At 41.1% G+C, this 109179-nt stretch overlaps 1 protein-coding gene and 1 pseudogene across 4 annotated transcripts; both read left to right on the top strand.

Annotated features, from left to right (window-relative positions):
* Window positions 1-49491: 49491 nt before the first annotated feature.
* On the top strand, window positions 49492-103419 carry LOC138076027 (acyl-coenzyme A synthetase ACSM2B, mitochondrial-like). 4 transcript variants are annotated; one of them, XM_068968197.1, is made up of 15 exons: window positions 49492-49606; window positions 51029-51213; window positions 54556-54766; window positions 57358-57565; window positions 59029-59172; window positions 62475-62631; window positions 67951-68030; window positions 68245-68368; window positions 69546-69626; window positions 70790-70891; window positions 72346-72473; window positions 72596-72695; window positions 73710-73829; window positions 100893-100982; window positions 102990-103417. In XM_068968197.1, the coding sequence occupies exons 2-15, from the start codon at window positions 51037-51039 to the stop codon at window positions 103059-103061; spliced, it is 1794 nt and encodes a 597-aa protein (XP_068824298.1). In that variant the 5' UTR covers window positions 49492-49606; window positions 51029-51036; the 3' UTR covers window positions 103062-103417. The 4 variants fall into 4 exon arrangements, with proteins under 4 accessions (XP_068824298.1, XP_068824297.1, XP_068824300.1 ...); XM_068968196.1 differs by having other exon boundaries at window positions 49524-49683; XM_068968198.1 differs by lacking the exon at window positions 49492-49606 and adding an exon at window positions 50075-50168.
* Window positions 103420-105754: 2335 nt separating this feature from the next.
* On the top strand, window positions 105755-107386 carry LOC138077100 (amidophosphoribosyltransferase pseudogene; annotated as a pseudogene).
* The last annotated feature ends 1793 nt before the right edge of the window (window positions 107387-109179 follow it).

Here is a 109179-nt window from a genome sequence, read left to right as displayed (position 1 = left end):
CCAAAGTCAGCTTAGTTGCCTCCCAGACTAGAAGGCAACCACAGCAACTGCCCACCATCCTGGCCACCCAGTGGCAACATTGTTCAGCCGATTTGAGAGATAAGCCACGGATCTGTCCCATGTCCCATAGCCTAGGGCAACACTCCCATAGCCACCTTGTCCTTTTCAGTCATGTAAACAGTAAATGGCTTAACAAGGTCTGGCAGGCCCAAGGTAAGTGCTGATGTAATTGTACTGGGTTTGAGTTCTAGTACCACTGAGACTTGTTGTTCTGCAAGCCCAGGGGGGTTGTCTTCCACCCAGACCTCAGGGAACTGTTGAGTTAACTTTCTCTCTCTCTCTCTCAACTGTTTAGTGAGTCCAGTTTCCCTTCCGGGAGATTGGGCAACCTCCATTCATCTCAAGGGGTTACTGAGAGTGAGAGTAAATAGGTGGTTGAGCCCACTCGAAGAGTAGATGTTTCATTTGGGGGGGGTCACTTGTGCCCCCCAATTTAGACAGCAAGTCTCTTCCCAACAAAGGTACTGGACATTCAGGGATGTATAAAAATTCATGAGTCACTTGGTGTCCCCCCCATCTGACATTTTTGGGGTAGGCTTGAGACACAAAGGCTACATTTATCACCATCTGAGACCCAGCGGCCTCTCTATTGGTGTATAAAGTCTATAGGCCTTGCACAGTCTTTTGTAGAACTCAGAGGGTGATTCAGTTTCCCTTTGAATCACTTCAGAGGGTTTTGCCATATTCATAGGTTTTCAGGCCCCCCTCTAGAGGCCTTGTAAAATAACTGCCCATTATTTCTCCAGGTGACCCCTCCCTTCCTCTGTTTTACAATCCCATTTGGGCCTCTCATTGGGGGTGGCTAGTTCTGCCCACCACTGTGGGTTTGCAGTACCCCTGATGTCATTTCTCTTAACCATTTTCTGGCCTCAGTTAGGATCCTGTATCTTTCCTCAGTGCTGAAAAGGAAGACTAGTAGTTGAATTATATCATCCCATGTAGGGCGGTGGGTTCAAAAAATAGTCTCCATTAGCCTAATCATGGCTTGTGGCTCCCCCAAGTATGGTGGAGTGTGTGTCTGCCAGTTTAATACATCTGTGGAGGAAAATGGCTGGTAATAATAGGCTACAGGGGGCTGATGGTAGTGCCCACATGTGTCCTGAACTGGAGCTGCTGTAGGTCTCTGAGGGGCATCTGTAGTGGGGTTCTTTCCCCCTGTTCCTTGGGTGAGTGCAGCCTCTGTCTAATTCTTGCATTTTCTTCCCCCTTCCCATCAGTACTCACCGGGAGAGGTGGATACAGTCTAGGAAGTCTGGCTGAGGTGGAATCGTGGGGGTGTTGACCAGAGATCTCCATTGCTGAGATCAGAGCCTGCTGAAATGGCAGCTCTACGATCTCTGGGAGAGCTGGCGGAGGAGCAGCAGCTGCTTCAGGAACTTCACCTGGCCCTGGATCGGGCATTAAGGCAGCCTCCGGTCCTGGTGGAGCACTGGGTTACAGGGGCGTCATTATCCAGTATGGGGGAGGAGTCAGGTCATCCCCGTCCAAATCCTGTAGAATTTCCTTTTTTATCGTCAGTCACTTTTTGTGCCATTAATATTTTTCCCTTTCCCTTCTGGATACAGAACCTTGTCCAAGTAGGATGTTCTTGAGCTAACCCTAGCCATGAGTCAGTATATGGATATTGATCTGGGTGTCTTGGCTCTCCTGTGACTACTGTATAGACTGCTTCCACTATTTTTAAGTTTATGGTGTCCTGTGGTGGCCATCATATTCCCATAGGGGGCTTCGACCTCACAGAGTCTGTGGATGTGGTTAGGTGTCATCTTCACCTCATAGTCTACTTCAAATCCCTTCTTTGAATTTTTAGTCATGCACTCCAATACAGTTGCCTTAGATTTACTTCCCCCCATCTTGCTTACCTTCTCAGACCTTCTACTTTTCCTTTTCATTCAGTCTACAAAGTTCTCTGTACCCTATGTACTTCTGATATTTCTACTCAGTGAAATACTTATATTGCCACTCCGCCTCCTTCCTAATTGGGGTGAGAAGAGCCTTACCTTCCAGACCCCAGAGGGAGAAGGGGGATTGGCGTGTCTTCACCTGCCAGTTGGCACGGCCAAACCAGAACACCACGTGGTCCAAGACTATTTCTCCCTTAACTTTTAAAGTTCATTCTGCCTTGATGGGTTTGATAGGTGCAGATGAAAACACAGATGGGTTAAATGTCCCACATCCCAGGCCATCTCCAGAAAAGCCAATTCGTACTCACTTATGTATCCCCCACCTTCTAGCCTGACAATTCCAAGGGGGTCAAGAGTTTCACAGCAGATGGGACAGCTCCTTGGGGAGGGCAGAATACAAGCACACAAAGACCAAATTTGTTCTCCTAACAATCCCTTGGCGATCGCTTGGTAATAATTTCCCCTAAGACAGCATGGACACCACCTCCTAAACGACATTCACAAATTTCCTTCCTAAACCCTAACACGCTCGTCAACCTGTGCACCAAGCAATTGCCACCACCTGCCTCTTCCAGTCTCCTGTGGGTCCATGCCCCTTCTAGTCCCTCCCAGGGGGGTGATCAGGCCCCCTCTTCCACCCTGATGGGTGGGTTCCTCCTCACCTGAGCGCTCAGTTCCCATGCTGCCGTCCACTACCTGCTATCATGAAAGGTCTGGGCGTTGAGAAGCAGAATCCTTCCAGAAGGGTGAGATGCCATCCCACTTCTAGAAGAGAAGATTCGAGCTGCAAGGCCTTGGAGTACTCCCAAATGGGAGTTGTCTCCTCAAAGTGAGGAGTTTTCTGGCCAGTGCACCAAATGTTGTAGCCACACATTCTGGGAAACAAACTCAGAAGGACAATGCAGATAGTGGATTGCAGTTTATTACGCTAGCAGGCCAAAGGCAGAGTCTCCTCTTAGCCAAGGACCCCAACCAGTTTTTCTGAAAACCTTATATACCCTAAGTGTATGTGCCCAAACCCACCTCCCCAAATTCCCTGAAACTAGTCTGAACAAAGGAAAAGAAAGACACAGTCAAAGGTAACCCGTGATTCAAATGCCTTAGGCCTAGGTAGTTAATAGTGGACAATTATCAATTGGCCTGTGGTCATACCCCAAAAAGCATAATAGAATTTATGATTCTATTTGGTTACACAGACAATTAGGGTATTCTTTAAGGTGACAGCGAGTCTAGGTACGAGCCCTGGGGCTCTTCCATCGGGGGGCGGGGGGCGGGGGGTCTGATTTTCCAACTGGTATGTCCTTTCCGTATATACTGAACATATAGCTCAAAGTCCACTGTAGGGCCCAAGATGGAGTCCTGCTTTCAAGATAGAGCCTGTTCTGTTTCCCTCTTCAACACTACCCTTGTGGAGGTTACATCTAATGGTGAGGTTGATGTTATCCATCAAAGAATAATGCAAATAAGGCTTGGATGTGAAAAATGTCATGAAGCAAAGAGTACTGTTAAAACACAGATTGGGAGACTGATCAAGAATAGAGAGGACTCAGGGTTTCGAGATCAATTTCTATAAGGAAGTTCCCAGTGAGCTGGTATCAAAGGAAAAGTGAAGTAAACTAAGAAAATTAGGAACGAGCTTTCTGAACACAGGATACAGCATGTGCAAACAGCTTGGTTTGGAAAAGACAGGTTTCGTGTTTCTAATAACAGCAGCTCAGTTGAGCTGAGTACACTCAGCTCAATTCTAAATGTTTAAATTCTCAACCATCCTGTTGGGCAGGTGTTGATAATACTCTCATTTTATAGATATGTCAATTGAAATAAAAATGCATGTAAAAACTGTAAATTTCAGTTTTATTTGGAGGCTTCCTGAGGATTATAGCTCAGGGGCAGTCTCAGATTGTTCTGAGGAACTGCTCAGAAGAGGTAGGGGGGAGATCAGTATATCAGCATAAGATTGCTGCTAGTCATAAGGAAAAAATATGTCAGTTACTGATTCACGATTGATTCGGGACAGTCTGGTTAGGAATTTTGTTCTTCTGTGAGTGCTAGGGAGACACTGAAGGTTTGCAGCAGAGAAACATACCTCCTAAAACTTCAGTAGTCCTTAAAAAAAGAAAAAAACTTGTTTTTATATCTTTTCTTTATGACATTCCTGGACTGGGCAAATTTGCTTTATTATTGTGTGAAGGTGGAAGTTCAGAGGACTTTGGCAATTTGCACAACAGGTAACAGGAGGGGTCACCAGAGGCAAAGAAAACATGCATGTCCAACTCACATCACCAATGCTCTAGTACTGAGGCTTGTAGTCTTGGTTGGGTGCTCCTGGAATTCCTAATAAGCTTCAAAATGTCAGTTCCCTGAAAGCCTGGAAATCACACCTGGGGAGGCAGCACTTATCATTTCTGTCATTGTGGTTATACTGCTTTCTTCTCTAAGCCTCAGCTGCCTTGCATGCTGGGCCGATGTTCACTGGGCTCCATTTCCCTACACCCTGGGCTGAAGCAGTATGTTCTCCACTTGTATTCAAAGCTCTCCACTCAGGGCCCTTTTTCACACTTCAGTCTGAACTAGGCAAAGATAATAAAAGGTGGAGAAAACTCAATTCCCTTCCCTTCCCCTTAGGACCACTTGCCCTCCCTCTCCTCCAACACAATGAGGCCCTCAGGCTACTCTCACAGTAGCCTCAGTCCAGTTCCGCTCCAAAAAATAAGGAGCAACCTCTCAACTGCCTTACCATAGGGAGCCACCAGCACACTGACTCAAAAATCATTGGTAGTGAGGCAATAGCAAATGTTTTCACTTCATCAGCAATTTATTCCATGCTAAGCATTGTGCTAGAGGCCCTGCTGAAATCCTCACCTCAATCTTTACTCATTCCTATTCTACCATCAGGATTGTAGCTTTAGCCACACACCATCTGTGCTGGAAAGCAACTCACCTTTCAATGCACACATGTAAACCATAAGCAATATACTATGCATTAAAAGAGGAGTCTGTAGTTCTGTCAGTTTTTTTCTAATGCAGATTGTCAACTACAAATTGGCATTTGCTGTCTACTTCTACAAGGGTTAAATCATGTGCTGCTGTGGCTGATGACCTTCAACAAGTCCAAGAGGGAGTTTAGAGTGGAGATTAAGACTGAGACACTCTGTGCTTTGGAAAATTGACAGAATAGGTCTTCAGATAGTTTGATATTTTTAGGAGAAGATTTTAATGAGCCCAGTTCTTGCATCTCCTCTTATCTGGAAAAGCACTAAATTCCTTTGTTGCAGGGAAAACCCCATTCTGGCTTCATGTTGGAGCTGTTTCATTGACTTGCTTTCCTTTGCTTTTGTTATTATAATCATACAAAATGTCCAGCCTCAGAGAATCCTGCCCTTCTGCCTGACTGTGGCACTAAAGTGCCCTTTTTTCAGCTCACAGAGAAATAATCTGATCCTGCCACCTGTGAATAGCTGCAAGAAAGAAGAGATTAATACATCCCTTCCCTGAGGCTGGCTGTTCCCAGAGACATTTTGCAAGACTTATGGCCCTTTTTACTTTCTCATTGTCTCTCTACTTGGCCTTTTTGCTTTATTTTCTTACACCACGCCCCGCCCCCCTCCGCCCGCCATCTCTGTTCTATAAAAGAATCTGGCATCCAGCCTCTAGTAAGATGGCTATTTTGAGATACTACTCTTCAATCTTCTCATTCAGCTGGCTTTCCAAAGTCATATTCCTTGCCCCAATTCCTTGTGTCTCAGATTCATGTGGCAAGCAGAGTGAGCTTGGACTTGGTAACACTTTCATGGTGACATCTGCTCCTCATGACTAACTAAATCTTTTGCAAAAACATGTGCTTGATTACATGAACTTCTCCTTCACCAAAATCACACATATATTGACCTTTCCCTGTCTATCTCTTTGGAGCAGTTTCTCAGAGCTGAGTGCTGTCCTGAGACAGCTCTGAGAAACTGTTCCAAATGTTGCAGAGAAGAAGCCAATTCTGACTTCATGTTGGAACCTGTTTCTTTGGCTTGCTGTTTGTTGCTTTTGTTATTTTATAATCATACATGTGAAGTGAAGTGAAGTTGCTCAGTCATGTCTGACTCTTTGTGATCCCCATGGACTGTAGCCTACCAGGCTCCTCTGTCCATGAGATTTTCCAGGCAGTAGTACTGGAGTGGATAATCATACACAGAGGCTTGCTTAAAAGGAGCTTACCTGTCTACCTATTTGTAAACTAAAGTGCCTATGTTCACCTTATAGGGAGATAAGTGACCCTGCCAAACTTTGAACAGAGGAAATTAACACACCCCTTCCAAAGACTGGCCATTCCCTTGGAGATGTTTTGCAAGACTGAAGACCCTTTCACTTTACTTCCCCACAGCCTCTCCCTCTCTCTTCTGCCTTTGGACTTTAGTTCCACACTGCTTCTTTCTCTCTGACTCACCAAAGGACTTGGCATCCAGACCTCAGGCTATTTTGAGCACTAGCCTGCTATTTTCTTGGTCAGTGACTCCCTGAATAAAGTCTCTTCCTTGCCTCAACCCCTCATCTCTCAGATTTATTGGCCTACTATGTGATGAACACAGTGAGCTTGGACTCGGTAACACAAAGAGGTGAGGGAGTTCCATGCAATCAAGTGTTTCTTTTACAAAAACTTTTCTGTTAGTTAAGAGGAGCTGGTGTCACCATGAAATGATTTAGTGCTTTTCTGAAGAGGAAAAGTTAAAATTTTACATAACCTCCTGCTTGTTCTGCCTCTGTAACTCAGCTTGCTCTTTGCAAAGTCTGGACCACACAGGTCACATAGGCTCAGAAAGTGGGGACTTACAATACTAGGAACTGAAGCTTATCTTATTCACCCTTATCCTGCTCTTTGCAATTGCCCGGTCCCTGCAAACATGCTTAATCATCCCTGTCCATGTAAAGGTCAGGCATGTCCCTCCCCATCTTGACTGCTGCTCCTGAGCGCCAAACCCCTTAGTTTAAAACAGCCTATTGGCAGCTAGTGTTGCCCACTATAGACTGTCTATAAAAATGCTTGGTTCAGGGCTCAGAGCTTGGAGTGTTAACTCCTCTGGGCCCACTGGTGTAATAAACCTGATTTCTCCAATTCTCCGAGTGTGGTGCTTGGTTTCTCGATTACTGGTTTCTGCAACATTTCTGGAGGCCCCAGTGAGATTCCAACCATGCCAGCCCCTTGAGCTGCCAAATTGGTGGCTCAGCCATGCTGGAGCGAAGGAACCCGAGACAAACAAGGAGGCCCACCACCTGACAGTATTCTGGGTTCTCTTTCAGACCGGTGTTCTGACTCTCTAGAAGGCTGAGCCCTGACTGGACTCATTGGAGGGATAGACCAACCTACCAGGAATGGCCACAGGATCAGGTAAGGCCCCGGGGCCAGTCCCCAGTTAGGTCCTACCCCAGTGGATAGAAGAGGAGACTGATACCTTCCAGGAGGTACCTCCCAGAGAGACTGAGCTCCCAGGATAGGAGCATCAGATAGGGACAACTGAGGACTCAGGACAAGGGAGGCATTGTGACTGATAACCTCCTTGGAGCTCCCAGGAAGGGAGCAACAGTTAAGGAAACCTGGGGACTTGGGAGAAGGGAGGCATTGTGATAGCCACTGCATGATTGTGAGTGTATGATTGCCGATTGAACACAGAGAAATTTTTCCCTTTGGAAACTGCAAAACCAATTCTTTTTGCATATGCAATTAAAAACAACTAGCTTGTTAAAAGCCCTGCCTAGGAAAAAGCTTGAAGTTAACCCTTTCCATGTCCTTGAAATACACAGCCCGCTTTGCCTGAGGCCTCAGCCTTGAGCAAATTACAACTTCAAGCAAAGAAAAAAAAGGAGTCAAAGAGATATTTTAAATTTCAAACAGAAAACTATAAGATCTCTGTCTGTCTGTATGGATTTATGTATGTCTTTTTTTTTCTTATAATATTTGTTGAAGTTGTAAATGAGTTCTAATTTAATTGGCCTAAAGAAAAGTAAGCCCTTACAAATCAAACAATTCTAAATACAAGAAAAATTAACCTAAATAAATTTCAGGTTAATGTAAACTGGGAACTATTCAATATTAAATATCTAGTATTAATGTTTGTTTGCTAATCTAATAAGGAAGTAAGATGCATGTTTTTAATAAAGAAGATATGAAAAAAAAGTTACATTTTAAAAAGTGAAAAGAAAGTAGGTCTGACTTACAGGTGGTTGTTACAGAAAGTAATTAAAAGGTTTATGGAAAATGGACCCTAAAAAAGTTTTGTGCGTGGTTAGGACTAACTAAGGAGAAGGCAATAGCAACCCACTCCAGTACTCTTGCCTGGAAAATCCCATGGATGGAGGAGCCTTGTAGCCTGCAGTCCATGGGGTTGTGAAGAGTCTGACACGACTGAGCGACTTCACTTTCACTTTTCAGTGAAGCTCTTCAACATCTGAAGAAAGTATATCCTTTTAACAGAGACAGGCCAAATTCAAGTTTTGCATCCACTTACTTTAAACCCATTTATAGCAAACACCCTCTTCCAACAACACATGAGAAGACTCTACACATGGACATCACCAGATGGTGAACACTGAAATCAGATTGATTATATTCTTTGCAGCCAAAGGTGGAGAAGCTCTATACAGTCAACAAAAACAAGACCAGGAGCTGACTATGGCTCAGATCATGAACTCCTTATTGCCAAATTCAGACTCAAATTGAAGAAAGTAGGGAAAACCGCTAGACCATTCAGGTATGACCTAAATCAAATCCCTTATGATTATACAGTGGAAGTGATAAATAGATTTAAGGGCCTAGATCTGATAGATAGAGTGCCTGATGAACTATGGAATGAGGTTCGTGACCTTGTACAGGAGACAGGGATCAAGACCATCCCCATGGAAAAGAAATGCAACAAAGCAAAATGGCTGTCTGGGGAGGCCTTACAAATAGCTGTGAAAAGAAGAGAAGTGAAAAGCAAAGGAGAAAAGGAAAGATATAAACATCTGAATGCAGAGTTCCAAAGAATAGCAAGAAGAGATAAGAAAGCCTTCTTCAGCGATCAATGCAAAGAAATAGAAGAGAAGAACAGAATGGGAAAGACTAGAGATCTCTTCAAGAAAATTAGAGATACCAAGGGAACATTTCATGCAAAGATGGGCTCGATAAAGGACAGAAATGGTATGGACCTAACAGAAGCAGAAGATATTAAGAAGAGGTGGCAAGAATACACAGACGAACTGTACAAAAAAGATCTTCACGACCCAGATAATCATGATGATGTGATCACTCATCTAGAGCCAGACATCCTGGAATGTGAAGTCAAGTGGGCCTTAGAAAGCATCACTACGAACGAAGCTAGTGGAGGTGATGGAATTCCAGTTGAGCTGTTTCAAATCCTGAAAGAGGATGCTGTGAAAGTGCTGCACTCAATATGCCAGCAAATTTGGAAAACTCTGCAGTGGCCACAGGACTGGAAAAGGTCAGTGTTCATTCCAATCCCAAAGAAAGGCAATGCCAAAGAATGCTCAAACTACCGCACAATTGCACTCATCTCATGCTAGTAAAGTAATGCTCAAAATTCTCCAAGCCAGGCTTCAGCAATATGTGAACCATGAAATCCCTGATGTTCAAGCTGGTTTTAGAAAAGGCAGAGGAACCAGAGATCAAATTGCCAACATCCGCTGGATCATGGAAAAAGCAAGAGAGTTCCAGAAAAACATCTATTTCTGCTTTATTGACTATGCCAAAGCATAGTGTGGACCACAATAAACTGTGGAAAATTCTGAAAGAGATGGGAATACCAGACCACCTGACCTGCCTGTTGAGAAATCTGTATGCAGGCCAGGAAGAAACAGTTAGAACTGGACATGGAACAACAGACTGGTTCCAAACAGGAAAAGGAGTCCATCAAGGCTGTATATTGTCACCCTGCTAATTTAACTTCTATGCAGAGTACATCATGAGAAACGCTGGACTGGAAGAAACACAAGCTGGAATCAAGATTGCCAGGAGGAATATCAATAACCTCAGATATGCAGATAACATGACCCTTATGGCAGAAAGTGAAGAAGAACACAAAAGCCTCTTGATGAAATTGAAAGAGGAGAGTGAAAAAGTTGGCCTAAAGCTCAACATTCAGAAAATGAAGATCATGGCATCCGGTCTCATCACTTCATGGGAAATAGATGGGAAAACAGTGGAAACACTGTCAGACTTTATTTTTGGGGGCTCCCAAATCACTGCAGATGGTGTTTGAAGCCATGAAATTAAAAGACACTTACTCCTTGGAAGGAAAGTTATGACCAACCTAGATAGTATACTCAAAAGCAGAGACATTACTTTGCTGACTAAGGTCCATCTAGTCAAGGCTATGGTTTTTCCAGTAGTCATGTATGGATGTGAGAGTTGGACTGTGAAGAAGGCTGAGCGCTGAAGAATTGATGCTTTTGAGCTGTGGTGTTGGAGAAGACTCTTGAGAGTCCTTTGGACTGCAAGGAGATCCAACCAGTCCATTCTGAAGGAGATCAACCCTGGGATTTCTTTGGAAGGAATGATGCTAAAGCTGAAGCTCCAGTACTTTGGCCACCTCATGGGAAGAGTTGACTCATTGGAAAAGACCCTGATGCTAGGAGGGATTGGCGGTAGGAGGAGAAGGGGACGACTGAGGATGAGATGGCTGGATGGCATCACTGACTCGATGGACATGAGTCTGAGTGAACTCTGGGAGTTGGTGATGGACAGGGAAGCCTGGCGTGCTGCGATTCATGGGGTTGCAAAGAGTCAGACAAGACTGAGTGACTGAACTGAACTGAAACTGTATTTACCTTTAAAATATTTTGTTAACTTTGGCTAAGTAAATAACTATTATTTCACAGTAACTTTTATGATCCTACCTGACTGAGTGTTATAAACCCTTTTGACATTTATTGACAAAACTTCCTAAATAATTTGACTTCTAGCTAACTTTGGGATGCTTCAGAGGGCCCTTGAGACATCCCAAAGAGCTATTAAGCTAGCTTGGTTCACTGGACATGTTAAATTACTTGGTAAGTACTGTTAAATGGGTGATAAATCTTTTCACACTATACTGTATGGTTGATATTACTAATATAGATATCCTAAAATTAAGTGAAATTCATATAGATCTGATATGCCCTGATAAAATATGGTCAATTATAATTCTAGTTATCATGTTAAAGTGTTATAACCATGTTTCTCTGTCAATTGCAATAGAATTACATTTTAAACACACCTTCTATGGTTTTACTCTCATGCCTTTAGAAAAATACTGCTAATTCTTCAAGATTTATGAAAAAGACTTTCTAAGATTTAACAGATAAACAAATTTTGTTATTTATAGTAAGCTGGTACCAGACTGAGATTTGGTCTTCTCTCTGTTTAGAGAACAAAGTTTTCTTAAAATACAGCTTTCAACAACAGATTATGAATTTTTTGCCTTTAAGTGATTTATGTTTGTTTTTAAAATCTTTTTGTTACTTTGGCAAAGTAAATAAACATTATTTAAGATTATGGTACATATAGACAAAGCCCATTCTGCTTCAACAACAACAAAAATAACCCGTCACAGCTAGACTTTTGCTGTCCTGATGTCCTTAAAAGATGGCAATAGTTTGGTCCTATGTCAGGAAATTAAAAATGGATGAACAACAGCCAAAAATCAAAGAACCAGGGCTATAGGAAATCCAAGACAACCGCTTGGCTTTTCCTGGCTCCCTGACTGACTGCATTTTTATTTGATGGGTGAAAGCCTTACCTGGCTACAGTGTTAATGCCTTCACAATGAATTCTCCAGAAAAAGAAAAAAATTATGTTTCACTGAATATTAAATTCTAGTTCTTTTAATTAAGGCCTGTGCTTACTAATACTCACTTCTGAGATAGTTCTTTGTTATGTTACATTGCTAAAAGGCTTAATTACGTTATTAAAAAGGACACTCATAGATTTTTTCTAAAGCTTATCTCAGTAACCAATCTTTGGATAAAGGTCAGATGCTCCATGATGTACAACCAGGAGTTTAACACTTGTCTATAATCATTTAACTGAGTCAGATGAACTGGGATATACTGGGCTATATCCTGTTAAAGTTCTTGACTTAAATTCTTGCTTGTGACTTTACTAATAACTGCTAGCTATATTATTTTCCATGTAGCTTGCTTCAGAAGATTATTTCTTATGTTACCGAATGTGTGACTGAGCCTGTGATAAAATGCTGATATGCAGTTCCATATGAGATCAATAATTGTAATAATGTAACTCTAGATATGGGAAGAAGCAACAAGAGGAAATATTTTCCTACTCCAAGAGGCTAGTTTAAGACAGGTATGGTCCAGAGACTTTTGCTGCTTACAAGGCCTGGTCTAGTGACAATACATTGAGTGGCCTGTTAATAGAATCTTTGTTAGACCTGGGAGTGAGGCTTCCCAGCACCATGGGACACAATGACTATGAAATGCCCCAAAACATGGTCAAATACGTGGCTATGAAGGGGCCCTGCTGACTGGAAGTTGGCCTTTGCCAGCTGCCTCTACAAAGATTAAATATGACCACTATAAGATGCTGACCTTCAACACCCCCTTGAAAGGAGTTCAGGGAGGAGACAAAAAATAAGGCACTCTGTGCTCTGGGAAAACCCTGAAGAAACAGGCCTTCAGATAGTCAGATGTTTTCAGGTAAAGATTTTTATGAGTCCAAATTCTTGCATCTTCCCATATATAGACAAACATTAATGTCACAAACCAATGTCTGGACCTGATTCTCCTGGCTAGCCCCACTAGCAGCTTTCCTACTTCTATTAATCTTAACTTTCTTAAGTTTGTTTCTCCAAGTAGTAGTACGACAAGAATACCCCCAGCCAACACCCAGACAGTGCTAGAACAAGCTGCCTTATCATTCTGTGGACTTTCATCTCCCTCTGTAAATGCACCCCAAGGTCCTCAGGCTATTTATCCCTTTGAGATCTTACATGGGAGACCACCCCTAATAATAAAAATGCTCAAGGGAGACCACCAACAACTAGCTGAACTGGAGGTGTCCCAACATCTCCAGGCCCTGGAAAAGTCTTCTGCCATATCACCCGAGAAAACTTAGAAAGGACACCCAGTCCTTTGGGCAATTGGGTTCATTCCTATCAGCCAGGAGATGAGGTCTGATTAGAGGATTGAAGGTCTGATGAGGGTTAAAGATTAAGGGAAAAAAACCACTTCAGCCAGTTTGAACAGGCCCTCACGTGGTCATCCTGGCAACCCCTACTACTATTAAAGTTATAGGTGTCATCCTGCTGTAGCCACGTGTTCCGGGAAACAAACTCACTCAGAAGGACAATGCAGATAGTGGAGTGCAGTTTATTACACCGGTGGGCCCAAGGCAGAGTCTCCTCTTAGTCAAGGACCCTGACTAGCATTTGTGAAAATCTTTTACACCCCATGTGTACGTGTCTGAACCCACCACTCCAATCCTTGAGACTTACATAAACCAAGGAAAATACAATTCCAATAAACCCATCATTCACTTGCTATGTGCTCATGTGCTCAAACAGTCAAACAATTAGCCAATAATCAATAAACCCGAGGTTACACTCCGATAGATACAGAAAAATTTATTGCCTGTCTGGAGGAAGGGGTGATAGTGTATGTTTTCTCTTAGGCAATGAGTAATCTAGATATGATCTTCAAGGTTCCCCTGTCTTGAGGGGGTCTTATCCTTCTGTTGTTGTTTTCATAGGCACTAAACACAGAGTTCAGAGTCCATTGGAAAGGTGGCTGAGCCTAAGATCGAGTCCAGGTCCTATGAATTCCTTCTTCAATCCCTTGGATCCACCATACCAGAGTCAAGAAGGCAGCTACTTCCTGTGATGAGGACACCTGGAAAGCAGTTTGGGACCCCCAAAACCTCCTCAAATTCCGGTTCTAAAGACAATGGCCCTCATACACAAAGGATGCTGAGCCCTACTCTAGTCACTCCAGAAGCTGACTAGTCAACACACGGCAGAAGCTTGAGGATTCTTCAGCCTTGCTCCAGCCACACTCTGGCAACTGGCTGGTTAATGCACAGCAGAAGCTTGAGGATCTGGCTATCGAAATATCGATGGATTTTCATTGTCAACTCTGGTCTCTATCCCTAATCAGTATTATTGCTGTGCTTTTCATTACAGGACCAACTAGACACCCTGGCTGAGGTGGTTTTACAGAATAGGAGAGGGCTAGACCTACTGACAGCTGAAAAGCAAGGACTCTGCCTCTTCTTGAATGAAGAATGCTGCTTTTATGTAAACCAATCAGAAATAGTCAGGGACATGGCCCAAAAGCTAAAGGAACAAATCATAAAAAAGAGAGAGAAACTAGCTAATTCCTGGGTTGACTGGAACAATGTCTGGAGGTGGGCATCATGATTTCTCCCTTTAACAGGTCCTCTCTTCATGCTCTTTGCAACGCCCTTGTTTGGCCCTTGTATTCTCAATGCAATTACCCAGTTCATAACCTCTTGGATTGAATCTATAAAGTTACAAATGATAATAGCTCAATATAGCCCCCTAAACGATGGGGAGCTCTGAATGTCCTACCAAAACATGAGATGATGTTTTCTACAATAAGTGGTAGAAGTATCAAGAGAGGGGAATGAAGAAGAAAAGTTAAAATTTTACATAACATCCTGCTCATTCTGCCTCTGTAACCCAGCTGGTTCCTTGCAAAGTCTGGATCATGTAGGTCACATAGTCTCAGAAAGTGGGGACTTACAATACTAGGAACTGGAGCTTATCTCACTTACCCTTGTCCTGCTCTTTGCAATTGCCCAGCCCCTGCAAACATGCTTGATCATGCCTGTCTATGTAAAGCTCAGGCATCCCCCTCCCTATCTTGACTGCTGCTCCTGCGCTCAAAACCCCTCAGTTTAAACCAGCCTATTAGCAGCTAGTGTGGCTCACTAGAGTCTGTCTATAAAAACTCTGTAACCCCTTTGTTCAGGGCTCAGAGCTTGGAGTGTTAACTCCTCTGGGCCCACCGGCATAATAAGCCTAAGTTCTCCAACTCTCTGAGTGTGGTGCTTGGTTTCTCAATTACTGGTTTCTGCAACATTTCTAGATGTAAGAAGACAAAAGGATTAGTTGCCTCATTCTCCAAAAGCATTAGTTGCCTCTTTGAATTCCCTCTAGTTCTTGTTGAAGGTCAATAGCTACAAGAGCACAGGGTTCAATCTCCACAGGGGCAGATGGCAAATGCTCTTGGCAAGTGCCAATTTGTAGTTAGTTGACAACAACAATAAAATAATCAAGACCATGAAAATTGTTCATCTAAAATCCCATTGTGAAACCCACTTTTGGGAAAACTGATCCAATCCAGTTTGAACTATTATAAGATGAAAGAAAGAAAAGTATTATAATCTCCTAAGAAGAAAGTATTATAATCTCCATTTAACAGGTTCAGTTCAGTTGCTCAGTTGTGTCCAACTCTTTGCAACCCCGTGAATCGCAGCACACCAGGCCTCCCTGTCCATCACCATCTCCTGGAGTTCGCTCAGACTCACGTCCATCGAGTCCGTGATGCCATCCAACCATCTCATCCTGGGTCGTCCCCTTCTCCTCCTGCCCCCAATCCCTCCCAGCATCAGAGTCTTTTCCAATGAGTCAACTCTTCACATGAGGTGGCCAAAGAACTGGAGCTTCAGCTTTAGCATCATTCCTTCCAAAGAAATCCCAGGGTTGATCTCCTTCAGAATGGACTGGCTGGATCTCCTTGCAGTCCAAGGGACTCTCAAGAGTCTTCTCCAACACCACAGCTCAAAAGCAGCAATTCTTCGGCGCTCAGCCTTCTTCACAGTCCAACTCTCACATCCATACATGACCACTGGAAAAACCATAGCCTTGACTAGATGGACCTTAGTCGACAAAGTAATGTCTCTGTTTTTGGATATATTATCTAGGTTGGTCATAACTTTTCTTCCAAGGAGTAAGTGTCTTTTAATTTCATGACTGCAACCACCATCTGCAGTGATTTTGGAGCCCAAAAAATTAAAGTCTGACAGTGTTTCCACTGTTTCCCCATCTATTTCCCATGAAGTGATGGGACCAGAGCCCATGATCTTCGTTTTCTGAATGTTGAGCTTTAAGCCAACTTTTTCACTCTCCTCTTTCACTTTCATCAAGAGGCTTTTGTGTTCTTCTTCACTTTCTGCCATAAGGGTGGTGTCATCTGCATATCTGAGGTTATTGATATTTCTCCTGGCAATCTTGATTCCAGCTTGTGTTTCTTCCAGTCCAGAGACTGAAAAGTAAAAGTGAAAGTTGTTCAGTCATGTCCAACTCTGTGACCCCATGGACTATACAGTGCATGAAATTCTCTGGGCCCGAATACTGGAGTGGGTAGCCTTCCCCTTCTCCATAGGATCTTCCCAACCCAGGGATTGAACACAGGTCTCCTGCACTGTGGGGGGATTCTTTACCAGCTGAGCTACCAGAGCCCAGTTGTTCAGTCACTCAGTCATGTCCAACTCTTGGCCACTCCATGGACTTCAGCATGCCAGGCTTCCCTGTCCTTCACTATCTCCCAGAGTTTGCCCAAACTCACATTCATTGAGTTGGTGATGCCATCTCATCCTCTTTCATCCTTTCCTCCTCAAGCCTTCAATCTTTCCCAGCAACAGGGATAGCAACCTGTATAGTTGCATAGCAGCCCCTCACTGTTCCCACCCCTTTTCCTCTCAGGAATTGGGAAACCCTGCCAAGATCCCTTTAAACCTCTCCAGTGGGAAAACAAGACTTTTTAAAATTCTTGTTAAAATACAAAGTTTAACCAGGTACATTTGAAGATCTAATTGGCTTTATTCAATGATTCATGAACAGGGCACAATCTCATCTAGCAATCTGGAAGGTGCTCCCAGGGTAGCATGAAACAGAAGGTTTTTATAGGGAAAATGGAGGAGCAAGGGAGCTATTAAGGAAAGAGAAGAAAGGATTATTTTTAGACCAGGACATCTTTTAGCGGAGAAGGAAAGGCAAGAGCAAGCATTTTGAGAGTGTTAATAGCCTCAGTAGGGAGGCCAGACAGAGGTCCCCAAGTGACAGGATGAAATAAACTGCACGTGGCAGACTTATTGTTTTTTTTTATTTCTCTCTTCTAATCCTGTGTTGTCATGGTGACACCTGGTCCACCTGAACTTAACTTTATCTCACACATTGAGCTAACCAATGCATTTTTTCTCATGGAAATGTCTTCCTTAAGCTTTGTTAATGAACTGTGTATTTGCTGGGAAATCTGCCTTTCTTCAAGATTCACTTTTGGCTCCAGATGGCTCACCTTGAGTGAGTCAATTGGTGCCACTCTCTCAGGTTTGAGGCATTTCTTTTCTCTAAGTAGCAGCTTGCTAATAGGTATATAACTCCTTGCTAAAAATTAGCAAGGGGACACTCCTGTCCCCTTCTGATGTCTACATCAGAAGTTTTCACCATCTCTTTCATACTTTAATAAAACCTTATTACGCAAAAAGTTCTGAGTAATCAAGCCTTGTCTCTGGCCCCAGATTGAATTCCTCTCCTCCTTAGGCCATGAATCCAAGTGTTCATGGCTTGTGGCAGCAACCTTTCAGTTTTATCTGCAGATTCCTCTTCTTCCTCTGACAGGTATAGAAGGCCCATCAAATTACCTCATTGGTGCTGATAAAAAAAATTCCAAACTCATTGGTTAAGATTACATTTCTGGTAAAGGTTGAAACTATAATTAGGCCAGGTATTGAATCTAGATTTGGCGTCATGGCTTTAAAACAAGTGATGCCATTTGGGGCCTGTGGTTTTTCCTTTTAACAGCCTCTTCCTCCCTCTCAGAGTCTGCCCCTGCCCTTTTCCTACTAAAATTCCCTTTGTTCTCCACTTTTCCTCTTCTTCTACTGAAGGCTCAACTGAACATGTGGTTCAGCTTTTAAAGTCATTCCTTTTATAAAGCTCCCCTGGACCAGCCCCTGTAGGAATCTTCTGGGGATCCCAGAGTACCCTACCTAACCTGATGGTGGCAGGAATTATTATCAAGTCCAAGCTTGCTCTGCTTGCCACACAACAGGCCAATAAATTTGGAGATGAGATTTTGAGGCAAGAAATAACTGAAACAGGAGGGAAGAAGGCAGGGGGCACAGTTTAAAAGAACGACAGAGCCTGAGGACATGACATAAACTGACTAGAACCAAATCAGTCAAAGATGACAGTTAGTCTACTTCCACTACACTTTGAACCTCAGTATACTCTTATCATAAACATCAGCAGGCTAAACGATGCAGCCATATGCACCATGACACTTACAAGGCTATCAAAGACCAAAAGGCAGGCACTGGGTAGCCCAGTTCCTGGAAATCTCCATCCTCTCCGCAAAATAACTGGAATAATTCTTTCACACATTAGCCTATGAAATTACCCAGCCCATAAAAGTTAATCATGCCATATTTCAAGACCACTCTTACCTTCTGAGATGGCCCACATTCTGTCTGTGGAGTGTCTAAATTCTTTCAGTGATGAGACATCAAGAACCTGGGCTTCATTAAGTCCTTAAACCAAGTGTGTGATCTCAGTTGAAAGATGGTCTTAGCTGAATTTGAGTCCCTGTCAAGTGGGTTCAAGTTCCAGTCTGAGGTGAACAGTTTCAGCTGATGACCGTGAAGGGACTGTAATAAGGTTAGAAAAGGTGTAGAGTGAGGTTTTGGTCCTTAACAGGCCTGCGGGATGTCATGAACCAGATGTACTGGGGAGGACACTCTGCAAGTGTCTGCTCGTTTTTGACCAGCGGGTCAACTCCATGTGCTTATGCATATCCAACAGCATGTCCAGGACAGAACTGTTACTTTCTATACTCTTCTACTTGACTCTCAGATTTTTCTCTTACATTCTTGCATTATTGTTCATTCCTGTTCACTTTCTTTCTTTCCTTCCTTCCTTCTTTCTTTCCTTTCTTCCTTCCCTCCTTCCTTTCTTTGTTTTGTTAACCCTAGAATATCTGTGTGACAACCAAAATGTACTTTTTGATTGCTTTTATTCCCCTCCCTCTGACCCTTACAATTGCTGACTCTTTATTTCCAACTTAGAGCTAGACCAACTCCTGCACATCATCACCACCACTGGGAATGTCTTCTGTGCCATTTCTTTGTGACAATATTTCAGGCACTGACACCTGATTGGGAGACTACTTTGAAAAGGATAACATTTAAAATTGTAAGTACAAATTTTGACTGAATTGCATGGTGGATTTTGAATTAATAGTGAAATTTTAGATAGCACAGAAGTTAGAGACATCACCTTAGGGTTGAGTCTAAAATGGGTCAGGGTGCATCAATCCTGGCCAATACCTCTCTGGACCATGTACTCCGGGATGGGGAAAGAGTCAAACAACAGAAATTGAAAAAGAAAAAATAAATATTATGTTATGCAATCAGATTTCACCACAATCAGTTAGGAAATTTAAATAGAGTGAGGTACTATATATTCAAATTATCATGACCTTGCATGTAATGTTGGCAATGGAACCCAAGGGAAATTTAAGGCATGTGTGTAGCTTGGAGGGATAATTCAAGAAAAGACACAGAGAACATTTTAACCCTATGGAGACACCCTATGGACCATACATTACACTGGGTGGAAAGAAAGTGTTAGTCACTCAATCAAGTCTAACTCTTTGTGACCTCATGGACTATAGCCCACTAGGCTCCTCTGTCCATGCAATTCTCTAGGCAAGAATACTGAAGTGAGTTGTCATTACTTTCTCCAAGTTATCTTTCTGATTGAATCTAGTTCTCCTGCATTGCAGGCAGATTCTTTACTGTCTGAGCTACCAAGGTACACTGGGTGCAGAACAAGACATCCCTGAGGCACAGGGATGCCTCCCACAACGGAATTACCAGTTAATCCTATTGATAGAGAAAGATGGGGCCATATGACTAATTATTTAATAGGAGATATGAAGAAACTTATGATAAAGTTTACTTATGGTAAACTATTAATTGTAAAAAATGAAAGAGATCCAGCAAGGACAAAATGAAAATCCTGTAGTCTTCTGGGGGAGATTAGTAGAAATATTTAGGAAGCATACAAATTTGGAGCCCTCCTCCCCTGAGGGACAGCCCCTTTTGGCTATCTATTTTGTAGCCCAGTCTGCCACAGACATCAGGCCCAAAATTTAGAAAGCATCTGCTGGTCCTCAGACTCCAGTGAATGATTTGTTCCAATTGGCTAATTTAACTCTCAATAACAGGGGTATGACTGAAAAGACTGAATGCAGCCAGAGAAATATGCACGCAGAACAAACCCCCTTATCTTCAAAGACTTTTCTTTACAACTCTTGTGTGATTACCTCCAGACCTCCAGGAGACATTTCTGAGAACACACGGTTCCCACAATTCCCCTCTTCTTGTTTTCTTTAATGAATGCTTCTTTGATCTTCTTGTCAGAGGAATAGTGTTAGCATCACCTCAGTGTGGATGAGCTGAGAAAACAAGGTAATCAATGCTCTGACTAGAAATAAAACACAAAACAATATTATTAATAAGATGAAAGAAAAACAACAACAAGATTTTAGATTTAGGGAGGAGAACCAGTTTTTTAGGTTGAACCATGTAGCTATATCTGAGAGGGTTTGAATAGTAACATCTGAAGAGTGTTGTTGAAGGGATTGAATCTATTGATGAAGGATGTCTTGTAAATGTAGGACAAAGTCATTAAGTATAGCCTCTGATTTTGGATCTATCATTGACGCAAATTATTCCAGACTTCAGGATAATTACGAGCAAAATAAGGTGTTACACACACATGAGAAAACATGCTGTCACAGTCTAACTGTGATCGAGTCCAAAGAGCACACTGATGCTCACCAAGCCTAAAACTACAGCTTCCAAAGCTGCAAGTCAAGATAAAACCATTTGATCCATTTCTACTTGTTCAGTAAAGTCAGAAGCTATATTAGTCGTAAGAGTCTATAGCTGGTTGACAGTTTTTAAGGAAATAGAAAGGGCAGTGGCAGCAGTTGCTGCAATAGCAGTTGCTGTGGTAATGATAGCTTATGGTGAATGATGTCAGATTCATAATCTTGGAAGAAGATTTAGCTTCAGGACCAAGAACCAGGCTTGATCACGCAAGACCTTTTGTGTAGCAGAGTTTTATTAAAGTATGAAAAGAAACAGAGAAAGCATCTGACATAGACATCAGAAGGGGTGCAGAGAATGCCCTCCTTGCTAGTCTTAGAAAAGGGAGTTATATACTTTTTCAGTTGGTTAGTCAGTTCAGTTCAGTCGCTCAGTCGTATCCGAATCTTTGCGACCCCATGAACTGCAGCACGCCAGGCCTCCCTGTCCATCACCAACTCCCGGAGTTTACCCAAACTCATTTTCACTATATTGATTTTTCCGATCCATGAACATGGTATATTACTCCATCTATTAGTGTCCTCTTTGATTTTTTTCATCAGTGTTTTATAATTTTCTATATATAGGTCTTTAGTTTCTTTAGGTAGATATATTCCTAAGTATTTTATTCTTTTCGTTGCAATGGTGAATGGAATTGTTTCCTTAATTTCTTTTTCTACTTTCTCATTATTAGTGTATAGGAATGCGAGGGATTTCTGTGTGTTGATTTTATATCCTGCAAATTTACTATATTCTTTGATTAGCTCTAGTAATTTTCTGGTGGAGTCTTTAGGGTTTTCTATGTAGAGGATCATGTCATCTGCAAATAGTGAGAGTTTTACTTCTTCTTTTCCAATTTGGATTCCTTTTATTTCTTTTTCTGCTCTGATTGCTGTGGCCAAAACTTCCAGAACTATGTTGAATAGTAGCGATGAAACTGGGCACCCTTGTCTTGTTCCTGACTTTAGGGGAAATACTTTCAACTTTTCACCATTGAGGATAATGTTTGCTGTGGGATTGTCATATATAGCTTTTATTATGTTGACATATGCTCCTTCTAGTCCTGCTTTCTGGAGAGTTTTAATCATAAATGGATGTTGAATTTTGTCAAAGGCCTTCTCTGCATCTATTGCAATAATCATATGGCTTTTATTTTTCAATTTGTTAATGTGGTGAATTACATTGATTGATTTGCAGATATTGAAGAATCCTTGCATCCCTGGGATAAAGCCCACTTGGTCATGGTGTATGATCTTTTTAATATGTTGTTGGATTCTAATTGCTAGGATTTTGTTAAGGATTTTTGCATCTATATTCATCAGTGATATTGGCCTGTAGTTTTCTTTTTTTGTGGCATGTTTGTCAGGTTTTGGCATTAGGGTGATGGTGGCCTCATAGAATGAGTTTGGAAGTTTACCTTCCTCTGCAATTTTCTGGAAGAATTTGAGTAGGATAGGTGTTAGCCCTTCTCTAAATGTTTGGTAGAATTCAGCCATGAAGCTGTCTGGACCTGGGCTTTTGTTTGCTGGAAGATTTCTGATTACAGTTTCAATTTCTGTGCTTGTGATGGGTCTGTTAAGATTTTCTATTTCTTCCTGGTTCAGTTTGGGAAAGTTGTACTTTTCTAAGAATTTGTCCATTTCTTCCAAGTTGTCCATTTTATTGGCATATAATTGCTGATAGTAGTCTCTTATGATCCTTTGTATTTCTGTGTTGTCTGTTGTGATCTCTCCATTTTCATTTCTAATTTTATTGATTTGATTTTTCTCTCTTTGCTTCTTGATGAGTCTGGCTAATGGTTTGTCAATTTTATTTATCCTTTCAAAGAACCAGCTTTTGGCTTTGTTGATTTTTGCTATGGTCTCTTTTGTTTCTTTTGCATTTATTTCTGTCCTAATTTTTAAGATTTCTTTCCTTCTACTAACTCTGGGGTTCTCCATTTCTTCCTTTTCTAGTTGCTTTAAGTGTAGAGTTAGGTTATTTATTTGACTTTTTTCTTGTTTCTTGAGGTATGCCTGTATTGCTATGAACTTTCCTCTTAGCACTGCTTTTATAGTGTCCCACAGGTTTTGGGTTGTTGTGTTTTCATTTTCATTAGTTTCTATGCATATTTTTATTTCTTTTTTGATTTCGTCTGTGATTTGTTGGTTATTCAGAAGCGTGTTGTTCAGCCTCCATATGTTGGAATTTTTAATAGTTTTTCTCCTGTAATTGAGATGTAATCTTAATGCATTATGGTCAGAAAAGATGCTTGGGATGATTTCAATTTTTTGGATTTATCAATGTTAGATTTATGGCCCAGGATGTGATCTATCCTGGAGAAGGTTCTGTGAGCACTTGAGAAAAAAGTGAAATTCATTGTTTTGGGGTGAAATGTCCTATAGATATCAATTAGGCCTAACTGGTCTATTGTATCATTTAAAGTTTGCGTTTCTTTGTTAATTTTCTGTTTAGTTGATCTGTCCATAGATGTGAGTGGGGTATTAAAGTCTCCCACTATTATTGTGTTATTGTTAATTTCCCCTTTCATACTTGTTAGCATTTGTCTTACATATTGCGGTGCTCCTATGTTGGGTGCATATATATTTATAATTGTTATATCTTCTTCCTGGATTGATCCTTTAATCATTATGTAGTGGCCTTCTTTGTCTCAATTCACAGCCTTTATGTTAAAGTCTATTTTATCGATATGAGTATTGCTACTCCTGCTTTCTTTTGGTTTCTATTTGCGTGGGATATCTTTTTCCAGCCCTTCACTTTCAGTCTGTATGTGTCCCTTGTTTTGAGGTGGGTCTCTTGTAGGCAGAATATATAAGGGTCTTATTTTTGTATCCATTCAGCCAGTCTTTGCCTTTTGCTTGGGGAATTCAACCCATTTACGTTTAAGGTAATTATTGATAAGTATGATCCTGTTGCCATTTACTTTATTGTTTTGGGTTCGGGTTTATACGCCCTTTTGGTGTTTCCTGTCTAGAGAATATCCTTTAGCATTTGTTGGAGAGCTGGTTTGGTGGTGCTGAATTCTCTCAGTTTTTGCTTGTCTGTAAAGCTTTTGACTTCTTCATATTTGAATGAGATCCTTGTTGGGTACAGTAATCTGGGCTGTAGGTTATTTTCTTTCATCACTTTAAGTATGTCTTGCCATTCCCTCCTGGCCTGAAGAGTTTCTATTGCAAGATCTGCAGTTATCCTTATGGAAATCCGCTTGTGTGTTATTTGCTGTTTTTCCCTTGCTGCTTTTAATATTTGTTCTTTGTGCTTGATCTTTGTTAATTTGATTAATATGTGTCTTGGGGTGTTTCGCCTTGGGTTTATCCTGTTTGGAACTCTCTGGGTTTCTTGGACTTGGGTGATTATTTCCTTCCCCATTTTAGGGAAGTTTTCAACTATTATCTTCTCAAGTATTTTCTCATGGTCTTTCTTTTTGTCTTCTTCTTCTGGGGCTCCTATAATTCGAATGTTGGAGCATTTCCTATTGTCCTGGAGGTCTCTGAGATTGTCCTCATTTCTTTGAATTCGTTTTTCTTTTTTCCTCTCTGATTCATTTATTCCTACCATTCTATCCTCTATTTCACTAATCCTATCTTCTGCCTCTGATATTCTACTATTTGTTGCCTCCAGAGTGTTTCTGATCTCATTTATTGCATTATTCATTATATATTGACCCTTTTTTATTTCTTCTAGGTCCTTGTTAAACCTTTCTTGCATCTTCTCCAGGCTATTTATCTGTGATTCCATTTTGATTTCAAGATTTTGGGTCATTTTCACTATCATTATTTGGAATTCTTAGGTAGATTCCCTATCTCTTCCTCTTTTGTTTGGTTTGGTGGGCATTTCTCCTGTTCCTTTACCTGCTGGGTGTTCCTCTGTCTCTTCATCTTGGTTATATTGTTACGTTTGGGGTGGCCTTTCTATATTCTGGGAATCTGTGGAGTTCTCTTTATTATGGAGTTTCCTGGCTGTGGGTGGGGTTGTATCAGTGGCTTGTCAAGGTTTCTTGGTTAGGGAAGCTTGTGTCAGAGTTCTGATGGGTGGAGCTGGATTTCTTCTCTCTGGAGTGCAATGAAGTGTCCAGTAATGAGTTATGAAATGTCTATTCTTTTGGAGTAACTTTGAGCTGCCTGTATATTGAAGCTCAGGGGTGTGTTCCTGTGTTGCTGGAGAATTTGCATGGTATGTCTTGCTCTGGAACTTGTTGGTCCTTGGGTGGTGCTTGGTTTCAGTGTAGGTATGGAGGTGTTTGATGAGCTCCTATCGATTAATATTCCCTGGATTCAGGAGTTCTCTGATGTTCTCAGGATTTGGACTTCAGCCTCCTGCTTCTGGTTTTCAGTTTTATTTTTATAGTAGCTTCAAGACTTCTCCATCTATACAGCACCGATGATAAAACATCTAGGTTAAAGATGAAAAGTTTCTCCACATTGAGGGACACCCAGAGAAGTTCAGTCTCTAGTGTCAACCACCATCACGCCAGTGTTCTTGTGGAACTGTGCCCTCGGCCCACAGCATCGGCTGGAGGCCTCAGGGATGAAGACCACCTCTCTCTGCAGAGGGTCCTCAGGTGTCATCTCCTCTCCACAGTCAAGCTGCCCTTTCCCATCATGAGCCTGTCCCCTCGGGGCCTCATCAGCCCTTCCTCCTGGCCTGACTGGGGGCACCAGGGCCTTGCTGGCAGCTCCTCATAAAACAAGTCCCAGAGGGCTGTGGACCCCCCACACAGTGTGGATACTGGTCCTGCTGGGACAGGTAGCAACCACAGCAGAGCTTTTACACCAGCCTTGGGCCCTGGTGCTCAACAAAGGCTCGCAGTTCCTTCCACTCCCCTTGCCACCTCACTAAGTCAGTGTAGCGTACTGTGCCAGGCCTGTGAGTGGGTTGACATCTGGGCCAGGAACCCAAGGACTCACCTAGCACTCACTAGACTGCAGTCAACATTACAGTGATGGTGAGGAAGATGTTGAAGTTCAGGCAGAGAGTGCAGGTCCCATGCTCAGGGCCTCTGGGGCCCTTCAAAGCCTTGGTAGGCTGCAGCCTGAACCAAGGCCCCAACAGACTGAGGTGAAGCGATACTTGGTAGAGTGCCACAGGAAGGGAGGTGGAAAAGTCTCTCAGACTGCCAGAAAGCCCTGTCACAATCTCTTTTGTGAGCAGAATACCAAGTTCTGGCTTTGAGACCTAGCATCCTGAGAGGCAGTCACTGCCTACAAAAGCTGGATCTGCTGCCAATAATTTACATTTTAAGATAACAAAATTAGCCATAAGCTATTCAAGAAGGAGAAACTGTCCTCAGGCAGGATCCCTAAACTGAGCTGTGTTGTTATGTAATCATCAGCTCCAGGCTTAAAGAAAAAAAAAAAATGTTTGTCCTTTTCTGCTTCTTGAGAACCCCAGACCCCTCTCTTCTCCTGGGGACCCCGGACTTCTTATCAACCTACCTAGGAATAGACTCTCTCAGTAACAACTATTACAGAAACTTTTAGAGCACCTAAAAAATATTTTTTATGCTGAACTAGATTGGAAAAAGTTTGAACAATTTGAGCTAGGAGAGAACTGCCATGCCAGGGTTGATCTAAAGTAACAGATATCCAAGTTTGAGCTTGTCGTTTCAGAATAAAAATACATGAGTGATTAACTAAGGGGGAATAGTTATAACATGGAGTGAGAATAGTTCCAAATGGTAGAGTTAAGGAAAAATTAGAAAGGGTAAACTTATAAGCAAGTGCAAAGATGTATGGTCTGGTGGTGGAGATATTAACATGGACATTCAAGTCTGTAAAGTGCCAAATGAAATGACTGTTGTTAAAGGTTGCAAGGCCTTGTCATAACACCTGTGAGAAGAAAGGAAGTGCAAGATGCCACATGAGGATCTTAGTAGGAGAGTATTGGAGAAGGAAATGGCAACCCAATCCAGTGTTCTTGCCTAGAAAATCCCATGGACAGAGGAGCCTGACAGGCTAAAGTACATGGGGTTGCAAGAGTTGGACATGACAGCAACTAAACCACATTGTAATGGTGCATATTTTAATTGAAGTACAGGTCCTGCAAATCCGGGATTCCATAAAAGATCAGCTTTGTTTTAGTAAAAGGGAAGAAACAATTCCAAATCTGACCATGCCAAGTTCTGTTACTATCTTGAACTAATATCTTTGAGGACCCCAATTTTCTACAGTATAACTATCAGTCAGGAGGAGCTGTGGGGAAATATTGCAAGACAGGCAGACGTGCCAATTAAATCTGTCAAACTGTCCCGTATCCACCCAGGCTTGAGTACATAATGGGATTGATGGTTTAGGGTGAGACATGCCAGATGTTAGGTTTCCTAGGGAGCCAGCAGTAAACATAAAGGTCTGATGTTTAATGGTAAGGATTCGAGATCCTATTTGGGGGGATCTTATCATCTTATTCATATAACATTGAGTGTTGGTGTAAACACATATCTGTGCATTTGTTGAATTAGTTATGCACAAGTGTCAATGTGACGCACTGATGGTCCAAGGAGAATCTACGGTGTGCATAGGTAAATGAGATGGAGAAGAAAGCCATTCTCCCCCAGAAATGGTGGTGTCATTGTCAGAAATAAGAATTTCTGGATCTTCCCATGTGACAATAGAGGATTAAAGGGGGGTTCATTAAATGAGCCCAGTATGTATAGTTATTATTAGGTAATGTATGAGCAGGAAACCTAGTGAAAAACAGAAGTAAAAAACTAACCCAAAACAGCCATACCTTGTGGGCAGAGTGAGCAGCTGTAGTGGCTAGAAGGGAAAGCAACATGTTTTCAGGAATAATAGGTGTGCCAGTATTAGCAAGAGCTACTTCAGCTCTTGAAGTAAGACATTTAATATCACCCCAAGGAATGTCAGCAGCTGGTGGAAGATTATTCCTCAGTCTTTTTGGAGGAGGCATGCTAGGAGAAGTCATTGGGGTGTCAATAGACAAACAACTGGTAATGGATCTTGAAGTCCTTGGCACCAACTCATGATAAGATTTCACACAATGGGCAAGGATCCAAAGTGAACCTAATGAAGACAAAACAGCAACATATCTTTTTCCCCATGTTAGTAACTTAACAGGTCCTTGCCAAATAGGAGAGGGTGGTTGTTTAGAAAGTATCAGAGGGTATTCTTGAGAACGTGGAGGAGAAAAATGTCTAGCAGCAGCTGATTGTGAAGAATTTTGGGGAACTGACAAGTGATTGAGTGAATAAGGCAACATATAATCATTCCCTAGGAGGCATTAATTCTTTCCTTTTCTGTTTATTTAAAAATAATTTCAGTAGTCCATTTGCGCATTCAATAATGGCTTGCCCAGTAGGGTTGTGAGGAATACTTGTGATGTGTTTAATATCCCATAGACAAAAGAAATCCTGAAGTTTGTGAGATGTATATGATGGCACATTATCAGTTTTAATGGTTTGAGGATGCCCTAGAATAGCAAAACATTCAAGAAGGTGGGCTCGCACATGATGTACTTGTTCTCATTGCGCAGTAGCCCACAAAAAGCCTGAAAAAGTATCAGTAGTTATACGTACAAAGTGACATGGTTTAAATGGAAGATAATGAGTCACATTCATTTGCCATAACTCATTAGAAGAAAGACTGTGAGGGTTAATGCCAGCTGCAGGGAGAGAAGGAATTAATAATTGACATGTGGGACAGACTTCTCTTCTCTCTCTGGCTTCCTGTAGGGTTGGAGCAGAGAAGGCAATGGCACCCAACTCCAGTACTCTTGCCTGGAAAATCCCATGGACGGAGGAGCCTGGTAGGCTGCAGTCCATGGGGTCGCAAAGAATTGGACACGACTGAGCAATTTCACTTTCACTTTTCATTTTCATGCATTGGAGAAGGCAATAACACCCCACTCCAGTACTCTTGCCTGGAAAATCCCAGGGACAGAGGAGACTGGTGGGCTGCCGTCTATGGGGTCGCACAGAGTCAGACACGACTGAAGCGACTTAGCAGCAGCAGCAGCAGGGTTAGAGCAAATGGTTTATGTAGTGCCTTGACACCCTGGTGGAAGAATTGATGTGATTGAAAAGCGCCAGTAAACAATGATTCTACAAGGTGAAGAGAGGAATCGGCTCACTGATTCCCAAAACAAGAGCTCCAGGAAATGGTGTATGTCCTCGAATATGAGCTATAAAAAAGGGATGTTGTCGTTTAGTTAAAAGAGTTTGAACAGAAACAAAGGGAGAGTAACAGTTTATCTATTGAAGTATTTAAGATAGAATCAGGCATCTTGTCGAATGATATTGACAACATGAATGGAATCTGTTAAGAGATTAAAGAAAGTTTGTGAGAAAGTTTGTAAAGCAAGCAAGACAGCAGTTAATTCAGAACGTTGCGGGGAAGCTGGTAAAGATCTTTTTTCATCCTGAGGTTTCCTTCCAGGTTACTATTCCTTGAGCTTGATTGCCATCTGTATAGAGGGTGAGTTTGATTGCCATTTGCATAGAGAGTTAGGAATAGGATGCTTAGAAATAATAAGATTGTAAAATAGAAATTATTTTATCCATCAGCAAGTTGTGAATAAATTTTGATAAATAAATAAATCTGATAAATAAATAAAATCTGATATGGAAATTTGAAATCATTCATTAGTTTGATAAAATGATTCCACATTTTCTCTAGATAATCCCATATAAATTGTTTGTGGATCTGAGCCAGTAAGGCAATGGAGATGTAAGCGTCTTTGCTGTAATAGATGTAGTCTTGCCTGCAGATAAGGAAGGATACAGTATTTTGGTTGATTAATGTATCCATTCAATGATTTTTATCTCTTTAGGTAAGATTTGAGCAAGTATTGCTGTAGGAGTATGTTTTGTAGAAAGAAGAATCCATGAAAAAGGATGTGAAGGAACAAACCTGTCAAGAAAATGTTTGCATAAGCAGTGCTGAATTGTAATAAAGCATAATGTTGAGGAGAAAAACAGCGGGGTGAAATAAGGTCTTCATTTCCCTGTAATAATTGGAAAAAAAAGGAAACATTGCATATGTTGGGATGCCTAAGCTAGGTCGTATCCAATTTAAGTGACCCAAGAATTGCTGTAAAGAATAACTTGTTAATGGTTCTGGAACCTTGAAAGAAAATTGTAAAGGAGTAATTGTTTTCTGTAAAATTTGAAAGCCAAAATATTTCCATGGGGACATGCATTGGATTTTCTCTGGAGCTATAATTAATCCCTGTGAATTCAAATATATCTGTAATGAAGAAAGAATTTCTGTTAATTTTTGTGGTGAAAAGTGAGCTAAAAGAATGTCCTCCATATAATGATAAGTATAGGCATCAGGAAATTGTTGTTGTAATGGTTGTAGAATTAGATCTATAAATCTTTGACACATTGTGGGGCTATTCACCATACCTAAAGGCAAGTATTTCCATTGATATCATTGTAAAGGACAATGATTATTTATTTTAGGAACTGAAAATGCAAATTTCTGTTTATTTTCAAGATGTAAGGATATGGTAAAAAAGCAGTCCTTAAGATCTATAATTATTATAGCATGATCTTTTGGAATTAGAGAAGGGGTTTAGAATACCTGGTTGTAATGAGCCCATTGGTTGCATCTGAGCATTAATTGCTCTTAAATCATGAATTAAAAGCCATTTTCCTGATTTGGGAGGATAATAAAAATGGCAGTATTCCATGGACTCATGAAAGCCTCTATATGTCCTGCATCTAACTGTTCTTTAACCAATTGTTCCATATGCCTATTTTTTTCTTTAGTCATGGGCCACTGCTCTATCCAGATAGAGGGGCCATCAGTCCAGATAATGTGTAATGCTGATATAATAGCAGTAGCCCTTAGGATAAATTTGTTTGCAGTTTTAGTTGATACTGTTACAATATATCTCATCCCCATAAAGTTGTAAGAATATTCATGACATAAGGATGGTTAATAGCAACATGCCTTTCTGGATCTGTACAGAGTTTTGGAAAGGTGCTTTGATAACCTTCTTGGAATCCCCCAACACCTAACATTTGTCCATGGACCTTTCTTAAAGGCCAGTGGGAGGGCCATTCCTGTTTTGTGATGATAGTTACATCAGCTCCTGTGTCTATTAAACCCTTAAAAGAAAGGTCTTAAATTTTGAGAGTTAATGTGTGGTGGTTTGAGTCAATTAGCATAGTCCAGTAAGCCACATTCATAGATTTAAAACCTCCTTTCCTAACTGCTTTCTCTGTTAAGGGCACAAAACAAGGCAAGAATAATATTTGTGCAAGTTTTGCCCCTTTCTCTACTGCCTGATAAGTATGTGAGAGAGCCATAATTTGCCTATTCTCTGTGTAATTACAATCAATTACTCCTGGCAAAATATGAATATTTTTCATAGTTATGCTGGAGCGGCCTAAAATAATTCCAACTATACCTTTAGGTAGAGGGCTAAAAACTTCTGTAGGAATACACTTAACTTCATTAATAATATCAAAAGTACAACTTTCAGTAATAACAAGGTCCAATTCTGCACTGCCAGTTGTGGCAGCATTTAAATCTGAGATTAGTTTTCATTTTGAGCCATCTTGGTGTTCAGAAAGGGATTGTTGGGATTCCATTCTGGGACATTCATATTCCAAGTCTGTTTTTTATTTGTCCCCTGTTTTTGCTGCGGGCCCAGGGTTGGCCTCTTCAGTAGTTTCCCGACAGAGGGTGTCCCTTATTATTGAATTTGGAGTGGCATTGACTAGCCTAATGGAAGCCCTTATTGCAATGAGGACATTTTTTAGAAGGTTTTTTTGGACCGGAATTGTAGGTTTTTTGCATATGTCTACATTTGCCACAGTTAAAACATTTTTGAGGAATTAATGCAGTGGCCAGCATAGCAGCTTTATGGGATTCTGTTCCTATAGTTTAACAAGCTTTTAACATTTCTGCTATATTAGTTGTCGACAAATTACAAATGGGCTGCAAGGCTTGTTTACAATCTTCATTTGCATTCTCATAAGCTAATTGTATTACTCTTGCTTTAAATAATCTTCAAAATGGCATCCCTGTTAATGTAGATATGCTTATGGGAGAAGGACAGTACATGACTGTGGCTGCTCAAACTAATGTGGATGCTCCAACTTTTACACAAACCTCTGAAGCTGCTCATAAAGCTTGGCTTTGTTTACCTAATCTTACCGTCCCACAGAGATCATTTTCTACTATAAAACAAGGAGCAAATGAACCTTACATGAACTTTGTAGAAAAATTACAAAATGCTATTCACTGACAAATTGAAAATTTGGAGGATGGAAATGTATTAACACTGCAATTAGCTTGAAAAGTGAAAGTGAAAGTCGCTCAGTCTTATCGGACTTTTTGCGACCCCATGGACTATACAGTCTATAGAATTCTCTAGGCCAGAATACTGGGGTGGGTAAGCCGTTCCCTTCTGCAGGAAGGATCTTTCCAACCCACGGATTGAACCCAGGTCTCCCACATTGCAGGCAAATTCTTTACCCACTGAGCCACAAGGGAAGCCCAAGAGTACTGGAGTGGGTAGCCTATCCCTTTTCCAGAGGATCTTCCCATGCAGGCAGATTCTTTACCAACTGAACTATTGAGGAAGAGGGCAGACCTTCCTGCAAATAAAGTTCCACTTTTATTAGAAAGAAATAGATGAGAATGGTTAACAGTAGTTAGGTCCACATAATAGCATCAGAATCTGTTTTTCTGTTTGTTTTCCTCTTTATCACTGCTGTGTCTGTTTAGTTACATCTGACTCTTTGTGACTCCATGGACTGTAGCCTACCAGGCTCCTCTGCTCATGGGATTTCATAGCCACGGTCACTGTATTGTCCTTCTCCCATAAGCATGTCTACATTAACAGGGATGCCATTTTGAAGATTATTTAAAGCAAGACTAGTACAATAATCTCTATATCCTTGTAACCATAAGGAGCATTGAGCAGTAGGTAAAGTCATTTTTACAAGTGCCTGCCAATCCCAGGGAGTTATTTGGTACCCCCCACCTGTACTTTCTATAATCCTTTTAGTAAATGAACTAGAGAGGCCATTGTCATGAATACTGTGTTTCAGTTCCTTAAAAATATTAAAGGGAAGAGATTCATGAGGAAGAGGTTGCCCTGTCCTGAAAAGGACAGGGAAAGCATCAATAGTCCCTTCCATCTCTACACCTTCTCTAACCATGTTTTCTACCAGAGAACATTGAGAAATGTTAGGAAGTGATCAAGCAAGTCCTTGAGTAAATTCATGAGCTGGTAATGTAGTCTTTGTTGATTCTGTACAGTTGGGTTTAGACGTAATAGGAGGAGGTGGTGGAGATGCCTCTGGCAGAGGAATAAAATCACCTCAGATAGGCAGAAGACACCACCCTTGTGGCAGAAAATGAAGAGGAACTCAAAAGCCTCTTGATGAAAGTGAAAGAGGAGAGTGAAAAAGTTGGCTTAAAGCTCAACATTCAAAAACGAACATCATGGCATCCGGTCCCATCACTAGACTTCATTTTGGGGGGCTCCAAAATCACTGCAGATGGTGACTGCAGCCATGATATTAAAAGACGCTAACTCCTTGGAAGGAAAGTTGTGACCAACCTAGATAGTATATTGAAAAGCAGAGATATTACTTTGCCAACAAAGGTCCGTCTAGTCAAGGCTATGGTTTTTCCAGTGGTCGTGTATGGATGTGAGAGTTGGACTGTGAAGAAAGCTGAGTGCCGAAGAATTGATGCTTTTGAACTGTGGTGTTGGAGAAGACTCTTGAGACTCCCTTGAACTGCAAGGAGATCCGACCAGTCCATCCTAAAGGAGATCAGTCCTGGGTGTTCTTTGGAAGGACTGATGCTGAAGCTGAAACTCCAATACTTTGGCCACCTCATGCGAAGAGTTGACTCATTGGAAAAGACCCTGATGCTTGGAGGGATTGGGGGCAGGAGGAGAAGGGGAAGACAGAGGATGAGATAGCTGGATGGCATCACCGACTCGATGGACGTGAGTTTGAGCGAACTCTGGGAATTGGTGATGGACAGGGAGGCCTGGCATGTTGCAATTCATGGGGTCGCAAAGAGTGGACACAACTGAGCAACTGAACTGAACTGAAGGAGTTTCTCGCTCTTCTATGGCAGAAACAGCATAAATACCAAGTGTTTACATGCAGTACATTTACAATACCTACACCATTTCTTAACCAATGATCTACTTGTTCCCAATCAGACATTTTCAAAAAAAAACTTCTTATGGATACCAAGGACAAGTATAAATCACCTTAAGAAGTTTAGTTAAGTCTGAGTCAGAAACCTTACACCCAGCAGGAGTAAGCAGAAAGGAAAGCTGATACTTATGTGAAAGCTGTTGAGGAAAAAGAGAATTAACCATAACAGAAAGAGAAAGTGAAAGTACTGTGCCATCTAGAAGACTTCCTTCCATCACTAGCCTTAAAGACCATAGTTCCTACCTGGATGAGCAGATATCCTTTTCCCTTGCTGGGGCTTGAGGAACGGGTGCAAAGCAAACCGCAGGTGGTCCCTGTTTGGGCACCAATTGTGGCCGTTTGACACTGAACAATTCTCACAAACACACAGGATTATGACGGAGAGCACAGGGAGAGCTCCTGGAGAAGCAACTCCCCAAGAACTCACTAAGTACACATTTTATTGGTAATTTATCTTGTAGTCTTTAACTAAGAGCAGTAAAGCAAGACAGAGACCCGAACTTAGGGATTAAGGAGACTTCCTCCTAGAGGTCTGGAGGTAATCACATGCAAGTTGTAAGGAAAAGTCTTTGAAGATAAGGGGGTTTGTTCTACATGCAGAACAGCATCTAACTAATGCTGACATGTGAACCAGAACATCTAACTTAAGGGTAAGGGAGAGAAATCAAGAAAGAAGGAATGAGTGTAATTAAATTCCAGGAGACATTTCTGAGGAAACAGTAAAACATGGTTCCCACAGTGTTGTATTAATAGATGTATGTTGCTGCCAAAATTATTAGTAATTCATAAAAGAACTCTATTCAGTTGGCTGAAATGAACTCAAATGCTTATATAAATACTCAGAAATATAATACTAGCCAGTTGGCTGAAATGAACTCAAATGCTTATATAAATACTCAGAAATATAATACTAGCCAGAATAAGTTTACAGCTCACCAGATCTAGGAAATATTCAACATTAAACTAATACTTGATGTTGAAGGTGGCTTAAGCTTGCTGCTTTGATTTCTATAGATTCACTAATGTAAAGTTACTTCCCTAGTACTTAGGTTTACTGGAGGCCAAAAAGACTATTATGTCTGTTGAAAAACTGTTGGCACTAAAAGTAATATGAAATGAAAACAAAGATTTTCAGAAAAGTGATGAAACTGCAATCTGAGTTCTTGTTCACAGAACTGAAGAATAAACTTCGTAAATACACAAACACTCATGGTAGCCAATAGGGTTTATTTCAGACAGAGAAAAGTACAAAACTCTCAGCATAGACACTGAGAGGGGGTGAAGTGCCCCAAAAGGTGGGAGTTGCAGCAGTTTATATCCTTACTAATATTGAGTAGTATACTTTTGATTTGTTTTTACTTTCAACGTATGTCATTTGTAACCAATCAGCTTAAAGGTCACAATATTTAACTAGACATTTTTACTGCTTCTTCTGGTCCTTGGATTCTTAGTTTTCTTAGACATTAAGTCACCATCTCACAACCTTTTCTCATGACCCTCCAGCCATTTTACAATGGACCACATGTGTGGGGTAAAGATTAAAGATCACTAGTTGTTTTTCCCTCAGGCATATGGAACAGAAGTTAATTACTACCCATTCCAGGATTTGAGTGCTGTTGATTTATCAGACCACGGACATATTCCTCTGAGAGACAGAAATTTGGGACAAAGGGTATAATTTTAGATTAATGGAGTAGGATTTTTATTGAAACAGGCCAAGGTCTCAGAGTTCATAGGAACTGCCTAATAATGTCTACCTCAGTAAGATGTATGTTTTCAATAAATGGAGGTGGGAGGAATTTTTAAAACTACGAAAAAAGTTGTGAATGATCAGGATTTTCTAAGATTGGGTTAACTTTATTTGGGTAAAGGGATTTTGTTGGGACTGGGTTGAGATAAGACTGGATTTGCTTTCTTCCAGAGTTTTATTGAAAGATTGCTTTTAATAACAGATAAGTATTCTCTCATAGTGACCTATGATTTTATTTGACCAATTTTTTAAACTTTTTGGCAAATTTCACACATACCAAATTTTAATTAAATTTCTTTTGATTTCCAGCTAATTTGGGGATGCTTTAGATGGCTCTTGCAGCAACTCAAAGAGAAATGTTTAACTCTGTTATTTGGTATGTTATGTTATACATCAGTTCAGTTCAGTTATTCAGTCATGTCCGACTCTTTGTGACTCCATGGATGCCAGGCTTCCCTGCCCATCACCAACTCCTGGAGATTGCTCAGACTCATGTCCATCAGTCGGTGGATGCCATCCAATCATCCTCTGTCGTCACCGTCTCCACCTGCCTTCAATCTTTCCCAGAATCAAGGCCTTTTCCAATGAGTCAGTTCTTTTTATCAGGTGGCCAAAGTATTAGAGTTTCAGCTTCAGCATCAGTCCTTCCAATGAATATTCAGAACTGATTTTGGAGCCCAGAAAAATAAAGTCAGCCACTGTTTCCACTCTTTCCCCATCTATTTGCCATGAAGTGATGGGACCAGATGCCATCATCTTCGTTTTCTGAATGTTGAGCTTTAAGCCAACTTTTTCACTCTCCTCTTTCACTTTCATCAAGAGGCTCTTTAGTTCCTCTTCACTTTCTGCCATGAGGGTGGTATTATCTGCATATCTGAGGTTATTGATATTTCTCCTGGCAAGCTTGATTCCAGCTTGGGCTTCCTCCATCCCAGCATTTCTCATGATGTACTCTGCATATAAGTTAAATAAGCAGGGTGACAATATACAACCTTGATGTACTCCTTTTCCTATTTGGAACCAGTCTGTTGTTCCATGTTCAGTTCTAACTGTTGCTTCCTGACCTGCATACAGGTTTCTCAAGAGGCAGGTCAGGTGGTCTGGTATTCCCATCTCTTTAAGAATTTCCCACAGTTTGTTGTGATCCACACAGTTAAAGGCTTTGGCATAGTCAATAAAGCAGAAATAGATGTTTTTGTGAAACTCTCTTGCTTTTTCGATGATCCAGCGGATTTTGGCAATTTAGTGCTTAAAGAAAATATGGGCTTAAAGAAAATATGGGCTTAAAGAAAATATGTCTTAGGCGAAGTAGATTGTTACCATAACAACTTAGAGCTTAAGAAAAAATATCTTATATGACTAAGATGAGGAATGTAGAAAAAAACGTTTGTCCCTTCCTCTTCCTCAAGGTCCCTAGACTCCTTATCAACCTACCTAAGAATTAGCTCTCTCACTTGACAGGGAGTAAAAATCTCTGGATTCCTGATCTAGGGACCCCAGAGGTAGGATAGGTCTTTTTTTTTTTTTAAGTCAGTATGGTCTGGAAGGGTCTTCCCTGGTGGCTCAGTGGTAAATAATCTGCCTACCAAAGCAGAAGATGCAGGTTAGATCCCAGTGTCAGGAAGATCCCCTGGAGAAGGAAATAGCAACCCACTCTAGTATTCTTGCCTGATAAATCTCATGGACAGTGAAACCTGCCAGGCTGTAGTCCATGGGGTCCCCAAAAAATTGGACATGACTTAGAGACTAAACAACAACAATGGGCTGGAATCCTCACACAGCCGTCCTCTTGATGTGGAACAATTATAACTGCTTCCATAGCCTTTCTATGAATCTCTTTGATGAGGAAGCACTTTTTTTTGTAACTGCACCAGAGTACAAAAATATCTATAAATGGTAACAGACTTAAAAGACATGGTTAAGAGAAACAAGGTAAGAGAATCCCAAGTAAGATGGTAGGTGTTGCAAGAGGGCATCAGAGGGCAGACACACTGAAACCATACTCACAGAAAACTAGTCAATCTAATCACACTAGGACCACAGCCTTGTCTAAATCAATGAAACCAAGCCATGCCAGCAGGGCAACCAAAGACAGGCAGGTCATGGTGGAGAGGTGTGACAGAATGTGGTCTGCTGGAGAAGGGAATGGCAAGCCACTTCAGTATTGTTGCTTTGAGAACCCCATAAACAGTATGAAAAGGCAAAATGATAGGATACCAAAAGAGGAACTCCCCAGGTCATTAGGTGCCCAATATGCTACTGGAGATCAGTGGAGAAATAACTCAAGAAAGAATGAAGGGATGGAGCCAAAGCAAAAACAATACTCAGTTGTGGATGCGACTGGTGATAGAAGCAAGATCTGATGCTGTAAAAAGCAATATTGCATAGGAACCTGGAATGTCAGGTCCATGAATCAAGGCAAATTGGAAGTGGTCAAATAGGAGATGGCAAGGGTGAACGTTGACATTCTAGGAATCAGCAAACTAAAATGGACTGGAATGGGTGAATTTAACTCAGATGACCATTATATCTACTACTGCGGGCAGAAATCCCTCAGAAGAAATGGAGTAGCCATCATGGTCAACAAAAGAGTCCGAAATGCAGTACTTGGATGCAGTCTCAAAAACGACAGAATGATCTCTGTTCATCTCCAAGGCAAACCATTCAATATCACAGTTATCCAAGTCTATGCCCCAACCAGTAACACTGAAGAAGCTGAAGTTGAACGGTTCTATGAAGACCTACAAGACCTTTTAGAACTAACACCCAAAAAAGATGTCCTTTTCATTATAGGGGACTGGAATGCAAAAGTAGGAAGTCAAGAAATGCCGGGAGTAACAGGCAAATTTGGCCTTGGGATGTGGAATGAAGCAGGACAAAGACTAATAGAGTTTTGCCAAGAAAATGCACTGTTCATAGCAAACACCCTCTTCCAACAACACAAGAGAAGACTCTACACATGGACATCACCAGATAGTCAATACTGAAATCAGATTGATTATATTCTTTGCAGCCAAAGATGGGGAAGCTCTATACAGTCAACAAAAACAAGACCAGGAGCTGACTATGGCTCAGATCATGAACTCCTTATTGCCAAATTCAGACTTAAATTGAAGAAAGTAGGGAAAACCGCTAGACCATTCAGGTATGACCTAAATCAATCCCTTATGATTATACAGTGGAAGTGAGAAATAGATTTAAGGGCCTAGATCTGACAGATAGAGTGCCTGATGAACTATGGACAGAGATTCGTGACATTGTACAGGAGACAGGGATCAAGACCATCCCCATGGAAAAGAAATGCAACAAAGCAAAATGGCTGTCTGGGGAGGCCTTACAAATAGCTGTGAAAAGAAGAGAAGCGAAAAGGAAAGGAGAAAAGGAAAGATATAAGCATCTGAATGCAGAGTTTCAAAGAATAGCAAGGAGAGATAAGAAAGCCTTCTTCAGCGATCAATGCAAAGAAATAGAGGAAAACAACAGAATGGGAAAGACTAGAGATCTCTTCAAGAAAATTAGAGATACCAAGGGAACATTTCATGCAAAGATGGGCTTGATAAAGGACAGAAATGGTATGGACCTAACAGAAGCAGAAGATATTAAGAAGAGGTGGCAAGAATACACAGAAGAACTGTACAAAAAAGATCTTCACTGCCAGAAGCCAGTGTGAGGAATCCTGCCCATGACAAGGTCATGAGGAAGGAAGCTGACATACACAAGGCGTGCTCAGACTTCAGGGACCCCGCTGGAAATTCCTAAGCATGTACCCCAACAAAATCTGCCAGCTTTTGTGCTCTGCTTTTCCACTCTTCTGACATTTTCTGGAAAAAGTCAATTCAGGGCTTTAGTCTTCTGCATTTGAAAGAGTGTTGCAATCCAAAAACCCCTCTGATGGCTTTCTAGCCTGCCTGCAAGACTCGTACAGCTGCGCATGTGATTGTTTGAGGCCTCCTGACCGCAGGAGGCACAGGAAGCTTAAAACATCCTAGGAATGCAGGAGCTTCCAAAGAGTCCAAATCTTTAGAATAGGACTGATTAAAAGTTTCATTTGTTGAGTCAATGCTTGCTGCTGAATTTTCATATCCTTTATTTTTAGATATAGTTGGTATATAGAAAAACAAGTAGTAGACCTTGTATTAGCAACATTATCTTTGAGTTAAGTACCTTCTTTGTTATAACCCACTGCACCTTTGTTCTATAGAGATGTAACTTTAGCGCTTTAAGGAGATGTAGATTAAAGAAAAACACTTCAGGGGAAACAAAATTAACATTCATTAAGGAAGAGAGCCAAAAAGTGTTAACAAGCCTCTTGGCCAAAAGATAATGTAAATCACCAGAGACCTTTTGTATACAAAATGATATACGGAAAGAATCTGGGTTGCGAAAGCTACATAATTTTGTGTTACCCATTGATCTCCATGTTTTATCAAAAGTATAAAAGGCCTTCTGAACAATAAAGGAGGGGACCACCTTCTCGGACCACCTTCTCAGACCAGCTTCTCGGACCAGTTTCTCGAACTAGTCTCTCGGCCTGGTTTCTTGGGAATCTGGCTCCCCCCGTGTCTCTCTCTCTCTCTTTTTCTCTCCCTTTCCCTCCCTCTGCTCTTTACTTTAATTTCAGGCTGAATTTCCATCTGGGGCGCGGAGGCTCGCCAGGTCTACTTACTTTCCCTGGCTGTTAAGACCTGCGCGAAAGGGAGCCTAAGGTGAGGCACCCTTAGATATTCAAGCGGGCGCTGGTGGCCCAATGTAGATGGTGCAAATTCCTTGTCTGGAATTTTATTGGCCTTCCGTGTAACCCAAGCTATTCAGCCCTCTTCCTCCACTTAATCTTCCTACTACACTAGAGTTTCTTAATCTAATCTTATATCAATAAATAAACAAGTCTTTCCACGCCAACGCCGTCCACCCTTCGAATTCCCTGGATCCACCGGGGCTGGACCCCGGCACTTCACGACCCAGATACTCATGATGATGTGATCACTCATCTAGAGCCAGACATCCTGGACTGTGAAGTCAATTGGGCCTTAGAAAGCATCACTATGAACAAAGCTAGTGGAGGTGATGGAATTCCAGTAGAGCTATTTCAAATCCTGAAAGATGATGCTGTGAAAGTGCTGCACTCAATATGCCAGCAAATTTGGAAAACTCAGCAGTGGCCACAGGACTGGAAAAAGTCAGTTTTCATCCCAATCCCAAAGAAAGGCAATACCAAAGAATGCTCAAACTACCGCACAATTGAACTCATCTCACACGCTAGTAAAGTAATGCTCAAAATTCTCCATGCCAGGCTTCAGCAATACGTGAACCGTGAACTCCCTGATGTTCAAGCTGGTTTTAGAAAAGATAGAGGAACCAGATTGCCAACATCTGCTGGATCATGGAAAAAGCAAGAGAGTTCCAGAAAAACATCTATTTCTGCTTTATTGACTATGTCAAAGCCTTTGACTGTGTGGATCACAAGAAACTGTGGAAAATTCTGAAAGAGATGGGAATAGAAGACCACCTGACCTACCTCTTGAGAAATCTGTATGCAGGTCAGGAAGCAACAGTTAGAACTGGACATGGAACAACAGACTGGTTTTAAACAGGAAAAGGAGTATGTCAAGGCTGTATATTGTCACCCTGCTTATTTAACTTATATGCAGAGTACATCATGAGAAACCCTGGACTGGAAGAAACATAAGCTGAAATCAAGATTGCCAGGAGAAATATCAATAACCTCAGATATGCAGATGACACCACCCTTATGGCAGAAAGTGAAGAGGAGCTAAAAAACCTCTTGATCAACGTGACAGAGGAGAGTGAAAAAGTTGGCTTAAAGCTCAACATTCAGAAAACTAAGATCATGGCATCCGGTCCCATCACTGCATGGAAAATAGATGGGGATAAAGTAGAAACAGTGTCAGAGTTTATTTTGGGGGGCTCCAAAATCACTGTAGATGGTGACTGCAGCCATGAAATTAAGAGACGCTTACTCCTTGGAAGAAAAGTTATGAGCAACCTAGATAGCATATTCAAAAGCAGAGACATTACTTTGCCGACTAAGGTCCGTCTAGTCAAGGCTATGGTTTTTCCAGTAGACATGTATGGATGTGAGAGTTGGACTGTGAAGAAGGCTGAGCGCCGAAGAATTGATGCTTTTGAGCTGTGGTGTTGGAGAAGACTCTTGAGAGTCCCTTGGACTGCAAGGAGATTCAGCCAGTCCATTCTGAAGGAGATCAACTCTGGAAGGAGTTGGAAGGAATGCTGCTAAAGCTGAAGCTTCAGTACTTTGTCCACCTCATGCAAAGAGTTGACTCATTGGAAAAGACTCTGATGCTGGGAGGGATTGGGGGCAGGGGGAGAAGGGGACGACCGAGGATGAGATAGCTGGATGGCATCACAGACTCAATGGACGTGAGTCTGAGTGAACTCCGAGAGATGGTGATGGACAGGGAGGCCTGGCGAGCTGCGATTCATGGGGTCCGAAAGAGTTGGACATGACTGAGCGACTGAACTGAACTGAAGTATCTGTTATAGTGTAATTGATAATGAAACTTGGTTACAACCACCAAAATTATAAATGATTATGTATAACATGATCCTGATCGTCCAAAATCACTACAGATGGTGATTGCAGCCATGAAATTAAAAGATGCTTGCTCCTTGGAAGGAAAGTTATGACCAACCTGGACAGCATATTAGAAAGCAGAGACATTACTTTGCTAACAAAGGTCCATCTAGTCAAGGATATGGTTTTTCCAGTAGTCATGTATGGATGTTGGAGTTGGACTATAAAGAAAACTGAGCACAGAAGAATTGATGCTTTTGAACTGTGGTGTTGGAGAAGACCCTTGAGAGTCCCTTGGACTGCAAGGAGACCCAACCAGTCCATCCTAAAGGAGATCAGTCCTGAGTGTTCATTGGAAGGACTGATGCTGAAGCTGAAACTCCAATACTTTGGTCACCTGATGTGGAGAGCTGACTCATTTGAAAAGACCCTGATGCTGGGAAAGATTAAGGGCAGGAGAAGAAGGGGACGACAGAGGATGAGCTGGTTGGATGGCATCACCAACATAATTGACGTGAGTTTGGGTAGACTCCAGGAGTTGGTGATGGACAGGGAGACCTGGCGTGCTGCAGTTCATGGGGTCCCAGAGTCGGACATTACTGAGCAACTGAAATTAACTGAGTGATTACACAGCAAAACTACATCTTGTTCAAGGGTGTGTTTTCCTTAAGCTATCTACTAATGATTGTATAACAACAATGCATCTAGCTCAAGGACGTGTTTCTCCTTCTTAACAGGAAACCTGTCCTTTTGGCTAATCTTGTTATCTTAAGATGTATGTTGTGGAAGTGGATCTGGTAAGACCTTTACAACCTTGAGATTTTTTTTTTTTTTTTGATCTATCTAACCAATTGAAAAAGTATATAAGGCCTTGCTAAGACTAGCGAGGGGGGCACTCTTTCTGCCCCCTGCTGATGTTTCTCAGAAGCTTTCTCTATCCCTTCTCACTTTAATAAAATTTTTGCCACACAAATCTCTGAGTGACTGAAGCTGTGTCTTTGATACCAAAGTGAAATTTTCTCCTTCTCAGAGCACAAATTCGACACTGTTCAATGTAACCTATCACAAGTAAGATCAATGCCCCTACTCTGCCTTGAAGCAGATGGACCATCACCCTTCTACTTCCCATAAGAATATGAGAGTAAAATCTCTGAGGTGGAAATGAAACAGGAGAGAAAGGAGCAGAGCACAAACTTTAAATGTAGCTTGAGGATAGGAAATAAACCAATTAGGACCAAATGGGTCTAAAATGGCAGATAAAGAACTTGAGCCTCAGTACACACTCGTTGACCTTGAGCCTCAGTTATCAAGCTCATTGTAACACATCAGAAAGCTCAATGGCACACCTCCAGGCACAGTGACACTTCCAAGGTCGACTATCAAAGACCAAAAAATGAGTGGTGGGTGGCCAAATTCCTGGAAATTTCTGTCCCTTCCCTGAAGTAGTTGGAATAATCCTCCTACTCTTTAGCCTATGAAATTACCCAGCGAATAAAAGCTAACCAGACCATATTTCAAGGCCACTCTTGCCCTTTGAGATGGCCCATACTCTGTCTATGGCGTACGGAAGTGGAAGTGTTAGTCACTCATTCGTATTCAACTCTTGGCGACCATGTGAACTGTAGCTCTCCAGGCTCCTATGTCCATGGACTTCTCCTGGCAAGAATACTGGATTGGGTTGCCATTCCCTTCTCCAGGGGAATCTTCCTGACCCATGGCTATGGAGTGTTTCTCTCTAAATAAATCCACTTCTTACTTATCACTTTGTCTCTCACTGAATTTCTTCTGCAATGAGACACCAACAACCTATGCGTCATTAAGTCCTGAAATCAGGTAAGTAAGCTCGGTTGGAAGACCATGGGTTTTGGCTGGGTTCAAGACCAGCTACATGGGTTAGAGTCCCAAGCTGGATTTTGACCAGGTTTGCATCCTGGTACATGGGTTCAAGTACCAGTCTGAGGTGAATGGTTTCATACCAACTATTCAGAAACCTGGCTGACTGAGAAGATGGCAGACTAGTGTCCCAAAATAACCATTTCACTGGGGTCTGGATGTCAATTTCTTTCATAGAATCAGAGAGGGAGAAGCAATGAGAAAATGGAAAGGCCATTTATTTTGCAAAATATTTCACTGCTTAGTTAGCACTGGGGAGGGGATGTGTTAATTTCTCATTTTCTGCATTCACAAATGGGCAGGGTCAGATTGCCTCTTTGTGAGCTGAGCAAAGGCCCTTTAATTTAATCATCAGGCAGAGGGGCAGGGTTTCCTGATGAATGGTGTAGTAAACACTGACATTTCTTCTGCATGAAATTGGAAATCATTGGTAGTGCTGAGTAGACCTGTGGCCTATCTGACCTCTGACCTACCTTTAACAGTATTTAAAATAAACCTAATCATTTTACATGTTATTAGTTGTTTCACATCCACACTGGGAGAGATCTGGCTAGGTTACTCTGTGTCCATCTGAGAGCAGCAGTTAATAAATATTTGTTGATTAATTGACAGGGACAGATGTTTCCAGGGAAGACAGGGTTTGAATGGCTTATCTTGGGTAATTTGGTTTCACAAAAGTCTAAACCAAATGACCCTGAAGGCCCTTTTGCCTCCATTTCTGGGAAGACAAATGACTTTTCTTACAGTTCCTGAGAAATCTGTATGCAGGTCAAGAAGCAGCAGTTAGAACCAGGCATAGAACAATGGACTGATTCATAATAGGAAAAGGAGTACATTAAGGTATATTATCACCCTGTTTGTTTTAACTTGAGGCAGAGTACATCAAGTGAACTGCCAAGCTGGAGGAAGCTCGAGCTGGAATCAGGATTGCCAGCAGAAATATCAATAACATCAAACACACCAATGGCACATCTCTAATGGCAAAAAGTGAAGAGGAAATAAAGAGCCTCTTGATGAGGGTGAAAAAGAGTTAAAAAGCTGGCTTAAGACTCAACATTCAAAAAACTAAAATCATGGCATCCAGTCCCATTATTTCATGGCAAATAAAAGGGAGAAAAGTGGAAATAGTGACAAATTTTATTTTCTTAGCCTCCAAAATCACTGCAGATGGTGACCACAGCCATGAAATTAAAAGATGCTTGCTCCTTAGAAGAAAAGCTATGACAAAACTAGACAGAATATTAAAAAGCAGAGATATTACTTTACTGATAAAAGTTCATATAGTCAAAGCAATGGTTTTTCCAGTTGTCATGTACAGATATGAGAGTTGGACCATAAAAGAAGGCTGAGCATCAAAAAATTGATACTTTTGAACTGTGGTGCTAGAGAAGACTCTTGAGAGTCCCTTGGACTTCAGGGAGATCAAACCAGTCAATTCTAAAGGAGATCAACCCCAGATATTCATTGGAAGGACTGGTGCTGAAGCTGAAGCTCCAATACTTTGGCCACCTGATGTGAAGAGCTGACTCATTGGAAAAGACCCTGATTCTGGGAAAGATTGAAGGCAAGAAGAGAAGGGGATGACAGAGGATGAGATGGTTGGATGGCATCACCAATTCAATGGGCATGAGTTTGAGCAAACTTTGGGAGATAGTGAAGGACAGAGAAGTGTGGCATGCTGCAATCCATGAGATCAAAAAGGGGCAGATATGACTCAGGGACTGAACAACAACCATCGCTGTTCCCAGGATCACGACTCTCATTCTTCAATTGTGCTGCATCCATGTGTTCAGCAGGAAAGTTAACACACCCAGGTCCCCTGCCCAGGCTGCTGTGTGAATTTAAAGACCCCTTCAAATCACTCCCATTGTGATTTACTAAGTGCATACTATGTGCTATGCACTTGGTTCATTTTCTAGCTATTGGAACTTTTAAATAAAAACTCAAATTTGAATATATATTTTTTTAAAGGCCCACTTAGACCTATTTCAAATCAGACTAGCTCTCCTCTCCAGAAGAAGCCCAGGCTAGCAATTTCTGATACTAGAAGTTTTGTAAACATGGTCATGTGCTAGGTGCTTGATGTACATTATCAAGTTCAATCCTTGGAGGTACTTTAGCCTTATCCCCAGTTTTCAGATGAGAAGACTGAATCTTGTGGTGAGGCAAGGGTAACATGATTTATTCAAGAGCACACAGCTCAGGAATGGAGGAGCCCAAATTCAAATCTAGACATACTTTAGGCCCCTGATCCCTAATCTTGAATCTTAGTGTTTAGTCATGAATGAAGAGATTGCCAACCACTGGAGATAGAGAGCCAAAGAGTATTTGTACACAGAAGAAAGGTTGACTGGTACAGAAGAAAGCACGAATCTGGTCGCAGGAAGAGAGGCATTTGAGGCACTGAAAACAGCAGTGAGCAGGAATGGACTGGGACTACAGTGAAGTCTGCATCCCCTTCCCAGTGCTCGGAAGTAAGTGAGGCAGAGGTGAGAGGCCTCGATGTCTCTGATGGACACTCAAGACAGAGTGGGGAGCCTTTAAAAGGAGAGACGACAACAGGAGAAATAGCTGATCATCTTGAGACTCTGGGTGGCTAGAGAGAGCCTGACATTCTCTGGAGACTTCCAGCACTGATGACAAGGTAATCCTTATGTCTTGCCATCAAATTCCTTCAGAAAGCCTTATCTCCCTTTCTAAGCAGATTCACCTATTTCTTTACAGAGCCTTAGTAGCGACAGCAACTCAGGCGTCCTACTCTGCAAGATCCAGGTCTCCACTCCAAGTATTTTCCTACTTTTTATAGCAAATAAGTCAAAATAAAGGGAGTGACTGGAAAGAAGAGAAGGACATGCACAGCTGTCCTCAGGGTCTTGGTGCTCTGAAACCTCTCTGTTGGTAGGTAGTAAGAGGGCACAGAGCAGTGACAGCAAGAGGGATTTAGGGCATACAATGAGGAGAATTCCTGGAAGAGAACTGAGTCTCATGACTGTGATGCTGAGACATTCAGAAATAATTTTTGCAGGGTATTTAAGAAAGGGTTGACACTTTCAGGACTGGGGTTGAGGGCTAGGTGGTGCAATTCTATGAATTTTTCCAGAAAGGGTATCTCTTCCCAGGACACAGTTGCTTCTCTATATTAGCAGGTTTTTCTACGTGAATTATTTCTAGGCTTTCCCAGAGAAAAGCAAATTGCTTTGGGTATCCTCTCAAGGTATATCTCCTCTTCTCTCCCTGTTTTGCTAAAAGTTTTCACAATTATCTCGGGTTCAAAGAATTTGGTAACAAAATAAGCCATTTGTTATAGACAAATAAATAAAACCAATATTTATTAGAGACTTATTTAGCTTACTTTCAATATTACTAGCATTAAAAGAAAAGAGAAACAGAAACAGCAGAGGACATATCAGCAAATTGGGTTTTGCCAACGTTCAGACTCAAACAGCACTGGGAAACCCCATGTCACAACACATCTGGAATCCCAGTTGAGCAAAGGTCCCAGGCAGCGTGTCTCCTCCCTGGGTGAGATCTCAAAGACTGTAGTTCTTGTTTCCCACATCTAATCCCAGGATGCAAACTGGTATCATCATCAATCTGTGAGCAAATTGCAGCTCTAGTTTCATGTTAATGCTGTTTGTTTTGGTCTGTAAATCTTGGAATGTTGCTAAATCCAGGGAATGGTTGTCCAGACCTCCACCAGGAACTTAACAAATTGCATGATCCACTTCCTATCTCTCTATTGTGCCTCTCTTCTGACACTCACAGCAGGTATGGCTGACACCCACCGCAGTAGTCAGGGCCGTGGCCAGGTACATCACAAGCAAGGTCAGAGGCCTGCTCTGCTGTTTTGCCTCTGAAGCCTGAATGAGACTACTTCTATTTGATTTCTTTAACATTCCCCTGGTGTCTCAGAGAGTAAAGAATCTGCCTTCAATGTGGGAGACCGGGGTTTGATCCCTATGTTGGGAAGATCCCCTGGAAGAGGGCATGACAACGTACTCCAGCATTCTTGCCTGGAGAATCCCTATGGACAGGGGAGCCTGGTGGGCTATAGTCTGTAAGGTGGTAAAGAGTTGGACATGACTAAGCAACTAAGCACAGCACACAATGCTCCCCAGACCCTATACCCTGGCTTTGCAGGTATTTAAGCCCCTCTGGCTCCCCTAGTTATCCCCTGATTTGGGTCTCTGTCACTTGTGACCTCAGCATTCCAAGGTAACTGGCAGCCTAGTCTTGCCCCTGGCCTGTTAGCCTCCAACAGAGACATCTGTGTTTAGGGAACTCCCATCCCTGCCTGTCATAGGGCTCTTTTAGTAGATGGGTGGCTGGTAGCCAGCACATTGGAGAAATAACTGAGTGGGCATAGGATACAGGAGAGCAGGTGAGAAAGCTCTGTGGCATCAGGGAAGATCTGAGAAGATACAGAAGCCAAGGTGGCTGGAGATACTTTTCCTTTGGAGGGTATTCCTGGAAAACAGACTGTCTCAGCATCTCAGAGCCTCCTGTTTTCCAGGTCTAATCTCGGGCCCTGAGTATTCACTGTGAGTCAGCAGCTTGAGTGTGTTTGAGTTTAGGGTTCCAGACCTGTGTCTGAGACTGATTTTCTGCAGAGCTTTAAGCAAGTTACTGTTCCATTCTGAGTTTTTATATTATCTACTCAATGATCTGGAAAGGTCTTTGTTTTTCTGACCCTCTGACTCAAACACAGCTGCATAAGCACTAACATTCACTGAGATGTACAAGGTGGCAGGCAGAGAGGGATACTTCACTGAGACAGAGAAGATGAGGTGCTCAGCTCTGAACAAAGCATGTTTGGCAGGCCTGTTAGACATCTGAGGAGAGAGGTCAAGCTGATTAGTGTGCAGGAGAGAGATCTAGGCTGGAGACACATGAATGGTCATCAGCGAGGCAATTGGGTTTCAAGCTATGATAGCGGATAGAATCATGCACCAAGTGTGAATAAAGGAGATGAAGAGGAATCATTAACAGGGACCAAGAATAAGAGGAAAATCAGGTGAAGGAAAGGGCTAAAGGAAATGAGAGGACAGGATGTACATCAACTCTGTGTGAGTTCTGTTCCTGCCTTCCTGTCAGGAGTTCCTGTTCATGTTGGAGCATGAACCTGCTGTCAGTTTTGTGCATAAATCTCCTTTTGATCTCCTGGATTGAAAGACTAGTTCCTGGCTGGCTCCAAGGCTGTAGGACTGTGAAATCCATAAACATAACTAGGAGGACTGGTGTTATCTCGAGTTAGCCTCAGTTAATGATTAGTTGTGCCCTCTTTGAAGGCTGTAGGGATTCTCGAGCTATCTGCCTGATTAGCTGTGCCATCCTCCAAGGCGACAGGGTTTCTGGTGCTGTCTGTTCAGGAGGGAGTAGACCAAGAGATCTCCAGAGAGACTTCCTTGAAAGGACTTGGCAGGTGAGCAGGCTGTGAGGAATGAATAGATGGAGTCATGCTTCATGATGGCGCTATCCAATCTTTAGAAGTCACGACTGGTGAGTAGAATGACAATCCACCAGGAAAAGCAGTCTGCAATTTCTAGGGACCAAGAAAGGTCTGCCAGGTCTTAGTGAGGAGGCAGCAGTGGGCAAAGAAAAGGGAGCATTTAGCACAGCAAAAGGGAAGGACTGGGGTGGCTGGGAGAAGGGTGGTCAAAATGGGATGGAAATTGGGTGGTAGTCAGGGAAGGAGGCCTCTAAGAGGAGGTGAGGCCGGAAGAATGAGAATGAGCCAGGTATGGAAAGAGAGAGGAATCAGCAGGTAGAAAGGCAAAAAAAATTTCCTGCCTAGGAGCTGGTAAGGAAAACTTCACTTTTTGTTCTTTTAGAAAATAAGAGAGGAAGGTCTTTAAGAGACCTTAAGTATTCTGACTGCTACTGCCCAAACAACAGGAAGTGGGAATCTGACCAGCTGGAGGAACTACTGGCTGGATTCCTTGCGTCAAAGGTCATTACACTTAAATTCTGCAGCCCTCATCAAGGTGCGCATGTTGGAAATCAGAGACCAGTAGCTTTTGAACTACTTTTCCTAGAGCCAATGCAGAGACAGAAATGAAAATCGCAACAGTTAAAATTTCTAAAGTGATTCTGTTTGTGAGGTCCTGTGTGCTGAATATGCAGTACTCAAGATATCTCAGTCAAGTATCAGTTAAAGAAAACAAATGCTGCTTGTATTAGTCAGTTTTTGCCATGATAGCAACCATCCTGAACATCTCAGATGCTCATATCCAAAAATATTTTCCTGTGAGTCTGGAAATTATCTGTGGCTATACTAGGCTCAGCTCAAGTCCACATGCGTTCTGGGACCCAGGCTGGAGGTAGGCTCACTTGGGATATGCTGTTCTCATGGCATTGGCAGGAGGACTCTTTACCATCTGAGCCACCAGGGAAGCCATTTTCATGGCAGAGGGCATAAATGCAAGAGTCTCTGACCAAGTACACAAGCACATCCACTCATATCTCATTCTCCAAAGCATATCCTATGGACAAGCCAAAGTCAACGAGAGGTGCATACACACTCTTCTCCAGAATGCACACGGAGTTGCTGGTAATAACAATCCAATCTACCACACTGCTGTGTCTTAAGCACAAAAGGATTTGTTATGTGGAATTCAGTGTTCACAAAATTGTCAGAGGTGCTGGAAAAATAGGATTTAAAGCAGGTGCTGTGTTTTTGGAGAATGGTACATCAGAAGGTGACTGAGATAGATGCTGACTTCTGGTTCACTCATAATCACAGCAAATTAATTTCTGGAAGAACCCTGTAAGGTTGGAATGGGGCTCCTTAAGCAACTGCTGACAGTACAGAAAGACTCACCTCTGTCTTTTCCTTCCTTCATAGGTTTGAACATGTATTGGCGGCGGCAACTCCAGGCACTTTGCATCCTATGGAGGTCTCAGATGTCCAATCACACTATTCGCATTCATACTAGGCAACTGGCATCCCTGCAGTGGGGACACCAGGAAGTTCCTGCCAAATTTAATTTTGCTACTGATGTGATAGATCACTGGGCTGGCATGGAGAAGGTAATGGGGTGGAAAAGAGGCACACAGTTGGAAAATTTGGCTGAGTTCACTAGTCCATCCATTCATTCAAGAAGTGTTTGTTGAGTACTTATTATGTGTCAGGCACTATAATGAGCTGTGAACAAGATGTTCATCTTCCATTAAGGTACATAGGGTAGGAACAAGAGAACATGAGCTTGGCAGAAAGAAGGGCTCAGGAAACTGCATGGTGGAGCAATCTGGGAGCCACCACACCTCAGACAGCTTGAACACACAGCCGACCTGAACATACTCCACATTCTCTCTTGTGACCAGGGTGAAACAAGGACTAGCGAGTTGGAGTCATAGAGGAAGTAAATTTGTATTTAATAAAAGAAAAATCAGCATTCTCTTGTTAAATCAGCATCAACCAAAGACTGAGTGGGTCTTCTCAGAAAGCTATGTATCCTTGTCATTAGGCATACACAAGTAGAATGATTATTAGGCTGGGAGTGTCAAAAGGATTCCAACATGAGACATCAGAGAAGAGAATAATGCGAAAATTCCTAAATTTTCTTTCCTAGCCTGGACTTCCAGAATTCTGCTCCATTCATTGCTGACACTGTGATTGACTTTACCTGAGTTCAGTGTACCTTTATGGAAGATGAAAGGATTCATCCTGGCTAGGGTAGCTGAAGAGGTGGTTCTGTTAGCATGGGCTTAAAAGAATGATGATCAAAGGGAATCATAGTTGTGATGTTGTGATGTCTCAACACCATGACATAACTGTAGTACAGAAATGGCAAATGCCAGGCCTCTAGGCTAAACATGGCCCATGGTGCAGGGCTCTCTAAACAAAACAAAACAAAACAAAAAATTGGTAAACATTTTAAAGTTGAAATTTTTCAGATAAAAATTTAGATTTCTGGCTTTTCTTTTGAAGTTATCCTTCTTTAGAATAATGAAGGAGGTCTTTACTACCATGACTCAAAATCTTGAATTCATAAAATAAGTAATTTACTAAATATATGTACATTTCAAAAACAACAAATTTCCATTGAAAAACACACTGTCAGCAAAATTTTAAAATAATGACAATCAGAGTAAAGATGTGCAATTCATAAAAGAGCCAAGAGTTAATAGCTTTAATGCAAAAAGAGCTCCTAGAAATCAAGAATAAAAAGATGTAATCAAAAATAGATATGGGCAAATATATAAAAACAGTTCACAGAAAAGTGAACTCACAAGGCCCTTAAATATAAGAAAAAATGCTCAACCTCACTCATAGTAATAGTTACACAAAAGAAAACTTCACTGAAATAATATATCTTACCTACTAGTTATATAAAAATTTTGTCAACATACTCTGTTGACAAAGCTATGAGGAAATAGACACAGGTACTGATCAAAGTGCAAAAAGAGTCAACCCTTATAAAGAGGAATTTTGAAATATCTAATACAATTACAAACAAATTTTCTCTTTGGCTTGACATTAGTGCTTTCAAACTGTGATATGGAGACCCTGAGGATTCCTGAGACTTTTCCCAGGGGAATATGTAAAATGAAAACAATTCGAAACAAAACTAAGACAAATTGAAACTCTTGTGCAACACTGGTGGGAATGTAAAATGGTCCAACCATTGTGGAAACAATATATTTCCTCAAAAAATTAAAAATAGAGTTACTGTATAATCCAGTTTTTCCATTGTTGTGTATGTACCCTAAAGAACCAGAAGCAGGGTTTTGAAGAGATATTTATACACCCATGTTCATAGTAGTAGTATTCACAGTAGCCAAAATGTAGGAACAATCCAATGTCTATCAATGGACTAGTGGATAAATAAAATTGGCATATTTACACAACATTTTTTTAAAAAGAATGAAATTCTGATATATGATACACCATACATGAACATTAAGTGAACTAAGCCAGATACAGAAGGAAAATATTGTGCAATTCCATTTATATGAGGTACCTAGAGCAATCAAATGGCAACCCACTCCAGTGTTCTTGCCTGGAGAATCCCAGGGACGAGGGAGCCTGGTGGGCTGCCGTCTATGGGGTTGCGTAGAGTTGGACATGACTGAAGCGACTTAAGAGCAGCAGCAGCAGCAGCAGCAGCAGCAGATAAATCAAATTCAGAGACAAAAAGTAGAATAGTAGCTACCAGGGACTTGGGAAATGAGGGACTGGGGAGTCATTGTATAATGAATACACAGATTCAGTTTTAGACAATGAAAAAGTTCTGGAGACAAATGATGGTTGTGATGACACAGCAATATAATAAATGCATGCCACCAAATTGTGTACTTTAAAAATGGCTAAAATGGTAAATTTTATGTTATGTATATTTTACCATGGGCTTCCCTGGTAGCTCAGTTGGTAAAGAATCCACCTGCAATGTAGAAGACCCTGGTTGGATTCCTGGGTCGGGAAGATCCCCTGGAGAAGGACATGGCAACTCACTCTAGTATTCTTGCCTGGAGAATCCCCATGGACAGAAGAGCCTGGCAGGCTACAGTCTATGAGGTTGCAAGAGTTGGACATGACTGAGCAACTAAGCACAGCATATTTTACCACAATAAAAAATAAACAAACACATAGAGATAGATAAATAAATCTAAGATAATATTTGCTTTTTTAATTCTCATTCTCTCATAAGAATACTGTGTCATATTCCAGAGGCTACAACGAAGTAAATACATAAAAATAAAGAAATCCAAATGTCTTCTATTAAGGAAGATATTAAAAAGATTTGCAAAAATATAAAATGATGCCACTCTTCTCATTATATTTTGTTTGTTTTAGAAAGTATACTTACTTCTTCAATAAAACATATCTTATTTGTGTTAATATATGATGGACTTATTACTGTTATATTTAACAGCTGAAGCTCCAATACTTTGGCCACTGAATGCGAAGAGCCAATTCACTGGGAAAGATCTTGATACAGGGAAAGATTGAGGGCAGAGGGAGAAGGGGATGACAGCAGATGAGATGGTTGGATGGCATCACCAACTCTGGACATGACTTTGAGCAAACTCCAGGAGATAGTGAAGGACAGGGAAGCCTGGCTTGCTGCAGTCCATGGGGTCACAAAGAGTTGGACTTGACTTAGCGACTGAGCAACAACAACAACAACAATAATGGATCTATTCACACATGTATACAATTTCTCAGTTTAATTTCTAACAAACATTGAGAGATATTATTAAAGCACTTATAAATAAAGCTCTTTAGGATTGTAATACTTCTTAAGAGTGTATAGGAGTCCTGGGATCAAAAAGCTTATTAAGCACCACTGCAGCAGTTCCAAGATGGGAATTTATTTTACATGCTTGTGTACCAGCCCACCTTAATCATTAGACCTTCTCTTTCTTCAGGCTGGCAAGCGACCCCCTGGCCCAGCCCTGTGGTGGGTGAATGGCAATGGGGATGAGGTAATGTGGAACTTCAGCCAACTGAGTGAACTCAGTCAACAAACAGCCAACGTCTTCTCAGGGCCATGTGGTCTGCAGCGTGGGGACCGTGTGACAGTGGTGCTGCCCCGAGTGCCTGAGTGGTGGCTGGTGATCCTTGGCTGCATGCGAGCAGGTTGGTGATTGACCACCTGAGCTGGGCACCGTCTCCCTTGTGAAAGAAACTGCAATCATTCCTCCCAAAAGATGCCCCCTCCACCTATCATGTGGTCCCTCGTCATATAGAGACATCACTCTTCTTCCATTTATTTAAGCAATCAATGCCCTAAGCACTATGCTAAGAGGTTGCTAATACAGAGTAAACGAAACAGAGTCTATGTATGGGACTCACAAGTCTCTGGAGAAAGACAGCTGCTTTAATTATTAATTGCATATACAATTATTAAATCACAGTTTTGATAAGTGGCATGAGGTTCTATAAGAACCTATACATAATGTTTGTCAAACTATGACCTATAGAGCAAATCCAGCCCACAGCTTGTTTTTATAAATAAGAAGTTTTGTTAGAACCCAGTCATGCCCTGTTTGTATATTATCTGTGATTGCTTTTGAACTATAATAACAGACTAACATAGTTTGGACAGAGAGCCTCTGGCACATAAAGCCGAAGATATTTGATATTTGCTTGGCCTTTTGCAGAAAAAAATTGCCGATCTTTGCTGTAACAGGAGACCCAAACAGACTAATCTGAGAGGTTTACAGAAGTCTTAGTAGAAGTAGTATTTAGTCTGAGAGCTGAAGGACAAGTAATATTTGACCAGGAAAGGAGGAAGAGAGGAGGAGTGCTCCAAGCAGAGGAAACAGTAGAGAGGAGGGAAGCCTGAAAATTATGAAAGAACCTGGAATGATGACTTGTGTGCCTGCAGCCCAGGCGGCAAAAAGAAAGTAAAGGCAAATGGGTCTGGAGAGATAGACAGGTGCTAAACTGGCAGAACCTTGTAAGCCATGGCAAGGGAAGGGTACTGGGTCCTTATGCAGTAAGGAATGGTAACCATAAACTGATTGCATGACATGACTATTTTCTAAATATAGATGGTGACTCTGGATGGAACATGGAGAATGGGATGAAGGAGGGAAAGAATAGGGTTGGGGAATTCAAATAGGAGACAAAGAATGATAGCGATTTCAATTTGGATGGGGAGATAGAAATGGAGTTAAGTGGTTGGATTTGAGAAAACTGATTGCAAGATTTTTTTGATGAATGACATAAGGTAGAGGAAGAAGTCGTGTAGATGGAGAAGTCAGAGTCACTCAGGCAACTGGGTGGATGCAGTGGTCTTTTTCACAGTGAGAAGCAGCTATGGGGTATCAGGGAAAGATGACAAGTTCAAGTTGGGAGTTGTTGAGTTAGGGGTACCCAAGTAATGTTCAAGAAGCGGGGAGAAGTTCTAATTATAAGATAAACGTGTCCTAGGTATATAATATAAAACACGATCACTATAGTTAACAATATGTATTGTAGAGAGTAGATTCTAAACATTCTCATCACAATTTAAAAAATAAGTGTAATCATGTATAGTGATAGGTGACATAAGATAGTATTTATTAATTATTCATTTTTATTATTTATTTACTGTGGTATTCATTTATAGTATATAGGTATATCAAATCATTAAACTGTATACTTCAAATAAATAAATTCTTGTATGTCAATTATATCTCAATTTTTTTAATATAAGGATAAAAAGGAAGGAATGAGAAGTGAATAGCTGGGATTTAAGGGCATAACATCTGAGATGCAGACAGAAATTTAAGAATTATCAATTTTTAGATATAAGAGATGAGAAGTGGAAGAGCCTCAAGAAACACCAGTATCCTTCATTTACAACTTATCTTTCCTGGCCTTCACACACAACAAGCATTCTCATCAGTAAGGAGGAAAATGTGATTGTGGTAAAAAAAAAAAAAAAAAGTAAGAGTTATCAGAGGAATCTGAACACAGCTATAGAAGCAGGTAGCCCATGGGAGGAGTGAGCAGGCCGTGAGAGAAAAGTGACACAAACTGACACACTGACAGATAACGGTCTGAAGGGAAGGAGAACTCAGAGCGGGAGATGGAGGGACAGTTGAGGTGGTAACAGGTCTGCAGTGTGGATCCTGAAGTGTTGAGAGTGGGAAAGAGTAAGCCAGAGGTGGAAACTGATAACCAGGAAGAGCATGTGAAAGCAGCTTTATGAAAGGTGAGAAACAGTCTAATTATTATCCAGAAGAATAAAGCAAAGTCATAAAAGTCTCATCAAGATAGAAAACAAAAACCTAGGAGTGCTCTTCCCAAAGAAAATTCAGTGTCCCATGCTTGAGAAAGTCAGGACCTTGAGCACCGTGGTATTGCATGGACAATTCCAAGTTCTTTTAAGGCTCTAGTATTTTAGTTACTATATATGATTGTTTGGATATAGCAAACTTCTATAGGGCAGTGTGTGTGTGTGTGTTAGTGGCCTTAGACTACCAATGGTGTAACATCAGGCAATTGGGTTTCTCTCAGTCTCAGTAGACTCCTTACAGCTCTGACAACTCCAGGGACATCTGCGTTTAAATCAGTCTCTAGTCCCCAGTTCCTTTATTATTGATACTCCCCATTGGTTATCACCACCCCTACCTCCCCTAACCCAGCTTCTCCCCACTGGCTGTTCATATTAAAATTTTCTAGGGGAGAAATCAACCATCCCTTCCAGTTCTCTCTCTAAGCCATTTGACTTTTTCTAGGCCTTGTCTTCATGCCCGGGACCATCCAGATGAAAGCCAAAGACATTCTCTATAGGCTGCAGGTGTCTAATGCCAGGGCCATTGTGGCTGGGGATGAGGTGGCTGAGATAGTGGACACTGTGGCACCTGAGTGCCCTTCTCTGAAAATGAAACTACTGGTGTCTGAGAAAAGCCGGGATGGGTGGCTGGACTTCAAGACACTACTGTGGTGAGTATCTATGTGTCCTGTTGTTTAGTCACTAAGTTTTGTCCAGTTCTTTTGTGACCCCATGGACTATAGCCCATCAGGTTCCTCTGTCCATTGGATTTCCCAGGCAAAAACACAGGAGTGGGTTGCCATTTCCTTCTCCAGGGGATCTTCCCAGGAGAACCCACATCTCCTGCATTGGCAAGTGGATTCTTTACCACTGAGGCACCAGGGAAACCCATCAACCTGTCTTAGCCTGAGCTTTTACCAAAGATGGAAACCTGCACTTATGTGCAGATTCTTTATTTGGGAAGTCTGAGGAGCAGTGTGTAAGATGTGGGAGAGTTAAGCAGGAAAGAAGTAAGAGTTAATACAGAGTTTATTATCTGTATTATTGAGTCACTGCACAGCATAAGTGGGCCTTGGCCTGCAGGGACCTTTTGAGGAACACACAGAATGCCTCTCAGGATTGTCTACCAAAGGACTGACAAACTTTGACCCATCAGCACTTAACCTCCATTCATAGAGGGCTGCCCAGAGATGTTATTTACCCCACACTCTGGGCTGCACATACATGCGTGCAGGATAGGCTCAGAGTCCCATGCCATGGTGGTGACAGAGAATGAAGGCCAGAGGCACAGAGTACCTCACCTCACCGTGGCTCGCAGTAGAAGCAACAGCAAGTTGGTTGGAACTCACCTGGAGCTTTTGACTGTGTCGAATAAGAGGTAAAGCTAAGAGGGTATGTGGTAAAACACAGGAGATGGATGATACACAGAGTTTATAGACTCGTTTCCCATCTTTTGCATCCCTAAGTGAGGCTGCCAGCAGTCTATAACATGATTGGCCAGAAGAATGAGTCTCCCTTTCATATATCTGAAATCTCCACACTAGAGACAATACCTTAGGAAATTCCTAGGGAGAGTGTAAGCTTTTTCTTTCTAATGTTATAGTCTTTAATATAACTGTCAGGGAAATAGACAACATAACAGCAGTTTTGAGAGACTCCAAAGAGGAGTAAATGCTTCTAGGGAATAGAAGAGGGAAGATTGGGAGAATTTACACTAATTGAGCATCTCCTATGCACCTGCTGTCATGCTGTGGCTTCCAACAACAAGCAAATTAACATTCACTGAATTCTCAAAGCAAGTTGCCATTTCCTTTGTGTTAAAGTTAACTTTCTCAATAACTCTGAGATGGGTGTTATATTGATCCTATATCTCAGATATGGAAAATGAGACTCTGAGAAGTTAAATAAATAATCTAGAGTGACATAGTTAAGAAAGTATCAAACTTGAGTGGTGTTCAAACCCGTCTGACTGACTCAAAGTCTCACAATCTTATCCACTCATAAGCCTCCTTTCTAGAGTGGGTCAGCTGACTTGCCTCTCCAGTATGAGGGGAGATGGGAAGGCATGAGTCACCAAGACATCTGGGGTCCAGGGCAGATCTTATTAGGTGACAATCTGTGTCACTGTTGTCAGGAAAGCATCTACTACCCATTGCTTTGTGGAGACTGGGAGCCAAGAAGCAGCTGCCATCTACTTCACCAGTGGAACTAGTGGCCTTCCTAAGATGGCGGAACACTCCCACTCAAGCCTAGGATTAAAGGCCAAGATGGATGCTGGGTAAGAAGAGTCCTTTCTCTCTGGAAATGACATGACCAGGCCTTGAGATTTTTCTGATCTCAAATTCAGTTCTCTTGAAATAAATAGGTTACCATGTGGTACTTCTGAGAAACAGAGTTGGGAAGCGGGCAAGAGGGAACATTGCTTAGCAAGCTGGGTATCCAGTGACCCGTGGTCGAACATTTCTGTCGTAGATAACAAGGGATCACAAAACCTCTTCAGTGTTTTGAGCAGTGTCTCTACTAGCTTGAGTGCTTAGCGTGACGTTTATATGCATTTTTTCGCAAGACTGATCTGTATCTTGTCCTTTGGAATGTTAGTAATTTTCTTTGATGCTGTCCACATTCCAAGAGCCTGTTTTTGTCAGTAGCAAATTACTTTTCAAATTCATTAAACAGGGATCTGTAATTGGATTAATAAGATGAACTGAGATCTCAGAATTTCTATATCTCGAATCTCAAATTTAGGCTTTTCTTTCACTCTACATCAATCTCATCAGTGGAGTCAGAAAACTGTGTGCTAAGATTGTCATGAAATTATAACCAGAGATCTTGATCGTTTCAGTTGATCCTGCTTGCCATGTTAATTTTATTATTAGAACTAGAAAAATGTTTTAATGCAAAAACCCTCAAAAACTTAAATGTCATATCTATGAGCCTATGGCATCAGAAAATTAGATTTCATAGAAATTACTTAATAGAAGAGCTACAATAAGAAAAACATAGTTTCAAAAGATGGAAATATAAATAAATGTAGCTAATATATTAAATTCCCACTCACCACTCAAAATTTGATTCCATTTGGCTAAGATCTAATTTCTCTACAGAGCTGGCTGTGGGTGAAAGTAGCAATCATCTTGAGGATGGGACATATTCTATGGTAATTCCCAGCCACAACGAAGTTCTTTCTATGCAGCTTAAATTACTTTTGCTTTCAGTTCAATTCAGTTTAGTCGCTCAGTCATGACCAACTCTTTGTGACCCAATGAGTCACAGCACACCAAGCCTTCCTGTCCATGACCAACTCCCAGAGTCTACTCATACTCGTGTCCATCGAGTCGGTGATGCCATCCAGACATCTCATCCTCTGTCATCCCCGTCTCCTCCTGCCCCCAATCCCTCATAGCATCAGAGTCTGTTCCAATGAGTCAACTCTTTGCATGAGGTGGCCAAAGTACTGGAGTTTCAGCGTCAGCATCATTGCCTCTAAAGAAATCCCAGGGCTGATCTCCTTCAGAATGGACTGGTTGGATCTCCTTGCAGTCCAAGGGACTCTCAAGAGTCTCCTCCAACATCACAGTTCAAAAGCATCAATTCTTCAGCACTCTGCTTTCTTCATAGTCCAACTCTCACATCCATACATAACCACAGGAAAAACCATAGCCTTGACTAGACGGACATTTGTTGGCAAAGTAATGTCTCTGTTTTTGAATATGCTATCTAGGTTGGTCATAACTTCCCTTCCAAGGAGTAGTTCAGTTCAGTTCATTTCAGTCGCTCAGTTGTGTCTGACTCTTTGCAACCCCTTGAATCACAGCACGCCAGGCGTCCCTGTCCATTACCAACTCCTGGAGTTCACTCAGGCTCATGTCCACCGTGTCAGTGATGCCATCCAGTCATCTCATCCTCTGTCATCCCCTTCTCCTCCTGCCCCCAATCTCTCCCAGCATCAGAGTCTTTTCCAGTGAGCCAACTCTTCGCATGAGGTGGCCAAAGTACTGGAGTTTCAGCTTTAGGATCATTCCTTCCAAAGAATACCCAGTGCTGATCTCCTTTAGAATGGACTGCTTGGATCTCCTTGCAGTCCAAGGGACTCTCAAGAGTCTTCTCCAACACCACACTTCAAAAGCATCAGTTCTTTGGTGCTCAGCCTTCTTCACAGTCCAACTCTCACATCAATACATGACCACTGGAAAAACCATAGCCTTGACTAGACGGACCTTAGTCGGCAAAGTATTGTCTCTGCTATTAAATATGTATCTAGGTTTGTCATAACTCTCCTTCTAAGGAGTAAGCGTCTTTTAATTTCATGGCTGCAGTCACCATCTGCAGTGATTTTGGAGCCCCCCCCCAAAAAAAGTCTGACACTATTTCCACTGTTTCCCCATCTATTTCCCATGAAGTGATGGGACTGAATGCCATGATCTTAGTTTTCTGAATGTTGAGCTTTAAGCCAACTTTTTGACTCTCCTCTTTCACTTTCCCCAAGAGGCCTTTTAGCTCCTCTTCACTTTCTGCCATAAGGGTGGTGTCATCTGCATATCTTATTGATATTTCTCCCAGCAATCTTTATTCCAGCTTGTGTTTCTTCCAGTCCAGCGTTTCTCATAATGTACTCTGCATAGAAGTTAAATAAACAGGATGACAATATACAGCCTTGACATACTCCTTTTCCTATTTGGAACCAGTCTGTTGTTCCCTGTCCAGTTCTAACTGTTGCTTCCTGACCTGCATGTAGGTTTCTCAAGAGGCAGGTCAGATGGTCTGGTGTGCCCATCTCTTTCAGAATTTTCCACAGTTTCTTGTGATCCACACAGTCAAACGCTTTGGCATAGTCAATAAAGCAGAAATAGATGTTTTTCTGGAACTCCCTTGCTTTTTCAATGATCCAGCAGATGTTGGCAATTTGATCTCTGGTTCCTCTGCCTTTTCTAAAACCAGCTTGAACATCTGGAAGTTCACAGTTCAAGTATTTTTGCTTTAAGACAAGCTTAATACTTTAAATTCTGGCCTAGAAAGAGAAAGGTTACAAGTGTCACTCTGCATGAGACCCTCAGTTGTGCTCAGGCAATTCATGATGCTCGAAAAAAAGAGAACCAGCCAAGGTCTATGCAGCCAAAGTTCAATTTGCAAGCAAGGCCACTTTTAAGACTATCCACTTAGGTGTCTTTTGTTAGTAAACATTTCTTAAGTGGTTACCACTGGCCAAAAGCTTTACTCAGTACTGGAGTTAAAATGGAAATGAGACCCAGTTAGCTGTTCAGTCATGGGAGCTGGAGTCACACCTGAATAGACACCTGCTGGTGATGGACAGGGAGGCCTGGAGTGCTGCGATTCATGGGGTCGCAAAGAGTCGGACATGACTGAGTGACTAAATTGAACTGAACTTGAGATAGGATGTGTGGATAGAACAACTCTCCTTTCCCCTGCTTGCTTATACCTTAACATACCTATAAACATACACAAACATTCAGGTACACAACACTCCTCTGCACACATACCTACCTCTACCCACGTATAGACATACTCATGCTCCATCCACACCCACATGCACTTACACATGTTTTTCCTCTATGTTGTCAGAAAATGGACAGACCTGCAAGCCTCTGACATAATATGGCCTATATCAGACACAGCTTGGATAGTGAATATTTTGGGCTCACTTCTGGAACCCTGGACGTCAGGAGCATGCACATTTATCCATCTCTTGCCAAAGTTTGATCCAGTCATCATTCTAAAGGTAAGAGAAGATCCAGTTTGCACCAGATGGTCAGAGTGAACCCATCTTGAAGTTTCTTTCAATTCATCTAATTTTTACTAACCTTGGCCATGCAGGTAGAAAGTGTTCAGTAAGCAAGATGGAAATGGTTCCTGCCCTCATGCAATTCATGGTCTGGGAAAGGAGACAGACACATACACAATTAAAAGGACTATATTCAGGAGACAAGCATCATGGGTCATTCCTTCATTTAACACATATTTAATGGGCCCTTGCTCTGGTATGAAGTGTCAGATAGATGACAGTGAACTGAGTGTAAAACAGAGGGATGGACTACTAGAGATGATGCCGTCATTGTGCATGTCTGTGTATGTGTGTGCCTATAGTGTAGCCATTTTAAGTGTGTAGCTTGAAAATGATTTACCTGTGTTAGACATTTTATTAATCATTCATGTTGCTTTACAGAATTCCATAGAATGGGTGGCTTAAACAACAATTATTTCCTCATTATCCTGGGAATCTGAGATTAAGGTGCTGGTATAGTTGGGTTCTTGGTAAGAACTTTCTTCTAGGCTAACTTCTTGCTATATCCTCATATGGTAAAGAGAGTGAGCCCTGGTATTTCTTCTTTTTCTTATAAGGACAATAATCTCACAATGAGGGACCCACCCTCATGACTGCATCTAAACCTAATTGTCTTTTGAAGGACTTACTCCTAAGTACCAACATATCAGGGGTTAGGGCTTCAACATATGGATTGTGTGGGGACACAACACTCAGTCCATAACAGATAGCCATGTAATCACCATCAGATCAAGATATAAAATGTTGCCTGCATTGCAGAAAGAGGCCATACCCCTCATGTCATTGTTCACACTCCATAGATTATTCATTGTTAACCTCTATCACCATAGATTTACTTTGCTTCTCCTGGAACTTCATGTAATCTTTTGTGTCTGGCTTCTTTCACTCAATATATTTTCTGTGAATACTGTCCATATTACTGCACATATTAGAAGTTTGTATAGTGTTCCCTTCTGTGGATCTATCACAGTTTCTCTTACCACCCTATTGTTGGTGGACATTAGGGTCATTTTCAGTCTGGGATTATTATCTATGAGGAATTTTGAAGAATAAATAAGAGTTCTTCCTGTGGAACTTGAAGGGGTAACCATTGAATAAAATCTACAGACTGCATGATCCTGGAGCAACAAAGCAATGGAAACAGGCTCATTTTGCTTGCAAAGGCACAACCTATTTGGACTTCATTTGTGACAGAGTGGGCAATTAACACTCTGGGGCCTCCAGATCTCTGTAGCAGTTAATGACTCAGATTTCTGTTTGGCTGGCAGCAGAGATACCAGGAGCAAACTGAGGCATAGATGACATCTTCAAAGGTCAAGAGACCAGGCAAGTTCTGCAGTCTCTCAAGAGATTCTCTTTATATGATTCTGTCATTTTCTGTTTTAAAGAAATTCTTATTCTGTCTCCTTCCACAAAAAGATTTGAAGTAGCTTTTGTAAAGAGCAATAAATAGAAAAAAGTATGGAACAAATGTAAAATTATAAAGCCTATTAGGAAAATATAGGCTGAAGATGTGGGGTGAGTGAGTGGGAAGACTAAGGAAAGGAAGCAAATAAGTAGGTAATTGCAAATAAATGGGTTAAGCAAATAAGTAGGTAATTGCATGTTGAGCTTCCTGTAAGGCAAGGCAATAAGGGAAGTGAGATAATTTTCATCTCTTATACCAATACGTCAAAAGCACCCAGAGGAAATAATTACATGGTGTGTTAACATTAACAATTTTTTTAGATGTTTTGTCTAACCCATTCTTTGTAATAAATTCTGTACAAAGCAAAGCATGGAATGAAGGTAGTATTATTGTTGTTGTTCAGTCTCTCAGTTGTGTCTAACTCTTTTTCAACCCCATGAATTGTACCCCGCCAGGGTCCTCTGTCCATGGGATTTCCCAGGCAAGAATACTGGAGTGGATTGCCACTTCCTTCTTCAGGGTATCTTCTAGACCCAGGGACCAAACCTCTGTCTCCTACATTGGCAGGTAGATTTTTTACCATTGAGCCACCAGGGAAATCCATGAAGGTGGTATTTCTAAAAAGTATAGGCTGCAAATGGTAGTGCTGCTATTTGCTGATTGTGTGACTTCAGGCAAGTTGCTCAACCCTCTGTTGTTGAAGGTTGATAATACAAACTCCATCAGGTTATAGTGGGAATTAAATGAGAGAGCACAGGGCCTAGCAAGTATTCAGTAGTACCTTATTTTTCATAGCACTTCTGTAAAGTCTATAGATGCTTTTAACTTTAAAAAGCACTTTCTACCTGAATTATGTCCCAAAAAATATTTGGGGGAAAATAAGGCTGGGATTTAGTTCAGTTCAGTCATTCAGTTGTGTCCAACTCTTTGCGACTCCGTGGACTGTAGCATGCCAGGCTTCCCTGTCCATGACCAACTCCCACAGACTACTCAAACTCATGTCCATTGAGTCGGTGATGCCATGCAACCATCTCATCCTCTGTCGTCCCCTTCTCCTCCTGCCTTCAATCTTTCCCAGCATCAGGGTCTTTCCAAATGAGTCAGCTCTTCGCGTCAGGTGGCCAAAGTATTGGAGTTTCACCTTCAGCATCAGTCCTTCCAATGAACACTCAGGACTGATTTCCTTAAGGATTGACTGGTTAGATCTCCTTGCTGTCCAAGGGACTCTCAAGAGTGTTCTCCAACACCACAGTTTAAAAGAATCAATTCTTCCACACTCAGCTTTCTTCATAGTTCAACTCTCACATCCATACATGACTACTGGAGAAAGCATAGCCTTGACTAGATGGACCTTTGTTGGGAAAGTAATGTCTCTGCTTTTTAATATGCTGTCTAGGTTGGTCATAGCTTTCCTTCCAAGGAGAAAGCATCTTTTAATTTTATGGCTGCAGTCACCATCTGCAGTGATTTTGGAACCTCCCAAAACAAAATCTGCCACTGTTTCTACAGTTTCTCCACCTATTTGCTATAAAGTGATGACACTGGATGCCATGGTCTTTGTTTTCTGAAAGTTGAGCTTTAAGCCAACTTTTTGACTCTCCTCTTTCACTTTCATCAAGAGGCTCTTTAGTTCCTCTTCACTTTCTGCCATAAGGGTGGTGTTATCTGCTTATCTGAGGTTGTTGATATTTCTCCCGGCAATCTTTATTCCAGCTTGTGCTTCATCCAGTCCAGCCTTTCTCATGATGTACTCTGCATAGAAGTTAAATAAGCAGGGTGACAATATACAGCCTTGACGTACTCCTTTTCCCTATTTGGAACCAGTCTGTTGTTCCATGTCCAGTTCTAACTGTTGCTTCCTGACCTGCATACAGATTTCTCAAGAGGCAGGTCAGGTGGTCTGGTATTCCTATCTCTTTCAGAATTTTCCACAGTTTACTGTGATCCACACAGTGAAAGGCTTTGGCATAGTCAATAAAGCAGAAGTAGATGTTTTTTCTGGAATTCTCTTGCTTTTTCGATGATCCAGCAGATGTTGGCAATTTGATCTCTGGTTCCTCTGCCTTTTCTAAAACCAGCTTGAGCTGGTTGGAAGTTCACGGTTCACGTATTGTTGAAGCCTGGCTTGAAGAATTTTGAGCATTACTTTGCTACTGTGTGAGATGAGTACAATTGTGCTGTAGCTTGAGCATTCTTTGGCATTGCCTTTCTTTGGGATTGGAATGAAAACTGACCTTTTCCAGTCCTGTGGCCACTGCTGAGTTTTCCAAATTTCCTGGCATTTTGAGTGTAGCACTTTCACAGCATCATCTTTCAGGACTTGAAAGAGCTCAATTGGAAATCCATCACCTCCACCAGCTTTGTTCATAGTGATGCTTTCTAAGGCCCACTTGACTTCACATTCCAAGATGTTTGGCTTTAGGTGAGTGATCACACCATTGTGATTATCTGGGTCATGAAGATCTTTTTTCTACTTTTCTTCTCTGTATTTTTGCCACCTCTTCTTAATATCTTTTGCTTCTGGTTAGGTCCATACTATTTCTGTCCTTTATTCAGCCCATCTTTGCATGAAATGTTCCCTTGGTATCTCTAATTTTCTTGAAGAGATCTCTAGTCTTTCCAATTCTATTGTTTTCCACTATTTCTTTGCACTGATCACTGAGGAAGGCTTTCTTATCTCTCCTTGCTATTCTTTGGAACTCTGCATTCTGATGCTTATATCTTTCCTTTTCTCCTTTGCTTTTCACTTCTCTTCTTTTCACAACTATTTGTAAGGCCTCCTCAGGCAGCCATTTTGCTTTTCTGCATTTCTTTTCCATGCGCTGGTCTTGATCCCTGTCTCCTGTACAATGTCACGAACCTCTGTCCATAGTTCATCAGGCACTCTATCTATCAGATTTAGTCCCTTAAATCTATTTCTCATTTCCACTGTATAATCATAAGGGATTTGTTTTAGGTCATACCTGAATGAACTAGTGGTTTTCCAAACTTTCTTCATTTTAAGTCTGAATTTGGCAATAAGAAGTTCATGATCTGAGCCATAGTCAGGTCCTGGTCTTGTTTTTGCTGACTGTATAGAGCTTCTCCCTCTTTGGCTGCAAAGAATATAATCAATCTGATTTTGGTGTTGACCATCTTGTGATGTCCATGTTAGAGTCTTCTCTTGTGTTGTTGGAAAAGGGTGTTTGCTATGACCAGTGATTCTCTTGGCAGCACTCTATTAGCCTTTTCCTTGCTTCATTCTGTACTCCAAGGCCAAATTTGCCTGTTACTCCAGGTGTTTCTTGACTTCCTACTTTTGCATTCCAGTCCCCTATGATGAAAAGGACATCTTTTTTGGGTGTTAATTCTAGAACGTCTTGTAGGTCTTCATAGAACCATTCAACTTCAGCTTCTTCAGCATTACTGGTTGGGGCATAGACTTGGATTACCATGATATTGAATGGGTTGCCTTGGAAATGAACAGAGATCATTAACCTATTGTAAAACTAGTCTAAGGAGTTTCAAGACTTAACCTCCACCAGTTAAGACCACATGGTTGGTTTGTAATAGCAGCTAATCCTCCTTTGGTGACTGGAGGTTTATATAATTCTAGAGGTGAGTGGGACAGCCAGTCAATTGCCAGGAAGAAGCAGCCTGATTTGACCAAAAAACAACTGTGCTCGACTTTTTTCTGTAATAAAAAAGTGCAATCATTTATCTGTCATTTTTGGTTTGAGGGTTCATGAACATCAGTTTCATTTGGCCTGAAGTAGATGCATTAAAGAAACTAAGCTTTAAGTCTACAGCTTCATAGACCATACCCATAACCACTGTGCTACTGATTAAGTTCAACTCTCTTCTTCCAGGTTCTGTCCAGCTATCCAATTAACTACATAATAGGCGCACCCATTGTTTATCGGATGTTGCTACTACAGGACCTTTCCAGGTGATGGGGATTTTGGGGTTAAGAGCCTCTGGTCTATTTGCCATACCTTGCCTCTGTGACATACACATATGTGTATTTATGTGACCCTCTGAGCATGTATAGCCCCCAATAAGTCAACCTCATTGTCAAAGCACCTAGAATCCAGCTCTAGGCTTAAGCAAAGTCTGGTTCAAGGGAGGCTCAGGAGAACACTGATCTCTCTTCTTTTCCTCAGTTACAAGTTCCCACATCTAAAGTGTTGCTTCAGTGGTGGGGAGACCCTCCTTCCAGACACTCTGGAAAAATGGAAGATCCAAACAGGACTGGACATCCTGGAATTCTATGGCCAGACAGAAACGGTAGGAAACTTGCTGTAGGAAACCATGGGCTGGTGAAACTCATGAGTTTCAAAGGCTCTTTGATAATAAAGATATGAGCCACCATTTATCATATACTTATTCAATAAATATAAATATTTATTAAGCACCTACTATGGGGGAGATATTGGCAATTCAGCAGAAATAAAACAGACAAAGTTCCTGCTTTCATGGAAATTACATTCTAGCAGTCATGGGGGAGAAAGATATGAACAGATAAATGACATGCCAGATGGTGAAAAGTTCTACAGGGACAGGTGAAGCAGGTAAGGTGAAGAGAGGTGGCATAATGGCCTAGTGTTTCAGGTGGTGTCATCAGGAGAGTCCTCTATAGTGAGGGAATGTTTTGGCAGAGACTTGAGTTTATTACATGTATCAAGCAAATGTCGAGCTGCTCAGACTGAAGTAAGAGATGGAGAAGAGAACCCACTAAGACCCCCGCCCCCATCTCATCTGCTGAGATATCTTCTTGGAACTTTTGGGGTCCCTTGAGCTCAATGTGGACTCATGTTGCTCCATACTATGCCACTTATCAAGACAACCTGGGGAATACTTCCCCCAACTCTTTTCCCCAGTGTTCTTACTTTGACTCTCAGTACTTATTGCCTCCTCCTCTATATGCTTCTATCCACATCCTTTTATGGTTAATGGGTCCCCTGAACCATTAGAGCTCCTGAGAGGGCTCATGGCAGCACCGTGATGTGGAAGAACATTACAAGTGTGGGTGAGGACAATGGAGTTACAGCTGGGCTTCTAGCAATTCACAGGAGACCATGTCTGGGGACGCTCCTTTGGACACCAAGATCTCCATAGGAGAATATTCATCTCAGGATTCAAGCAGAGCTCTCCTTATGGAAGAGAATTTAATCCCACACTGTATTAAAGGATTTTGGTATCCATAGTCCCTTATTAAAGTGTGACCCCTTTGAAGAGATTGCAATGCATTAATTAATAGTTCTTAGTTCCTCTTCCCTGTGGCAAGGTCAGTCAGAAGCTTTTCAAATACTTTAGTGAAACCTCTAGGATGGAGGTTCCAGGAAAAGGGAACAAGCCAGAGAAAAGGGAGAGAGGGAGCTACCAAACATGAACCAACTACAGGACTGTGTCAGGACCTGCTCTGCGGAATCTTTTTTACCAATCTGTCTACTACTTTCCACAGGGACTCACTTGCAGAGTTTCCAAGACAATGAAAATCAAACCTGGCTACCTGGGAACTGCAATTCCCCATTATGATGTGCAGGTTTGTTAGGGGTATTAAGGAGGGAGGGTACATATATGTATATATTTTTTCAGCAATTTACTTATTAACATTGTCCAAAAATAATAAACTATAAAAATATTAAAATAATATTAAAAAGGAGGGTGGGAGGAGAGAGGAAGGGAGGATAGGGAGAAAGGAAGTTATTCATACTCTAATCATCCAGGAAAAACCACTTTGAATAGCTGGAAAATTAGTTAGCTAGTTAGTTAGTTATATAAATATACACATTTTGAAACAAAAATAGGGATGAATTTTGACATACAATTTTGTGACTTAATTTTATCACTAAGTAATCTTGGGTGGCCATCTTTTCAGGTAAATTAATACCTATCTACAGCATAATTTCTAATTACCACATAGCAATAGATAGTATGGTTCCACCACTCTTAATGCCTTTTGTTAGTTAATAGATGATTTCTAAAATTTTCGCTAGTAAAATCAACACTACAATGAATATGCCATAGCTAAAATTTTGCTTCTATCCTTTATTATTCTTTGGGCTAAATTCTAAGATATAGAACTTATCTATATGTGTCTATGTTTATATATATATATATATATATATATATATATATATATATGCATATGTATTTAAAGTATAACAATTTACATTCTAGTCAGTGTTATGTGTAATTACCTGATCCCTGATATCTATGACAATCATTTATGAAGACTGCTTTTTAGTATATTAATTAATTCTCACATAATTTGGTGAAATAAGCTATTATTATCTCTGTTTCACAGATGAAGACACTGAGACATAGAACTTAGGTAACACAAAGTCAACTAATAAAGTATCCGAGTCATAATTTGAACTTTAATCTATCTGATGTCCAAGTCTGTGAGCCTCAAAAATAATATATAAGAAGTAAAGAAGTATAGTGCCATTATACTTCATGAACTCCTAAAACTACAAGTATCTTCCCAAGATAATCTGGTCCAGTCTCACTAAGGGGTTGTACCTAAACTGTTTCAGGCAAATGGATTAAAGATTTGGACTTAAAGTTTTTGGCTTCTCTTGGTTTCCAACTCTTTTCAGTCACCACTAGAGTAAGATGATCTATTTGATCAGCTCTTTCATGTTGCCATTCAAGCTGTCTATTGTTATGCAAACCATTCTTCCAATCTACTTCTTCCTCCAGGTAATAGATGAGAAGGGCAATGTCCTGCCACCTGGCACAGAAGGAGATGTGGGCATCAGAGTCAAACCCATCAGACCTATAGGCATCTTTTCTGGCTATGTGGTGAGGAAAGTTTGCTCATCCCCCTCTGTCTCCTAGTGCAAATAGTGGGTTCTGAGAGGCATGAGGGGAGTTCCCACCTCCCGAGAAGCATTGGTAAGAAATAGGGACAAAGGGACAAAGGACAAAAAGTGTCTAGGAATGAGCACTTTGCCTAGCAAAAAGCCTAGTTATTCACTCCTGCTTTTCTTAGCCTATCGTTAAGATTCCAGTTGATAAACTGTCTTTCTCACAGTAACCCTTTTCCACTTCCAAGAGCTATTTTATGATAGAAAGTTTATTGCCCCTGAATTATATAGAGCAGCATTCTTCCAAGGGCAGTACTGCCCCCTCTCTCAAGTACCACGCCCCTGCTCTATGCCAATGATCTCCTCTAGAGCCATGCAAGATGCTTTACACTAAGGCTTCACCATAAGTTAGAAGCATTCCTATCTTCAGATCTTGAAATATTAAAAATAGGTGACCCTCAGATCCAACTGCCCCACTCTATGGGTGAAAATGGTGAAGTCAGAGTTTACAAGACTCATTCAAGTCCACCACAGTGAACAATGGGCAGGGACTTCTGACACCAAGATGATTAAATAATAAAGTAAACAATCCAAAAGTTACAGTTGCTGCCATTTATTGCAAGCTTACCACATGGCAAGCACTCTCCTAAAGAAGTTTATATACTTTAAACTTGTTTAATCCTTTCAATTACCCCTTGAAGTCCTTGGGCCCAAATTATTGAGTTTAAAATACTGCCTTACTAATTGCTGTGTGATCTGGGACAAGTTACTGATCTCTCACACCTCAGTTTCCTCAGATTCCTCTTGCTTTTTCAGATCTTTAATATCCCTAACTTCCAAATGAAGGAGTTAGGCTACGAATTCCCTATGCCACCTTTTAACCCAGAGATCAAACATCTACTCTAAAGCTCACACCCCTACCCTTGAACAAAATATAGAGATGTTCTGACAAGGGGCAAACCTCAATTGTTCTCTCTGCTCATAAACAGGTACTTCAATTGAACAGAGGGGTTCAGCCATTATAGAAATATGCACATTGACCCAAGTCCAGACAGCTTGTTGGTGTATCTCTAGAACTTTCATATCTAACAATCTGGACCCAAGAAAAATGTCTAATAAATCTTGATGCACTTGAATGGTGTCATGGGGTGGGGCAGGGGTTAGGCTGACCACTAAAGGAAAGGTTTAATCCATTGGGGGAAAGGCCCTAGAGCATGGGCAAATGGATTCATTAATATTAGCCATCAAACTGGACCCCAGAGGAGTAAGTGAGAGACTCTGGGTGGAATAAATAAAAGGAGAAGTGCCAAATTCCACCTGTTCAGGGAAGTCCTACCATGTGTAGTAATTCAAGTTGTAAAATGAACAATCTGCACTCTGGTGATGGCAGGCCTAGGGCAGAGGATTTAGGCTTTGCAGGTATAATGACTGTCTTTCTGTGGTCACCAGGACAATATTGAGAAGACAGAAGCCAACATCAGAGGGGATTTTTGGGTCCTGGGAGACCGGGCAATCAAGGATCAAGATGGATATTTCCGATTCATGGGAAGAACAGATGATATCATTAACTCCAGTGGGTAAGCTTGGTTTCAGGGCAGGAAAAGGGTAATCCAGTTCTATATTCTGTCTGATTCTAGACTTCTGAGCTGAGCTAGAGGTTGAGTGTCCAGTCTTCTCTGAAAGATAGATTTTTCTACAGGTACAGGATTGGGCCCTCAGAAGTGGAGAACGCACTGATGGAGCACCCTGCTGTGGTTGAGACAGCTGTAGTAAGCAGCCCGGATCCCATTCGAGGAGAGGTGATGGGGGAACTGTGGCCTGGGGTGGGGGGGGGGGGAGTGTGTGTGCAGATGATAGTTAAGAGTATGAACTCTGGAGCTAGACAGTCTGGGCCTAAACCTTAGCCATGCTGCTTACTAGCTGTGTGTTTCTGGACAAGTTATTTAGCCTTTCTGTCTCAGTTTAACCATATGCAAGATGAAAAGCTGTTGTGAGGATTAAATGTGTTAATATTTGTAAAGTGCTTGAAACAAAGTCTGACCTGTAATAAGTACTATACAAAGTCTATCATTTGGGGCTGCAGATATTCTATCCTGTTTGGCATTTGAATCAGAATCTATTCCCTGACTAGAACAGAGGAGGAATTTAAGCCAAGATAGAGCCTTTGAGGCATGCGGTTTTTAGTGAGAGGAAGAGAGGAAGAAAGGCCCCTATAATGCCAAGGTTAATGAAATAAGCCCAGATGAAATCTAGAAGAGCTTGTGTATGTGAAGGAAAATTTAAGGTGGAAAGACATGGGTTGACATCCAGGGTGAAAACTGATAATATCATACACCTGGCAGGTGTGGGAAATATCATAGGCTCAAAACCCTGGGTGCCAAGCACTGAGCTAAGTCATACTGTATATGATTTCTTTTTGTTTTCCATGAATTAAATATGGAAGTTGGATCTCTATTTTATAGGTTGGCAAACTAGCTTGGAGAGGTTAAACAAATCTTTTAGGTTTATTGTTCCCAGCCTTTATTTTCCTCTCTTCTAACTAACTTTTTCCCATCACACTCTATTGTCCCTGGGATATGAGGTAATCCTGGTCTCAATCTACAGTCCTACCTGCTCATCAATAAACAACTTGACAGAGAGTTGGAATCTTGGCCATGATTGTTTCCAGGTCCTACTTTTCCCTTGCCCCAGATATCTGGAGGTGCAAATGAGGGGATATAAAGGTGGTGGCTGTGGTGGAAGTCTTGACATTGATTATCCCAGGGGATAACGATGCACTCTGATCATTCTCTGGGACTTCATCCTTGCTGTAGGTAGTGAAGGCATTTGTGGTTTTGGCCCCACACTTTCTGTCCCATGACCCAGACGAGCTCACCAAGGAGCTGCAACAGCATGTGAAGTCAGTGACAGCCCCATACAAGTACCCAAGGAAGGTAAGGCCTCTGGATTCCCATGTCCTTCCCCCTTTATGTAGGGAAGAAGATATGGTTTTCCTCTTGTAGTTCTCTTTTTCAGGGTGAGGACCAAGCTTTTTCTCTAAAGTTCTGCCCGATTATGACCAAGAAAATCCAAAAAGACAGGCCAGTAACTGCCTAGATGCCTGAAAATTGGCCTTTAATTCACTCTGAATTGAAACTCAGATTCTCCCATGGGAAAAAGTTCTAGCCAATATCTGGTCCATATCCCTACACTTGGCATTGAGATCTTGCTATATTTTTCAAGATTCTCTCATTTGCAAGTGACAGAAATTCAATCTGAAGTGTATTGCTCACACAGTTGTAAAGTCCAAGGTTGGGGAAGCTTTGTTGTGGCTGATAACAATCATTAAGATGGTGTGGTCAGGATGTCTTTTTTCATCCCTTAACTCTTCTTCGTTCTGTATTGGCTTCATTTCTTGAATTGTGCTCCCTGTGAGATAGTCCCCAGGAGCCCCAAACAGTTTTAGCAGCTTAGATAATCTCAGTAGAAAAAAAGCATCTTTTCCCTCAAAGGCACCAGCAAAAGTCTTCAAGTTCATTCTCATTGGACCAGTTTAGGTTATGTGCCCATGATTAAACCAATCTTTATAACCAGAGGAATGGGCACTCTGATTTGCCAGTTCTGAGTCATGTAATCAGCCCTGAGCAAGTACAAGAAGGATGGGAAAGAGGGCTGCCCTACACCCCTGATATGGACTCAGTGAGCTCACCACAATAAAAAGGAACTGCTCCTACCAGAAAAGGTAAAGAACATAGAATACATTCTCCCTGTTTTCAGCTATTTTTACCCTGGGGCAAGAAACTAAGGCATGGAGATTGATGTAGAAATGGGTATCCCAGGTTTTGGAGCTGGGTACAAGATAGAAGCTTGCTGAAGGGAATGAAAAAAGCATTTATGTGTCCGGGGTAGACACAAACACACAAAGGCACTATACTTTTTAAGTGGTAAGACTTACACATCTCAGATTCTTAGGTAACCCAGATTTTCACTGATGCTTTGTCAACACAGGCTAATTATCATGTGTGGGTTTTCTGAGAGGCAAACTCTGGGAAGGAACTTAACATGCTAAGGTTTATTAGGGAGTGCTTTGGGATCAACACAAGGGGAAGGAAACAGAAGGGAAGAGAGAGGTGTTTGCTGTTGTTCATTCGCTCAGTCATGTCGACTCTTTATGATCCCATGGACTGCAGCACACCAGGCTTCCCTGTCCTTCACCATCTCCCAGAGTTTGCTCAAACTCATGTCCATCGAGTCGGTGATGCCATCCCAACCATCTCATCCTCTGATATCCCCTTCTCCTCTTGCCTTCAATCTTTCCCAGAATCAGGGTCTTTTCCAATGAATCCAATGAGTCTGTACATCAGGTGGGCAAAGTATTGGAACTTCAGCTTCAGCATCAGTCCTTCCAATGAATATTCAGTATTTATTTCCTTTAGGATTGACTGGTTTGATCTCCTTGCTGTCCAAGGGACTCTCAAGAGTCTTCTCTAGCACCACAGTTCAAAAGCCTCAATTTTTCATCACTCAGCCTTCTTTATGGTCCAACTCTCACATCCATACATGACTACTGGAATAATCATAGCTCTGACTGTATGGACCTTTGTTGGCAAAGTGATGTCTCTGCTTTTTAAGACACTGGTTAAGTTTGTTATAGCTTTTCTTCCAAGGAGCAAGTGTTTTTTAATTTCATGGCTGCAGTCCCCATCTGCAGTGATTTTGGAGCCCAAATTAATAAAGTCACTGTTTCCATTTTTTCTCCATCTATTTGCCCTGAAGTGATGGGACCAGAATGTTGTGTTTTGAATGTTGAGTTTTAAGCCAGCTTTTTCACTCTCCTCTTCCACCTTCATCAAGAGACTCTTGGTTCCTCTTTGCTTTCTGCCATTATGGTGGTGTCATCTGCATATCTGAGATTATTGATATTTCTCCTGGCAATCTTGATTCCAGCTTGAGCTTCATCCAGCTCAGCATTTCACATGATGTACTTTGCATATAAGTGAAATAAGCAGGGTGACAATACACAGCCTTGTCATGCTCCTTTCCCAGTTTTGAACTGGTCCATTCTTCCATGTTCAGTTCTAACTGTTGCTTCTTGACTCACATTCAGGTTTCTCAGGAGGCAGGTAAGGTGGTCTGGTATTCCTGTCTCTTTAAGAATTTTCCAGTGTGTTGTGATCTACACAGTCAAAGTCTTTAGTGTAGTTAATGAAGCAGAAGTAGATGTTTTTCCAGAATTCTCTTGCTTTCTCTATGATACAACAGATGTTGCCAACTTGACCTCTGATTCCTCTGCCTTTTCTAAACCTAACTTATATGTCTGGAACTTCTCAGTTCATGTACTGCTGAAGCCTAGCTTGAAGGCTTTTGAGCATTACCTTCCTGGCATGAGAAATAAGAGCAATCATGTGATAGTTTGACCATTTCTTGGCATTGCCCTTCTTTGGGATTGGAATGAAAACTAATCTTTTCCAGTCCTGTGGCTACTGCTGAGTTGTCGATTTGCTGGAATATTGAATGCAGCCTTTTCACAGCATCATCTTTTAAGATTTGAAATAGCTCGGCTGGAATTCCATCACCTTGACTAGCTTTGTTCATACTAATGCTTCCTAAGGCCCACTTGACTTCACACTCCAGGATTTCTGGCTCTAGGTGAGTGATCACACCATCATGGTTATCTGGGACATGAAGACCTTTTTTGTATAGTTCTTCTGTGTATTCTTGCCCTTTTCTTAATATCTCCTGCTTCTGTTAGGTCCATGTTGTTTCCGTACTTTATTTTGTCAATCTTGGCAAGAAACTTTCCCTTGGCATCTCTGATTTTCTGGAAGAGATCTCTAGTCTTTCCCATTTTTCACCCCAGACTGTCCAGCAAAAATGGGTTTATTTGACAGCAGCAAAGATTGAAATTCAGAGTCTTGAACTATGGCAAGCCATGTGCAAGGAAAGGAGGTTTGTTTTGAAGAGAAGAAAGGGAAATTAACAAGACTATAGTAAACAGAGTATCCAGGGGAGGAACTGAAAGTTCAAAAAGTATAGTGTCTTTTCATTGGCTGAGTTGTGACAGTCTCTCATTGGCAAGAAGAGGAGGTTAAGATTTACTGGAATTGAAGCAAATGACATCTGATAAGAAAGCTTTCCCAAGATATTTGGACCAGTCTGGTAGAAGGCTGTCACCAAAGCTTTGATGATGACATACTATTTCAAATGAGCCTCAATTTCTATGAACTTGATAACATATGGATTTATTTATTTTTATAAATTTATTCATTTTAATTGGAGGCTAATTACTTTACAGTATTGTAGTGATTTTGCCATATATTTCCATGAATCAGCCACGGGTGTACATGTGTTCCCCATCCTGAACCCCTTTTCAACCTCCCTCCCCATCCCATCCCTCTGGGTCATCCCAGTGCACCATCCCTGAGCACCCCGACTGGCGATCCATTACACATATGATAATATACATGTTTCAAAGCTATTCTCCCAAATCATCCCACCCTCTCCCTCTCCCACAGAGTCCAAAAGACTGTTCTATACATCTGTGTCTCTTTTGCTGTCTCGCATATAGGGTTATAATTTCCATCTTTCTAAATTCCATATGTATGCATTAGTATACTGTATTGATGTTTTTCTTTCTGGCTTACTTCACTCTGTATAATAGGCTCCAGTTTCATCCACCTCATTAGAACTGATTCAAATGTATTCTTTTTAACGGCTGAGTAATATTCCATGGTGTATATGTACCACAGCTTTCTTATCCATTGTCTGCTGATAGACATCTAGGTTGCTTCCATGTCCTGGCTATTATAAATAGTGCTGCAATCAGCATTGGGGTACACGTGTCTCTTTCAGTTCTGGTTTCCTCGGTGTGTATGTCCGGCAGTGGGATTGCTGGGTCATATGGCATTTCTATTTCCAGTTTTTAAAGGAATCTCCACACTGTTCTCCATAGTGGCTGTACTAGTTTGCATTTCCACCAACAGTGTAAGAGGGTTCCCTTTTCTCCACACCCTCTCCAGCATTTATTGTTTGTATACTTTTGGATAGAAGCCATTCTGACTGGCATGAAATGGTACCTCACTGTGGTTTTGATTTGCGTTTCTCTGATAATGAGTGATGTTGAGCATCTTTTCATGTGTTTGTTAGCCATCTGTGTGTCTTCTTTGGAGAAATGTTTGTTTAGTTCTTTTGCCCACTTTTTGATTGGGTCGTTTATTTTTCTGGAATTGAGCTGCATTAGTTGCTTGTATATTTTTGAGATTAATTCTTTGTCAGTTACTTCATTTGCTATTATTTTCTCCCATTCTGAAGGCTGTCTTTTCATCTTGCTTATAGTTTCCTTTGTTGTGCAAAAGCTTTTAAGTTTAATTAGGTCCCATTTGTTTATTTATTTTTTTTGTTTGTTTGTTTTTAATTTAATTTTTTTTTTTTACTTTACAATACTGTATTGGTTTTGCCATACATTGACTTGAATCCACCACAGGTGTACATGAGTTCCCAACCCTGAACCCCCCTCCCATCACCCTCCCCATATCATCTCTCTGGGTCATTCTAGAGCACCAGCCCCAAGCACCCTGCATCCTGTATTGAACCTAGGCTAGCAATTCATTTCTTACATGATAGTATACATGTTTCAATGCCATTCTCACAAATCATCCCACCCTCTCCCTCTCCCACAGAGTCCAAAAGTCTGTTCTTTACATCTGTGTCTCTTTTGCTGTCTCACATACAGGGTTATCATTACCATCTTTCTAAATTCCATATATCTGTGTTAGTATACTGTATTGATGTTTTTCTTTCTGGCTTACTTGACTCTGTATAATCAGCTCCAGTTTCATCCACGTTAGGTCCCATTTGTTTATTTATTTATTTATTTTTTAATCTGTAATATATTTTATTTTATTTTTTTCAAAAATCTTTAATTCTTACATGCATTCCCAAATATGAACTCCCCTCCCACCTTCCTCCCCATAACATCTCTCTGGATCATCCCCATGCACCAGCCCCAAGCATGCAGTATCCTGCATCAGACATAGACTGGCGATTCGATTCTTACCCATTTGTTTATTTTTGTTTTTGTTTCCAATATTCTGGGAGGTGGGTCATAGAGGATCCTGCTGCAGTTTATGTCGGAGAGTATTTTGCCTATGTTTTCCTCTAGGAGTTTTATAGTTTCTGGTCTTATGTTTAGATCTTTAATCCATTTTGAGTTTATTTTTGTGTATGGTGTTAGAAAGTGATCTAGTTTCATTCTTTTACAAGTGGTTGACCAGTTTTCCCAGCACCACTTGTTAAAGAGATTGTCTTTTCTCCATTGTATATTCTTGCCTCCTTTGTCGAAGATAAGGTGTCCATAGGTGTGTGGATTTATCTTTGCCCTTTCTATTTTGTTCCACTGATCTATATTTCTGTCTTTGTGCCAGTACCATACTGTCTTGATGACTGTAGCTTTGTAGTAGAGCCTGAAGTCAGGCAGGTTGATTTCTCCAGTTCCATTCTTCTTTCTCAAGATTGCTTTGGCTATTCGAGGTTTTTCGTATTTCCGTACAAATTATAAAATTATTTGTTCTAGTTTTGTGAAAAATACCGTTGGTAGCTTGATAAGGATTGCATTGAATCTGTTGATTGCTTTGTGTAGTATACTCATTTTTACTATATTGATTCTTCCAATCCATGAACATGATATATTTCTCCATCTATTTGTGTCCTCTGTTTTCTTTCACCAGTGTTTTATAGTTTTCTATATATAGGTCTTTTGTTTCGTTAGGAAGATATATTCCTAAGTATTTTATTCTTTTCATTGCAATGGTGAATGGGATTGTTTCCTCAATTTCTCTTTCTATTTTCTCATTGTTAGTGTATAAATGCAAGGGATTTCTGTGTGTTAATTTTATATCCTGCAACATTACTATATTCATTGATTAGCTCTAGTAATTTTCTGGTAGAGTCTTTACGGTTTTCTACGTAGAGGATCGTGTCATCTGCAAACAATGAAATTTTTACTTCTTCTTTTCCAATCTGAATTCATTTTATTTCTTTTCCGGCTCTGATTGCTGTGGCTAAAACTTCCAAAACTATGTTGAATAGTAGTGGTGAGAGTGGGCACCCTTGTCTTATTCCTGGCTTTAGGGGAAATGCTTTCAATTTTTCACCATTGAGGATAGTGTTTGCTGTGGGTTTGTCATATATAGCTTTTATTATGTTGAGATATGCTCCTTCTAGTCCTGCTTTCTGGAGGGCTTTTTATCATAAATGGATGTTGAATTTTGTCAAAGGCTTTCTCTGCATCTGTTGAGATAATCATATGGTTTTTATCTTTCAATTTGTTAATGTTGATGTATCATGTCGATTGATTTGTGGATATTGAAGAATCCTTGCATCCCTAGGATAAAGCCCACTTGGTCATGATGTATAATCTTTTTAATATGTTGTTGGATTCTATTTGCTAGAATTTTGTTAAGGATTTTTGCATCTATGTTCATCAGTGATACTGGCCTGTAGTTTTCTTTTTTTGTGGCATCTCTGTCTGGTTTTGGTATTAGGGTGATGGTGGCTTCATAGAATGAGTTTGGAAGTTTACATTCCTCTGCAATTTTCTGGAAGAGTTTGAGGAGGATAGGTGTTAGCCCTTCTCTAAATGTTTGGTAGAATTCAGCTTTGCAGCTGTCTGCTTCTGGGCTTTTGTTTGCTGGAAGATTTCTGATTACAGTTTCAATTTCCATGCTTGTGATGGGTCTGTTAAGATTTTCTATTTCTTCCTGGTTCAGTTTTGGAAAGTTGTACTTTTCTAAGAATTTGTCCATTTCTTCCAAGTTGTGCATTTTACTGGCATATAGTTGCTGATAGTAGTCTCTTATGATCCTTTGTATTTCTGTGTTGTCTGCTGTGATCTCTCCATTTTCATTTCTGATTTTGTTGATTTGATTCTTCTCTCTGTTTCTTGATAAGTCTGGCTAATGGTTTGTCAATTTTATTTATCTTCTCAAAGAACCAGCTTTTGGCTTTGTCGATTTTTGCTATGGTCTCCTTTGTTTCTTTTGCATTTATTTCTGCCCTAATTTTAATATGTCTTTCCTTCTACTAATCCAACCAGTCCATCCTAAAGGAGATCAGCCCTGGGTGTTCATTGGAGGGACTGATGTTGAAACCGAAACTCCAATACTTTGGCCACCTGATGCGAAGAGCTGACTCATTTGAAAACACCCTGATGCTGGGAAAGATTGAGGGCAGGAGGAGAAAGGGACGACAGAGGATGAGACGGTTGGATGGTATCACCGATACAATGGACATGGTTTTGGGTGGACTCCGGGAGTTGGTGATGGACAGGAGGCCTGGCATATTGTGGTTCATGGAGTCGCAAACAGTCGGACATGACTGAATGACTGAACTAAACTAACCCTGGGGTTCTTCACTTCTTCCTTTTATAGTTGCTTTAGGTGTAGAGTTAGGTTACTTCTTTGACTTTTTTCTTGTTTCTTGAGGTAAGCCTGTACTGCTATGAACCTTTCCCTTAGCACCGCTTTTACAATGTCCCATAGGTTTTGGGTTGTTGTGTTTTCATTTTCATTCACTTCTATTCATATTTTGATTTCTTTTTTGATTTCTTCTGTGATTTGTTGGTTATTCATCAGCGTGTTGTTCAGCCTCCATATGTTGGAAGTTTTAGTAGTTTTTCTCCTGTAATTGACATCTAATCTTGCTGCACTGTGGTCAGAAAAGATGCTTGGAATGATTTCAATGTTTTTGAATTTACCAAGGCTAGATTTATGGCCCAGGATGTGATCTATCCTGGAGAAAGTTTCATGTGCATTTGAGAAAAACGTGAAATTCATTGTTTTGGGGTGAAATGTCCTATGCTGCTGCTGCTGCTGCTGCTGCTGCTGCTGCTGCGTCACTTTAGTCTTGTCCAACTCTGTGTGACCACATAGATGGCTGCCCACCAAGCTCCGCCCTCCCTGGGATTCTCCAGGCAAGAATACTGGAGTGGGTTGCCATTTCCTTCTCCAATGCATGCTTGCACACTAAGTCACTTCAGTTGTGTCCAACTCTATGCAACCCTATGGACAGCAGTCCACCAGGCTCCTCTGTCTACAGGATTCTCTAGGCAAGAATACTGGAGTGGCTTGCCATTTCCTTCTCCGAAATGTTCTATAGATATCAGTTCAGTTCAGTGCAGTCACTCAGTCGTGTCCAGCTCTTTGCGATCCCATGAATAGCAGCACGCCAGGCCTCCCTGTCCATCACCAACTCCCGGAGTTCACTCAGACTCATGTTCATCGAGTCCGTGATGCCATCCAGCCATCTCATCCTCGGTCATCCCCTTCTCCTCCTGCCCCCAATCTCTCCCAGCATCAGAGTCTTTTCCAATGAGTCAACTCTTCTCATGAGGTGGCCAAAGTACTGGAGTTTCAGCTTTAGCATCATTCCTTCCAAAGAAATCCCAGGGTTGATCTCCTTCAGGATGGACTGGCTGGATCTCCTTGCAGTCCAAGGGACTCTCAAGAGTCTTCTCCAACACCACAGCTCAAAAGCATCAATTCTTTGGCGCTCAGCCTTCTTCACAGTCCAACTCTCACATCCATACATGACCACAGGAAAAACCATAGCCTTGACTAGACGGACCTTAGTCGGCAAAGTAATGTCTCTGCTTTTGAATATACTATCTAGGTTGGTCATAACTTTTCTTCCAAGGAGTAAACGTCTTTTAGGTCTAACTGGTCTATTGTATCATTTAAAGTTTGTGTTTCCTTGTTAATTTTCTGTTTAGTTGATCTATCCACAGGTGTGAGTGGGGTATTAAAATCTTCCACTATTATTGTGCTATTGTTAATTTCCCCTTTCATACTTGTAAGCATTTGCCTTACATATCGTGGTGCTCCTATGTTGGGTGCATATATATTTATAATTGTTATATCTTCTTCTTGGATTGATCCTTTAATCATTATGTAGTGTCCTTCTTTGTCTCTTTTCACAGCCTTTATTATAAAGTCTATTTTATCTGATATGAGTATTGCTACTCCTGCTTTCTTTTGGTCTCTATATGCGTGGAATATCTTTTTCCAGTCCTTCACTTTCAGTCTGTATGTGTCCCTTGTTTCGGAGGTGGGTCTCTTGTAGACAACATATATAGGGTCTTGTTTTTGTATCCATTCAGCCAGTCTTTGTCTTTTGGGTGGGGCATTCAATCCATTTACATATAAGGTAATTATTGATAAGTATGATCCCATTGCCATTTACTTTGTTGTTTGGGGCTCGAGTTTATACACCTTTTCTGTGTTTCCTGTCTAGAGAAGATCATTTAGCACTTGTTGGAGAGCTGGTTTGGTGTTGTTGAATTCTCTCAGCTTTTGCTTGTCTGTAAAGCTTTTAATTTCTCCTTCATATTTGAATGAGATCCTTGCTGGGTAAAGTAATCTGGATTGTAGGTTTTTCTCTTTCATCACTTTAAGTATGCCCTGCCATTCCTTTCTGACCTGAAGAGATTCTATTGAAAGATCAGATGTTATCCTTATGGGAATCCCCTTGTGTGTTATTTGTTGTTTTTCCCTTCTACTCTTAATATTTGTTCTTTGTGGTTGATCTTTGTTAATTTGATTAATATGTGTCTTGGGATGTTTGGCCTTGGGTTTATCCTGTTTGGGAGTCTCTGGGTTTCTTGGACTTGGGTGATTATTTCCTTCCCCATTTTAGGGAAGTTTTCAACTATTATCTCCTCAAGTATTTTCTCATGGTCTTTCTTTTTGTCTTCTTCTTCTGGGACTCCTATGATTCGAATGCTGGGGCATTTAACATTTTCCTAGAGGTCTCTGAGGTTATCCTCATTTCTTTTAATTCTTTTTTATTTTTTCCTCTCTGCTTCATTTATTTCTACCATTCTATCTTCTACCTCACTTATCCTATCTTCTGCCTCCATTATTCTACTGTTGGTTCCCTCCAGAGTGTTTTTTTTAATCTCATTTATTGCATTATTCATTATATATTGACTCTTTTTTATTTCTTCTAGGTCCTTGTTAAACATTTCTTGCATCTTCTCAATCCTTGTCTCCAGGCTATTCACCTGTAACTCCATTTTTGTTTTCAAGATTTTGGATCATTTTCACTATCATTATTCTGAATTCTTTTTCAGGTAGATTCCCTATCTCTTCCTCTTTTGTTTGGTTTGGTGGGCATTTATCCTGTTCCTTTACCTGCTGAGTATTTCTCTGCCTTTTCATCTTGTTTATATTGCTGTATTTGGTGGTGGAGGGGATTTCCATATTCTGGCAGTTTGTGGTTCCTCTTTATTGTGGAGGTTCCTCACTGTAGGTGGGGTTGAACAGGTGGCTTGTCAAGGTTTCTTGGTTAGGGAAGCTTGTGTCTGTGTTCTAGTGGGGGGAGCTGGATTTCTTCTTTCTGGAGTGCAATGAAGTTTCCAGTAGTGAGTTTTGAGATGTCAGTGGGTTTGGTGTCACTTTGGGCAGTTCCTGGGTTACTGGAGAATTTGTGTGGTATGTCTTGCTGTGGAACTTGTTGGCTGTTGGGTGGTGCTTGGTTTCAATGTAAGTATGGAGGCTTTTGGATGAGCTTTTATCAATTAATATTCCCTGGAGTCAGGAGTTCTCTGGTGTTCTCATGCTTTGAACTTAAGCCTCCTGCCTCTGGATTTCAGTCTTATTCTTATAGTAGCTTCAAGACTTCTCCATCTATACAGCATTGATGATAAAACATCTAGGTTAATGATGAAAAGTTTCTCCACAGTGAGGGACACCCAGAGAGGTTCACAGAGTTATATGGAGAAGAGAAGAGGGAGGAGGGAAATAGAGGTGACCAGGAGTAGAAGAGGGGGAATCAAAATGGGAGAGAGCAAGCTAGCCAGTAATCAATTCCTATATGCTCTCCACAGTCTAGACCCCTCAGAGGTGTTCACGAATTTACACAGAGAGGAGAAGAGGGAGGAAGGAGACAGAGGTGACCAGGAGGAGAAAAGGGGGAATCAAAAGGAGAGAGACAGATCCAGCCAGTAATCGGTTCCCTAAGTGTTCTCCACAGCTTGGCACACACACAAAGAGATTCACAGAGATGGGTAGAGAAGAGAAGGGGGAGGAAGCGGGTGGAGGCGACCTGGTGGAGAAAAAGGAGAGTCAAAAGGGGAAGAGAGCAATCAAGCCAGTAATCACACTCCCACATAAAAATGGGTACTGAAGTTTGGGTTCTTAAAGGTACAAAATAGATAACAAATACCAAAAGGCAAAGATTAAAAATCTAGAGTAGAGGTTAGACTCTCAAAAACACAATATTAAAGAAACAAAACAAAGTCACAAACATTATAAAATATATATAAGAAGTTTTCTTTTAAAATAGGGTCTTTTTTTGCAAGGTAATAGTAGATTATAAAAATGAAAATTAAAGGAGTAATAGAGGACTTAAAAATAAAAAGTTTTTTAATTTAAAAAATGATAGTAGTAAAAATATATCTAGGAATTTCTCTGGAGCTGTTGTGAACAGTGTGGGGTCAGTTCAGTTTCAGATAGTTCCTTGATCTGGCTTATACTTCTCAAGATTTATGCTGCTGCTGCTGCTGCTGCTAAGTCGCTTCAGTCATATCCTACTCTGTGCGACCCCACAGATGGCAGCCCACCAGGCTCCCCGATCCCTGGGATTCTCCAGGCAAGAACACTGGAGTGAGTTGCCATTTCCTTCTCCAATGCATGAAAGTGAAAAGTGAAAGTGAAGACGCTCAGTCGTGTCCGACTCTTAGCAACCCCATGGACTATAGCCTACGAGGCTCCTCCATCCATGGGATTTTCCAGGCAAGAATACTGGAATGGGGTGCCATTGCCTTCTCCATCTCAAGATCTATAGGCCCCTTCTAATGTAGTTGGTGCTAACTACAGGGTTTTAATCTATTGCACCTGTCACTTCTAAAGTGGTTCCCTCTGTTTATTTTAGCTTCTTCTGTTTGTTGGTCTCTTCAGTGTTTAATTTCCACCCTGACACAAGGGGGTGAAGGTGGTCACTTATTTAGGCTCACTTTTTCAGTCTTGCTGTGGGGAGGAAGGAATACCGCAAACAAATATCACTGGTGTGTATGGGGAGTCTTCGCAGTGTTTCAACCACACTGGGTTTGCCCCCACTCATGGCATGTGTACTTTCCTGGTCTACACTGCTCAGGCTCCAGGTTGCTCTGCCAGAAACTGTCTGAGGCGGGCCCTAGGTTGTGTGCATTTTCCAAGTCTAAGCCACTCAGGTTCAGGTTCTTGAGTACACCCCAAAGGTGCAGATTCAGTTGGGCCTGCATTTTGTGCCCTTCCCAGGTCTGAGCAGCTCAGGTGACCAGGTGCTTGCTGAGTGCAGTCATACCCAGGTGGGCAGTGGGTCTTATCACCTCCCCCATCCCAGCCACTAGGTTTTCTGGGTGTACAATGGGCGTGCCTTCTCAGGTGTGTGGTGTGTCTCTTCTGGGGAGCTGATCTCAGGCTGTAACCCTCTGGGCGGATGTCAACCATTCAGAATCCCAAGAACTCTTGGTTAGCAATGGAGCCTGTTTGCAGTTTGGTAAAGGATGCCTCTCTAGGGTCATGATTGACCCTTTCTAGCTCTGGCTGCCTCTCAACCATCCCCCCCTACCCCCTTTCTGCTTGTCTCTGGTGGGAATGGGCCGGTCCAAAACCTGCTAGCTCTCCTCTGGTATTTGCTCAGTCTTTTGTTCTGTGAGCGGGCCTGGCAGTGCCTCAAGTTAGGGCTTTTCACAGGATAGTTCTCTCTCTCTCTCTCTCTCTCTCTCTCTCTCTCTTTTCTCTCTCTCTCTTTTACTATCTCTCTCTCTGGCTATCCCACAGTTTGAGTTGCTATCTCATGTTAGTTCCCTCAGATTGTCTTCAGGACATTCTGGTCCGGTCCTTACTCTAACCAATGTAGCCCTTGTCTCCCTGTTCAGCCCCCGCTTGCTGGTGGTGGCTGTGAGTGCTGGGAGTTGCCGTTAGGCACGTAATCTGTGGGTTTTAATTAATTATTTATTTATTTTTCCTTCCAGTTATGTTGCCCTCTGAGATTCCAAGATTCCCCACAGACCCTCCAGTAACAGTGTTTCTTGGTGTTTGGAAACTTCTCTTTCAAGACTCCCTTCCTGGGATGGATCTCCATCCCTACCTCTTTTGTCTCTCTTTTTATCTTTTATATTTTGTCCTACCTCCTTTTGATGACAATGGGCTGCCTTTCTGGGTGCCTGATGTCCTCTGCCAGCTTCTGGAAGTTGTTTTGTGGAATTTGCTCAGCGTTCAAATGTTCTTTTGATGAATTTGTGGGGGAGAAAGTGGTCTCCCCATCCTATTCCTCTGCCATCTCAGGACTGCCCCCCAACATATGGATTTAATAAACAGAAACTTCAACTAAAATAGAATTGAAAGACCAGAAAGGGAAGTTATTATGAGAGCTTTAGAGGCTCTGGTAGGACTGAGTTGTTATTTAGTTCAAATTAGAGCTATCACTATTTATCAAACCAATAATTATTGAATTTTCAATCTTGTTTTCTTTTTTATGAGGCCAATCATTTGGCTTCTGTAGCAAGTTTTTCTAAATTATCGTTTGGGGAAATACTCTTTGGATCATGACAGCCATGTCATGGTGAAGGGGCTTGTGTAACTCAATGAAGCTATGAGCCATGTGCGTAGGGACACCAAGATGGGCGGATCATAGTGAAGTGTTCTAACAAAACGTGGCCTGCTGGAAAAGGAAATGGCAACTCACTCCAATATTCTTGCCTTGAGAACCCCATGAACAGTATGAAAAGGCAGGAAGATATGACACCAGCAGATGAGCACCCCCAGATTGGAAGGTGTCCAATGTGCTACTGGGGAAGAGCAGAGAGCAATTACTAATAGCTTCAGTAAGAAAGAAATGACTGGTCCAAAAAAAAAGAAATGATGCTCAGCTCTGGATGTGTTTGGTGGTGAAAGTTAATTCTGATGCTTTAAAGAATAATATTGCATAGGAAACTGGAATGTTAGGTCCATGAATCAAGGTAAATTGTATATGGTCAAGCAGGAGACAATAAGATTGAACATAGGCATCTTATGAATGAGTGAAATAAAATGGATGGGAATGTGAATTTAAGTCAGATGAACATTATATCTATAACTGTGGGCAAAAATCCCTTAAAAGAAATGGGGTAGCACTCATAGTCAACAGAAGAGTCCAAAATGCAGCACTTGGGTGCAGTCTCAAAAAACAACAGAATGATCTTCTTTCATTTCCAAAGCAAGCCATTCAACGTCACAGTAACCAAGTTTATGTCCCAACCTTTATGCCAAAGAAGCTGAAGTTGAACAGTTCTATGAAGGCCTACAACACCTTCTAGAAATGATACCAAAAAAAGATGTCCTTTTCATCATAGGGGACTGGAATGCAAAAGTAGGAAGTTGTGAGATACCTGGATTAACAGGCAAGTATGGCCTTGGAGAACAAAATGAAGCAGGGCAAAGGCTAACAGAGTTTTAGCATGAAAACATGTTGGTCATGGCAATGCCAATTTCCAACACATGAGCCAAATCTGCAAGAGATATCACCAAATGGCCAATACTGAAATCAGATTAATAATATTCTTTGCATCCAAAAATGGAGAAGCTCTATACTGTAAAAAAAAAAAAAAAAAAAAAAAAAACAAGACCTGAAGCTGACTGTGAGCTCCTTAATGCAAAATTCAGGTTTAAATTGAAGTAGAGAACATTTAAGCCATTCAGGTATGACCTAAATCAAATCCCTTATGATTCTAAGTGGAGGTGATGAATAGATTTAAGGGACTAGATCTCATACACAGAATGCCTGAAGAACTATGGACAAGGTTTGTAACATTGTACAGGAGGCAGTGACCAAAAGCATCCCAAAGCAAAAGAAATGCAGGAAGGCAAAGTGGTTGTCTGAGGAGGCTTTACAAGTAGCTGAGGAAAGAAGTGAAAGGCAAGGGAGAAGGGAAAGATGAATGTAGATTGAATGCAGACTTTGGGAGAATAGCAAGGAGAGATAAGAAAGCCTTCTTAAGTGAACAATGCAAAGAAACAGAGGAAAACATAGAATGGGAAAGACTAGTGATCTCTTCAATTTTCTAGAAGAGATCAAGGGAACATTTAATGCAAGGACGGCCATGATAAAGGAGAGAAATGGTAGGGACCTAAGAGAAGCAGCAGAGGAGATTAAGAAGAGGTGACAAGAATACACAGAACTATACTAAAAAGGTCATAATGACCCAGATAACCACAATGGTGGTCACTCATCTAGAGCCAGTCACCCTCGAATGTGAAGTCAGGTGGCCCTTAGGAAGCATCACTACAAACAAAGCTAGTGGAGGTGATGGAACTTCAGCTGAGCTATTAAAATTCTAAAAGATGATGCTGTGAAAGTGCTGCACTCAATATGCCAACAAATTTGGAAAACTCAGCAGTGGCCACAGGACTAGAAAAGTTCAGTTTTCATTCCAGTCCCAAAGAAGGGCAATGCCAAAAAATGTTTAAACTACTGTACGATTGCTCTCATTTCACATGCTAGCAAGTTTATGCTCAAAAACCTTCAAGCTAGGCTTCAACAGTACATGAACCAAGAACTTTCAAATGTACAATACGGGTTTAGAAAAAGCAGAAGAACCAGAGATTAAATTGCCAACACTTGTTGGAACATGGAGAAAACAAGAGAGTTCCAGAAAAACACTACTTATGCTTCACTGACTATGCTAAAGGCTTTATGTGGATCACAACAAACTGTGAAAAATTCTTAAAGAGAATGTCTCACCTGTCTCCTGAGAAACTTGTTTGCTGGTCAAGCAGAAATAGTTAGTACTGGACATGGAACAACAGACTGGTTCAAAATTGGGAAGGGAGCATGCCAAGGCTGTATATTGTCACCCAACTTATTTAACTTATACGCAAAATACATCATGTGAAATCCTGGGCTGGACGAATCACAAGCTGGAATCAAGGTTGCTAGAAAAAATAGCAACAAATTTAGATATGCAGATGATACCACTCTAATGGCAGGAAGTGAAGAGGAACTAGAGTCTCCTGGGGAGAGAGAAAAAGCTGGCTTAAAACTCAACAGTCAAAAAAGTAAGATCAAGTCCCATCACCTCATGGCAAATAGATGGGGGAAAGTGGAAATAGTGACAGATTTAATTTTCTTAGGCTCCAAAATCACTGCAGATGGTGACTACAGCCATGAAATTAAAAGATGCTTGCTCCTTGGAAGAAAAGTTATGGCAAACCTGTGCTGTGCTTAGTCATTCAGTCGTGTCCAACTATTTGAGACCTCATGGACTGCAGCCCGCCAGGCTCCTCTGTCCACAAGGCAAGAATACTGGAATGGGTTGTTAATCCCTCCTTCAGGGGATCTTCCCAATCCAGAAATTGAACCGGGATCTCCCGCATTGCAGGCAGATTCTTTATCAGCTGAGCTACTCAGGAAGCCCATGACAAACCTAGATAGCATATTAATAAGCAGAGACATCACTTTACTGACAAAGGTCCATATAGTCCAAGCTATGGTTTTTCCCTTAGTCATGTATGGATGTGAGGGTTGGACCATAATGAAGGCTATGTGTGTGCTAGTTGCTTAATCGTGTCTGACTCTTTGTGACCCCATGGACTGTAGCCAGCCAGGTTCCTCTGTCCATGGAATTCTCCAGGCAAAAATACTGGAGTGGGTTGCCATTCCCTTCTCCAGGGGATCTTCTTAACCCAGGAATCAAACCCAGGTTTCCTGCATGACAGGAAGATTCTTTACCATCTGAGCCACCAGGGAAGCCCAAGGAAGGCTGCATGGTGAAGAACTGATGCTTTCAAAATGTGGTTCTGGAGAAGATTCTCGAATGTCTCTTGGACTTCAGGGAGATCAAACCAGTCAATCCTAAATGATATCATTGGAAGGACTGAATGTTCATTGGAAGGACTGCTCCAATACTTTGGCCATTTGACGTGAAGAGCCAACTCATTGGAAAAGACCTTGATGCTGGAAAAGATTGAAGGCAAGAGAAGAAGGTGGCAGAGGATGAAATGGTTAGATAGCGTCACCAACTCAAGGGACATGAATTTGTGCAAACTCTGGGAGATAGTGCAGGACAGAGAAGCCTAGCATGCTGCAGTCCATGGGGTCACAAAAAGTTGGACAAGACTGTTGAACCACAACAGCAGAACATCTAGAGAACTTGATATCATCCACATCAGCCTTTAGGATTTGTGACAAATCCTAAGTAAAACCCTGAGTCATTATGGTCCAGGTAAATTGCTTTTATTCCCAGGTAAGGCAAAAGGTGTTGGCTGGCTTCATCAACTAGAATACTAAAGAATAGACTGCATAAATATTGAAGAATTTGCTCCCAGTGGGAATGGATATTAGTAGTGATGAGGGTTAAGGACAATAGGGTATGGGATAATAATGTTGTTTATTATTCGGAAGTCCTGGACAAATCTCTGCCCTCCTCTTTCAGGTTTTTCCACTGGTAATATAGAAATATGCAAGGGTAAGTCCAAGGATAAGGAGAAGGAAATGGCAACCCACTCCAGTGTTCTTGCCTGGAGAATCCCAGGGACACGGAAGCCTGGTGAGCTGCCATCTATGGGGTCACACAGAGTCAGACACGACTGAAGCGACTTAGCAGCAGCAGCAGCAGTCCAAAGATAATGTGACTTTGAACCTTTTAATCTTCTATTCAGACGTTATGTCTTGCAGAGCTTCTTTACTTTTAGATATTGATTAATTCTGAGAAGATGTTTTGAGGGATCTATTAGAATCTTGATGGGAGGTGCACTGTGAATTTTGCCAATATCAGATAGAGATTTTGCTCATTAGGAAGTTGGGAACCAACCCAACAGGGACAGATGATCTGTGTTTCTAGAATTAGTTGTAGTACCATCAGACACAGAGCAAATAAATCATTCACATAGTTGGCTTCTTTGATGACTACTGTCAAATTCTAGAATTATTGGTTCCCTTTATTGAGAAAGAAATTCTGATATGATAATTTTCTAAGAAGTATCAGCCTAATAAATGGGTAGGGGCGGAGGCACTAAGGGGGAAAGTGTATGTTATTTCTCAACCAGCCTGAACAAAGGGAAATGGATTCAGAGAGAAGAATCTCTTGACATTCATCAGAGATTCCTTTTAATACTCCAAGACAGGGGATGCTTTATAACAGTGTGATTGAGCACTGAGAGTATGGCTCCGGTGTCAGTTAGGACTGGAAGTGTTAGTCGCTCAGTCATGTCCAACTCTTTGCAACCCCATGGATTTTAGCCTGCCAGGCTCCACTGTCTATGGAATTCTCCAGGCCAGAATACTGGAGTGAGTAGCAGTTCCCTTCTTCAGGGGATCTTCCCAATCCAGAGATCATTCAAGCTTTTCCCTATTAACAGTTTTCACCCAATACTGAGCTTGGCATTTACTGATGAGCTGAAATAAGTTGGAGAAACAAGATTAAGCTTGAGTGACTATATTAAATTACTCAGCAAATTTGTGAGGCTCTTTGGTTACTTTGGGAAAATCTTTGACTATGTCTTATAGTTCCGCTTTAGTTCAAGGAATATAAGAAATTAAGGGTTTAGCTTCTGGATCCTCAGAAGGCTTAATTTTGAAGCAGCAGATATTTATTTATTCAGAGGAAAATAGGGTAGGGAGAATTTTAGGGAAAAGGGAAAGTTTGGTGAGAGAATTAGCAAGAGGGAACTGAAGATATGGAGGAGGTGTGGCAGGCATAGAAGGGAAGGAGGAAGATGGTGCTGTAAGTGGGGCCAGAGGAGGAGGGACTGTGTTAAAGCAACAAGACAGTCCCAGAGACTGAGACTGGGACAAAAAAAGCCAAGGAAGAACAGCCTTAGGCTTCAAAGGGGACTTTATCTTTCTTTGTTTACTTGCTTCAGTTAATTTTAAAATCTGATTTTGCAAAGAGGCAATTTGAGACTCCTGATAACATTTGAAAGTCTTAAAACACCAGTTGAAATAGATGTTCCATTCAGTTTTGGAAATTTTAGAGCTGTATTTGTCCAATTTGGTTTTAAGAAAAATAAGTTTGAGGTTTTCAAAAGTTCCCCATAATAACCATTGATATTCTCAATTGTCTTTGATTAAGTCAATTTATATAGTTAGAAATTAGCATGAATGAAGACTGTGGTTTTCAAACATAAACTAAACGAGGGTCCTTGGTGTGTGGGAGGGGCAAGGTGAAAATACTTAGATGACTGGGAATTCTATTTCCCAGAGGTTTTTATGTAGGAAGGAATAATTTTCAAACAGTTGGAACAACTCAAACAATCTTAATTGCCTGGAGGCCTAATGCCAGCCAGTTTTGAGGAACAGTTTGGTCCCTGAACTGAACTGTCTGGTCCCAGAGGAGGTACATCACAAGCAGCTCAGTGCAGTTCCAATAGAACAATCCCTATTTCAAAAGGATTGGGTCAAAGGTTAAGTCTGCACAATTCTGATTAACTAACCCCTGTTCCCAAAGAATTAGGCTCAAGTCCAGTCAGTTCTAGAAGAAACAGTCCTGGTTTCAAAGAGAATCATGCCAAAGGTTAGCACTTCCAACTGGGACAGCCTGATTTTAGTATTAGGCTAAAGTTTCAATGGAGCACCCACACACAGAACAAGGCCTTAACTAGAAAGGATGAAACCTTTAAGTAGAACCTGAATAAAACCTGAGGAGCTTCAAAACACAAAGAGGGTAGAAGCTCAAACCCAAGAGAAAGACTTATCCTCAAACTCCAGGGCAGAATGTGGAGATACACTGTTATGTAGTCTTAATAAGGGCTTCAGCCAACTCTATGAGGAGTTCTGAAGCTAGGATAACTTTTCCCAGGGGAAGACAGGGAGAAGGGTCTCTATGCTCATGTAGGTTGGGTTTGGATGCAGGCTGCCCTGGGAAGAGATAACTCTCCTTTATTGCTGCACTCCCCAAGGTGGTTTGGAAGTGGGGTGGTAAGTCTTTCATTCCCGCATCAAAGAATCCATCACACAGAATTTCAACCTCAAACTGATAGTGAGGCATTACAGCAGAGTCTGAAATCAGACTGTTCCATTCAAAATTCATCTCCATTACTTTTCTGAACAATTACTCTGTGCCTCAAATTCCTTATCTGTAAAATGGGCTAGTGGTGTTACACCTTCACAGTTGTTAAGACGAGTTAACATTAATATTTGCAAGGCATAATGCATTTGGAAGAGTGACCAGCACATTAGTAAATATTTCATAAGTATTTTAAACAGGAGACTAGAAATCCAATCATAATATAAATTTTAAATGTTAACAGTATCTTAGAGGATCAGGTGGAGTGGTACTATCCCACAGTATAACACTATATTATTCAATAGATATGTCTCCTTTCTCGAGTGTCTTATCTAGAATGCCCTGGGCAGCAGATTTTTTCCACTTCTTCCCTCCTTCCTGTGACTATGACTTTCTGCTTCCTTCTTCATGATATGCAGAGTGGTTTTCTTCTTACCGTTAAACCCAGATCTCCCCTGAGACTTCCTTCTACCCCCATCTACATCCAAGTGGCCAAACATTAAATATTTTAGGTCATACTGTCTTTATTGCAACTCTTCACTGATACTGTGAAAGCAGCCAGAGACGATTGTCAATGAATGGGTGGGGATGTGTTGAAATAAAACTTCATTTACAAAAACAGAGGAAGGCTGAATTTTGCCCAAAGACTATAGTTTGCCAGCTCCTGCTCTATTCCATTGTGATTTTAACAAACTCCTTCAACAAAGTCAGTCTTACTTTATGGAAGATTCCCATATCAGGTGCTAAGATGCATTTTCTTTATCTGTATCCCTGTTGTTGGGGCTTCTCCAGTGGCTCAGTGGTAAAGAATTCACCTGCCAATGCAGGAGATGGGTTCATCCCTGGGTCAGAAAGATCCCCTGGAGAAGGAAATGGCAACCGACTCCAGTATTCTTGCCTGGGAAATCTCATGAACAGAGGAGCATGGTGGGCTACAGTCCATGGGGTTGCAAAAGAGTTAGACACAACTTAGACTAAAGAGCAATCCTTTTTGTTATTCTTTGCATTAAACCCAGACCATCTGACTGCTAGACCAAAGACCTGGCAAGCTGATCCATATAGTGGGAGGTCAGTTGAGTTCAGTTCAGTTCAGTCCCTGTCATGTCCTACTCTTTGCGACCCCATGGACTGCAGCACGCTAGGCTTCCTTTCCACATTTCAGCTCCTGGAACTTGCTCAAACTCATGTCCATTGAGTTGGCGATGCCATCCAATGATCTCATCCTCTGTCATCCCCTTTTCCTCCAGCCTTCAATCTTTCCCAGAATCAAGGTCTTTTCCAATGAGTCAGTTCTTCACACCAGGTGGCCAAAGTGTTGGAGTGTCAGCTTCACCATCAGTCCTTCTAATGAATATTCAGGGATGATCTACTTTAGGGTTGAATGGTTTGATCTTTTGCAGTCCAAGGGACTCTCAAGAGTCTTCTCCAACACCACAGTTCAAAAACATGAATTCTTCGTTGCTCAGTTTTCTTTATAGTCTAACTCTCACATCCATACATGACTACTGGAAAAAACATAGCTTTGACTAGATGGACCTTTGTTGGGAAAGTAATGTCTCTGCTTTTTAATATGCTGTCTAGGTTGGTCATAACTTTTCTTCCAAGGAGCAAGCACCTTTTAATTTCATAGCTGCAGTCACCATCTCCAGTGATTTTGAAGCCCAAGAAAATAAAGTCTCTCACAACTTCCATTGTTTCCTCATCTATTTGCCATTAAGTGATGGGATTGGATGCCATGATCTTTGTTTTTTGGAATGTTTAGTTTTAAGCCAACTTTTTCACTCACCTCTTTCACTTTCATCAAGAGGCTCTTTAGTTCTTATTTGCTTTCTGCCATTATGGTGGCGTCACCTACATATCTGAGGTTATTGATAATTCTCCCAGCAATTCTAATTCCAGCTTGCTATTCATCCAGCCTGGCGTTTCTCATGATGTACTCTTCATAGAAGTTAAATAAGTAGGGTGACAATATACAGCCTTGACGTACTCCTTTTCCTATTTGGAACCAGTCAGTTGTTCCATGTCGGGTTCTACTGTTGCCTCCTGACCTGCACACAGATTTCTCAGGAGGCAAGTCAGGTGGTCTGGTATTCCCATCTCTTTCGGAATTTTCCACTGTTTATTGTGATCCACACAGTGAACGGTTCTGGCATAATCAATAAAGCAGAAATAGACGTTTTTCTGGAACTCTCTTGCCTTTTTGATGATCCAGCAGATGTTGTCACTTTGATCTCTGGCTCCGCAGTTCAGTTCAGTTCAGTTCAGTCGCTCAGTCGTGTCCGACTCTTTGCGACCCCATGAATCGCAGCATGCCAGCCCTCCCTATCCATCACCAACTCCCGGAGTTCACTCAGACTCACATCCATCGAGTCAGTGATGCCATCCAGCCATCTCATTCTCTGTCGTCCCCTTCTCCTCCTGCCCCCAATCTCTCCCAGCATCAGAGTCTTTTCCAATGAGTCAACTCTTCGCATGAGGTTGCCAAAGTACTGGAGTTTCAGCTTTAGCATCATTCCTTCCAAAGAAATCCCAGGGTTGATCTCCTTCAGAATGGACTGGTTGGATCTCCTTGCAGTCCAAGGGACTCTCAAGAGTCTTGTCCAAAACCACAGTTCAAAAACATCAATTCTTCTGCAATCAACCTTCTTCATAGTCCAACTCTCACGTCCATACATGACCACTGGAAAAACCATATCCTTGACTAGATGGACATTAGTTGGCAAAGTAATGTCTCTGCTTTTGAATATGCTATCTAGGTTGGTCATAACTTTTCTTTCAAGGAGTAAGCGTCTTTTAATTTCATGACTGCAGTCACCATCTGCAGTGATTTTGAAGCCCCCCAAAATAAAGTCTGACACTGTTTCCACTGTTTCCCCATCTATTTCCCATGAAGTGGTGGGACCAGATGCCATGATCTTCGTTTTCTGAATGTTGAGCTTTAAGCCAACTCTTTCACTCTCCTCTTTTCCTTTCATCAGGAGGCTCTTTAGTTCTTCTTCACTTTCTGCCATAAGGGTGGTGTCATCTGCATATCTGAGGTTATTGATATTTCTCCCAGCAATCTTGATTACAGCTTGTATTTCTTCCAGTCCAGCATTTCTGGCTCCTCTTCCTTTTCTAAATCCAGCTTGAATATCTAGAAATTCACAGTTCATGTACTGTTGAAGTCTGGCTTGGAGAATTTTGAGCATTACTTTACTAGCATGTGAGATGAGTGCAATTGTGCGGTAGTTTGAGGCTTCTTTGCATTGCCTTTCTTTGGGATTGGAATGAAAACTGACCTTTTCCAGTCCTGTGGCCAGTGCTGAGTTTTCCAAACTTGCTGGCATATTGAGTGCAGCACTTTCACAGCATCATCTTTCAGGATTTGAAATAGCTCAACTGGAATTGCATCACCTCCACTAGCTTTGTTCGTAGTGATGCTTTCTAAGGCCCACTTGACTTCACATTCCAGGATGTCTGGCTCTAGGTGAGTGATCACACCATCGTGATTATCTGGGTCATGAAGATCTTTTTTGTATGGTTCTTCTGTGTATTCTTGCCACCTCTTCTTAATAACATCTGCTTCTGTTAGGTCCATACCATTTCTGTCCTTTATCAAGCCCATCTTTGCATGAAATGTTTCCTTGGTATCTCTAATTTTCTTGAAGAGATCTCCAGTCTTTCCCATTCTGTTGTTTTCCTCTATTTCTTTGCATTGATCACTGAAGAAGGCTTTCTTATCTCTTCTTGCCATTCTTTGGAACTCTGCATTCAGATGTTTATAGCTTTCCTTTTCTCCTTTGTTTTTTTGCCTCTCTTCTTTTCACAGCTATTTGTAAGGCTATTTATTTCACAGCCATTTTGCTTTTTTGCATTTCTTTTCCATGGGGATGGTCTTGATCCCTGTCTCCTGTACAAGGTCATGAACCTCATTCCATAGTTCGTCAGGCACTCTGTCTATCAGATCTAGGCCCTTAAATCTATTTCTCGCTTCCACTGTATAATCATAAGGGATTGATTTAGGTCATATCTGAATGGTCTAGCGGTTTTCCCTACTTTCTTCAATTTAAGTCTGAATTTGGCAATAAGGAGTTCATGATCTGAGCCATAGTCAGCTCCTGGTCTTGTTTTTGTTGACTGTATAGAGCTTCTCCATCTTTTGCTGCAGAGAATATAATCAGTCTGATTTCAGTGTTGACCATCTGGTGATGTCCATGTGTAGAGTCTTCTCCTGTGTTGTTGGAAGAGGGTGTTTGCTATGACCAGTGCGTTTTCTTAGCAAAACTCTATTATTCTTTGTCCTGCTTCATTCCGCATTCCAAGGCCAAATTTGTCTGTTACTCCAGATGTTTCTTAACTTCCTACTTTTGCATTCCAGTCCCCTATAATGAAAAGGACATCTATTTTGGGTGTTAGTTCTAAAAGGTCTTGTAGGTCTTCATAGCACCATTCAACTTCAGCTTCTTCAGCATTACTGTTTGGGGCATAGACTTGGATTACTGCAATATTGAATGGTTTGCCTTGGAAACGAACAGAGATCATTCTGCGGTTTTTGAGATTGCATCCAAGTACTGCATTTCAGACTCTTTTGTTGACCATAATGGCTACTCCATTTCTTCTGAGGGATTCCTGACCACAGTAGTAGATATAATGGTCATCTGAGTTAAATTCACCCATTCCAGTCCATTTTAGTTTGCTGATTCCTAGAATGTCGGCGTTCACTCTTGCCATCCCTTGTTTGACCACTTCCAATTTGCCTTGATTCATGGACCTGACATTCTAGGTTCCTATGCAATATTGCTCTTTACAGCATCGGACCTTACTTCCATCACCAGTCACATCCACAGCTGGCTATTGTTTTTGCTTTGGCTCCATCCCTTCAATCTTTCTTGAGTTATTTCTCCACTGATCGCCAGTAGCATATTGGGCACCTAATGACCTGGGGAGTTTCTCTTTCAGTATCCTATCATTTTTCCTTTTTCTACTATTCATGGGGTTCTCAAGGCAAGAATACTGAAGTGGTTTGCCATTGCCTTCTCCAGTGGACCACATTCTGTCAGACCTTTCCACCATGACCCACCCATCTTGGGTTGCCCCGCGGGCATGGCTTAGTTTTTTTGAGTTAGACAAGGCTATGGTCCTAGTGTGATTAGATTGACTAGTTTTCTGTGCATATGGTTTCAGTGTGCCTGCCATCTGATGCCCTCTTGCAACACCTACCATCTTACTTGGATTTCTCTTGCCTTGGGCATGGGGTATCTCTTCACAGCTGCTCCAGCAAAGCACAGCCACTGCTCCTTACCTTGGATGTAGGGTATCTCCTCACCACCACCCTTCCTGACCTCATCGTTGGATTGCTCCTCAACCCCTCCTGCGCCTGAGCAGCCACTGCTCCTTGGACGTGGGGTTGCTCCTCCCGGTCACTGCCCCTGACCTCGGACTTGGGATAGCTCCTCTCAGCCGTTCCTGCACCATCGCAGCCTGGCACTCTCGGCTGCTGCCCTTGACCTTGGACTTGGGTAACTCCTCTTGGCTGCTGCCCTTCGGGCATGGGGTCCTCCCGGCTTCTGCCCCTGACCTCAGACATGGGGTATCTCCTCTTGGCCACGCTTAGTGCACTGGTCACAGCTGCCCGCACTTAGTGCAGCCTGGTATCTCTTATTTTCTTGAAGAGATCTCTAGATGTTCCCATTCTATTGTTTTCCTCTATTTCTTTCCATTGATCACTGAGGAAGGCTTTCTTATCTCCTATCTCTTATCTTTATCGTATCTCTTATATCTTATCTTATCTCTTATATCTTACCTTTTCTCCTTTGCCTTCTCTTCTAATTACAGCTATTTGTAAGCCCTCCTCAGACAACCATTTTGCCTTTTCAAGGACAGACAAATAGGAAATGACTGAGATGGAATTCAAAACCAGACCTTGTAATTCTTAGATACCTATTCTCTCTGGTCTACATTAATAGCCATACCTAATATTTTTGAGTATTTACCCTGTTGGAGAGGAAGAAAATTTCCTGTACCTTTCTAGGTTCTTCCTGCTGGTCTAAGTATTAAATCAGTATGGGACAGATTAATAGGAGAAATCAAACACAAATTTAGTCATGTATTTTGGGAGAGACTCAGGAAAACTCAATAACTCACCAAAAGAGTCAGAACCCTCACCTTAAATACCATGTTCAGCTGAAGACAAAACATGATGTTGGGAGTAGTGGTTTGGAGACCTCAAAAGGGTGTTAGGCAATTCTAATGGAAATGGGAAAGCAAATATTTGGTAAATAAATGTTTTCTGAGCTGTACAGATACAATGGGTCACAGATGGACATTGATGTCTAGGCCCTGTTGAATCTTCCCCACACCCTAGACCATATTCTTTGCAGAGATATCTCAGGAACAAACTATTTAAACATTTTAAGCAGTTAAGGGGTAAGTAACAAGAAAAGCATCCTGAGTCTTCTATTTCTTAAAAATAATAAGCCTAAATTAATCCTCATGCCCAAGAGGCACATTTTGAGCTGGCAAATTTTCTTCCCTTATAACCTCATGCAAGAATATAGTCTGTGTAATTGCACTTTTTTTTAATCACAACAACTCAACGAAGTCATTATCCTTCAGGCTATTTAGTGGGAATACTGAGTCTCAGAAAAACTAAGTGACCTGACCAAAGCCAGGCACATGGTGAAGGAAAGGCTGAAGCCCAGAGAGTCTGAGGTAAAAACGCAGATGGCTGTTTACTGTGTCATGTTGCATCCATCATGCTGCGTCTTCACTCTTCTAGAGAATGTCAGAGACCAGCTAACTAATCTTTATGTTTAATCTCTTGTCCTTGTCCCAGAACATTTTCTGAAGACTTTTATCACACAAGGGGTTTCCCAAGGGACTTAACCAGGATCTGTCCTCACTTACCTGGAGCCTTTGGCCTCCAGAGTTTCCTCTCACTCTATAGCAATTCCTCTGAAAAATCCAACTCATTGGGTCACAAATAACCCATTTTGAACTGATCTTTTCTCAACAGATAGAGTTCGTCTTAGATCTGCCCAAGACCAACACAGGGAAAATTCAGCGGGCAAAGCTTCGAGACAAGGAATGGAAAAAATCTGAGCAGGTCGAAGTCTAGTGATACCTGCAACGTGTTTTACCTTGGATCCTGCCCTTCTTCCCCTTTAATTCCATTTGGGTCATCTGCCTTCCTCTGGGGATATGAGACTCTTTGTGGCAAAACATGATCTGATTTTTGTCTTTCCTTGGTTATTATTTCAAAATCTTACCATGTTAGATATTGAAAAAAGAAAAAGAAAGGAGGAATGAGAAAGAGAGGAAAGGAGAGGAGAACAGAAAAAAAGGTGGGGAAAGAAGAAAGAGAAATTAAAATAGCAATAAAAAAAATTGAAAAATAAGAAAAGGAAGGAGGGATCATAAGATGGAGGCCTGGAGGAAAGATGGAAATAATTAGAAGGAAGAGAGAAAAAGAAAGAGGAGAAAGGAAGAAATGAAGGAAAGAAAGAAGGTGGGAAGGTAGAAAGGAGAAAAACCAAAAGAACTCAATAAAATATCAATAGTAAGAGAAAATGATAAATAAAAATGATGGGAGACAGGAAGAAGGGGAGAAAGGGAGGAGAGAAGGAAATTTTTAGTTTTCTCCCACAAATAGATAGTGACAAGAATCATGAAGAAAACTGAATCTTAGCTAGGAAACAAAAGGCTATAACACCCCATCACATTCCTAGGAAGAGGACAAAATCTCCATACAGAGAGGCTTGTGAGTATGGTTGGAAAATTATAATCACCCTCAAGTAACTTCAAATTTGGGGGCGGTCATGACCAGAGGAGGGGAAACACCATATATTGAGCATTTGCCACATGCAAAGCACTGTCCATGCAAGCCATTTCACAAATACTATCGTGTCTTATCTCAACGTGGCATCTACAGATTTTAGATCATGGCTATGAGAATAGTGCAGGCACCTCAAAAGGGTGGCCCTTCTTCCATGGCTTTTGTCTCTCTTTTTTTGTTATCTAATCTTCCTAGAATCAATAATAAAATCATTTTAAAGTTAAGACCCTAAGGGTTATCTTTGGGGAAAATAAAGAAGTTTTGTTGAAGAATAAACCACAGAGTCAGTTCCTGAGACTTCTGGATCCCAGAGCCAGGGATCCAGAAGAGGGGTAAGGACTATGAGGGTTTTACCTATAACTAAGAAATAGAAGGTGAATCTTCCTAACAGATTAAAGTTTAAAGTGAGTTGGAGAAGAAAGCAAAGGGTCTCCGAGAGTCTATGACTCTTCTTAAGAATACTTAGTAATAATAACAACAAGATTAATAATAATAGCGATTATTTATAAAGTACTTGCCAAGTGTCAGGCCCTATGGCAAGATACACATATTAATCTCACTTTTCAATTCAAGTTCTATTATTTTCCCATTTTACGGTGGAAAAAACCTAAGATTTGGAGAGATTCAGTGATATTCTGCAAAGTCACGTAGCTGGTAAATGACAGCATCAGGGTCCAACACAGGCCTATCTGCTTACAATGTCTATGCATCCCTTTGCTTCTCTTCTCTAACCCTTACTTCTCTTAAAGTAAGCTTTTAAATATTCCCTAGAGAGAGGGGTTAGCAGTGTAGGAAGATATTGAGCTCACATCCTCCCAAGGACACACCAAATATATACCTACATATATAACAATTCCTCTTGAGGAATACTTCAGGACTGATTGAATAACTACTGCACATAGGCAGACCACATAGAAATAGATAAGAGAGATGGAGACATGGTATACACGGGAATCTCACTCCTATCACAGCAATCTTCAGTAGGAAGCAATATTGCTGAAGGGTCTGAGTGCAAGCTTATCCTCCCTGGGACACGGTGAAAATAGTTGAAGGGCCTCCTAGACCATACAAGAAGGAAACCCATTTGCTAACCCTAGTGAAAAGTGAAAGTGTTAACATCTCAGTCATGTCTGACTCTTAGTGACTCCATGGAATGTAGCCCACCAGGTTCCCCTGTTCATGGGATTCTCCAGGCAAGGATACTGGAGTGGGTAGCCATTCCCTTTTCCAGGGGATCTTCCTGATCCAGGGATTGAACCTGAGTCTCCTTTTTTGCAGGTGGATTCTTTACCATCTGAGCCACCAGCCAAAATGACAGGAAACAGCCCTCTCCAGAGTCAGAAGTGCTGATAAGCACCACTGCTTCTATGACTGCCTGTGACCCATGCCTGTTCCAGCTCCAGCCACTTGCCAAGGCAGCCTTGACCCAGGAACTATACCTAACCATGCTCTGCTGCATCTCTAGTCACCTTACCAAGGTGACCTTGGGTTTAGAATTCCCCAGTGACTTTTCTGGCCTAGGTCAAATATAGCTCCAGCTAGCCTGTGAAAGGTGCCAGGTGAAAGTAGTCTACACAAGGGATGTTCCCACACAAGGCCACACCTTAAAGAACAAGAGAGATATGTCTTTTGCTTATTTCACAGAAATAAAAGTCAAACAAAATGAGGAGACAGAGGAATACGTCCCAGATGAAAGAACAAAATAAAATCCCAGAAAAACTTAGATAAAACAGAGATGAGTTATTTGCCTGATAAAGTGTTCAAAAAAAATCATCATGAGAATGCTCACTGAACTTAGGAAAGATTGCAGAACCTCAGTGAGAACAACAACAAAGACTTAAAATATAAGAAAGAACCAATCAGAAACAAAGAATACAATAACTGAAATTTAAATTACACTAGAGGTAATTAATAGCAAAGTAGATGATACAAAAGAATGAGTAAAAAATCAGGAAGATGGAATAGTGGAAATCCCTCAATTAGAACATGAAAAAGGAGAAAGAAAATTTTTAAATGATGAGAGTTTAAGGGATCTCTGAGACAGCTTCAAGCATTCTAATATTTGTATTATAGGGGTCCCAGAAGAAGAGAAAGAGAAAGGGACAGAAAACTTACGTGAAGAGATAATGACTGAAAGCTTTCATAACCTGGAGAAGGAAATAGACACCGAGATATAGGAAGAACAGAGCGTCCCAAACAAAATGAATCCAAAGAGATCCATAGCAAGACATTAAAATGGCAAAAATCATACATAAAGAGAGAATCTAAAGGCAGTAAAAGAAAAACAACTAATCATGTACAAGGAAACCCCATGATTATCAGTGGAGTTTTCAGAAGAAACTTTACAGGCAAGATATATTTAAAGTACTGAAGAGGAAAAACTCAACCTAGCATACTCCATCTGGCAAGGTTGGCACTAAAAATTAAAGGAGAGATAGAGTTTTCCAGAGAAGCAAAAACCAAAGGAGTTTATTACCACTAAACTGGCCTTATAAAAGTGTTAAAAGGTTTTCTATAAACAGAAAAGAAAGATCACAACTAGAAATAAGAAAATATATAAAGGAAAAAATTCACTGGTAAAGGCAAATATATAAGAAAAGCAATGTATCAGACACTTAAAAATCTAGTACAAAGTTTAAAAGACAAAAATGTAGTACAATCAACTATAGCTACAGTAAGTAATTCAGGGATATACAAAATAAAAAGATATAAAATATGACATCAAAAACATAAAGTATGGGAGGGGAATAAAAATGTAGTGCTTTTAGAATGCTTTTGAATTTAACCAACTGTCAGCTTAAAACAGATGGTTAAATATGCAAGTTGATACAGATGAATCTCATGGTGACCACAAACAAAAAAACCTACAATGGATATACAAAAATAAAGAGAAAGGAATCCAAACAGAAGACTAAAGGAATCCATCAAACCACAAGGAAGAGATCAAGAGAAGGAAACAGGAATTACTATACAACTGAGAGACAATTAGCAAAATTGCAATAAGTACACATCTATCAATAATTACTTTAAATGTAAATAGACTAAATGCTCTAATCAAAAGACATAGGGTAGCTGGAAGGATATTAAAAACAAAACAAAAACAAGAGCCATGTATATACTGCCTATGAGAACCTCACCTCTCAGATATAAAGATACACATAGACTGAAAGTGAAGGTATGGAAAAAGATATTCTATGTATACGGAAAATAAAAGGAAACTGGGATAGCAATGTTCAGTTTAAATGAAATAGACTTTCAAACAAGACTGTAATAGGAACAAGAAAGGGCATTGCATGATGATAAAGAGGTCAGTCCAACAAAAGGATGTAACCTTTATAAATCTTCATGCATCTAACATGGGAACACTGAGACATAATAAACAGACTTTTGGACTCAGTGGGACAAGGAGAGGGTGGGATGATTTGAAAGAATAGCATTGAAGCATATACACTTCCGTATGTAAAATAGATAGCCAGTGGGAGTTTGATAGAGGAATGAGGTGGGGGGGAGATGGGGGAGGGACGTTCAGAAGGGAGGGAATGCATATATGTCTATGGCCAACTCATGTTGATGTATGGCAAAAACCATCACAATATTGTAATTAATAAATAAAAAATATTAATAGCAATAAGGGAGAAATAGACAACAATGCCATAATAGTGGGGATTTTAATATTGAACATACATCAATGGGTAGATCATTCAGACAGAAAATAAGTAAGTAAATACTGGTTTTAAATGACACATTAGACCTTGTTAGAGCAGAGCTTCAATAGCTGTATAGTTGCATGCAGACTTAGTTGCTCCAGCATGTGGCATCTTCCCAGACCAGCGGTTGAACCTGTGTTTCCTGCATTGGCAGATGGATTCTTTACCACTGAGCCACAGGTGAAATCCTCTTTGAGAGGTTTTTGTTTTAGGGTAATGTTGGCCTCATAAAATGAGCTGGAATTATGCCTTCCTCTTCAATTTTTTGTAGTAATATGAGAAAGATAGGCTTTAACCCTTGTTTGGCAGGTCCCACCACGTGCTTTCGGCGGCGACATGGAGCTGGAGGAGTTAGGGATCAGAGAGGAATGTGGCGTGTTCGGGTGCATTGCCTCAGGGGAGTGGCCCACGCAGCTAGATGTGCCACATGTGATCACTCTGGGACTCGTGGGGCTGAAGCACCGGGGTCAGGAGAGTGCTGGTATTGTGACCAGTGATGGAAATTCGATACCAACGTTCAAAACACACAAGGGAATGGGTCTTGTAAATCATGTATTTACTGAAGACAATTTGAAGAAATTATATACTTCAAATCTTGGAATTGGACACACAAGGTATGCCACTACAGGAAACTGTGAATTAGAAAATTGCCAGCCCTTTGTTGTTGAAACACTTCATGGAAAAATAGCTGTGGCACATAATGGCGAATTAGTTAATGCTGCGCGCTTAAGGAAAAAGCTTCTGCGTCATGGTATTGGTCTGTCAACAAGTTCTGATAGTGAAATGATCACCCACCTACTGGCTTATACTCCTCCTCAGGAACAAGATGACACCCCCAGACTGGGTAGAAAGGATTAAAAATTTAATGAAGGAAGCACCCACAGCATACTCTCTGCTTATAATGCACAAAGATGTGATTTATGCAGCCCGAGATCCCTATGGAAATCATCCTCTATGCATTGGTCGTCTTATTCCTATTTCTGATATAAATGATAAAGAAAAAAACAAACATCAGAAACGGAAGGATGGGTGGTGTCTTCAGAATCTTGTAGCTTTTTATCTATCGGTGCAAGATATTACCTTGAAGTCTTGCCTGGAGAAATTGTGGAAATATCCAGACATAAAGTCGAAACTCTTGATATTATACCAAGGTCTGAAGGAAAGGCAATGGCTTTCTGTATCTTTGAATATGTTTATTTTGCAAGACCAGATAGTATATTTGAAGACCAGATGCTTTACACAGTAAGATATTGTTGTGGTCAGCAGCTGGCCATTGAAGCCCCCATGGATGCAGATTTGGTCAGCACTGTCCCAGAATCTGCTACACCTGCTGCTCTTGGTTATGCAACAAAATGTGGGCTTCCATACGTGGAGGTGCTATGTAAAAACCGGTATGTAGGAAGAACATTCATTCAGCCAAACATGAGGTTAAGACAACTTGGTGTTGCGGAAAAATCTGGAGTACTGTCAGACAACTTTAAAGGAAAAAGAATTGTTCTTGTAGATGATTCAATTGTGAGAGGCAATACCATCTCACCCATAATCAAGTACTCAAAGAATCTGGTGCAAAAGAGGTACATATTCATGTAACTTCACCACCAATTAGATATCCATGCTTCATGGGAATAAACATACCAACAAAAGAAGAGCTTATTGCCAATAAACCAGAATTTGAGCATATTTCAGATTATCTACGAGCAAACAGTGTTGTATATCTGTCAGTAGAAGGACTGGTTTCATCTGTACAAGAAGGAATAACACTGAAAAAACAGAGAGTGAAAAAGCAAGACGTTATGGTTCAAGAAAATGGGAATGGTCTGGAATGTTTTGAAAACAATGGTCATTGTACAAAGGAAGATATTATGATTCAAGAAAATGAGAATGGTCTGGAATGTTTTGAAAAGAATGATCATTGTACAGCTTGTCTGACTAGAAAATACCCTGTGGAACTGGAATGGTAGCTGCCAGGGGCAGACATCATATTTCAGGACACAAAAGTTGGCAAAGAAGTTGTAGTGGTTATAACTTTATTTACTGTTACTCAGTTGGTACAGTGTGAAATGCCACATGCTTGTAAGTTCTGAGATTTTTTTTTCTGAAAAGGATACCAAATTGCTATGATTTATTCAGTAATCCTGGATAAATACTTTGGTATTATGTAGGAACTTGGATGATCCTTTCAGTTTTATTCAGTACTGTTTTTTTAAGAGATCATGTACATTTCAGATCATCAGTAGTAATGTAGCAGATAGGTGAATTTCTGTTTTAGAGAGGATTGCCAGGTATTATACTCTCACAGGTTCTTAGGAAATTTTGTGGAATGTTTAAGAGTTACTGAAATTCATTTATGGAATATTTTCTTGAAGAAGAAAATGGCAACCCACTCCAGTGTTCTTGCCTGGAGAATCCCAGGGACGGGGGAGCCTGGTGGGCTGCCATCTATGGGGTCGCACAGAGTCAGACATGACTGAAGTGACTTAGCTTAAAGAGTTTATAAAATTCCCCTTGACGTCATCAACACCTGAACTTCTGTTTTTGGATTTTTCAAAAATTACTGATTCAATTCTGTTATTAATAATCAGCCTAATCAGTTTTTCTATTTCATCATGATTTAATCTTGGAAAATTGAATGTTTCTAGGAATTTATCCATTTCTTCTAGACTGTCTAATTTGTTGGCATATGGTTATTTTAGCATTCTTTTATGATCCTTTGTATTTCTGTGGTGTCAGTTGTAATCTTTCCTCTTTCATTTCTAATATTATTTATTTGGGCTCTCTTTCTTTTTTTCTTGATAAGTCTGGCTAAAGATTTTTTGAGTTTGCTTATCTTTTCCAAGAATCAACTTGTAGTTTCATTGACCAATTCTATTGTGTTTTTAGTCTCTATTGCATTTATTGCTATTCTAATCTTTCTTAATTCCTTCCGTCTACTGACTTTGGTCTTTGTTTCTTATTTTTCTGTTCCTTCAAATGTATATTTAATTTCCTTATTCAGCATTTTTTTTCTTTTTTTTTTATTTTTTATTTTTATTTTTTTTATTTTTATTTTTATTTTATTTTTTTTTAATTTTAAAATCTTTAATTCTTTCATGTGTTCCCAAACATGAAACCCCCTCCCACCTCCCTCCCCATAACATCTCTGTGGGTGATCCCCATGCACCAGCCCCAAGCATGCTGTATCCTGCGTCAGACATAGACTGGCGATTCAATTCTTACATGATAGTATACATGATAGAATGCCATTCTCCCAAATCATCCCGCCCTCTCCCTCTCTCTCTGAGTCCAAAAGTCCGTTTTGTCCGTTTTTTCTTGAAGAAGTCCAGTATCACTATGAACTTCTTTTACTGTTTCTATTTTCATTTATCTCCAGATGTTTTTAGTTCCTTTAGATCTCTTCATTAACACATTGTTTATAAGCATGTCATTTATTGTCTGTGTGATTATGTTTTTTTCCCCCAGTATTTTCTGTAGTTGATATCTAGTTTCATACACTTATAGCCAACAAATATACTTGATATGATTTCAATCTTCTTAAAAATAGTGGGATTGTGTGTGTGTGTGTGTGTGTGTGTGGTCTATCATGTCCTTGAAAATGTTCAATGTGCACTTGAATATGTATTTTTCTGGTTTTAGAAGGAATGTTTTATATAAATGTGTGTGTGTGTGTGTGTGTGTGTGTGTGTGTGTGTGTGTATCAGAAAGAAAAAGAAAATTACAGGCCCAAATCCCTGATAAACAGAGACACAAAATCCTCAACAAAA

Source organism: Capricornis sumatraensis, chromosome 3 (assembly GCF_032405125.1).
Source record: "Capricornis sumatraensis isolate serow.1 chromosome 3, serow.2, whole genome shotgun sequence".
Taxonomy (NCBI): domain Eukaryota; kingdom Metazoa; phylum Chordata; class Mammalia; order Artiodactyla; family Bovidae; genus Capricornis; species Capricornis sumatraensis.
This window is presented reverse-complemented; position numbering and strand designations above follow the sequence as displayed.

Bases quoted from the DNA above. Each gene is read 5' to 3' on its own strand.
- LOC138076027 (XM_068968196.1), top strand. From the start codon at position 49,641: ATGCTTCATGATGGCGCTATCCAATCTTTAGAAGTCACGACTG. The intron at 57,566-59,028 runs GTGAGTATCTAT...CACTGTTGTCAG, and splicing joins GACTTCAAGACACTACTGTG to GAAAGCATCTACTACCCATT. The intron at 100,983-102,989 runs GTCGAAGTCTAG...CCTTTTTTGCAG, and splicing joins AATGGAAAAAATCTGAGCAG to GTGGATTCTTTACCATCTGA.